General features: G+C 45.4%; 6 protein-coding genes and 1 pseudogene across 6 annotated transcripts; all 7 read right to left on the minus strand.

The window, feature by feature from the left end:
- Nucleotides 1-26,694: 26,694 nt before the first annotated feature.
- LOC128718433 (uncharacterized) lies at nt 26,695-28,098 on the minus strand. The gene is made up of 2 exons (XM_053812059.1): nt 27,934-28,098; nt 26,695-27,861 (listed from the first exon to the last, which is right to left on the minus strand). Exons 1-2 carry the CDS (start codon nt 28,096-28,098, stop codon nt 26,695-26,697), a joined length of 1,332 nt encoding a protein of 443 aa, XP_053668034.1.
- A 2,873-nt stretch (nt 28,099-30,971) lies between these two features.
- Nucleotides 30,972-31,991, minus strand: LOC128710285 (homeobox protein OTX1-like). The gene is given in 2 exon segments (XM_053805334.1): nt 30,972-31,613; nt 31,701-31,991. Coding segments are annotated over 2 exon segments (933 nt in total).
- A 6,384-nt stretch (nt 31,992-38,375) lies between these two features.
- On the minus strand, nt 38,376-90,748 carry LOC128710279 (RNA-binding protein fusilli-like). Its single transcript, XM_053805324.1, has 11 exons — nt 90,524-90,748; nt 64,664-65,020; nt 52,620-52,905; nt 48,476-48,568; nt 48,307-48,361; nt 41,612-41,722; nt 40,799-40,931; nt 40,572-40,709; nt 40,255-40,470; nt 39,772-40,014; nt 38,376-39,572 (listed from the first exon to the last, which is right to left on the minus strand). The coding sequence occupies exons 1-11, from the start codon at nt 90,746-90,748 to the stop codon at nt 38,376-38,378; spliced, it is 3,054 nt and encodes a 1,017-aa protein (XP_053661299.1).
- A 9,688-nt stretch (nt 90,749-100,436) lies between these two features.
- LOC128710282 (mannose-1-phosphate guanyltransferase alpha) lies at nt 100,437-101,927 on the minus strand. The gene is made up of 4 exons (XM_053805328.1): nt 101,888-101,927; nt 100,944-101,824; nt 100,746-100,866; nt 100,437-100,681 (listed from the first exon to the last, which is right to left on the minus strand). Exons 1-4 carry the CDS (start codon nt 101,925-101,927, stop codon nt 100,437-100,439), a joined length of 1,287 nt encoding a protein of 428 aa, XP_053661303.1.
- A 4,343-nt stretch (nt 101,928-106,270) lies between these two features.
- Nucleotides 106,271-111,187, minus strand: LOC128710275 (uncharacterized). Its single transcript, XM_053805321.1, has one exon. The coding sequence runs from the start codon at nt 111,185-111,187 to the stop codon at nt 106,271-106,273; it is 4,917 nt and encodes a 1,638-aa protein (XP_053661296.1).
- A 12,965-nt stretch (nt 111,188-124,152) lies between these two features.
- On the minus strand, nt 124,153-124,991 carry LOC128718434 (adenosylhomocysteinase-like; annotated as a pseudogene).
- A 9,465-nt stretch (nt 124,992-134,456) lies between these two features.
- LOC128718435 (unconventional myosin IC) lies at nt 134,457-138,411 on the minus strand. The gene is made up of 7 exons (XM_053812060.1): nt 138,256-138,411; nt 137,722-137,837; nt 137,113-137,575; nt 136,834-137,040; nt 135,030-136,766; nt 134,649-134,959; nt 134,457-134,577 (listed from the first exon to the last, which is right to left on the minus strand). Exons 1-7 carry the CDS (start codon nt 138,379-138,381, stop codon nt 134,457-134,459), a joined length of 3,081 nt encoding a protein of 1,026 aa, XP_053668035.1. The 5' UTR covers nt 138,382-138,411.
- Between the last annotated feature and the right edge of the window lie 5,768 nt (nt 138,412-144,179).

The following is a 144,179-nucleotide window of genomic DNA, read 5'->3' on the forward strand; positions in this document are numbered from 1 at the left end:
TTACGAACGCTAGATGCGAGTTGTACACGGCATGAGCGCTTTGGGGATTTATTAATCTAGGGGCCAGCAATCCCGTGTCGCACCTGTAGCTATGTGTCAGTTACACGTAGTTTGGGAACGGATTTTTTCTTACTCGTTATGGGCTGAAATGAAAGATATTCCCACTGCGATCGATTTGGATTAGAGCGGGTGAGCGAGAATATTCGTGGACAGAGGGATTTATTGCACTCGTGACAGTAGCTAGAGGAAACATTACAACTGACCTCAGCTGGGCGAAGTTTAGTTGATAGACACTCGTAAAAATCTAGATATCACCGTCCTCGTTTTATGAGCTACAAACAAATACACACAACTCATTCTTCGACTCCGATTATTTATCAATAATACGCAATGCTTTTGGTTCGATGATAAACCAATTAACAAACCCGGAAGCCACCTTATTCCGGTAAACAGTGACGTGGTGCTTCGTTACGAGTCAAACTGGTATACTTGCATCAGCCGTCGTGTCCTAATCTAATCTGGCGAATCTCATTTCCTAACTCCCGGTCTTGGTTGAAACACTTTTATTGCCCGTTCGGTGGATAAGATATTTCGACCAGTCGATGAAACCTTGGCTTCCATTTATAAAAACCCACCCTGCCAGTGCCAGTGTAACTCCGCGATCGAAACGTGTTGAAAAGTATCGTCTTTTAAGTCCAATTTTGCACTCTAAACAAATCATCATGAAAGCCGTCACTGTGCTGGTGCTGCTCGTTGCTGCCGTCTGTCTCGCCGAGGGACGTGCCGCTGAAGAGACCGTACAGAAAAATGTTGCCGTCCCGAAGGCTCCGGTAATGTTGGATTTGGCGCAGCTTAAGGCCGATGGTGCCCTCACGAAGGAACGCTTGGAACAGTTCCGTGAGGCGGTGGAAGCTTTCAAGGCCAAGATCGACGCCACGCGTATGAACACGGCTCACAAGGAAGGACTCAAGAAGGAAGCTCTCGTGCGGTTGGCTGAACGTATTGCTCAGCTGAGACAGCAGGCACCGAAGAAGGTGTAAATAGTTGTGCAAGAAAAGCTCAATAAATCAGTATTTTGAAATCGTTATACAAATGCGAATGTTATTGGTAAAGAATAGAACACTACAGCCATGAAGTGTATAACAGTTTTGATAGTGTATAACAGTTTATTTTTATTTTGAGAATCCTAAACTCATAGACGAGAATATTTCATCCATTTAGACGAGACTAATCGAGCGCTGTGCACGCTTTCATACTGCCCTCTACCCCTCCTAACATATCATCGATTGTTATCAGATACGGCTTATCAACATCAACCGAAACGCGACGTGTCTGAGTCCAAAACTCATCAATCATCATCCATCCAGCCCATCGATGTCGCGGCTTTTCGCGGCAACCAAGAAGCGACGTAATTGGTGAATGTCTTGCTAATACCGGCTCGACCGATTGCCTGATTGGGGTGTGATGCGTCTGCAAAACGAACCATCCCCATGCCCAGTCCCCGTCTGGAAGCACTGAAGCGAAAGGATAATTTTGCACGTCCACAACTACCATTCGCAGCCCATTCCAGCCAGCCGGCGGGATTGTTGACATGGTCTCCCGGCCTTCCTGCGCGACCCAACCGGCTCCATCCCACCGTTGGCTGTGTGCGTCTACGCTTAAGCCTAATTAGTTGTGCAACGTTATCATTATGGATAACGAATGCAAAACTGTCACCGACGTCAACTCGCACCGCAACAACCCCTGCCCATTCGGCTGCGCTGAGACGGCATCGTAACGTTCTGGCCTTTCGAGTGCACACTCGATCTCGAAATTGTTCCAACATAAGCCATGCGGTATGCAGGAACGGAGCGTTTTGTGTGCCCCCCGCAGGCAGGGAGAGCGAGAAACATCTGGTAGGACACGAGCTGTCAGTTCATTAAGTGTCCTACATTTCAGCGCGACTACAAAAACAGTCAACCCGATGCCGGAGGGTTTCTCTGCCACTGCCGGCTATGGTTCGCTGCCACGATCAAGCCATTCCCCTGATTGGAGTGATTATACAAATTATCCAATTGAAATGATACTCCTCCTACAGTGACGGACGGCTCGATGGGGTTTGCCGACGGCTGTAGTGCCTGTGTGCCCTGTAGTGGCGATGGCAGAAGTGAAATGTTGTTGAATGTAATGCGACATGATGTGAATAACTGATAAACTGCTGTCACTGCCGACACTACTTACTGTCCTCATTTTATCGCACAGCTCTTTCGCACTCTCTCACACTCGCGCTCTATCTTGCCCTTGTGTGAAGAGTGCGCGCGTATGTTCATGACAGAGAGGCTTTTAGCCGCATTGGGATGGAATAAGCCGGCTGATTGGGAAAGCACTTTAAATGGAGCGCGAAAATGTTGAACACATCAGTGCAATTAGTAGTAGAATCGGTAGGTGCATTTTTGGAATTAGCCAGCGGATTACCGAATAAGGTTTTAAATTTACAGCGCCTGAAAGTATGCAGTTAATTGTTTCAATCTCATTTGTATCCCAGATTGCATACTCTCAGGCGCATCTCACTCTAAACCAAAACAAAACCCGTTTTCATCGCTTTACCCTTCACCTAATTGGCTGTAATAAATTTATGTTAACATACAACAAACCTGTCTAATAAACTAGTGCACATATTACCAAAAAAAAATGCTACGGCGTTCGAAACAGCTCACCCTATCAGATACACCATCCCATTTTCCTCGCATCATTAGCACCCAATAAAAACCTAGCAGTATACCATTTGTACCACATCCTCGAAGCACCTCTTCATCGAACCCGAGAGAGACCATCTTCTACATCGGGTCTGGGTTATGCCCCAAAGGATAGCCAATCCCCCCCTCCGAAATCGGACGCAGGGCGCGAGAAAAATGGCACCCCACACGAAAAATAACGGCGCATCAAATTATGCAAACAACATCAAGGAAGAATTACGAGATACCATTATCATGGTGCGGCGTGCAAATAATACTCCGGCACTGTCGGTCCGGAGCACTCCGGATGCTCTGCCAACGCACATATGCTATCGCGCATGGGGAATTGAATATGAAGGTGGATGGTAACAGCAGCAACAACAACAAAAAACAACAGCCAACCGGTAAGTGGAGAGTGTTATACGTTTATTGGTGGGATAGAGTGGCCCCAAAGCAATCAGACTGCCGGGCCCGGGACAGGGCCAAAACCCTCAAGACAACTTCCAACCGTCGGCTGATGAATGGCGGGAAATAAAACCCACGGCGCATCCTTACGAACAGCACACACACAGACAAGGGGGGAAAAACACGTTCCCACTGCCTCCAATGGGTTCGAATGGGCTCGAAGAAAAGATATATAATAATAAGCCTCCCCCAAAGGCAATCAATGGGAAGTGCTTCGATCGGGAAGTAACGCGTTGGTGCGATGGCAGGCTAAAACTACTCACCATTAACAAAGACCACTTTCAGCCGCTTTCCGGATGGGTGATGGTGTAATTTGCTATAATTTCGCACCGGAACGCAATGGCGCTTCCGATTGGGGAGGGGATTTAGGGAGACCTCCGAACTGGTCAATTCACGTCACGTCCGTGTTGAGTTGTCGCGGGGATGCTTTTTTTCTGTTATCTGCAACAGCTGAGCCAACGCGTGCCACATGTGTGGACTGATGGAAACAAATTCCACAGCAAAAAGGCTACAAAATGGATGCTGGAAATGAAAATTAAACTCTTACCTATTAATATTTTTACATTTCCGAACGTAATTTAGGATAGTTAAAATTAAATATTTTCACATCTTTCAAATTATGTTCACAATGTTCCACAGACTAGAGCAGCCCCTTAAGTAGCCCATCACCCGAAAGCTCTGCTTGTTAATTTACCTCGTCTATGAAGCGGTTCAAGTAGAAATGCAATAAACAGCTTCTCTCGAAAGCACTTATTGCCCATAGCTGAGAGGACTTGCACTAAAAAAAAACGAACCCTCACCGATACTGCTACTACTGAACGAAATAAACTAAGAGCACTGCAGCACGGTTACGGCAACCATCGCACACGGCTCTAAAATCCCGGCGGGACTATCCTAGCAAACAGGAAAACCGATCCGACCCCGAAAGGTGCTTCACACACATATCCGGAAAACCCCTCGAGGAGCGGTCTTTTATTTTTGGTTACAACCCAACACTTTGATCCTGATCCCAATAACCTGCCCGGGTCGAAACACCATTTCCGTCCTGGTTTCCGGGCTAAATAAAGCACGCCTCCCCACATCACACAGCCGGCACTCCTCGGCTACGGTGCACGACCGAGCGGGACATAAGGTTGTTTGCACTTTATGATAAAGTTGTTTATATTAACGCGAGCCGCATAAATTTCACCGGCGCCCCCTCCTAAATCGTGTGCCATAAAATCTGTTCCAGGTAGTTACTTAAATTTTTACAACTGTATTTACCTTTTTTCCACCTCCCGGCAGGGTTCGTAACGCTTTCCGAATGCGTATCCCCGTTTGAGTCATTACGTCCATCTCGAACCAAAAGGAGACGATGGTTTACGAGCATTCTAAAGCTCGGGTCGAAAAGTCGATCCATAAAACCACAATTAGTACACGTGTACGATGTGCGATGCGTGCGCCAAGGTCCGCTCCTAGCGTCCAAGTGGCTTTTGTGGGATCATTCGCTTCGGGGGGGCAGCGATTAAACACTTCCAGCAGCCGTTCATGGTGGAGTTTGGAGCATGATTTGGGTAGGTGATATATTTATCTTTCTGGGGTCGATTAACTGCTGGCAAGACAAACCCGTTTTAAATGAGAGGAAATTGGGAAAGAATGGCGCTTACTTAACATACTTTTGCAAAACCTGCAAGCCATTCGGGACGCTTTGCTTCATTAATTAACATTCGGCTTGTGCATGTTGCACAACAACCGGGCAATGAACAATCACCGTTAAGCAGCAGGCAACATCGTAAAGGGGGGGGGGGGGGGGGGGGGATATTTCCCACCGTTGCTTTCCAACTGAACTCAACGATGAAAAGCGCCTCCAAACCGGGTCGCTTTTCCCGGGTGACATCATCACCATGCAGCGGCCACTGCCTCATAAAATTCAATTATAGAGCTTACACGCCGCTGTACATTTGCATTCCGATGCGTGGACATTATATCACAGATTGTCCGGTTCCTTCCGTATCATTCCAGCACGCAAGCCACAACCCACCATTGCCTGCGGCATCTCACACATTCATTAGCATTCGATATTTCCCACTAGGCCGTGCGTTCGTACCGTGCCTTTACGCATTACGCACTTTCGTTCCCAGGCATTGCCACAGGAAAAACCGGCCCCAAGTACGATGTACGCTTCCCGTACCGGCGTTGTGTTTCATATTTCCCAATTAAAATTTGCGCTGAATCAGAATCCGTGTGTAGTGTAACGGATGCTCGGGGTTGATTTATTACGGTCTGGCCATGGAATTTGCCTGGGAGCGAGCTTATCGAGCAGAATCATGTATTAAACGTTTCGGATTTCCCACCACATACTAATTGTCTCTTTAACTTGATAGTTGTTAGATAGTTAACAATGGAATACATTTTTGGATTATTTCTACTTAAAAGAAACTATTCCCTTTGCAGGCGCTTCCATTAATCAACATACGCCATCGATTGGGAAATGGCCGATCGAAGGCGCTTCCGACCGAAACGGAAAACTTTCCTCCCGAAAGGCCCGGTACACCGCGCACACAAAACTAACGCCCAACCTTTTCGCCAACCATCAATCGGATTAGAATTCTTATCTATTCTCCGTCTCCCAGAACCGACGGGACGATCGCTTCACGAAACTCGTCAAAACTAATTCGCAACGCAACGCATGCGGAATTCAGCCGGCACAAGTTTATGCAGCAGCATAAAGCGCAGAACGGCGGAAATTACTTTAGCCCCCAGCTGGCACCGCGTCCGATGATGGTGATTGCTTCTCGAAGCAACTTCGGTTCCGGATCCGGTGTTGGGCGTAAACTTTTGGACCCCGATGCTTGCCCATTTCATCGAGCATCGAAATACGGTTCGTGATGCGATTACGACAAATGTTGCAAGACGATCCATCGCAATCGAGCTATTGCTCAAGATGGTTCGCATTGGAAGCGGACGAAATATTTCAAGCTGGAAAGAAACATTTAAACAGCATTGTAATAGAATTCCACGAAAGAAACATTTATTTGCCGAAATGCTTTACAAAATGTCTGCAATCAATCGTTTTACACGAACCACGAATAAATTGCTTTCAACACAGCTTCCGTCTGCAATTTACCAAACCCACATCTACACCAAACGGGTAGCTTTTTCCTTGCCGTATGGTGTGCGGTCGACTTAGCCCTAAATTTCTTCCATTCACCCCAAAATCCGATTATTAATTTTGAAGTGGTTGTGCACAAACTTGGCCACAAATCGGTTCGGCAGACGCAGACAACTGCCGACTGCATTCATACGGTACCCTACCCCCCCGCAAATGCTGACGAGTGTGCTTCAAACGGCAGCGAAACTAGAATCGAATACAGGGTTTAGCGGTCCAGTTTAACCACGTAACACTATCTGTCAACAGTGTCGTACGAACAATTTCCTACGCAACGCTATTCAACGTTGGGACACTGGATTCCAATTCTGCAAAATCCCAACTCAACTGTGTAAAATGGCGGTTAGGTTCTGTCACTGACACTCTGGACGTTTATACTGCGTGTTTCGTTACTTTTGTCAGCTCCGATCAGTGCAATCGATCTAATCAAATTGTTTTCATTCATTTATGTTTTTTATTAATGTTTTAATCGTTGCTGTTAAATAAATACTATAATTAATATATGCGCAAATATTACAATGAAGTATCAAAACACGCAGTATAAACTTTCTTCCTGACATCTGAATCGAAAGTTCATTTTCCTAGGTCGAGATGGGATTTTACGCAGTTGGAATCCAGTGTTCCAGCGTTAACGGGTCCGAATTGTTCGTACGATTCGTGAGAATCGTTTTACGCTGTTGACAGATAGTGTTACGTGGTTAAAATGGACTGAAAACCCCTGTAAATTGGTCCGCAAGCCAGGGAAAGCCTGTTGTGAGCGCGCGCGCACGCCTCTGTGTGGCGCCCAATTGTGGACCACGGGGAAAATTAATAATCCCCTCTAAAATTGCAGTGCAGCAAAATTATAATAATCCGCTTAAAGTTGTACGTACAATAAATTTCGATGTAAATAGCTTCACCGCAACCGCATCGCTATGTGCCAGGCAATGAGGCGATGGCAATGTGCAGTACAAATGCAAGCACCCACTACTCGGTTCTAGCTTTTGCCAAAGTGATGATGTACAGAAATAGATTTTCTTTTTTTATTACCAACAAAGAAAAAGCTTACAAGCCATGCCTTCATGTCTTCAGTAGTTTAAATTATCCTTATCCTTATTACGTTCTAAAGGAGACGCCTGGTAGCTCATGCATTTTTTATGTTAAAACTCCCCTTTATTTTTAAACTCCCTATTTCTTTACCTCGATGCAAATGATATTATTTCCATCATTTAAAAATTAAACTTCCTTCATCCGTTAATCACACACTAAAAAAAACCCTTTCTAATCTTATCGCATTACACACGAAAACAGTAATGGAGACGCCTGGTATTTGGTACAATTTTACAAACAATTCACATTTCGGCTTCGTCATTAAGCACTTTTTCGCTGTACTGTGACACGCGATGATGCACGCCAATAAAATGCAAACGGCTCCGCTCCATACCCGCCAAGAGTAATTTGTTGATAAAACCCACTAAAAAGCTGTCCAGTATTTCATTCCGATGTTCCGGGTTTTGCTCGTTAACATCGCTTTCAGGCTTGTGCTGGTTCGCGAATTCTTGCCCGGTACATTTTCACACTTTGCGTGCTTTAAACCCGACACGAAGGGACGACACATTCCGTGGCACGGCGCTATCAGTGGCTGCAGTTTAACAGGGCACACAGATACGTCCACCCTCGCACGTAAAGCCAGATGGCAAACAAGCATAAAATACTGATGTCATCTGGAGACGGAAGGAATTTAATATATCTTCTAACCGCTCGCTACAGCTCACCCCCCCCCATTACCAGCTCCCGCCCACAACATTCCACGCAGCTTCTCAATGATGGTGCTAATATCTTCCCTTTTGGATACAGCAACAAAAAAAAACAGAACGTAAAAACACAAGTTTCAGTGTGTCGGGCATGTTTGTGCCCTCATCAGGGCGGGGAGCTCGAGTCACTTTCCCGCAAGGTGTCTGTGAAGCAGACGTGCAAGTAAGTTCAGCCCGACACAAACACTCCTTAGGACTGGTTAGGATAAAACTGGGTCAAACCCCTCCAAACACTGTATGAACTTACACGAGCGAAAGGATGCTGCCCGCGTTTGGCTCTTGTTTGCTGGCAATGAAAAAGGAAGTGAAGTGAACATCATTAAGTTAAAGTTGTGTGACATTACGGGATTCTTTAGCAAGGTGGTACAAATGGAAATGGAGTTTTTTTTGTCTGTGTGCTTCGTTCAGTAATTTAAGGTCAGGCGGGAGCAAGCAATGAACCGTACAAACGTTAATCAAATATAGTGTGCGCGAAATCCTTTAACAAGCAAAACGATAGGGTTGATCATAAATTTTATATAGCTCTGCTAACAATGAGACTGTCAGTTGTCAGTGGAAAACTCGCAACTACGAAAATGCTACCCAAGCAGCAGCTCTTTGTTACCGAAATACCGCTGCGATTTCGTCTGGTTGATTCTACTGAGTGAGTTGATCCGATTCTCCACAAAAAGTTACTATAACTCACTTCCGTTATATTTTTTATTCATCATTCACCTTTTTTACATGAAATAGGCGAGTTACTGTGTGAGCAGCTCACTCATAATATAACTCACGAATTAAAACCCTTTGCAAACTCTACCATCTCACTCAAAGTGAATGAGTGAGTTGACGGTCACTGCAATGAGTTGTAGCTCATGAGGTAAAAAACTCATTCATCACTTATCTTTGGGTGAATAACTTAACAAAATCAACTTGCCTGTACTGAATAAGGTTGAGGAAATGATTAATGCAAAAGTAGGCATTCATCAGCTCATCAACGTCCACACCGAAACTCTTCAAAGAGTTTTTACTTTACTGTAACTCACTCTGTATCGATCTCATTGCAGTGAGCTTGCTCATTACATGGCGTAAAATAAAGAATTAAAGCCATAAGCTATTCTATTCGTTTCTAGTACCAACTTTCGCACATTCCACCACAAAAATGTTCCGCGTTAAGTTTCTATTTCTGCACCGAAGACGCATCAACTCCGCTCCGGTTACAATGCGCGAAAAAGCTACGGCTTATATTGCATTTTAACGCAGCAACCCATTTCTTACACATTCTATCACCACGCTACGCATGCTACTATAAAAAAAACTCGATCCTCGTTCTGCTTCAACGTTCTGGAAGCTTTAAAGCTCACCCTCGGCCTCCGTCCCGTACCCGAAGGCGTTGGAGAAAGTAGCAAAGTTTTTTTTTTTGTTAATACTGCTTTTGCTTTTTTTCGCTGTTAATGCTGTGGAAATGGTACCGTTTTCACTATTTGCTTGCTATTTGATCCCTGAAAGATACTGGTTTTTTGCTGTGCGAACTGCACTCATAATGCCCTTTTTTATGAGTTCTTTTTTCGCCCTTTTTCCTTACACCGCACACAGAAACCGAACAGTGGTTGAAGGGTGGTTGGTTCCGTTTTTTTTTTTTTGCTGTACAACCACCCAGAAACGACACACCCAACCGAACGATGGAGTGCAGTGCATATTAGCCTTTGTATCTTCCCAACCCAGCGGCCATCCCAGATAACGTCCCTTCCGCACCGGGGTGCAATGGTGCGGTGAAACCGGATGCTGACTTCCATTGACTTCCTTTATGGTAGCGCAACCCCAACGCCCCGACCGGCCGTGCTCGCGGCGTAAACTTATTTTGCTGCATTCCTTTCAATAACGCACCGTTTTGCAGTCAATCCCGCCAGTGATGCCGCCGGAGTCCTTCGTAAAGTAAGCAGAAAAGCGTGTCATAACCCACGAAAGCTGCCAGCGGTAAGCATGTTTCGCTCTCCGCTTTGGTGCTTTGACAAGTTCTTTTCTTGTTAAAGCAAGCGCACCCATCCGTCGGCCCACGCCCGGTTGACGTTGCAACCACCGTAAGGCTGCCGATGAGTACGATAAGCAGGAAATAGGGCTGCAAATGGTTAGTTAGTGTGGCACCGTTGGGGTATGGGCAGTACACCATGCTGTGCCCAACACGGCGACACACGGCGAACAGACCGTGTCGTACGCTCCCGGGTACAACCTGGCAAACATATGGCCCAGGGGGCGAGTGGGAAAAGATAGCTGAGCAAGTTTTCTAATTAGTGCCATTTTGTAAGGAAAAGGGAAAGCACAAAACCATCGCACCGGGTAAATCAAAGGTGATGGTGGCTTTTCTTCTTCGCGCGTTGTTGTGTGTTGATGGTACCTTTCAAGTAAAAGCTACTCAAAGCGCGCTTCCCGACGAGACATATCACCATTTCGGGAGCTTACTTAGAATGAATGGGCGCACAAGGAGCACATATTGGAGAACAAATGCATAATGACTTGCGACTTGCGGTGAATTAAGAGCCGTAACAAAAGGGTCCCACATGCTGCCCCTAATTGAAAGGCTGGTCTCTTATGGACTTACTGCAACGAAAATAGCTTTTATTTGTTTTATTGCCACAAACCAATCGCACTGCGGGACGCCACTCGAGCAGAAAATGAACACCATTATCGGTGATCTTTCATTTGCGCTCGCTGCAATTTTGCACCTCACTCATCCAAACATTACTCATCGTTACAATTTTGCCGTACTTTGCCCTTCGAACATTCGTAATCACAGTCGCGCCGAATCGCAAGACTCTTCCCTCGCCCGGACGGGATCCACCTTTTTCCCATTGCCAACCTCATTATCGGTGACCAATCGTGCGAAAGCGAAATTCCAATCGAATGGTGTGCAACAATCGAGCAAAAAAAAAACAAACCGCCAAAACCCTACGAGATAACTGTTCGTAAATGAAACAAAACGGAAAAGCAGAAGCTCATTACTGCCCCTTCCTGGGAAGGTTTCCGACCGCAATCGGGTTGTGCATTTGCTACTGGCGCACGGAGTGCAAAAACTCCGTTACGAACTCAGCACACGATCCGTACGATATTGGTTTCTATTGCTGACCGAAGCGGTGCATTGTTTTAGCAACCAAAAGAAATGCCATTTTCGCCATGTCTTGTGTCCCCCGGTTGCAAAAAACGGATTTTTTTTTCCCCCAGCGGAAATTTATTCTTTCGCCACGTTGCTTTTCCCATTTTTTCCCAACTACCAAGCTTAGTAACTTGTATTAGAGGCATTTGGATGTATGAGCTACCTAAAGCAATATAATTCTCCATTATTTAGTTTTTCGATTAAGCTTTTACAGGGTATCCCACCATTTTTTGACAACTTCCCAGCGATTTTTGAATCCATCCAGATGGATTTTTTTTACGGTTTCCCATACATTTTGGAACGCTACTTTATGAAGCGAACTGCTCGTAAAAAAAATCTCGAGAGAAAAGCCGACGGAGTGCTTCTAGCTAGGTGTATAATTATCCGTCGTATAGGTCGTACGGACCGATTACTCATTTGTACTGACCGTGTTGATGTTCCTGTCTTGTAGATTTACCATCAAAAAAGCTCGGGATGGATTCAAAAATAGCTGGGACGCAGTCAAAAAACTGTTGGGAAACTGTCAAAAACTAGAGAAAACTGTTCGTTGATCAAGGACTTGGGCATTCGGCTCGATCATGGGGTCCTCACTATGACGCCTCACATCGACACCATGGTCAGCAAGACATGGAGGACGCTTGGTCTTTTAAAACGGATTGCTCAGGATTTTTTCTGATGCGATGTGTCTAAGGAGATTTTTCTGCTAGCTGGTTAGATCTTTGCTGGAGTGGGGATAGATCTGTAAATTGGGCCACTACTGCTCCGGCAAATATCCTTCACCAATTGATTTTCACCTCTCGCTTTCCTCTTTCCGATACCATCTCCGATCTTCCATTGAATTCCCTTCCCGTTCCTGATCTATAAGCCTCTTGCAGTTTTAGCTCGTAGTCGTAAATTATCTATAAGGTAGGTTAAGTATAGGTATTACTATTATTTTTATCGAGACTTTGAGCGGGGTAGCTTCATTCGCCTAGGGTTTAGATATAGGTTTAAGTAAACATTTTGTGCAGCCCTGTGGCAGATATGACCATCTGGCTAAAACAAAAATTAAAATAAAAAAAGCATTTTTTTTTTACCCAGCAAAGGTGATTTATTGCTGTTGTGTAAGGTGTTCTATACACCGTGGGCGCGCAGCGTTACTTGCCGTTACTCGGTCCTGTCGTCGTGTTGACACGTGACAGCTACCGAGGTATGCGTTTTCGTTCGGCTACCTTTGGCTGCGCGCGCCTCCATCAATAAAAGCTCTCTTTTAACGCGGCCACCCTATCGAGCAGTCGTGTCCTCGAACGTCCTGACGTCCTGTGATAGTTTTAATATGTTGTATAATAAAATTTAATGTGTTATTTTATTACAAAATGACTGGCTCGTCTTATTAGTATTTTACCATCTAACGCAAAACACAAAAATTGCTCATTCAGAAACTGATTCCTTTCAAATGGACAACGTTACATTGTTTAGCGAAAGTTATCAAATGAACTCCTGTACTTCGACTCGGTTGTTTCTTGTGACGAAAAATCGGGAGCTTGGACTTGGGAGGATACTGTTAACATTGTGACCTACATGTTAACATGTTACCTCCAACATAGGCGATGATGCTAAGCGTGTTGTCCGAAACCATGCTCGCCAAAAAGTACAGGATTCGAGTTATATCTCAATGTAAAAAAAAATCTTCTCATTAATTCATGAAGTATACATGTCTTTTTGTTCGATTTCTACATATACGCCGAATTCGATTGTAATTGTGTGCATTGTTGTGATGCTTCAAATCAATTGGCTTGGAAATCACAATAACATGTATGCCATTGAAAGATATTTCGTTAATTACAAATTAATACACGGCTCATTATACATTATTTTCACACACCTCCATTACATATTCCCATTTTTTTACACGCCTCACCTATTACCATCGAACAAAAATGAGGATCCAACTATTTTCCATCCCTCCCTGTGTGTTACTTCCTCAAAGCGTTGCTAACGTTGCTCGACTAAAAGGCACAGCTATTTCACAACGACAACGTTACTGAGTAAACATTCATTTTTCAACGATACACTCGTCCTGCTGCTGCACCTGTCCAACAGTCAATTTTTTTCAAAGCGTCGAGAAAGTGCAGGATCAATTTTAATCCACTTATCAAACGATCCGCTCTGGGGCGGTGGAATGCCTACAGGCCTGCCAGCCACTGTAACGACGCTCTGGCTATTCCACTGGGATGCGAACCACCTTCGCATAAGCCAGCTCGTATCGTTTACAATCAAACCACCCAAAGGAAGTCAAATCAGGGGATAGAGCACCGGAACGCGTCGCCGGATGATGCCTGAACGACCTTCAGGAAACAAATGGCAATGATATATTTGACAAACAGCGAGATAAAGATATGCATCGCTTCTCGGTTATGAGGCACGCGATAACAGACAGCAACCGAAAAGATAAAAAAAAACACGCCATCCTCATGTTAACGATGGCCGTCGGTGCTGGATGCACACACTTACAGCCGGAAGCCGGAAACATGCAGTTCCAAACCGGGAAATCTCATGTCGCAGTGCTTGTTTGACCCATGTCGTCGTTCGTTCGTGTTAAAGATTTCCTTTTAACGACACCGGGAAGCAGGAGCGAAGAGATACAGCTGAGCTTTAGTGGGAAATTTCTGGAAAAATCTCATCAAATCACATTATAGCAGTAAGAATAGAGGAGCTTTTATTTCTTTTACAATTTTATTGAGATTCTTATGTTTTTTTTCATGTTTTTCACCACCTTGCTACTATTCTTTTCATGTTTCTTCTAGTTGGAGCCAAGTGTATTAAGATGATGATTAATTTTAACTCAAAAATAGCCACTTCTAAAATCTTTCATCCCTCTTAACGCCTTTTAACACTCTTTAACTCTTCAATTATCGCTTCTCTTATGTTCTCTTTTTTCAAAAACAGATACATTATATTATCTGCATCTTTCGTTTGTTTATATTGTGTATATTTCCTCATTTAAAACTTCTTAAAGATTTAACTTTTACATTTAAAAAATACAAAATGATCCCAAACCAAACGTTTTCTAAACGAAATAGTTTTAACAAAAGGACGTCAATCTAACGTGGCACACAAGCTTACGACGATGTTAACGGCTAATCCGTGCGCTTTCCCTCTCTGACGCTGTTAGCAAGCACATTATGCAAGCATTCTACGGTTTTCGTCAAACCAAACCTACGAACCAACTGACCGAGCAGCAAAGAAATGCCACCAACAAGTGTAGCGCAGGACTTCCTTTTATTGCTAACCCACCACAAACAGTTGCTTGACGAAAACTGCAAGCTTCGTGTGTGGTCAACTGTTTACCGTCCGTCTCGAACCTGTGCTGTGCCGTCCGGGACGCTGAACCACAAAAGTGCATCTGCCAACGCAGTGGCCGTACATGGTTTCCCCACGTGCTGGAATCCGCTTAACGCTGGCCGAATGTGCATCAACCAACGCCGAAAGTTCGTAGCATCAGTAGCACCGCACCGCAACAACCACAAATGTGAGTATAATTTCCATTTTGCCACTGCAGCAGGATATCGACCACCCACCTACACTGGCCGTTGTACCGATAGTAGTGAAAGTAGCAACAGTAGCAGAATTGGACTCTAATTACATCCGACTCCCGCTGATGACCAAAGTCCGTTGACGTTGGACGGTAGCGGTATCTTGCTGGGACAGAGTTTTGCACCGACAGAAAGACGCTTGCAGTAGAGATTCACAGTTTGATGAGAGATCTGATTCAAGCTCGAGTCAAGATAATGCGCCGTTATGCGCTCTTAAATATAAAGCCCTAATCTAGTTAACAAAGGTGTTAGAAGAGTGCTACACTGTCAGCCTTGTTTCAATGGCTGGGTAGATCCATCATTAAACGGTCCAATGATTATTGTTACGTACTGTAATACCTGTCGGCGAAATAAATTTCTTGCTACACATAGCGGACATTATGGTTTGCTAGCCCATCTTACCTGTACTATTCGGCCGGGTACAGGTCTGTCACAAATTGTGGGAACAACCCAAAAACTGTCACTGGAAAAAGGATGATACAGATGAGATGACCCAGTACACCAGCTGTTGCTCTGGGTAGCGAACCGGCGTTCGGGAACACTGTGTTGTTCATGATAACGCCACCGCCTCCGGTATGATTGTGCAGCAGTTCCTTCTTACCGTCTTTCACGTGACGCTGTAGTAACGAAGTTCATGGCATTGCCCTGACCACCACTGCACATCGACAACCGTACCATCGGGTCGTGCTGCATGCGACACTGGATGCACTTCTTCATGATCGGAGCACATTGGTCACACGCAACCATATGACCGCACGGTTTAAAGAACACCGACGCCTTCCGGTCGGAGCATACGAGACAATCGTCGATCGTTTCCCGCGATAGAACCGACTCGCGACAGATCAAACACTTCTTGATCCGTGGTGCACACTGCTCGCAGCACACGACGTGCCCGCACGGTTTAAACACCGTGTCACGTTTCCGGTCGCAACAGAGCAGACATTCGTTCAGAAGTTCACTGGTGCCGTCGACAGCACCACCTCCACTAGCACTGTGATTAACGTTCAGGGTTGGATTCGCCTCGCCGGTGCCCTTCGGTTGGATCGACGTTTTGCTCAAGCTCTGCAACAAGGAACCATCAATCTGTGTTTCATTCAATCCTCCGTTACTGGAACCATTCGCTCCGGCACCGCCAGCCGAGCCCGACGGCGATGCACTCGGTTCACCGACGTTTGTTTGAAGGTCAGCTGTTATTATATTCAACGTTTTGCTGAGCTCCGGATCGAGACACAGATCCCTGCTTTTCGTGTGCGTAAGCAAACCCTTCACCACGGTAGGGTTTCCGTTCTTCGCTGCGTGGTGCAATGCTCTCAAGTCACTAACATTGAGCATCGTTATGTCCGCACCGTGATCAAGCAACAGCGCAAGCATATCGTCATGCTCATTCGTGATCGCAATTTGCAGTGGCGTATCGCCAAACGAATCCTTCAAATTCGGATGACAGTTTTGCTCTAGCAGTGTCTTTGCCACATTAAAGTATCCCCGGGTCACAGCAATGTGTAGCGCCGTTTGACCGCGTTTGTTTTGTGCATTTAGATCAGCACCGTGATCAAGCAACAGCGCAAGCATAACAGGTTGGCTGATAAGTCCCCGGTCTAACAAAGAAAAACATATTTTTTTGTCAAAATTCGTTTTTATTATTCAACATAGTTCCCTTCAAGAGCGATACAACGATTATAACAACCTTCCAATTTTTTGATACCATTTTGGTAGTACTCCTTCGGTTTTGCCTCAAAATAGGCCTCAGTTTCGGCGACCACCTCTTCATTGCAGCCAATTTTTTTCCCTGCGAGCATCCTTTTGAGGTCTGAGAACAAGAAAAAGTCGCTGGGGGCCAGATCTGGAGAATACGGTGGGTGGGGAAGCAATTCGAAGCCCAATTCATGAATTTTTGCCATCGTTCTCAATGACTTGTGGCGCAGTGCGTTGTCTTGGTGGAACAACACTTTTTTCTTCTTCATATGGGGCCGTTTTGCCGCGATTTCGACCTTCAAACGCTCCAATAACGCCATATAATAGTCACTGTTGATGGTTTTTCCCTTCTCAAGATAATCGATAAAAATTATTCCATGCGCATCCCAAAAAACAGAGGCCATTACTTTGCCAGCGGACTTTTGAGTCTTTCCACGCTTCGGAGCCGGCTCACCGGTCGCTGTCCACTGAGCCGACTGTCGATTGGACTCAGGAGTGTAGTGATGGAGCCATGTTTCACCCATTGTCACATATCGACGCAAAAACTCGGGTGTATTACGAGTTAACAGCTGCAAACACCGCTCAGAATCATCAACACGTTGGTGTTTTTGGTCAAATGTGAGCTCGCGCGGCACCCATTTTGCACAGAGCTTCCGCATATCCAAATATTGATGGATGATATGACCAACACGTTCCTTTGATATCTTTAAGGCCTCTGCTATCTCGATCAACTTCATTTTACGGTCATTCAAAATCATTTTGTGGATTTTTTTTATGTTTTCGTCGGTAACCACCTCTTTCGGGCGTCCACTGCGTTCACCGTCCTCCGTGCTCATTTCACCACGCTTGAATTTTGCATACCAATCAATTATTGTTGATTTCCCTGGGGCAGAGTCCGGAAACTCATTATCAAGCCAAGTTTTTGCTTCCACTGTATTTTTTCCCTTCAGAAAACAGTATTTTATCAAAACACGAAATTCCTTTTTTTCCATTGTTTTCACAATAACAAAAGTTGCTTGACAAAAGACGCTCTGTCTCACAAACTAATTGACATACAGACGCGAAAAGCGTTGTCGTTCTGTTGCTGTGATATTTATCACGAAACGTACACTACACTGGATTTGTTGTTTGTCTGTTTACAAAGACGTTCTACCGTGGAGTGATTGGTCATTGCCCATATGCGCTCTTAAATATAAAATCTTAATCTAGTTTACAAAGGTGTTAGAAGAGTGCTGCCTTAACAGCCTTATTCCAATGGCTGGGTAGATCCATCATGAAACGGTCCAATGATTATTGTTACCGTGCATCTACACCTAGCGGTCTTCCCAGGTACGCTGGCCAGCGTACCTGTCATTTACCGTGGGGCTGAGTACACTGCCAGGTACGTTGGGAGCTTCCCACGATTTGTGGGACACCAAAATGGCCAGCGTACCGCCAGGTGTAGATGCACGGTTACGTACTGTGATAGCTGACGGCTTATGCATGCCCTTTGTACACATAGCGGACATCACGGTTTGCTAGCCCATCTTACCTGTACTTTTCGGACGGGTACAGGTCTGTCACAAATTGTGGGAACAACTCAGCATACCTTGTAAATGTTTCGATTCGAAAAACGTCACTGGAAAGAGGATGATACAGATGGGATGACCCGGTACACCAGCTGTTACACTGGGTAGCTTTTGTGTTCGTAGAGTGCAGTGATATTGGTGAATTTTTTGGCACACGTTATATCCGTTCGTTATGTCGTTATATATATATATAATCAATTTGAAAACCAGCAGTTTTCCAACATTCCAAAAAATTGGTTCGATTCTAATTTAGTATCCTGCAATCGCGTTCGCTAAGTTTCGTGCGTCAAACTTTCATACGGATAGTTTCCGATTCGCGGATCGAAGTAAGTAAATCGCGCCCGTGGAAAGTGAAAATCAAGTGAAAGTGAGACAGTGATTGATCAGAGTACCCATCGTATGCCAGGGGCGAAAGAAGTTACTGCAGGGACAAGCCAGGATGCGGAGCGCGAGAAAGCCAGTGGAGCATGGAGCGTTCTCGCGGCCCCAGTGGAGCATCTACACCGGGCACACTACGCGAAGCTACCGACCCGTCGGAAGGATTCACCCCGAGCTACAACCAGGAGCAAGGGTATCATAAGACGGGACATACGCATCAACACGAGGGTAATCCGTCGGAAGAAGACACGGGGTGAGGCGATCTAGACGCAGGAATCGCAACAGGTCGCGAACGGGGTCAGAGTAAGACGGGTGATCGTTACAGAACGTGCCAAGATGATGATGACTAGAGGTCATCAACCTAGCGCCATCGATCATGAACCACGTGACACGCACACATCCTTACGTGCTACACGCACTGAACGCTCCACACATGCGATGAGCGCAACACGTCCGACATATGCAGCACGTCACACATGCACGCGTCCTGGATACGCAACACGTCCTGGATACGCATCTCACGCGACATATTCGGGATACACATCACACGCGACGCCATCGTGCTACTTGAGCCATGCGACACGACCGGAAAATGCGATACACTCGGAGAACAACGCACACTTTAATTACACTGCACAGCCTTACGCACTTCACTTCTCAGCCAAAGCCAGGTAGCGGCTCGTCAACCGATCAAGCGCGATCTTCCTACCTTTTCTGCGAGAGGTTGACACGTGGCCTGTCTTCATAACGGCTTTTAACCGGACAACCGCTTCCTGTGGCTACACCGAGGACGAGAATGTGATAAGGTTGCAAAATGCATTGGAGGGAGCTGCGCTCGAGCTAGTCGGACACCTCTTGGCTTTCCCAGGCGAAGTGCATGAGGCGCTTGAAATGCTGCAAACTCGCTACGGTAGGCCTGATCTGATTGTAGAATCTACTATTCAGAAGATTCGGAAGATGGCGGCGCCTAAGGTTTGAAAAACTGTCTTCGTTGGTGGATTTCGGAGTGGCAGTGAAGCGGTTGGTAGCAGGAGTGAGATCCTCCGGGCTACACGCTTACGTGTATGACGCAGCACTCTTGAAGGAGTTGTTACGGAAGCTGCCACCTGTCGTTGTTATCGACTGGGCACGAACCAGAAGGACTCTACTGGATGTCACGTTGGTAGAGTTTGGCCGCTGGAATGGAGATTTGACGGAAGACTTGTGTGCCGTTATCGACCTAGAGCCGTAGGCGATACGGATCGTCAGAAACAGTGCCAGTGCCAGTATTCCGGCGTCGTTGGACAACGATCCTGTGTCGGTACCGATTTGTGTTTTGTGTGGTAAGGACTGCAAGTTGTTAGATCGGTGCGAGAAGTTCCGGAAGGACGAGTAAGGGGCTGGAATCCAAGGAAAACGAATGAGCTCTCGCCATATTGGGGCTCGACCTACCATGTAACAAGGCCGCAGCCCTGAAGCGGTATGTATGCCTAAAACAGAAAATGCAAAAGATTTAGCCGAAGCTGTAAATGCGAAGATGCAGGACTACTTATCCAAGGGGTACATCAAGAAACTGGCCGATACAGTTTCATTCCAACGTCGAAAAAACGATTGGTATCTTCCAATCTTGTGGACCCAGTGACCAACCCGAACAATCCTGGAAAGATTAGTGAGTGAAAAGAGTGAAAGGAGTGAGCCTTAACTCACACCTTCTTTTCGGAACGGACTTGCTAGCTGGGCTTCTTTCGGTACTCTTCAAATTTCGAGAGAATCGCCTAGCGGTAGCAGGGGATATCCGCGAGATGTTCCATCAGGTAGCCATCAAGGAAGCTGATCAGCGGAGCCAGGATCATCTTGTGGGTCGGGCGACAAACCCGACGATAGACCTGCAGTTTACGCGGTGACCGTCATGACGTTCGCCGAGCAGCGCGCAGTACGTCAAGAACCTTAACGCGAAACGGTTTGAGGCAAACTATTCGCGAGCAGTGGAATGCATCATTAACGAGCACTACGTAAACGACATGCTCGTGAGTGTGGAAACCGACGAAGAAGCGCTGGCGTAAGTGAACGAGGTCCGCTATATTCATTCGTGCGGAGGTTCTGCGATCAGGAACTGGATCTCGAATTCCCCGTCGCTCGTTCGATGCCTACAGAACAAGATAGGGGAAAAGGAAGGCGTTACTACCAGCTTCGACGTGTCCACCGAGAATGTGGTGGGACATGTCAACCGACGCATTAACCTATCGTTTATCGCCGAAGCACGATTAAGATCTACTATCTGGAAGGAAAGCGGCGACAAAACGCGAGATTCTCCGGACCTTGATGAGCATTTACGAGCATTTCAAGAAGTCTGGCGTGGAGGATTCGGCTGGGACCAGAAGTTGGACGAACGGACTGACGCGAAATGGGCAGCATGGCTACAAGTACTTTCAGACGTCAGAACAGTGACCATTCCGCGATGCTATCGACACGCAACATCCACAGGGGCTAACATAGAGCTCCACATCTTCTGCGACGCGAGCGAGAGCGGAACGGCTGCAGTCGCTTATTTCCGGTTCCAAGAGGATGGACGGATCGAATGCGCTCTGGTAGGTTCAAAAACACGCGTGGCTCCACTTGAGTTTCTGTCCATTTCCAGGCTGGAGCTTCAAGCAGCAATAATTGGAGCTCGCCTAGCGAATACGACTCAGCGGGACCATAGACTGGAAATCCGACGAGTGACCTACTGGACAGACTCGAGGAATGTATTGAGCTGGTTCCATTCCGACCACCGACGTTACAACCAGTTCATGGCGTTCAGAGTAGGAGAACTCCTGGAGAGCACCAACCCGGAACAGGGACGCCGGGTGCCAACCAAACTAAACGTGGCCGACGATGGAACAAAATGGACTAGTGCGCCGGACCTCTCAGCACTGGGACGATGGTTTCATGCTCCTTTCCTTTGGGAGTCGGAAGATTCCTGGCCCACTAAAGACGTCGTAGTTAGAGACACGCCCGAGCAGCTTTGGACGAAGTTACATCACCATCGAGTGATAGAACCGCTCATTCGGCTCGAGCAGTTTTCTAAGTGGAAACGAGCGCTACGGACCGTGGCGTTCGTGATCCGACAGAGAAGAAAAGTTCCCAAGTTAACGGACCGCTGTTACAGAACGAATTAGCGGAGGCCGATCGTGCGCTCATCAAGAACATACAGCAGGGGAAGCAGTGAGGTCGACAAACTTCGAGACCAGAAACGTAGAAGCCATCCGTGGAAAAAGGGGATCGAGAAATGCAGCAGCCTTTATAAATTATCCCCTATTATGGATGACCACGGGATATTAAGTGTGGGGGAACGGCTAACGGAATGCGTAGGCATCGACGAAACATCACGCAACCCCCGATTATCCTTCCCCGAGATGACTACGGCACTCACCTTATCATGCAACAGTATCACGAGAGATACAAACACGGGAACCACAGCACCGTGCTAGGAGCGCTGAGAGCAACCTGCTACATCCCAAAGCTACTGAGAGAATACCGGCGCATAAGGAAGAAACGCCAAAAATGCAAAGCGGACAACGCGCTACCGGAACCGCCTCTAATGGGTATTTAGGAGCTGTCCAACCGAAGTTGGGTCCTATTTTTATTCTTCCTTCCAACTGCTGGGAGTTAGGTCCCAGACAACTTTGCTTCCCTACTACACATTTACTGGCTGAAGGATTTTCTTGTCGAATATCGGAGCGATAACTCGCAGAAGGTCTTCCTCGTCGGAGATCGGAGCGATAACTCGCAGAAGGTCTTCCTCGTCGGAGATCGGAGCGATAACTCGCAGAAGGTCTTCCTCGTCGGAGATCGGAGCAATAACTAACTTTTCGTTCGGACATGCCACCGCTTTTATATTGTGCTGGCCATGTCTCGAACTTTCCTGTCTCCTTTCGTGTTTGATCCTGTCTGTTTTTAGTTTGTTCGAGTATTCCTTCGTTCCTTTCCTACAAACAAGGATCTTATTGTTCTAGCCTTACCGGTTGTCTAGTTTGGGTTTTACCTCGGAACAAAGGACTGATTGTATTCGTCGTGTCCAGGCAAAACTTCCCAACTAGCAATTTGTTTAGTACCCTCTTTTTTGCCTAGGTGGCGCTATTTAGTGTCTTGGCTATTTGCGATGCTCTGGTCGCCACAGGTAATTTACCGCTAAAACGGGTCGCAGGGGGCCAGTCTGTTTTTTCATTTACAGGGATCGACTTCTTCGGACCGTTTCTAGTAGCTGTAGGACGTAGAGTAGAGAAGCGGTGGGGAGCAATATTTACCTGCCTCCCCACCAGAGCGGTCCACTTGGAAGTAGCGGCATCCCTGAACACCGCCTCATGCATCTTGGCGATACGGCGGTTCATCGCGAGACGAGGAACGCCTCACGACATGATTAACGACCGAGGCAATAACTTTGCAGGAGTCTCGCGCGAGCTGGATGAAGCGCTACAGGAACTTGACCACGACGCGTTGATGAAAGAGTTTTGCGGACCGCGATCGAAGTGGACCTTCAACCCACCAGGGGTACCACACTTCGGCGGCTGCTGGGAACGCATGATGCGCTCCGTGAAGAAGATCCTGGACCAGTGTGTGTTCCCTAGACGCCCTACTGATGAAATACTGATGTCAGCCTTTGCCGAAATCGAGTTCATTTTGAACACGCGACCGCTCACATACGTACCCTTAGAAGATGAACTGGCTGAACCCATAACACCGAACTTTCTACTACTTGGAAGTTCGGATATAAATATAATATATATTCGGATATACAAACCACCGGCTAAGCTTTGCGACAATCCCGTTGCAATAAAAGCCGCCCGGAGGATGGCGCAACATGCTGCGGATCTATTTTGGAAGCGGTGGGTAGCTCGGTACTTACCTACTCTTACGCGTCGAACCAAGTGGTTCCAACCTGTACGGCCCCTTAAAATCGTCTTTAAACGGTAAATCGAGATTACCGCGCGAATGCCAAATAGAACGAGAAGCAGAAGCACGCGGCGTCACCTGACAGATGACGAAAGGAAGTTGCACTTAGCGTAGGAGAGGTTGTATCACTTGCAGTGTATGCCACTTCATAGACAGATATGGAACTGACAGGTGAAACAGAAGTAATGCAGCAGTCGTAGTAACCGAATAACAAACAACTGTGCAATACTTGGAGGGACAACGTTGGGCACAACTACAACAGCGGGAGAAATGTTCCAACGATCTGCCAGGTAGCTAGGGAAAAAGAATAGCAACACATCAAACAGAAAGAAGAAAAATTATAAAAACGATCACAGGATGCGTCTGCGACCTCTTTTTGAAAAACGACACGTGAAGAATAAAGACCAATTTTTTGGCACACGCCATATCCGTGTCCGGCGGAAAAAGTCTTATTCTCGGCAAATCAGTTTGAAAACCAGCAGTTTTCCAACATACATAATCCGTTCATTGTAGTAAATTGCAAATTCGACAGTTACTAATACGTGATCTCGCATTGGCTTGGCCTTTTCTCGCTTTATTAAAAAATCGAGAAAACCAACCACAAGCACCCGGATTGACCCGGATGACACGTGTTGCAAAACTGTCGACTCCAATCCATCTGCATGTAGTACGAGTAATTTAGGTTTATGTTTTCCCCCCTTCCCACACACCAGGTTGTCCCCAAGGGGCGGTCGGTCGGTCGGCATTGATTCTAAATGCATTGTTATGCTCAACTCATTTCCCACAAACTTCACACACACAAGAGCAGGGCTGCTGCTTTCCATGGGCAGAGCAAAAATGGCAGCTCAAATAATAGCCTCAAATCCTCCGCCCGTAGTCTTCCCGTTCGCGGCCGTGCAGTAGAGCATGCAAGGGCGAACAAAGCGAGAAATAATCTAGTTTGTGTTACATAAGTAAACATCAACACAACCCCGGACCCGGGTCCCTGTTTCTTCGCTTGCCTGGTTCGAACCTGGAGTCCCGTTTCGGTTTGCTATGGGCACAACCTTGCGGTACGCAAGCCATAAGCGGGGAAAGTTGGATCTGTTGATGCGTTGATTTTGCCATTTTTCTTACCCACAACACAGCACGATACACGTCCACCGTAAAAGAACGGCAACAGCGGGAAATTGGAAGGTCGGGTCCGGTAACTCACGTGTGCATACGAAAGAAGGCAAACCGTTCTCGCTTGCATACATGCACACGGAGTGCAGCTGTAATCATTCTCCTGTACACACGGAAGCTAGCCCCGTTCGCACGGCAATTTTGGCGTCCCTGTAGGAACGTACACCACCGGGCGAAATTCTCACGAAACTCCAACATGGCACAGGTTGCGTACTAAAAATGTGAACGAGCAGCATCGGTTGTAATTTATATCTGAAACGAAGAAACAAACAACCAAATGCATCACAATGATTAGAAATTAATGGTTCAATTTAAACTTAAATTTAAAGATTCCTTCAGTGCCCGTTACAACAACTGTTCCTCTACCGACGGTCTCCTTTGGAAACGGGAATGAAAAAAACAAACGCTTGATAATGCAAATAAAACTCGCTGCTAGCAAATTAATTGCGCATTCGTCCTAGCAAGCCTTGGAAAAAAAATGGGGAAAACCGGAACACAACCTACGGCGAAAATGTAACTTTCAAATTTCATTTTACACCATAATCAGGGACCTGCGAAGGGTAGAAGCAAAGCAAAAAATGGAATGGATAAAGAGCAACAAAAAAGAAAAAAAACGAGGTTCTACGTGGATGAGCGAAAAACAAAGAAACCATTCGGAATCGGTGGGGGGGACCGGGTAAAAAGCTATGGGTTTCCCCCCATTACTAGCATTTTGTGCCCTCTTTATGGTTGTCCTTCTTTTGTCCTGCTTTTTTTCCTGCGAGGCACACAACTCGATACGCAGATTGATGCTGACGGTAGGGGTGGTTGCTACTTCCTACTTCCGGCATTTACCCAAGGATACTTTTTGATTTGCCATCCTCGGATTCTGGGAGTTGAGTGTTTTTTTTTTTTTCTTCCTCAGAGTTACCCTCCATGATTGGTGTTGACATGTTTCGCAAGTGAATTAGGAACTACGGACGTGTTTTTAGTCCGGTGGCAGGATTAGAATTTTTTGTCGCTCAGTCAGTCGCGTTACTCCACATTCCTAGCGTTGTTTTTGCCACTCAAGCCCCGTATATAAGCGACCCCTCGGACGCTAAATGAACCGGAAAACTTTACTCTAAACCAGAAGCCTAATGGAGGTAAACAACAACAAAAAAACTAAATTTCGTTACGGATACATCGCTTCCAAGTGAAGCGAATGTAAATTTATAATTTTTCAGCTGCATAACAAAAAAAAAAACGAATTTATATTTAACTACTATTAAGAGGGAATTTTGTTAATTTACGCAATCGATCGAATTCTTGCATCGATAAAAATATCTAATAAGCAGGCGCATTTCAATATCATTTTGTTTTTATTGTAAACCACTATAAATACTTATTAACAGTATAATGCTCTTATCAACTCATTGCTATGAGTGCTAGAACACGTTGAATTGAATCTCATCTTCTCCTGATCGATTGTTTTACAGAGTGAATTACTCCCTGAAGTTTCGCTTTTGTTTGTTTCTTTTTTTTATATTCAATTGTTTATTGTGTTTTTTTTTCGGTTAATTTACCAAAGTACTAGCAGTATCTTTCCGAAATAAAATTTTCTTGCTTATGAAAACGGTCGTAATGTAATGTAAACATAAAAGAGGTTTTTTTTTGTATACGGTTTAGAGCGCATTGTAACAAAAGCTGATACAAACCGATGTGATGTAATGATTTTGATAAAAGAAAACGCAAAACATTGCTCCTGCTAAGCTTCAAACAGATATCACAAAGTTTGTTGTTTGAGTAGAATGGTTTATAATACGTAAAGACCGATACACGGGTACGACGACGTCACGATGTACCATGCTTCGACTTGTGCGTTTTGTTTTTATGTAATCCAGTATTAGATCAGTCAGTCAAGTGTGTGTGTGTGTTCTTCGTCACGGAGAAAAAAAATCCTGATACCTGCTATTCGGTAGCGTCGATGTCGTCACACATAAAAATATAAATTAGATGCAGCGCATAATTTCCGGGCTAATTTTCCACCATTTCCTAAACGTCTGGAGTGTGGTGGCAGGTGTTTAAATGAAAAAGCTACCAGAATTTCCTATACTCTTCCTGCAATCGTTAAGTCTTCTGATTCTCTGACACTTGTTGCTGGCTTATTTATTCTGTGACTCCCAGTGCCACCGGAATTAACAACCAAATTGATTGTTGCTGACGCGTCGCTGATGTACCTTTATGGTGTGTTCGTCCAGATGGGAAATGGTGAAGAAGCGTGCCTCGCACTGCTTACATTTGATTGTTTTGTAACGATCGTTCACGTTACTTTCGTTCACCTCTTCCGGGCCCGTTTTTGTGAGCCGGTTCTTTATAATATCTACATTGGTATGTGATGCGAATGCATCCGGTGGGCGCAGTATGATGGAATGTTGGCCAATCATACTACCAACCGACAGATTATTGTTCATGCTGGATCTGAATAGATACGGGTTCGATAGTGGTGGCTTGACCTTAGGCGACCCAGACGAACCACTGTCGCTAAGAGAATCAAGCTCTATCCGTTCGTAAGGTGCCTTCCTATCCATGGCAGAGCCTGCCACACCACCTTCCGTTCCGTCTCCCGGTTCTCCGACGCCTTCATCCTCATCCAGCTCACCATCGTACGACAGCACCAACCGGTAGCACTTCCGCACCGTAAACACAGCCCGTCGAATAAACTCAAACGCCGAAATTGCACTTTGCTCGCGCAGGAACATTATGTGGTGCAGCGTGCGTATCGCCTCGGTAAGCTTGTACAGCAAACACTCGGTCAAATGTTCGGCGTACGTTTCCGAAAACATGAACCGCTTTCGACACGCGAAACATTTCTTTTCCTTGTAGTCTTCCGGCAGCGTAAACGTCACGCCGTGCTCCTGCACTCCGTCCAGATCCATCACATCATCCTCGATGAATTCCTTCTCCCGGTAACCGAACAATCCACTGCTGGGTTCGTCCATATCGCCAAACAGGTTGTCCACGTCTTCCTCCACATTGTTGTTCGGTGGTTTTGCCACAAATCGATGCATTATGGCTGGCTTCTTCGTCGTCTGTTTCACGACGCCGCGTGCGTTTGCCGCGTTGGTAAGATTTACCGACCGGTACGCGGTTCCATCTTCGGTAGATATGATTTCATTGCGCTCTATCATACGTTCGCTGTCTGCCGCCGCTTTCTTGCTTTCGGGTCGGTAATTTGACAGATATTTAGCCGTCAGCAGCCCTGCAAAATTGTCGAGCGCTTGTCGACGGAATGTGTACGCGTGCTTGAGGTACGAAATGCATACGACGCAAATCCGCTTCGGCAAGCCATCGTTTTCCGTTATCTAGGAAGGAACAAAGAGAAACCATCGAATTTTAACGTTCAGCATCGTTACTTCCGACGAAGCGTTACTCACCGCAACGCCAGTAATTTCCGCGATCAGCATAGAAATGGGCTGCTTCCAGCGTGCATACTCTCGGTAGTGTGCATGGCAGTAGGCCGGTATGCGACTGAAGATACTGTGCGATCCAGGAGACGAGCAGATACGGCAAAGCGTATCCATACAGTCGATGTTATTCATTCCGTTCTGGTGGATGTAATCCGTTACGTCCTACTGCTTTGTCGTCCGCAGCCAAAGCGACACAATCGCAACTTACTGATTGCTCACAACACTCCAAACACCCAACTGGTGGAAATAACTACGATACAACGGCAAGTACGTTACTTATTGCACACTATACTAACAGAGAGTCGTTATTTGAAACACAAAACAAACGAATTAATTGCCGCGAAAGAGAATTCACAAAGGTTTCCCCATTTTCAGTTCACGAAACTGAGAAAGTGAAAACAATTGCCAATCCGAAATACGAAAATTGGCGAACGATGATGACAGTTGGCGAAGCGCCTCTGTTTACGTTTGTTCGGGTTCAAGACTTCAAAATGTAAACACAGCACCCAAGCAACAATATTGTCGAATATCCAAACAACAAAAACCACCCAGCAACTAAAGCGCTGTTTAGACGACACGTAGTACGAGGCGCGAATCTGCTACAATCATTCGATTCTACTTGAATACCATTCTCTGCGTTGTTGTTAAGGATAAGAAAATGTTAAAATATACAAATTTTGAATACAAATTCAAAAAAATATATTTATGCTAGGAGAAGAAGTAAATTCTAAAGATTCGGTTGAGGAAAAGAATCGACAATCGTACCGAAAACATTAAACCATTTCGGAATGTTCGTTCTGTTGTACAATGGTGTTTCATAATGGTTAGGCTTTATTGAAAGGTTCGTAAATCTTCAACTATATATAACTAACCTATGGAATGCACATTTTCGCCCGATCCTATCTTTCCGTCCTGATCATTAATCTACGTAACATTTCGTTTTTGAACACTTTGAAATCCTATTCGTTTCTGCTTATCGCCCAGGATTACGTTTTTTTTTGTTTCCTTTCTTTTAACCTTCCACGGAATGGCTATTCCTCTATTTGTTTGTCGCTAATGATGCCGAAGAAATCAAAGCTTCTCCCTGAACATAGTTGAGCAACTGGTTGTTAACATTAGGATTGTTCAAGACAGCACGCGCTACATTCTTCGAGCCGTTTCTATATTGCTTGAAAAAAAACACACAGCACATATACGCCCTCCCACATCATTTCAATTCCATGTTTGCAGATGCATATCATTTTGATGGTAAACATAACGTGTTCTCGTAAATGGTTTTTTTAGTAAGTCAAAATTGGCTAACAATATCGATAAATGCTCACTTGCCACATCCTCTTGTTATACGATGATGATTGCTGTTCTCGTTTACAAAAGGAACGATGTGAAGAGTGTTTTTGAATGATTTCATGCCTTTTTGTTTTGCTTCGAAGAAATGATGATAAAAATCGTGAATATAAACTACCTCATTTACATTATAACACATTCGTTTATAAAGTTGTAAATATCATTCAATCGTACACGTCGTACACTTGGTAAGTAACGGTCGTCGTGCAATTTCGCTCAATTCGAACGATTAAACAACTATGCTTAAACACGCTAACTAACAATGAAAACGGGTCGCGATTTAAACACACGGGAGGCGGCCCTCGTAACATGGATCAACATGGGTTTCTTAACGATAAAACACTAGAGCGGTATAGGCCGGGTATCAAAACGTGGGTGCCCCCATACTTTTGCCTACCACTCACTTTGCACTCGCACAACAGCAACATTGTTGTGCAACAAGCCAAGACATAATAGACAAAATAAGAATTACATTTTTGTTCGCTAACTGATTTTAAAACAGCACAAAATATCAAACTTTTTAAACAATAGCAGAACACAAAACTAACTGTGGCATAAACTTGGTGCATTGCACGCTTCGGCCGTTAAGCATGATTTTATGTTTGTGTGCAATATTTTTAGTCTTTAGACTGGTGATAATATCCAGATGGTTAGCTCTAGGAAGCTTACATACGAACATGAAAAGTTGAAAAGAAAAACGAGACAGATAACAACGGGTTTAACCAGGAAAACGGGTTTAACAATGGTAATATTGGCGCCTGGCAACAGCTAAAACATACATATATAGATCTATCAAGATAATAAAAAAACACACACGACACTCAAACATTAACAAATAAATTACAAAATATGCTCCGCAGCACTACACACGGAAGTTCGATACGGATACCGATGGTTGCATTGCTATTCGCCGTTCCGCCGCTACCATCTTCTAGAACAGTGTTGCACTATGTGCAATTATTCTTATTCTCTCTACCTCGGCGGCACATCTTCACTATTCCCCTTTTATCTAGTGGTGGTTTATCATTCCTATCGCATGCGCATCACGATCAGCCTTCTGGTTTACGTTTTTAGTTTACAATAGCTTTTGAGCGTTGTTTATGAGCAAAAATGGTTGTATTCTGCTGATGCTGCAGTAAGATGCATTAATTACAGCTATCTCGTGCGATCCAGATTTTCCAGATTCTGATTCTGGTCCAGATCCAGATTCCGGTCATGCAATGTACACTAGCGGGTAGGGTACAGACGCATCACTACGCAACTTACTTCACTAGCTTTGATTTGCTTGTCTTGGTTAGGATATGATCGAGCCTGGCTACGCGGTTAAAGGAATTCCACTTGCAAAGCAGACCCGTAGTCAACTTTTCGTTAGATAGTAAAACAATAAAACACGTTGCACAGCGTTCCCTATTTACAGTAGCGATCAAGCTTTAGCGGCTTACGGGGTAAATAAATTGTAGCATCGCTTCGAGTAATGCGATTAAAGTTTAACCTATTGCAGGATGCATTTTCTGCTCCTGAAGGATGTTGGTATTTCTCAATGAACGAAAATGAAGTTTCGAGTTCAAAAGTCCGTCCCCTTTGCTGGGTTACACACGCGCGTCTGGTTGCATTTTGCCGTGACTAAAAAATGATCAACATACGGATCGTTCTCCGCCATTTCAAACTATAAACAGCTCCACGTATTGGTTAGGTATGAGCGACGGTGTCAGGATGCTTGGTGCCGTCGCAACCAGCTTATCGTGATGATGGTGCGACAGAGGATGCGGATGATGATGATGGTGGTGGTGATGGTGATGGGGAGGATGGTGTGGTAGGTGAGGATGTGGCTCATAGAACGTGGTGCCGGTTGTGCCCGGTGGGCTGGCCGTTCCCATCAACGGAGCGGCGTGTGGGTAGTGAACCGACGGTGCTGGGATTGCTTGAATCGGCGAAAGCTGCGAACCGGGATATGCCCCAGCCAGCCCACCGGTGGGTGTTGTTACCGCAGGGATTGCGAGCGGCTGAGAGGTAGCTGCGGCAAGCGGTAGGCTTAACAGAGAGGCCGACGGTGGTGGTGGTGACGTGCGGATCGTTGCCGAGCCACCACCATGTCGTTGGGACGTTCCGGAGGAAACGCTCGTCACGGACCCGGAACTGGAACAGCCGCCGGTCGGCGAAAGCAGTGGCGGTGAGGATGATTGTGAGGTGGACGATTCACCACTGGAAGATCCTGCCGTACCGGCAGCTCGCGGTGGCACCGTCACAAGTGACACCGACGGATTGTTACGTTGTTGGTTGCGTTGATCGGGGCTGAGGGCAAGCTGTTGGTCGGGGAAAGAAAAACGATTGCTTCATGTTTAAATGATCCATATCTTATCCGATTTGCTGCCGTGGTTCTTTTCACCTACCATCGTCGGCTGTGCGTGACTATGGGTGGGAATGCCCGCCGTTTGATGGGCCGCCGGACCAAGATGGTGCGGTGTGCCGGGCGGTGCCGTGCTGTAGTACGTCGTCGGCGAAACTGGCGGGCTCGGATAGCCCCAGTAGAGAATCGGCTGCGGATAGAAGGCGGCATGCCGAGGTGGTGGCAAAACGGCTGACGGCGGATGCCCGAATGGAGCGTATCCACCAAACGGTGCACCAACTAATGTGCCGCCTATAGTGGAGGGGAAAAAATAAAGAAATTTACATTAAAACATACTTTTCTGAAAACCTGCAAAACAAAATATTAAACAAACGAGTTACTTAAACAGAGCAAATATTTAACAATCTATCAACAAAATAATAAATCATAAAAATACAAATAAAAACAGTAAATTGTGAAGGGTCGTACAGGAAGAAAAAAGGTCAATAACGTCGTAACGTAGGGTTGGGGGTGTGGTCCAGAAATGGTTCTTGCTACAATATTTTCAACATCGCAGCTGTTATTAAACGGTTCTGCTTATTGTGAGATATTGTTAATAGGTCACGAGAGTGAGTTAATATTGTACGAAAGTAGTATTAGGTCGCTCATATTTTTTAAATTAAGTTATTGTTTGGTTACTATTGTAAAATAATTCCTGTTACATTACAATGTTTTCGCTATCGTAATTGCAATTGTCATTTTAATTTTGTTTAACCTCTATTCTTAATCAATAAAACATGTATGGCAAACAACACTGGACAACTACAACAGAAAACATAATTCTCAAAGGGAAAAAAGTGTAAAACATGCCTTAAAGTACAAATCAAAAGGAGCAAACGATACAACAGTCAGTGAAAAACCAAAACTCGATAAACGTTCAGCGGTAACGCAGGTAGGTTTGTGGGTGCAAATCACAAAAATGAAATGGAAAATTAAAAACAAACATAAAATTAAATGCATTAACGTAAGAAGACAAAAAAAAACGATAGCAATGTTAGTTAGGCAAGGAGTAACAGAAAAAAGAGGATACAGAAAGATGGGGAGTAAATGTATTAGAGGGATGAAAAACGATACTAAATTAATAAATAAATTGATTTCGTAACACTCACCGTAAGAAATGGCAAATAAGGTACATTTTGAAAGGATATAATGATTACCGGTTCTTTAATGAGCTTTAAGTAATGCCTTGCTCCGTACACAGTGTACCCACCACAAAACCACCAAAACGTATAGTATGTAAGGAGTAGTATAGCGCACGTCAACAATCGGCGTTTCTCTAGTGCACAGCCAGCTAGCCACGAGCCCAAACACAACGTACGCCGTCCACCGAGTGTATGTGTGTGTGTGTGTGTGAGAAAGAGGAGATGTTGCAGTCAGGATGGAGAATCTACTTGTATATATGCATCTATATGTTGTCTGTCCTTCCAACAGCAATCGCGCGCCCGTCCGGAACCATACACCACCGTTGCACATGGACATTACCGCACAAACACGGGGTACCTTATTTCCCGCACAGATTAGAAGAGATGCACCGTGGAAAAAAATAACAACACAGAAGTTGACAGATAGCAGAGAGAGAAAGAGAGAGATTCGCACTTTTTTCTGCCCGGAAACCCAAGACAATAGTCAAGTATACGTAGTTACGACGACGGTAGAGAAAGATGAGCAGAACGGTGACAGAACTACCCAAATACCCCATTTTCCACCCGATAACAGACGAAACAACGAGAGATATAACAACAACATGAACAGGGGTGCGGACAGGTGTTGGATGAATCTGATTCAGATTTAATAATCGTTGAGCAGAATGAGTCAATCTGATTCTAGATTCTTAAAAAAATAATTGATTTTTAAAATTTTATGAATTCTTAAAGATGAAATCGTCTACGAATCATACATCTCTCGTAGATTCATAAATCCCAATAGATTCATAAATCAACCGAGATATTTGAGTCCTCAGATTCTTATCAATCTTTGAGGATTCGTGAATCTTTTAAGAGTCGACTCTTGATAACTACTTATTAAAGATTCATATAAATGACTCCACTTGAAAGATTCACAACAAGATTAGACAAAAAACTAGTGCGGACTCATTGCTCTTCATGCGGGTTATCATCCTCGTTACTGTGCCGGACACGGCCAGGTGGATCAGATCAGGTGAGCGTTAGAAGATAGACATCAACATGGTTGCAGTGTTATGTTACGTAACAGCACAGCATAATTTCACTTTTTTTTGGGGCGTTGGAGTTTTATTATGAAAAGGTGTGACTTTTTTGTGGTTGTTTTAAAAAGTTTCGAATGGATGAGCACCCAAACACCAAACCGTTTGAAAGTAGTACTGCGCCCGCAGCGCATGGGACTTCAGACCGTTCAGACAATTCACCACAAACCCAATCTTCTTTCCTGCCGAAGCAAACTAGTGGAGCTAGACAAATACGAAGAAACAGTGATAGTGAACCGAATATGCAAAAGGACCATTGTGACAACATTTGTTCTTTACGCATTGCTGCCCATTTCCGTCATTTACTGATCCACTCCAGGTTGCACTTTTACATTACCACTAAAACAGTATTAAGTCACCATTTGCTTCAACCACACGAGACGATACAGAGCACTACAATACCAATATAATAACAACAGAAAGGCAAATTATTATGAAAGGTTAGAATATTCTTATCACATGAACGACATTCGGAACTAGCCCGCGTTTCCTTGAACATACTTTCGATGTAGATTAAAACAGGTTATGTGCGTGTCCCCTTATTAGCAGAATTCTTTCATCATATTATATTGCTCTTAGAAGCAACCATCAGCAACTCGAGCAGTACAGAACCGAAAGACAGAAAACAGAAAGGCAAAGTGTAACAATGTACTAGACGATAGAGCGAGAAAAAGCAAAACGGAAAAAAATGAAACACAAACCGTACACTCAATTTCGGACGAAAACAAATCCTGTCACTGGCAGCAGTGTGAATTCGTGCGGTGTGTTAATTTTTTTAAAGCATATTCATGTGCCCAAGGATGCCACCATTTTACCAGGGTTTCGTTTTGTTTGCATTTGCATTGGTGATAAAAAAAAAACCTGTTACATCGCATTAAATGTAACAATTTAGAAAAAAAAATACACAAATATATCTAAACAATGCCGCACCATATAAACAAGATAACAAAAAAAGAAAACAAGGTGTAAACTATGCAATAACTACAAACAAAACGAACCCACATCACCAAACATAATACCACACATGAATATGCTTATATACAACAGAAGAAACAATACAGCATGAAATGGAAAATAAACAACAGGAAAAAAAAACAACAAAAATCATAGTGTAAGAACAAATAAAAAGAGAGAAAGAAAGATTTGTTTTGCATAATGAAAAGAAGTGTGGAGAAAGGAAAGCAAAATTAACCTACAATTTATGGTAGTAACGAAGATTCAAAAACGACCGTTAGAAACTTTTAACCAAGAAGAAGAAAAACAAAACGTTCACTTATATTATTATCGATGATCTTACAGAGATACTAGGGTAGATATTAATTGTGTATTCATCTCAAAACAGGATACCACCTATTATAATATTAAAATTACATCTATTCCTCCGCAAGTGAGTGAGCACTGTTTGTTTTATATCGCTATATAACTAACAGCAGTAGCATTTATAAATGGTTTGTGGTGCACCGATTTTGATTTCCTATTTTAATTACCACATTTGTTTCACCCTTTTTAGTGGCCTATTAGCGTGGCTTATGAAGCTAAGAAGATGTATGTGTTGAGAGATGCTTGTGTGTCGGGATGGTGCAGAACAACAGACTGGTCCGTTTGTTCGGAACGGACGATACCTGCGTGTGTTAACTGTTTTGTTTTTTTTTTTTATATATTCATTATTGGCCACCCAAAATACGTTGTATGCAAATGTGTATTTTTTTATGTACGTGCCATGTAAGAAACATTGATGAAAGAAAAAATAAAGAGCAATCTGCCACATATAGCAAAGGAAATTGGTTAACGAATGGAGAAAAAGCTTTTAAAAAATCTAAAGTACAATGGTACACCACCAGAGGTTTGTCCAATCTTTCGCTTCTTCTCGGTCATCCTGACTCTTGTGTACGCACGAACTACTTTGCAATTGGTGTATTTTTTAACATTTCACCAAGGTACCACCAAACTCAAACCAATCATACAACAAATAAAGCCATGTAAACGTTTCACAAACAGATCCTTACTATCAACATTTCCGACCGACCGAAACGCACAGCACAGTACAGAAGGAAGAAGAAGAAGCCACTCGCGCTCTCTACGTAGCCACTAATCTTTAACTATGTCATTGTGTCAACACCAAAACATATAGAATGTGTGTAAAATATCGTGCCGAAAATTGTTTCACTTAATACTAGGTAAATTAGCATGCCTAATGGACGTTTTAAGAAAGGAATTCAACCTGCACGAGGTGTTGTTGTTAGTGCTATAACATGATGATAATGATAGAAACAACGAGAAATAAAAACCGAACGATTGCTTCCGGTCGTCATTCACAACACCATTTGCACGTGTTTACCGCTATTTACGATTAATGGAATGTATTATTATTATTATTATAACTATTGTTATTGTTATTATGACTACACCTGGCGCTTCCGATAATGAGTTATTCTGTGGCCACCCGTTCTAGGTGTAGAAGAAAAGCGATCACAGCGTAATGCAGTTATCCGTCCAATTTTACGTGTCTAGTAGCGTATTGGTTCCTCTTTCTAACATGTATGTGCATAATTTGTTTTTCTTACTTTGCTTTCAGCGCAATAGTATGAGTTAAAGCTAAGAACAAATATAATGAAATTTCAATGCTCATCTCACTTGTAACTATCATTGGGGCCCCCAGGCATATGAACAAGTGTACGTGAGTTAAAAACAAGTAAACTTATAGTGTGCTGCTTCCGATTAGTGTTACAGAACGTAGTGATGGATATGAGGCTAGTAACTCAGCACATCGTTTCGCTTATTACTCGTCTAAGAACCACAAAAAGGCAAATACAACCACTTTGCTTGCTATTTATGCATAGTTACACCGTACCGGGGATGAAAGACTTGGCGACACACGTGTATCTTCTGTTTTGTTTTTCAAACTACTACACATTACACAACGTTCAAATGTCCTATGCGTTTTATGAAGCTCCTCTTTCCTTACACTAAAAAAGCCCATTGTTTTCATATTGCGCTATATGTGATCGATCAGCTTGGGGTTTATGCTCATACCATTTCTGTTTTCTGTTTGTTTGTCCCCCCAACCAAGACCGATCGCCATTAAGTCTAGTTACCTCGTGTACTTCCCCCCTTTTTCTACTCGCAACTGCCTTTATTGTGTCACACACATGTAAACGCACACATAATATATAGGAGGTGTAAATGTTAAACAGGAAACGTACTGGTGGCTGCACCGACCCAACACCTTTTTTTACCCGTACCGGTCCCTCCGCATCCTGACCCCACTATTACACCCCGCACGGTTTTCGCCCTCCCGCGTTTCGCTACACGGTTTTATATTGCACACCACTGCTCACATACACAAGATAATATATTAGCCAAGTACTTTACACAACGGCTCATTTGCACTCATTTGTGGGACATGTTTGTGTGTGTGTGTGTGTGTGTGTATGTGGATGGTGAATTGATTGGAAGGATTAAGGAATATGAGATAGTGTGTTTATGTGTATGTAGTGGAAGAAGGCGAACCGTCTTACAATTATCGAATGCGTTTTTATATGCGTTTAAGTGAACCAAAAGGGGAATGAAGGAAGGGAAGGCATGGTGGTGACAGAAAACTAATATACCGGAAGGATCAATAGTTATGTAATGCAAGACAATTTTACGATATATTGTACACTATATCAGCGTACGGGTTCCACATTCATGATCACCAACCCATCAACCCCAAATCCCCCCCCTAGTCCATTTCCATTTCTTTCCTTACAAAATAAACAAGCAAAGAGCAACGAGAGGCAAAGAAATACCGGAAGGAAAGAGGGAACCGAAAGAGGGGAAAAATAATAGTAAAACAATAGACAAACACGCACAGGAACACTAAGTGTTCCGAGAGAATGAAAGTGTAAACGCAAAATGGCGGATAGAAAACGGGGAACAAATAATGGAAGTCGGAATGTCACTACGATGATTGATTCACACCATTTAACATCTGGTTGGTGTTTCGTGTGTGTTTTCGGGTTGCCGCACACATTGCCTCACGATCGTAGCGCAGCGCACAGCAGCAACCTTAACAGCCGACAAAGCAACACAATCCTTCTACACTAAGTAACTCAACCATCTACTGGTACGGGTACCATGGGGAGGCAATGCATGTATAATTCATTATTTAACAATATAAGTACTTTTAGTAGCATCTGCATTAAGTAGGTAAAAGATTGACTACAATGTAGTCACTAGCTTTATATAGGTACTGATGAAGGCACTGGTCCATGCAACAGCATCTACAAGGACACAGAGTGTCGAATTATAACAAACAAAAAATTACCGTTGCACACGACTGCTTCTCTTCTCCAATATCTATGAAGGTACTATTCTCTATAATATATGATTAAATTTTAGTATTCTCAGTATGCGCTGGCCGTTCAATGTTGGCACAAATACCAACGGAACACAAGCAAGCATTACAAACTATTCGTTTCATATGTGCGGATGGTAGTACGGTGCATACAATGCAACAGAAGCTGCGGCAGCTGCAGCAGCTGCGGCCGCACCCTGTGTCGGAGTGCCATGGAAAGGGCGTTTGCTACCGGCGCTAGGTGCCAGCGCGGACTGATCACCGCGGAAAGCACTATCGTACGAGCGCTTCGATGGAAGCATACCACCAGCAGCCGATTGTGAAGCGGCCGCTGCCGCCATCGCTTGCATTGCGTGATGCTGCGATGGATGGTGCACCAGACCGGCAGCAGAAGCATGATGCGGCAGCGAACTGCCCGCACCGGAACCGGGAACCCCGGCATGACCAATGCCACCACCGAAGTGATGCAATTGATTGAATGCAGCAGCATGGTGAGCTGCAGCCGTTGCATGTGGCGGTGCCATCAACCCCATCGGAATGCCACTGTTTGATGCGAGCATGTGACGTTGCATAAAGTACAGCGGATGGTACTGAGCGGCAAGCGGGCCACCAGCTGGGTGGCCTCCACCTAGATGAGGCGGCAAACCACCTGCACCGCTCGCTCCGGCGGAAGCAGCACTCAAACCTGCCAAACCAGCTGCTGATCCATGCCCGAAAGCAAGTCCACCCGCATTGCCAGCACCGGTCACCGACGGTGGCAACCCACCACTGCCAGCCGTTACGTACGTTGGTGCACCGGCCACAGCACTGCCCGGCTGTGACACGCTCAACGATGTAGCAACGCTGGTTGGTGGCCCTGCCACGTACATGCCCAGGTTTTGCAGCATCAGCTGTTCCTGCTGATGCTGCTGATGCTGGGCGGCGGCCGCTTGGCGCGCCAGTAGATTGTGCTGCGCTATGTACTGTGCTTGCTGCTGTGCTAGCAGCTGATGGTTCGGCGGCGGTACCGAGAGAGCCAGCGGAGATGGAATCGGTAGCGGAATTTGGGAGAGTGAGAGCGTCTGCGGGGATTGTGTCGGTGGCTGTGTGGCCGCTGTCGGTAACATACCCGGTGAGAGGAGAGACGGTTTCGAGAGGCTTGCCGGCTGCTGGAAGCCGCCGTTCAGCACCATGTTCATGTCATCGCCGGAACACTGGAACACCTCGATGTAGCGCTGCTTCTTGCCGAACATCATGTTCTTGTGGTGTTTCTGTTGCGCCGACTGGTAAGCCGCCGTTTCCGAGTCCATCTGTATGAATGCTTCACCATTGAACTGACCCTACGGATACATCACAAAAGAAGCCAAAACGACAAGGTTCCAATGACGGTTCCAATCAAATCAATGCACACACTAGCGTTAAATAAACGTACGGAAAACTAAAGAACCATACACAGATAGGTTCCGGGACCATGCGTTGACAAAACGTCCACAAAGTCTACAACGGCCCCCACCAGGAGGGAATGGTTCATCGTCTTACCTGAGCATTGTACACCAAATGCACTCCCTGGTAGACGATGTGATTGGCAAAGTCGTCCAGGAAGTGTAGTATATGTTCCACCTTTGCTTCATATGGAAGCCCCCGTAACCGGATGCAGTTCTTCTCGATACCACTGGTGATGACGTGTTGGGGTAATAGTTGCATCTGCACTTGCGGTAACTGCGCAATCAATGGTGGTTGCGGTGGCTCGTAGGTCTTCGGATCCATGGATCGGTTCAAAACCTGTGTTCAGCAAAGTAAAGTACGGCATTAACACATTGTTCAGATACGGCAAATACGTACCACTATGAAGAATCTCTTAACTACGCATTACATTATACTTCTTCTCGTTTAATTGTTCTTACCGTATTCATTGTTTCGTCTATCCATTCCCACATGATAGCAGAGAGAAGGACAATTGTTTTCAAGCGTTTTTTTTTCATATAATTTTCACAAATATAAAGCTCTATTACGTTTACGAACCTGCTGTACTTCTGCCGTTGTCGAGCGAAACAGCTCAATGTAGCGTTGGCCGATCGATTCGCGATGTTTTGATAGTGCCTTCGATGCATCCGTGTCCTGCTCGAAGAGCACGAAAGCGTCACCGGTCGCCCGTCCGTCCGGTTTCTTTACAAAAAGTATACCATCGGCACCATCCAGTACATTGCAACTATTCTCACCGTTGGCGAAGAAATCGAGCTAAAAACATAAGAACACAATTGAATTACAGTTCGATATTTTTTCCCGATATTCTTTCGAGACTCTGGCACAGTATTGGACAGGCATTCTTCTTTACTTACCACCTGCTTTGCAGAACAATCGTATGGTAAACCTCGCATCCGGATGATTACTTGTGCGCCCTTCGATAGGAAGGCTTGCGCTTCGTTGGATGCACCTCCTGCCACGGCTAGGAAGTCTTCCCCGTTGGCTCGATACACCTAAAACAAGACGTTGAAAATTTAGACAGTTTGTATAACACAATACTGATGCTGATGTAACAATATGTCTGTGTATAAAAGAAGCTTACCTCAATGTATCGATTGCCGATGTGATGCTTGTGTCGTTTGAGTGCCATATCGCGATGTTCCTGTGACACAAAGCGTACCAATGCTTCACCGTTACGACGTCCTTGTGGCGATAAACAAAGAGCTACACCACCCCTGGAAACGACAGTAGTAAGCAATGGTGTTAGTTTACAGTGGCACAGAAAGCTTTTTCGTGCTGGAAGTGCAAAACTTGACACAGGTATTAATCATCATTAATAGCGAGAAACCCAACCATCGTTTAATGCGAAATACACCAATCTCATCATCAAACCGGAAGACCAACACAAATAAGTAAAAACAAGTATAAGACAAGATTCAATGGTTGTTGTTGGTTGAGCCTGCCCGGAACACAGTTACTATGTCAGCTAGCTTTCCAACTACTATCAAAGTGGCATATAATCAGCAATTTTCCTACAACAAAACACACCGCACACGGGGGACGCGTCGCGATCGGCTAGCCGGTGGTCGCGCCCAATGTCGAATAGGTCATGGATTTATCAATTGTTTTTCTTCCACAATCGGACAATACAACAGCTACAGCTGAGAGGGATCGTCGCAAGGAGATCCCGGTGTGGAACATTTGCCGGCGGTGTTGACGCCAGTAGCGCAATTCCAAATGAACGATCACAGAGCATATAAAGCCCATGTTGGTTATGAAGGTACTTACCGAGCAATTAAATCTTGACTGTGTAATCTCGCACAGCAGACATTATTCAAATTTATAGCCAATAAATATTATTTGTGGGCTTGTTTTATGACTACACGTGTTTGTAATACAAGGCCGTACTACTTACTTTGCGACATTCAGTCCGCGGAAGAACTTGGCAATATCCTGATCGCTGCTCTGCCAGGGTAATCCACGAGCACGCACTATACACGTTCCATCTATTTCGTCATCGATCGAGCTGTGGGATAGTGAAAAAACATAAATAAAGTAACTCACTGTACACTTATTTCTCTAGTAGCAACTAAAGCAATTTTATGTGTCAATGGAATGTGACGGAACCAAACGTGTACCCAAAACTAGGTGAAATCTCGTTGTGAACGAAGCAACAAAAATAGATCTGCCTTGCAACAAGGCAACCTCCGTACGTTTGTTTGAACAGATTCAGCTAAACATCTTGAGCTGGTTTAACTAGCAGCAACATGGCTTTGCTGAAGCCATACATACATACATCTCCTCCCATCCTATCACGCGCATGCCGATGACAAACAACCCAGATTCTACCAATCATGGCTTCTATGTCATGCAATCTGGCACCGTACAGTACATTGTCGTTGTCGAACTTGTCGCCATCGGACCGGTAACGAAACCGGCCGAGAGCGAAATGGAAACAAAAAACCCCTTCTATTAAACCACCTATCTGAATCTCGCCGTGGTGCAACGGACAAAAACCACAGCTAAATTAGCGATTTGTGGTATCGATATGCTTTTTAATGCGGTCGTTAGACTTTGTCTTCCGGTCTATGATTTTCATCCGACATACGCTCTCGCGCACGTATATCGTGAGCCACTTCCATCACCATCTCAACAAGTGTAGTTCATGTTTTGTACACAACAACAACAACAAAAACTAACGATTGGCATGAAAAAGATTAGCGCCGTCCAAAATATCTGCCCAACGGCAGTGGACAAACATTACCATTACGTTTTTGAAACATTTTCTCACATCCGTGAGCTTGAACTGCAACGTGAAAGACCCGCAAAAGGCACGAACGGTCACACAGCACTAACAAAACACATTGTATGTTTTATCGGCCTTGCAACAACGAGTCGGAGACAGTACGCCACACTATTAACTACCCGTTTTAACGATGCTCGTGGACCAATGGCGGAAAGGTTCCTGGGCACAACGTTGTCACACCACCAGTGTTCCCAGGTTTTTTTCATGTAAAGTCTCATAAACACATCTGTAAGATGCACCATTTGTTATACTAGGGGTACTGCCTGGACTATGGGATTTGTTGCTGGACTATGACGGGAGACGTGGAAGGGAGTTCGTTTCTCGTCTACTTCTCAAAGTCCGATAAGATGCACGTTGGTGCTCTAGCATATCTACCATATCTACCAAACACACACACACACACACACACACACACACACACCAAGTTGCTCACACTGCAATCGCGTTGCACTGCAGTTGTGACAAATTGCCCATCGAACACACTTCAACCGCCCGGCTGAGCTCCATGTCTAAGATGAAACAGGCTGATGGTAGATTGGAGCTGTGGAGATTGGCTATCGTAGAATTACGTCTAGCATTCGCATAAGCTGTTATGTACACCACGCACGAGGTGGTGTTAGTGGCGTTAGTGCTGGTATAATTACTAGTAAAGACACCCTTCATCTAGCGCATTGAACAAGTACCTTCAGTATTTGGACAACTCGTTCGCTTCTTCATCGTTCATTATACCTCTGGAGACTTCGAAACTACTCATAGAGCGCCGGATATCAACCAGTGGCAACAACCACGCACAGGCCATGCAGGTGCAATTTTGCAGAGAAGGTCACTACTCACGCGTAAAGCTTGCGTCCAATTCATCACCGCCCAAACGCGAATCGACAAACAGCGCTTACCCGCCCGGTTTGGCTTATCACCACAGCTTTACAGCTCTCCAATAAATTGGTAATACTGACGATTCTGATGGTATTGGTGAAATCCTCTCGATGCCCGTAATCCGCCACACGGGGCCCGATAAGGGTTGCAGGTGTAATTTGTGTGCCCCGAGTAGAAATGGCCGCTGAGCTACCAGTACGCGGTAGAACTTCTTGCAAACCCCGCAAACCTTCGGCAGGAAGCCCGATTCCCGCTAATCACACATACACTACTTTCCCGACCGCTCACCGGGATCGATTACGTCGGCTTTAATCTCTTATCAACCGGCGATAACACAAACACACAGACACGCACTTGAGAAACTATTTGCAGCAGATTAGAACCCTAAAATTTCTGTAAGAAGCAATACTGGGCCACAGAGCCACCGATGCGCGTCTCCCGCTTTCAAATCCGGGCACTTCGAGCCGCCGTCACTATCGGACGGATCCCAATGTTTGTGTGTACACTTCTTCACTTCTCTCGCGCACCATATCTCTATCACTTGTAATTCGATTAATGCCACCGATCGGCGGAAGCTAATCAGCCGCTACACCACGGGACGAAGCAACACACAGATCGGAAAAGCAAGAAACCCCCGACCCCGACCGACTGTGCCTGCCCCTCACTCGTCTGCCGTTGTTAACGACACTCGAAGAAACATGGCACCAACTGCACCACACCACGTTAGCAAGTGGCGTTAGCAGATTGCTTACACTGCGCTCTCTCACTCTCTCTCTCCCTCTCTACTGTTTGCCGGGTGGTGGCTCCCTCCGGTTGGGTTATTATGCCACGTCGATAAGGCTCATTACACTGTCGACGGACGGGGGCACGGGTTGGGTTGAGCCGTAGCTGGACGAGCGCCGAAAGACCGAAACTGACCCCTTGACCAGAATTGATCTTCGATTGTCTGGGACAGTCCACCTCGAATGTGGACTGCACATCTCCGGTCCTCAATGTTTGCTGCTGATCGAACACCCTTCGACCGCAAGACGGTCGCTCTACAACACCTACAAGCAGAACTGCAAAGTGCACTGAACTGATGGTGCCGAATGACAAAAGTTGCAGTTTTGTTTTTGTTTTATTGCAAACGTACACAGTTTAATAGGACACCGGCGATTCACCGCTGGGTTGATGGCACTTTAGTGCTTGGCGTTTTTGGCTAGAGTGTCACGTGTGTGCACCACAAACTCACCAAACGCAACTCATTAAAAACCGCACACGACTATATGGCCGGCTTTGACTACCTGCACCGACAAACCGTCCAGGTATCCGCGCGCGGCAAGGTTTTGCCAAACCCTTTCAACAGCCGAGAAGTCAATAAACCGAAGTTAGTCGACTTGGTCGGTGGTGAACCGTTGACATCGCTTTACTGAAGTTTCTGTCTGATCGAATTACCCACTGCGAGGAGAGACGAGGCATCGAATCGCGAACGGTTTGTCAGACATACGAAATGAAGAGGACAAATTCTTCCCCATTACGCCACGAACAAATACGGAACGCGCACACGAAAATGACACCAACAAATGCAGTGACAGTATGCATTATGTGTTCTATGCCCTTTTACCCGAATGGCTCAATATCGTGGGGCTTTTGAGACGATCGATCATCAGCTCAACCATAAACTCACTCGAGTCACGTACGAACGCACTCAAAACGTCCCACCGGACACCATCGCACACTCATTGGGGTGTTTTTGTTTTTGGTTTGCCTGCCACTAGCATTACTGAGTCAACAACGAAAATAACAAACCTAGTTCTCGACGCAATAGAAGTCACACAATCGCAGGATGCCCACCGTGTGTCTCACTGACGAGCAGCGCCGCGCGGCGAAGAATCCTGCACAAAAACTTGCACTGCAAAACGCACAGCAAAAAAAAAACTTTGCACACGAATGCCACCCGATTCTAGCGAGCGACTGGCACTGGAACGTACGTACAAGCAACAAACCGTCGTTCGCCCTATCGCGCATTCAACGATGTACTGTGAGAGCCGTATCATTTCCAGCGACAAGTACTTCAAACGCTATGGACCACAACACGCAAACACAGCACAGCGTGGCCCGTGGCTCATGATGAGAGAACAGGGTCGTCGTATGTCGCGCACCCAACCTACCATCAACCACCCATTGCCCGGAGGTATGGACGGAGCACCCGGGCCCAGGGTGTTATGCCGTCGCTTTGAATAATTTCCGATCGAATTGCTCTCTCGCGTACACACACACACATGCAAACGAGGGAAGATCGAATGAGCGGCAGTTGGGAAAATTTTCCCGACATGGCCGTGAAACATCCCAACTCCCTTCACTTTGGATCGTTAGTTGGTGACATTCTATCCCGGGTGGGGTGGAAAATCCGTCAGCACTCCGCCTCAGATAAAGGAAATGAAACCCAACAGATTACCAAAAGACACTGCGCTTGAAAGGAAATATGATCTATGCGTGATAAAAAGTTGAACACTCTAAGATTTCGAGTTCAATAGGAGTTGCAAAGTAATATCCGCAACAACGGAACCGCACTCATACATGAGATGGTTTCGCAAGAAGTGCGCCTTTGCGAGGTTGTTTTTGCGTTATGCTAAACCATTACACTGCAACAAAACGAATTAAATCAAGCAATAAATTACGATTTATCATACCCCCGCTTCAAAACGATTACGGTTTAAATAGATTAATGCGATAAGGATATCGGGTGGGGTTCGTTTTTTTCTTCCCTCCCGTCAACTGCAACAGGTATCCGCCGTGAAGGTCAAATGATAATATTGCTCTTTTATACCCCCCTGGAATGGTGGATTTTTCTTCTTCTTGTTGCTAATCTGTTTGTTGTTCCTTGCCTTTTTCTTTTATTTATCGTTGCATAATGCATGCTGGAATTGCATTTGGCTCAGCCTTCACAAACGATAACCCTTTCATACAATATAAAACCATGTACATGGCAATATGTTATTAATAATGTCTATATAACATGGCTTCATAACACTGTATCGAATTTTGGCGACAAACGGATAGGGTTTCCCGTTAACGGTTCGTTGAAGTTTTCCGACCGCATACTCACAACAACAACACACCTTTGCCCTGTGCGGTTGCTTCCTATTTTCCGATCCGATTGATGATCCTCTTCCTTCCATGCCTGCTCTCTGCCAGGTCCCAAATAATGGCTTAAGCCCACAGCCATCAGTGTAAGCTCATCACTGCAATTTGTTCTACACCATGTCGGAAACGATTAACGACTCTTAGAAACCCATTTTTACCATTTACGCGTCCGTCCGCATCCGTTTCGTTGCGCGTACGCAAACGTTTGCGTGTATGTATGGGCCTGTGTGTATGTGTATGTATGTAGGCATATTAGATGCATGGTTGCTTGCACACGCTAATCATTAGGCACCCTAATCTTCCACAACCTGAATAATCGTAAAAGCTTCCCGTTCCTCACCGCTCTATCTCGCGTAAACCGGCGGCTCAAACGCCAACCACATCCAGTGACAGAGTCGTTAAGCAATGAAACCCGGCGTTCAATTCAATAAAATCTCTGAAAAAGTAACCGTACTGCACTGGTCCCCCCCGTTTAGCTCATCATGTTTGACGATTTTTTGCATATTTATGACTTCATCAGCGGATTCTTCGGCCTTATCCCATAGTATTCGCCGCAACACACGCCAAAAGATGCCGTAGACTAGCGGTCACCTTTGCGATACAAGATAAGTGAATTAACTCCCAATGTTTAGCACATCTGATGGAGAAACTTAAGAGCGGTATCACTATCTAGCACACAGTAGACATCATTCGTAAAATTCAACAAGTTTTTTTCCCCCTATTGCCCTCCCTTTTGTGTCCACCGCATTATGTACGGCAGCAGTTTATCATTCCTTCCACAGTCCTAGCAAAACGGCACAAATAACAGGCAAATGGTATCTCAGCCGAAACCAAATTTGCACGGAACAAGGGGAGCTCTCTCGCGTGCGCGCGCATAAAATTAACATTTACGGGTCAATTAATTTTCTGATCTCCATCCCCATTCCACTATTTTAGTTTTCTTAAATCTACAACATAGCGCACACACGACGGGAGCGGGAAAAGTTTGCTGCAAATTTCATTCCGCTTACATACAAAACCCTCACTGATAAGCATTTGCTGCTTCGCGGAGCGTGTTTGCGGTGAGTAGCAGAACGCAAAAATGGTTTACATTAATGAAAATGTCTGCACGTCGTTTAGCGAAAAATGTTTCGTGTGCCGTTTGTGGAAGATGCAACGGGAAATGCCCAACCGTTTGTTTTATTTGCTTTAAAAGTACTAAAACATGTATAACTATCATAAATCTTTGCTGATAGTCCGTTACATCTTGGAGTATGAGTTGTATCATTGTACGCATTAGTAGTGAAGCTACTTCACCTCGTGCTGTGTATATCTGCACACTGAAATCAGATTCAATGCCAATGGTATCATCAAAGCACTATCTATCTTATTTATCGCCTCGACAGTTCAAACATCCCTCAAGAACAACCCGATACTATATAAAACCCATTAAAGCTCAAGGCGCTCTTCTTTATGCACCTGTGTGTCCATCAGTTGCAACGGGTAGCTGCCCGCCGGTGCATCAATGGGCACGGAGCCCTCTTGAGCGATTTGGTAAATATTTGCCCTGAGAAGCACCAGTACTGTCGGCTGTTCGTTTGCACCAAGCACATGTTGGTATGGCACAGCGCCACGCATTGAAAGGTCAACATCGTTTCGACACATCACCCACTTTCTTTCCATCACAACAATTATCGATAAGCGCTATAGGAACGCAACCATTCTTTCCCATCACAGAAATGAATCTGTTTTTCTCTTTGGAAAGTATTTCTGGTACACCGATTTTGTTGGGGAAAAACTGATCTGCGGAATCCATTAACACTCACCATATGCCAGGCTCTAGATTTAGGTTTATTATTTCATTTGCTTCAAATTTGTGTCCTAAAACGAGAATAACGCATGCGAATCATTAGTAAATTGGATGTAATTTTCCACTAAAGTACTTATTTCTCAAAGGTATTCACATTGAAGCAATATGCCAAATATTATTCTTACCTAGAGTGATTAGATGTTTCACGATCGTCACCATGTCGCGTGCTTCCTTGACGTAGAATTCATTATTATCCTGACAGGCTTGCAGGTCAAGATCTGAAATGGAACAAAACCGACACTTTCATTATCAAATGTACAAAACTACGAACTTAATCTACTTTAAGATCACCAACATTGCCGCGAAAGTGACATCTACGCTAACGTCTAATTATATCCACACAACCAAACAGCATAAAACGTGCAAATCGTTCAAATCGTTCCACCGGTCCTTCCTTGTACGAGATACAATATGTCGATAGAAAATTATGTCCCCGATCGAGTGTTTAAAGTACCAAACACAACACAGACACTGCACCCAGTTGCACACCACCTGAGATTGCATTACGGCGCCGTTCATATACGGGAACGCATTAAAACGCCTAATATGACGAGCACGCGAACGCTTTTCATCGCGCACAACTTTCCTTGAGATTTGTCCGTTTTGCATCGCGCATTGACAAATTGTTCCTCCCGGCGCAGTCTCTCACTGGTGTACCCTTACCGCAGGGTGCATTAACTCTTTACGGGTTGTCGCACCACACCAAAAACAGTGCATAATTGCTGGCGAGAGAAAAATGGAAAACAATCTCCCTAGTGTAGCGACGGACTGGCACGGTCTGTTGAAATGGCTTCGGGCGAAAGATGAGAAAGAAGCAAAGAAAAACCACTTGTTGCTCTCTGGCAATGGATTAACCACGATGGTTAGACGATCGGTTGAACGGGGGCTCGCCCTAAGAAGGCAACGAGACAAATGTGATACCAATAGGAAATGATCCGGTTCTGCCTGCCTTAGGTTCGGAGCAAGTGCAACCGAATTAACCCTTGAGTGATGAAATAATTTTTAAATAAGGAATATTACATTTTTTGTGCTGAAAATGATAGTACGGAGCCAGTTCATGAAAAATATTCACGAACTAAACTTGTTTTTGCTCCAAAAAATAACTTTATCATAGAGATCCGTTTAATATTATCATCCACTTAAGGGTTAGCGCTAAAGTATGTTACAATCTTCTTTAATCGCTGCTTAATCGAGTGCACATTGAGCGCCCCGAGCGATGCATTTCGTATGTCACCCGATGATGGTAATGCGTTCCTATTGCCGAAACCACCTCCCCCTCCTTATGCCCAGCACGTTGGCAACCGGGTGATGGATGCATTTACTCATGTCGGTCAGCTGAGCTGGACACATTACACCAAGGCCGGTTTACCAACAATCCGCCCGTTTGTTTAGCCCATTTTACGAGTGATTTATCCCTAGACGGTTGTAAGAAATGCATCAAGAATGCTTGCACATCTCCACCATAAACGTCCTAATGACCTGGACGGTACATCGCACATGCACTTGTGGCTTCCCTTTAGACGGTGAATTTTTAACCATTGCTGCATGAGTGTTGGTGCAACATAATTGTAAACATTTAGTTGTAAACACTCTTCTCCAGACGCCAGACACTGTACACATTGATGAGGAACTCAACAAGAGGTGTGTATAAAACACTCTATGTATAACACTTTACTGGTAATCGTACTCCCGTCTTCTAACGTTCTGCGATTTCTAATTTATAATTTATCTAACTAATTTATATTTTATTGAAGCAAAGTTTTTGTTTGTTTGAAAAAAGGTAGTTACGCTTGCTCCATGATATATTTTTTCTTCGTTTTGTAATTTGAAATCTACCACACATATTAAACTAGCTGTTATAAATTATAACAATAACTATTACTCTGAACACTACTTTATAAAAACAAAAAACGCGAATTAAAAATAAATACGTAGAAAGGTTCTTAAAAACTTTCAATTGTGTTCCGATCTGTAACTGAAGGTGATCCACTGTGCATTCACAGCACACTAGCGCTATTGTGCCCTCAAGTGGTCGGTATTGAAACTACTGCTCGTACGCGCGAGAACAGGCTTGAGAGATCACACAGCAGAAATTGATTCTAGTTTTATTTTATTCTATATTATTTTCACATAAATTGCGCACAATACACAAATTACTTCTAGACTTCGAATTGGAATTGAAAGAAAAAAAAATAGTTTCAAACAAATAGCCAATAAACAGAGCAATATCTGTGTCATTTAAGTTCTTACACTGCGTGTTAGCAGTTGAGTTGCGAATAATTCACAACGTATAAGTAGCATACAACTAACAGCACAATTTAATGACAAACATGTCGGCAAGTACAGTCACTATTTCTACCGTACCAAGAGCAACGGTTACGGTGTAGCTAAATGGCGGCGTCAGATTTGGTGGTTATGGTAGCGAATATTAATGTGCTTTTTGCACCGCCAAACAACTCCACACATCAAGGTAATCATCAACAAATCAGCATCACCTCCGCTCGCAATAACGATCACACGTCGACAATGTCAACTGCCAACGGGCCACAGGTAAGTGCAGAAAAAGATCATTTGTTTCACATAACGCCGTCATTGACTCCTTGCAGCCGTGTGCTGTTTCGCATTATGAGGTACGTACCGTGAACAGTAAATCATCAACGCTGAACAGGTTGTGTTAATGCTGATCTTTTTTTGTTTCGAGTTCTACCTAATATATCCTTTTTTTTATTCCTTTGCCCTTGCTCAATGTTCTAACACCCGTGCGCCATTAAAAGCTACGTCATAAGGAACCGCTCAGTAGCTAACGTTGATGTCAAGAGCGTTGGCGATAAGAAAGAATTAGGATACGTCAAACGGCTGGATCGCACTAACGATGATTTTCAGCATGATTTCCCATTTTTTTTTCCTCGAAGATGTTTTCAACACGTAAAACATTCATCTACGACGGTTCAAAACACTGATCGAAGGACACATTTAGGATCGAACGAATCCAATTAAAGTACTGTTTGGCAGGAAAAAAAACGGTGTACCCGTCAGTATACCTCATTTTCAATTTTTGGCCTTTGATGGTCCTTTGCCCTTCTTACAGCAGAGCTTAAAGATAAAAAGAGTTTAAGCCATCGGCCCAGCACGTCGTGTGCCCATACACAAATGAGGCCAATGGCATTTGGTTGGCGCAAATTACTTGCGCACCCAGGTTCGGTCACTCACTCAAGCTCAATATAAGTCCATCAATCAATTTCCCCGGTGGTTTTGTCCAGCGATCGTCGCATCAACTACGGCAAAAAAGCACTTGTCGATTGTTTGTCACTTTTGACATATGCCAAAATAGCTTTCTTCCATTTTTTTTCTCCTTGCAACGCCAATTGTTCGAAAGCGCCCCAACAAAAAAAGCGAAACAATCGTACGTGTATTCATGCGATTGAAACACAAGAAAAAAACACAATTATTATGTATAGACAAACAAATCATGCGAACAAAAACGAACTGTGTCTGCCCATCAGTGGTATTGGAGATCGATTCACGCGTTCAGACTTCAACTGTCTTTAACAAGCGCCCAATATTTTAACTAGTTTTTGTTGCATATTTGTTCTGTCAAAATATCAAAGTCATTCATGCTGCAAATGATTCACAAGCATAAGCCCAACACAGCAGCTATATCATCAAGATAAGCTACTTCGAGGTTTAAAAAACGTTGCACCTTAATCTTATCAACGGCGCTATCCACACGCTTTAAAATCCTACAAAACGCCACTCATGCTTAGTACCGCTGTACATTTGATAGCTCCGAAGCGTTCACGAATTCTAAATCGCTAAAAGCTTTAAAAAAATCGTCAATATTAATGTTCACCTGCGAATGAAAATACATATTCGATGTACTTTTTTACGACTTCTTCAATCGTGATGTCCTCCATAACTATGGTGGCTTCTAATATCCATCATAATGTGAGCGAAATGCCAGCCAAATGGTGCTTCATGGTATAATTGATAACAAATCTCTTGCACACAGCGCTACAAAAAAAAACGCTCACTGTGCTCATTGTATTCGCACATCATCAAACAGTACGAGAAGGGGAATGCCACACACAGTGTGGAGACGCCAATTTACGAGGTTCTCTTATCGTAATCACTATTACAGCATGTTTATGTTGTGGTGTAATATTTTTCGTTGTTGGTACGCACGGCACGGCTAAGTCACTCACTACACCTTAAAATGCCAAAGAATACATTAAAACTTTTCCACAAGAATAAATATATAGTAACAATTACCTTTAATAATGTCAGCAACAGAAGCCGGAATCGGCGGTAGACTGGGCATCGACTGGAGCTTCGAAGCTTCAGCGACTGGGACAAGGGCACGGGATAGATCACCGGCCCGGAACCGCACAAACTCCTTCCGCAGGTCACAAAACCGCCAGTAGTACTGTGGCAGGTCGACGTCTTTGGCACTTGCTTCGGGATGGAGACATTGCCGTAGTGGTAGCTGCCCGTCGGTGACTAGCCGAAAGCTGGGACAGTGCGGATCCAGATTGAGCGACTTAGTGTACTCATCAAACTGCAAAAAAAAGAAAGCGGAAGGATTAATTATTAACAATCGTCTGGCATATCAAGAGACCCTTTTCATCGTGCACAATTTCTTCAAGTCATGGGAAAAGAGCATGACAAACAAACTGATAAGAAATAGAATGTGATAGGAGGAAAAGCGGCTCAGGGAAAGCTGGAACGTTATAAAGATAGCAACCGGTAAGCTACAGGTGTCGCGGTGGGGATGCCACCCTACGTCACCACCCCAAGGCTCAGAACCTTTGATCAACGCAATCCGATGACGATGGCGACGGTTTCACCTCGATGTAACACCGCACATCTACACTGTTTACGTCGCGGAATGCTATCGAGAATCGCGGATTACTTGAACTTTGCGCCCTCTTGACTGTAAGGAGCAAGGCTCCGCACATATCATCAGTGACCACCCGGTGTGCACCGGCACACTTCACCCAGCACAGCACTCGCACGCTCGCTTCTTGTTGCAGCAACAACCACCTTCGAATTCCTTCTTATCGTAACCATTGTTCGACACCTGGAGCGAGCTGTGGCGTGGAATCAAGTGGCAAGCATGGGCGGCTAAAATTGCAAGTAACCTTCCATCGAGGGAGGCAACCATCCCTAGGCAGGTGGTAGACGGGGTGGTCGTGTGTTTTGACGCTTTATCAAACGCTCCGAAGCGTTGTATTGCTGGAGATTTGAGAAATTTATTACCTTCGATACGCAATCGCTAGTCCGGGTTGGTACCCCGATCGGAATCGCAAAAGACCAACGGCCCTTATCGAGCTGGATGTGTATCTAAGGAGTAAATCTTTAGGCCTAATGTGTGCTTCAGCGAAGCCTTTCGGTCGGTTTTTTACTGCAAGACACAAATTTTGCAACAGTGCGACAGTTCTTATCACACTGAAACACCCCGAAAGTGATACCAAAAATAAAACGATTATTCTCCAGCTCTTGCACAGTGTGATGATTCAGTTCTCATCAATCTTTTGTCAGCAATAAAAAAAAATGTACATTTAAATAAGAAAGCAACGCTTCAAAACACTGTCAAAACATAAGTATATCAAAAGGCACTCGAAGTTACTTTGCGCCAGTGCTTGCTGAGTTGTTGTTGGGATTAGCATTTGCTGTCACTATGACAAAGCGACTTTGGACAATGATACAACACAATCGCCGACCGAAGCGTTCGCGGAGGCAAAGCCGGGAGCAGGCAATGGGACAAACACGGCCCCTCAAACGCATAACCCCGGTCACGATGACTACTCTATTCCGGTGTACCGCGACTTGACGGCCGTTTGCGTCACGGGTTTTGTGGTACTACCGTAGGGAGGAAAAACAAAATTATGCACAGCAACTGTCCATCCAGCATCGTCGAGCGTTCCCTCGAATCTTCGAAATCCTTTCAGAGCTTCATGCCGTTGTTGGTATGTCGTCACATGCTACAACATTACACATCCAATAAAAGTGTTGTGTTTACATCCGATTGACAAAAAAAGCTCTTGTAACTTCCATTAACGGAGCTAATTAAATGCAATAGTGCAGGTAATGAAGTATTAGCGCTGTAAGTTTTCTCTGTTGATGCTTTATAGCATTGCGTATCTAATTTGGGCCACAGCTCATAACAAACGAGAACTCAGCTTCCGCTCGTAAGTATTAGGTTTCGTTCATGGAATGGGCCACTATTTTGTCACCCCCAAATGGTACACTTTGACGCGTCGTTATAGACATATCCAACAAGGGTTCTGCTTCTTAGCGACATTATGAGAAGGCACTTTTTTATGAAGAGCCTCCAAGGCTCTCGCCTTAGCGTCCATTAATCTCGTCATCTTTGCCAAGTGGTGCGTTTCGTCGTTGCGATCCGAAGAAGTAGATCATACCGCAAAGATAGAACGCACGCGAGCAGCGCAAGGTAGTGCTCCGAATTTTCCATCCATCACATCTCTTTCGCGTGCCTAATATTCGGAGACATTCAGCTTGAAACTGTCAACACGACTCCATTCCGGTGATTTATCGCCCACTTGGTCCGCACTACCGCCGGGCCGTAACTGCCGCGGTACGCGGAATGCCGGTGACCGAAGGAGAAATGTGACGTTGATGAAAGTTTACGATTTCACCAGCCATTCCGCAGGTGGTAACACGAAAGAATTGTGAAACGCCAAGTTCCAAGTCACTGGATGGTAGCCTAAAAGTAGAAGAAGAAAAAATTACTTCCACCGCCATCATCCCACCGTCAAAAACAGTCTGGCCTGGGTACACCGGCCATTTGTGTTGGGCCGTGTGATGTGATTGTGGACTTTCCTGTCTTTAAAACACGCAAAACAAGCGTCCGTTTTTTCGAAGCGGCCACACTTTTCCACACTTTTTGCCCATTTAGCACAAGCCGCAGCGCCATACCAACTGGTCATGTAACAGATCCTATAAAACTAAACAAATGCCGGTCGCCGAGGTAATCCGGTGTCGCTAGGCAAAAGGAGGCACAAACACAAATATCTCAGATGCAATCTGTACAATTATTGCTATTCTCTATTCAGTTTTCTTTTTTTTTTTGTGTGTTATGTTACACCTGCAGCACTCTTTTAAGCTACAATGTACACAAAAATGGCTTCCAGCAACCCTTTTTTTCGACAATGCAACTCTACCAGACTGAGCGCGACGCGACGCTGCGAAAACATACAGCGAACACTTCAAGCTACATTAGTCCTCTTCTTCCTGAACACCTTTTTAACGACATCCGCGTGTGTTTCATTGCAATGAGAAATTAATTGCACAACTTCATTTCCATCAGTGGTGGTAGCCCAACTGCATACATCAAACACAAACGCGAGTGTGTGTGTGCACGCTATGATAACAAACATGGCGGAATTGCATCTTTTCACAGGGTGACAAATTTTACACATTTTATTCATCAATATTTGTGGTAACTTTTCGCGTACCTTTTACGATGCGCATGTCCCTCTTCCTTCCTGGACACGTATTGCGGCGCGCCCGCGCTTGGGAAGATCGTCGCGATGGCAAGAACACACTCTTTTGCAACAGTTAATTGTTTGTTTACTTCGTCCAACTGTTGTACATCGCATGGACAACGACCTCCATTGTGAGGTTAAAAATTACGCAGCCAATTTCATAATTGACAGCATGCTAATGAGGTACGCCTTCCCAAACAACAGCAGCAGCATATCGCGCGCGCGGTGGCACAGATTTTATGCTTTCCTTGTATATAACTGTCGGCGCAGAAGCGTATCCGTATATCGCCGCGACCTCGACCGATCAACTCACCACAACAACATTGTAATCCTTGAGGGAGAGGATCAACGGTCAAGCGAACTGATTTTAGTCTCCCTCCCCACTAATGCGTCTTCTTGATGCCGCTGGAAAGCGGTTTGCCAAAAACAAATCAACTAAGCACTAGGGATGCACGGCGGGCCACCGATAGGCAGATTGCAGCTTACCCCGTGGAAGCCCGTTTTCGAATTGCTAATTCCTGACCTTCCTGATGGTAAAATGAGTCAGGCTTCATTATGCTTATACGAAGAAGGGAAGGCAAAAACAAACAGCGCAACACTCATCAAACCAATGCGGTGAATTAGAAAAGCATATAAATTAGACGTATCGATGGGTATGGTAGCGAACAGGGAGATTAATATTTATTTCATGCTGTGGTGTTTAACTTCGTCGTTACGGTTCAAGAAATTCGCATATCCGACCGAGTCAATTCGATACACATTAACGAGTGGTATAAGTCGCACAAATATGCTTCTCCAAAGCGATGATATTGATCGCTTCGATATCGGTCAGGTTTAGACGGGATAGCATAAATATACGAGCGAGTATCAACACACCACACGAAGATTTAGACCTCACCGCAATCGATCGGAATGCAACTCAATCGTTTCACCAACCGAAAGACTTATGCTGAAGCAACACCGCAAACGTGTTTCATTAGCGCTCAACCAGTGCCCTCATCACTGTGACAGAATCATTCGGCTTCACCTGGTGCACACACGTGCCAATTAATTAAACTAAGCTCTTCCTGTCATTATCTTGCGCCACACGGTTTCTGCGCGTACCACCAAGCTATCATTACGAAATGCTCAGTGCGCAGGTACTCCCCACAGCACACCCATGAAGGGAAGGATCAACCCTAACGAAACATTAGCAATATGTATCGTTTCCCTACTAAGGACGACCGGATCGTATCAATTGTAATGTACCTCCAGCTGACTGTGCCTCCACAAGCCGCTACGATTGAGCAGGGGATGGATCACACACACCGGGCCTAGAACTAACGCTAATGTAAAAGTTGTTCTCACACCAATATACCGGCGCCAAGCTTGGCCAATCATGCCGGTACAATCGGGCCCCATATATATACGCCACGGGGCAGGTTGCGCTTATTGCCGGTTCTCGGCTACCGTATGATGGAGCCTTTTTTTTTCCTGGGAGATTATCGGAAATTACTATCTTCGCTGGTGATCGCCGTGTGTTAGTGCCTTGTGATTGCGATCACCGAGATCAAGTTCTGTTAGCATCCGCACGAGCAGTAACGTAGTGGGTGTTCGAAGGATTATTAAATGTTGCAACGTTTAATGCTAATGATTGACATTGTATTTATAGACTTGTCTACCGCCGCGAAAGAGTGAGCATAGTGAGCGTTAACCATATTTGTTCACTTCATACAATGAGTGATGTGATAATCGAATCTTCTAATCCGAATCCTACTTGGGATTCGAATCCCTGAATCCCAATCCCAATCTGCCATAATGGTGGACGGAACAATCCGTTTAGAATTACAATCGGATTAAATCCTTTTGGAATCTGTCAAGCATCCATGGATCCGATCGGATCCTTCCAGGAATCGTATCTTCAAATCCGAATCCCAATCTTCCCAACAATCAAAATCGAATCCATTCCCTTTAAAATCTCAAGCGGAACCAATTCTTTTATAGTCCCAGTCGGATCCCAATAGGATCCCAATCCCAATAATATCCCAATCGGATCTAATCCCTTCAGAATCGGAATCAGATCCAATCTTTTTGAGAGGATGCACAATGATTCAGAATGAATGAATGATTTTAATCGTTCTAGGGTGTGAGCTATTTCAAATTTAAAACTCTTTGCGATTTAACTCATTCACAAAGAATTGAATTTTTCAAAATAATTAAGATTTCACTCTGGACTGCGATCTTCAACTCACGATTTAAATTTTTTAAGTTGAATCTTATGGGAGTTAACTGGCGATTTAATTCTTCACAGCGACCTTCAAACTCACGATTTATATCTTGAAGTAACTCTTGTAGGAGTTAACACGCGATTTAATTCTTCACGCTTAATTGAAATTATTGAAATCTTGGAGAGTGAGTTGAGGAGTTAAATCTTCATTCTAACTCTCGAATTGGGATTTAAATCCACGAAAAAAATTTAATTTCCCCTCTCTACATCTCTACACACTACTCAATATCAAGTGAAATTCGTGCTCTATAGACTAGGCCGTTACGGATTTTATTTCCCCATTTAATCGCTCGCATTACATTTACTTAGTCGTAATGCACAACACAACAAAAAACTTGTTAAACACTTTACCATCAACAAGGAAAAAAGAACACTCCTTCCAACGACCGTAATTGTGTTGGGACAAAATCATTTTCGCTTTCTTTTGGGTTAGTTTTTTTTTCAAGCTAAATGTTACACCTTAAATTATGGGGACGGCTGTAAATGAAGCGTTCCTAAGACCCGGGATGCAGATAATGATGGACGCCTAAAGCGGGCCAGTTTGTTTTTTTTTCTTGAATGATGTTTCACCATCGTTAAGCTGGCTTGGGGAATTTCCGGTTGTTCGCTAGGACACACGGGTTATAAAAAAAAAACACAAGAAGCACCCGCTGCACTTGTTCACATACTCCGTAACGAGCACTTAACAAACCGATCCACATCGTTAAGACGATCAGATAGTACACGGAATAGTGAAAATGTGTGTCAGCAAAAAAAAAGAAGCGCAACATCGCAGCAAAGATAGCATTCAGTAGGTAGCTAGATTTACATTCCACAGTAATTCGGGTTATGTAAAATTAATTTCCATTTACACCATTTTACGCTGTTTCAGACGAAACGGTAAGCAAAATGTCAAACCTTTCCCCTCAGTCGATCTCGTCCACGGTGCAGTACACATCCTTGACCGTGAGATGTATTACCACAGGACAATACATATTTCTGTCCCCCAGTCTCCCAATAAATCGTAATCGAATTTGCTGCAGGTGACCATCACACGGTAAATGGGCGGTATCGTTTGTCAAAAAAGAAAACTATGCTTCACTTGCAATGCTTCGGCTCCATTCTGTTCAAGGTGTTCAAAACCTCACCAAAAAACAACAATGGACACTGCACATGAAGACCAAGAGAAGGGAAGACCTCGAGAAATTGCCTTTCACTTTTGCAATATTCTGTTACGAGAATACACTTGTCTCAATTATGTTGCACTGTTGCGAAGGGCACCGGGAAGTCGGATATTAAGACATATCCCGACAGCCAAATCCATCAATTAGCTTCAATGCGTGTGGAAGGACGTAATCTACCAGGAATCAAGCGCTACACAGGACCACTCCGGCCGTACTTGCTGCGAAGAAACCACACAGTGTGAGAAAACGGGGGCAACAGTATGAGGTCATTGTTAAGGACAAGTGAACAACCAACGAGAAAAGTAAAATAAAATTCATTTTTATGCGTGACAACGAATCAATAATTAACAGACTGTAAGAGTGTGTGGACAGGGTTTAAGCGGAGCGCAACCAACAGTGGAGAGGTTTGGTCTTCAATTCTATTACCACCCGATTCAAAACCTTTAACGAACTGACAAACCCACCCGGGTGGTGACACGGTGACATTTGCACTTTATCCTCGCAATCTGCTTGGGAACCGCACAGGAAGGTCGCCCGAAGACGAACGTTACGACAAGGGTTGCAAGTTGTGCGAAGGTTCGTCGCCAAGACCCAAGAGCAAATCACTAGAATTATGCACCACGCGCAGTTTGATCGATATCTCACCGAGACTCCTAGTGGCTGGGATACGGTGAAAGGTCTTGCCCGGTGTTGGTTGGGGTCACCAATTTTCTCCCGTCTATGCCATACACCCGGGGCCCGGTCACATATGCACCCAGCGAGTTGCAATCAAAAGCACGGCTAAAAACATGCACCACTGCACGGGAAAGGCGGTGCATGTGAAATACCAATGATCTTTGTACGTTTGTTCTACTTATGGATTGTGCCATTTGTGGGTAATTGGAATCATAATTTAACAGATGCCACGCACCGTACATGCTTCTGCAGGCGAATGTTGCTGCTGCTCAATTTTGTTAGAGTACCGCCTCCCGAATAATCCTCTCATCGGTGGGGGCACAACACCACCACCCAGTTGCTCTGCCAATTTGTTAGAAAATTAACCATACTACTACCTACTGCCCACTTGGGGAGGTCTTGTAGAAATCACCCTCTGCCGGAGAGAAGCAATATTGGCATTCGAATAGTGCACGGACTCGAACAAATGAGAAAAAGAGCACCGTAATCACTAGGGCGTCAGAAATCAAGCAACAGGTGAACACACACACACACACACACACACACACATACATGCCAAGAATCGCCTCGCCCCGCCAAAGAGGCCAAAGGCTGGCATCTTAATGAGCATTAATTAACGCCCTGCTGCACAGGCAGCGGGGCGATGGGTAGCAGCGTTCGCGGTGACTGTTGTGATTTCTCACCAGGCAGCACCTTTGCCCTCGCGCGGCCCAAAAAAAAAAACGCCAAGAGCTTTTCTTTTCGTACGCTCCCCGAACGGATAAATCATAAATTAAGCCAAGGATTGATTGGGTTCGGGTAGTGTTGCGCTGGTAGCGGTGGATAGAGACAGATAGATGGATGGACACGTCGACTACTGTGGCTTCCGAGAAGGGGGTAGTGATGAGCTGCCGGGATGTGGGGGGGGGGGGGGAGTTGGGCGGTTGGAATCCCTCCGACCGTAACCGGGACGTACGTATCTCCATCAATTGTATCGTATGCTCATCATTCGTGCCATAGCATTCCACATTGCTCACAAGACCATTGCGAGCTAAAGGAAAGGACCGAACCATACAGGGCTTATGGTACCGGAACGAGGAGAAAAACGAATTCCCCACGATTCCATTACACGCGGAGGTGCATCGAGCGGGGTGGGGTTTGAGCAACCAGGCATTGGCGAAGCATCCAGCAAAGGGAAAAAGTGATTAGTGATCGATGAATTTCCACTTCGCTGCACCGTTGTATACGATCGGCAAATAACAGCTAAGTGTGGTAACCGAACCGAAATTTCCTGCAGTTTCCAATGATGAGAAATACCCGCCCGATGAGAGTGAAAACGGGGAGCAGAGAGCTTCCTCGAGTAGCTACACTATTCGGCCCTCGATTTGAAAAGCAAACTTAAATTCTGTTTTATGGAGGGAAATTTGTAAAGATTAGCCTATACAACACATAAAACGCACTGCTGTTGCACTGTTTTTAGATAGAATTCCAATGTTAGACTGCACCTATAATGTATGGGGCCAGAAATAATGTAAACATACGCGGAAAACTTCGTTTCCGCCATCCATTTCCTTGACGTAAAGCCGACAGCTCGTACAGATCGTTTGTTGATGATGCTAACCAACCGTTAAACGTCCTATCCCATCCGTGTATCTGTCAATGAAGGCCACCCCCTGGCCAGAGAAGCAGCCAAGCGACAAACTCGAGCAGATCTCAATGAATTTTAAATGATCACCACATCATCTCTATGTACTTATTCTGCTCTTTTTTTCCATCCCTCTTTCACCACATGAGTGATCGCCACCAGATATCGATCACATCCGAGTAAGGAATGCTACAGGCACAGGCACCGCGCATCCTGCATCCACAACTGCAAGAGGAACGAGTTTTCAAACTAGATTAATTGAGAGACCTAGTTATTCTCGGTACAGGTCCACTTACACTTGGCACGGTGCAGTTTGCGATCCACCCGCTCCGATTGGTTTGGCTCATATGCATGGGCACCGGAGGGGAGCAAACAAGATGCAGCCACCCAAAACCCGTCATCATTGACGTTGTCCGCTGTGTCGTCGATTAAATAATAATAAAATCAGCAAATAACTCTCCCGACATGCATCGCACCAGCAAATGACATGAGATATGCAGCGATATCTCCATGCTATCTGTGCGTTGACATAAACCAGATCGGACAGGTGGCGGTGGTAAATCGGATAACGCGGCTCGTAACGCTCACCGCCCAGCAGGCCGTTCCAGATATTGCAGCACACGCACACGACGAATCCATTGCTTCACCATTTTTTTCTATCCTTTTGGAACGATTTCGAACCAGCGCTAGGTGGATTTTCCTTTTCAGCTGTCAACGGAAAAATGAATCACTTCGACGAAACCTGTCCGAAGCGAACTTCGAGCTGATCCGTCGCATTTTTGCATGGAACCGAATCAGGATTATGTTGGGAAGGAGTTAGTGCGCGGATCAAAACGGTCATCCAGCACTAAAGGGCGGTTAGATAAAACGATGCATCAACGGAAAGATAATTGCGTCATGATCATCAACTCCAACTCTCACAACTCTCAACTCTCAACAACTCTCTCCACTCAAAACACCTGCCGCGACGAACCAAGCCGGGACTAGATAGAAACTATACGCCTCTAAGACATGGATGTCGTCCAAAACTCCAACTCCAAAACGAAGCCCTCGTAGCCGCGTTCGAGAGGAAGATGCTCAGAAGGATTTTTGGCTCCGTATGTGTGGACAATGGAGGATCCATTACAATGACGAACTTACTGTCGTACTGCGGATTGCACTCGCCAGGCTCAGGGTGGGCTGGTCACGTCATGAGAATGACACCGGACGACCCAGCCCGTAAAGTCCTTTTAGGTCGTCCCCATGGACAGAGGAGGCGTGGTAGGCCCAAAATGAGAAGAAGTGATGGCGTTGAAGCGTCCGCCAGAAAGGCCGGGATAATGGATTGACAGACGAAGGCACTCGACCGTGAGCGGTTTAGAGGATTCCTGCAGCAGGCCAAGACCGTCAATGGGGTAGATCATCCCAAAAGTTAGAAAGCTTAAGCTTTAAGCCTATATCTGTCAAAAAACCCAGGTACCGGGCTGTATCATTCTGTACAGATTCGTAAAGCACATAGCATTTTGACATAAAGAATGACACAAGGGATCATTTTTGTGAAACTAAAATTTGAGAAAAATCGATTAAAGTTTAGTAATTTGATTTTAATTTCAATGTATTTGAAATACTATACAAGTCTGATTATCAAAATAATCCTTTTTCAGTTCTTTTCGTTAAAAAAAATTGTTTACCTTTTTCGCACATGGGAAACTTGGCCTAACCTGGCTCAGGCCAGCTAGCAAAATTCTTTGTTTTGACATTTGTCGAGTTTGGGTTTTGGGTACTTGGGTACTTTCATTGAGAAACCAATCTAATCCTTCTTTCCTAGGCTTAACTTGGCTTGCCATTTGTATGGCGAGCTGTAAGCGGATAAGCCTGGAAACGTCAAAACGCATACAAAAAAACTGGCTTAGACCGTGATCTACTCCAATTCCAGATTGCCAGAAATATATGTACTCGGCGCGTGCCCAACTCAGTGCCTGGTGTGAACCGGAAATTAATTGTGTGCAAATGTACATCCCATTTGCTTTTCAACCCATCAATAAACACGATCTATTTCTCCTTCCAAAGATGCCGGGCCTGGCGGCCTGTGAGCTAGCAGCACGAGCAAATCTAACCCGTTTGAACCATAATATCTTTAGCTGGCGATACATATTCGATTGGTTTGTGCAAAGTGCATACCTGCCAAACTAGTACCGATTACAGATGAGGATGTCAGATTCGTAGATATAGCCAAAGGGCGACATCCTAGAACCGGGAGTAATACCCCGAAAAACCGGTTACACTAACGGGACGCGTTCGGTGGACGTTGCAGACGGTGGAAAATGGGATGCAAAAACCTTCCCCAAACGAAACTGAACCCATTTCGCTAATCTTCTAGAAGCAACTACCCCAGTCTAATCGCATATCAGGTGGTGGACACAAGAGTAGGGTGGTGGAGGAAAAAAAACGCGTATTTAAACAAAATGGAAACCTGTCGTACGTTTCTTGGACATATGCTGGGCTGCTGTCGGACACTCGGCAGACAACGCAGGGCAGGAGTGTTGTGAAAGTTGCGCGAATCATTCAATCGAGGAGGGGCGGCGACACACACCGATGTCGGCGTCAGGTCCAAAGTGCAGCGGAAAAACCTTGCTGCTGCTCCTTGTGCACTGTACACACACACACACACCACCCTTTGCTTTGCCCTTGTACTCTCCTCTTGGGGCGCGAAACCCACACATCATCTGCTACCCAACTGTGCATAATTGGACTAATCGCGGTGGTTGCAACTTTTTCGTCGTTTTAAGCATCGGCTGTCCCTCTGGTGGCAGAAGCGGTAACCGGGCCAATCACCTGCTACTTATCTGGAACCGTTTCGCATTATTTCGCGCACATCACTGCTACTGCCTCGTGCCATTTATTTTGCACGCAGTAGCGCGCTTAAGGTCTCCTCCCAAGCTCCAGCTCGAACCAATATCTTTTCGCGCCACGGCAATGCCGACGGGTTGCAACGGCCGAACAGTGGCCGTCGTTTCTGGATCACTTTATTTGTAACGCACTCCACCCCGTTTGCCTATTTCCTGCCAACAATCTGGCCCCCGCCGGGAACCGACACTTACCTGTTGGATCACTTCCTCCAGGGGACGCCCGTTGGTCTGTACCAGCGATTCGATGGCCGGGATCTCCTGCGTTATTGCACATTCCGGTGGCGACGGTGCTGCGGCAATGCCTGGAGATGTGGAGCCGCCCGTCGGGACGGCAATCGCCGTACTGTCCGACGATCCGACAGCCGTGGACGAGCCGCTGATGCCGACGGGGCACCCGCCGGCACTGGTCGTACTGCCGCTGCTGTTGCTGATGTTGCTGTTGCTGCCGGTGAGGCTGCTGGACAGTGCACCGAGCGCGTTGCTGCCCGATGACTCGGTGCGGAATGTCGAATTCCTCGGCCGGACTAGATACTGCTTCACGCCAATTATCTGCAAAAGACAAGCAAGACGGTACAACGCCATCAAATCAATGCTGGAAGCGGATAACATAATGCTGCGGCTGCGGCGAAAACCGGAGAAGCTTTACGCCGTATGCTAATCATACGATCTATCAATTGATGTGGCGCAATCCACTCACGCAATGCGCTGGAGGGTTGAGTGTAGAGGATACATCCGTGTCGAATGGGAACAACGTTGTGTTGCACAACGAGAATTTTAATGCATTTCATATAAACTTTTTAATGTGAACTTTGTGTTGAGATTAAATTTAATTTGCTGAGTTCGACACTAATTTGATTACTTGGGAGACCACAAGAAATATTTTGTAACATTTTAGAGATTGTTACATGGATCCAATTTTGAACACGTTTAAAAGCTCAATAGATACTGATTTATCTCACAATAGCCACAGTAGCACTAAAGGAACCTGCCTCTAGAATGCCTCAAAGGCACACACAATGTTTGTTGATAGAATGCAAAAATGTGCAAAAGAAAAGCGTGCAATAAAATACAATGTTATTAAAATGCTGCACACTTCACCCCTAACCCGTTGCACACCTGCAAGTTGCACCGGTTGTGCAACACCACCGTAAAGAATGTAAATATTATGGAATTACTCCGTGCTAACCCCGTACTGCCGCTCTAAGACGCTCTCTTCGGGTGGAAAGCTATCAGATTGTATCTTCACTGGCAAAACACATGCAAGCTTGCGTTCGCCATCGATCAACTGTTGCACTTGCAATGCAACGCATCGCGAAACGTTCGCCGCGGGAGAATGGAAATTCTCACGACATTGAGATTTCGACTGCTAGCTATTTACGGCACACTAAATTCTAGCACTAATTAGTGAAAATTAAGCATCAACAACCTCCGTGGAAAATAATTCCTTCGCAAGAAACCGTTCTACAAATCATGCTGAGCTTTTGCTGGTTTAATAATATTTAACCTTCTATAACTCCAGCCATGAAGTTAGTTGCTTACCCGTGGTGTGTGTTTGTGTGAATGGACAAAGATTTATAGGGAATAAATTAAACATGCGACCGTCCTTCACCTATCGATGGCTAATTGCCGACAATTCACACCTCATTTTTTACGCTTTCGATCAACTTGATAGATTTGTCTATGGACTTTAAGCAGCCCTGCACCATGCGTAATACACGTCATGTTGCAACGATTTAACGTGGATGTGGGTTGTCATATCTTTAAGATATTTTGTTGTGTGCAATTCAATAGCTAGGTAGCTTTATTTGCTGATAAATGCAAGGAAGATTATACACAAATGTACTGACAATTGCATGAAAAAAAAAACCTTGACCCTACAACCCTGTTCGGGCCAAGCCATATTTGATAGACGCTAGTACATTCGCAACCGCATTATTAAAGTTTGACACTTCCTATATACACTATCAGAAACACTGATGAGTATTTTTTCTGTGATACTGAAACGAAGCCCCCATTGAAAATCAAACCATCGAGCGATGAAGTTGATTTACGCATATTAACTCTCCGCCTGCCCATTAGCCGCTAGAGATGTGTACAGATAAAGATGTTAATCCGCACCAAAACAAGAGCATCACGATTAGCTCGAATGCTCAATTTGCTCACGAAGACAAAGTTGCAATACATTGTTTATGGCCTATTGTTGCTCGCGCAACAAAAAAACAACCCTTCCTACAACACCTGGGTCTGGTAGTAGGAAAAGCTTAACGCCTTGAACTGGGCAGTGCGAACTCCAACCGATACGAAATAATCGAATCAGTCTAGCGAAATGAAGTTTTAAAACATATTCTTCACACTTTCTATATGAGAACGCTTAAGTAAGCAACTAAATATTGCCATAAACAGTAGAAAACAGAGTTGTTAATTGTTCAACCATGCGATGCGCCCTTCAGCGTACCGAACGACACGCAATTTCATGAGAACAATACAGCTATCGCGCTAGAACTCTGCCATCAGGCTATCTTTGGATCATAAATTAAGCAACTAAAAAACCATAATACACGATGAGCAACGCTGCTCAGTGCGAGGTTTCCGCGTGCCCGATTCCCGCTGAATAATGGAAGAGTCACCACGCTTATGAGCTTCTTCACATTCATTTGCCAGCCTTTACGGATTTTAACTGCAGTTAGATGCATCGTTTACGTAGCCACAAGCAATTACCATCGCATGTGCCGAGAAGTCAGCGGCGTGTAGTCGAGGTCCAGCGTATTACTTGACCTCCACCACGAGTACACGAAAGCACTTTACGGGCTCTATCCAGAAAGCATATGCATCTCTGTGAGATAACACGTGCCGGTACAAAATGGTCCACCGATGGGCCTTGTAGACTATTGGGGCCAGTAGCCCTATGACATCCGCTGACATCTGCCCGATCCGCATTGATTGCGCTGTTGTAACGCGTAACTTACATTGTGTTTTACCTTAGCCTCCTTCTTAATAGCTCCCTAGAAGCTTCCACACGAAATAGAGCGAAATCCCACAAGTAACACACCCATTTTCAAAATATGTTGTAACAATTCATTAAATTATCACACAAATCGCAACCACGAAACCGAAAGCGGAAGATTCTGCCCGGCTTCCTTCCGTACCCTTTCATCATATGCGCGCGCACCTCATATCCGCTTGGAACGCCGCGTGCGCATACGGGGCTAATTATGATGAACTGACGCGCATCTTAAACGCCTCCGTATGGATATTGTTAAAAAGACATTAAGCGAAACACCGGTGGCTCCTTTCTACGGGCACTGCTCCGAACCACGGAATGATGCGCGCGAAATGCTTAGTCTCGGAAGGCCTAGAAGTGGAACCAAATCGCGCACACCTCGCTGGCGCCACGCATCGGACGCGATGTGTGTAGCAGAGTGACGACGTCGGCCGCCCGGACTCTAATTGACGTTTGGCCCGCAACATGCCGTGTATAATAAGTGTGTGCGCACCACCATCGCATTGATTATGGGGTGGCCGGTAGTGGTGGTGGTTGGAAAATGAGCATCTTCACCTACCGGCAACACCGTTTTGTGATGCGCTGCCGTAAGATGGTGTTATTTTTATCCGTTCGCTTCTCTGAACCCGTTAAAATGCTTGCGCTTCGGTATGATTTCCCGAGAGCAATTAATCCCTATCGCGCCCCGTCATCGGGTGTCATCTGGGAGGCTGCAGCAAAACACCCCGTTTTTTTTTGCTGCCGCTGCACTTTTTTTTTATTGTTGCGCGATTGTATCACGATTGAGCCAATTTGTTAGTGGTGCAGCAGTGTGGTGGATGGAAACATCTTTTTTGGCTGTTCAAACTCGATCGCCTTCAGCAACTGACTTCCGATACGGGGGAAACAAACCACTGCACACGTATGTCGGCCCTCCTATCGATCGAATTGATGATCGTCTGCTTCTGTCTCATTCGGAGGAAGATCGCGTAATTGCCTGCTTGGAGACCTAAGGTAACTCTTCAACCCCCTCCCCTGCTGGTGGTTAGGATGGTAATTACCTTTTAGTGATTAGTTTAGGTAGGAAGATAGTGTTCAAATTTCATTTTTTCCCCCCTAACCTCCTATTGCTCTCGATTTATGCAATATCATCGAGAGGGGTGGAAAAAAAACAATAACTTTATTGAACAGGAGATTAGGAAAGAAACCCAGCAAACGAGTATCGAACGCAAGAAAGTTTAATCTCAAACTCAATCACTGCAACTGCGAATGCAGCAGCAAAACCCCTGCGTTGAACAGGACTGATTAGCCTCTCCCGCAGCATTGGCACCACAAAACGTGTCTTCCGGTTGTTGTGCGCGTATGCGCGCCATCATTGCACCCGATTATTTTTTTTGCAAACCTGCCCCTGTGTTATAGCTTGTTCCAGAAACATACGATACAGGCAGCAACAACGGCAGCGAAAAAAAAATCCCCAATCACGATGGCAGCACACACTCGCAGACCAAAACGGTCGCTTTCCTATTAAAAATGATGAATCTTGAAAATAAACTTCCCCATTGCAATGATGATCAATATTGCAGTGGTTTGTTCCGTTTTTTTGTATGGTCGTTGTTATGCATGGAGAAGTGTTCTGTACAGCAAAACCCCTCCCCAGGTTGCATGAACAATTGCATGATCAAAAACAACAAAAAAACTCCACCGGCAAGATCTCGCACACGCGATGGCAGAAAAAGTGCAATCAAGAAAACAATCTACTTTTTTCGGTCAGCCTTTCATTGTTTCCTCAATTTTGCTAAATGGTTGCTTGGTATATGCAGATATGCCCTATATATCTGGTGAACACTAACCACCAACCACCAAGCACACGGGAGAATCAATCCATCACTTTCAAAACAGTAAAACTGAAGATGTTAAACGCAACTGGAATGTCCAACTCTTCCCGTTCATTTTGCTTCCACAGCATTTCATTAAAGAATCAACTATTCCGCTCCGTAGAGCAACATTCTTTCTACCACCTTCGCGTTCGACCTTTTGTTTTCACCCCAGCGATGACCTTGCGGCTTTGGTGTGCCCAGAACTCGTGGTGCAATTTGCCCGTAATTATACATCAAACGCAAACCGGGCTGGAGGATACGGACGACGACGATACGCGAGGAGTATCGCGGAGGTGTTGCTACCAATCGCAGATCACAACGAAAGGGGATGCTGCTGCGTAGCTAATAACCTGACACCTTCTACTACAGTAACGACCCTTACAGAGATTAACCCCCTGCGGAATTCCACCCGGTGATCGTCGACGCGTAATATATGTTCTGACTCCATCGGGAAACACACACACCCTAACAATTAGTAAGTGACCGTTACTGGTCAAGTACTAGCGCCAACCATTCCGAGAAAAATGGCAACTGTACTCGTTAACAACAACACACTTCAACCCCTGGCAGAGCGAGCTACACATTTCCTTCTTTTCTGACCATGTTTGAAGTAACTTGTATTATTTTTGTTCTACCCTTGCGTTGCAAAATACTTCAACGAGCATTGAAATCGTTTGTAATATATATAATTCTAAACCACAAAAAAAAACATTGACGAGTTCCTGTTCTGTTTTCATTGGTTCGTCCACCAGCATCCCGTTGAAGTCTTTCGTCCATGCACGAACGACACGAAACGTCAACAAGCGACGAACCCGCCTCTTAACTTATGCGCACAAAACCTTGAGAGAAGCCCAACCTGTCCTTCCTACCGGTACATCGAGAGACACTTGACATCGCGAAATCGATGACCACAAACGTTGTTCAGTGGTCAAGAATGAACCTTCCACTTCCGCTGATGAAACCGTTGGCACGAACAGTGCGCGGAAACAAGACGATCTTCAGCTTAATCTACAGCATAACCCCATCGAGCGTCGTCCGTCGAGCTCTAGGAGGCAAAACGTGGCGAAAAAAAAACCTTCTTACCGCATCTTAAATGTGGAGATGCGCACAGCGTCCGACCGGGCTGTATTTGTGTCTAATGGTCATTAGCACACGGCAAACGGTGGCGGCCGCTTCGCTGTCTGTTTTGCATTCTAAAGCGCATTTTGAAGACATTTTCAGGAAGATACTCAAGCGGGAGCCTACCGAGCATGGTCAACCGTGCCCTCAAACTACAATGCACTGGACGAACAATTCAAATTGATGTGCTCCCACGGGGCGAATGGAAGGTGGCCGGTGCGTGTCGGAGACGTGCGCGCACACAGAGGCCACCATCCCGCATTAAGGTTGCAGTGTAATTTTTTCTCCTGTTTTAGCGGACGCCAGGTTAAATCATTATTTGTGCATCCATTAGACTGGCGGGTGCAACCATGGCACCTCCCCATCCGTTATTTGCCGCTGGTAACCTCCGAAACGCAAAGGCACCTCCACACATTCGATGCTAATGATGAGAGGGATTATCAAACCGAGAACCGAGATGGGGGGGGGGGTTCGGCGATCGAGAGTTTCTCCTTCAAAATGCAACATAAACAAAAATCAGACTCTTCACGTTCTGAGCGACCTCCTTCGCAAGCAGTTTTCGAGCGCTGGTTGGGCAGTTGCAGTGGGCACACCATCAACCCGGTTTTGCGGACGCGATGACATGCGATGCGGTACGTGCATAAAACCTATCGGTAAAGTATCTGCCGCGCGCCACGCACGTACCAACGGGTCCCCCCGCGCTCAAGAGTTTCTTGGACGGGGAGGAAAACTGTGTCGTGTGAAGATAATTACACGTCCATACCCCGCGCTCACAGGCTGACTCTGCTGGTCGACCCTGCACCGAAGACCCCCGGAGACCCCCGAGGCCTAGGAAGAGCGCACAGCACAGGTGTAAGACTTTGCAGATCTATGTCTGCTAAAGAGCGATCTGGAGGACCGCAAGCTGGAGAGAGATGTGTTAAGATGTGTTTCCACTCCAGGACGCGTTCAGTCATAGCAATAAAGTATTTGAGGAAGATACAAAAAGGTGTGTTAGGCTGTCTGTTGTTAGATACGTAGGAACTTGTTGCATAGAAGTGCTCACCGCAAGAAACAAATAAACCAGAAATACTGCAAAACATGGACAACGTCTGGATGTCTCAAGACCGAGACGAATATGCAAAGAACGGCCATCGAGTGTCGCGTTCATTGTGTTTATTCATTATCGTTCGTACACTCTTGTTTTATGTCTAGGACTTCGGTAAGGTAAAAAATAAAGCATTTTTTTAAAAAAGAATATCGTTACTTTACAACTGTTGACTGTTGCAAAAGACAATTACTTTGAAATGGTTTAATTATTACACCTTATCACACTATGGGCATCATTAAAACCGTACCAATCCGTTGCTATCAGAAGCATGCACTCAACTGCTCCAAACGAAATAATCATTCGATTGCGACAATCATTTACAGAAAACATACCAACGAGCACGACCGGTACTACATCCAACAGCTCACTTATGACAATCCAAGCTCGGAGTACCCAGTATCCCTACTGTAGATGTCGTTACACACGCGGCCATTATATTTATGGTTGGGATTTCAAATTGCAGGTTGAACCGTGATTTGCTTCCGGTACGTCATTATCGCCACCGGTTGCCGGTTGCCCACCGACAACAACGCGCGACATTCGCCGCAGTAGCGTACAGCAGACTGAAGCTATGATTATATCTTCTCGAACAGGAACTCATCGAGAAGTTGGTTCGCGAAATCTTTAATAACGCTCAATCTTGCATGTACCAAGCATTGGGGAGAGAAAAGCAACTCCCTGTAAATAGTAAACATATTATCAATAAGTGTACAACATCTACAAGAACTTGTCATACACCTCTGATTAGTTGCAACCGAATGGAAAATAATAATTTTAAAGAGTAAATCTATATTACTGCACAAAACTAACCTTCTCGTCCGGGAAACACCGCCCTAGACTTCATCATCGAGGCAGGGTTATGATGGCAAATTGCTTGTCAATGGAAATAATTTTCATATTTAGCCGCTTTGTAGCTCAAAGTCGTATGCTGCGCCACATTCCGGGCCCCAGGTTTGGTATCGATTGGCGTTCCTCTGATGCAATCCCAAACCGATAGAGTACTTGGTCTAGAGTACCTTTACCTTGACAGCTGCACACAGTACGTGGAAAGTTTGCGGCAAATGGTGATGAAAAGTGTCGACCCTACCGTAAGGGCTCACGTGTCATAAGCTGGGCCCTTCTTATCGACAACGACCGTGCCAAGCGGCACGCAAGTGATGCAATCGGACATCGACAAATCTATTCGTGTACATCCGAATACCCCGTGTCGAGTGTGCAGTTTTTTTTAATAGAGTAAATTATTTTATACCACATAATAGCCCTGTGTAGGGCAGTAATTCTTTGTAACCACAATTTTAATGCAGTAAGATGACTTGATGCTTTGATTTGATATCAAAATATCAGCATTTTATGATGCTTCCGTGCATATGATACTTCTTGCCCTTCCTTTTTTATGGTTCCCGCACATCGACGTTTTTCCTCCTCTTTTGTCGCAGTTTCTTTTGTTGCATCTATCGTTCGATTATCAGCAACTGCATGTTGGAGGTACGCTATTGGATCACTGTTCATCACAGCAAAAACAGACACTCAAGCAGCCTGGCGCGCATTACGCAAACCGCCATCAGCGGAGAGATGATGCTACGGATAATCTGCACATTTCCCTACGCCGCATTGCACGATCCGCAAAGCAATCGACGGCACCAAACCCCGAGGACTCGAACACCCCGAGGTGTTCGCGCGTACGTTATACACTTCTCTGCCTTCTCGTGCAGAGACGTAAGAGACGCGCAGCACAAACTAGGATGAAATTATGCTCAACCAGTTGAAAGCACGGCACGCAACATACGCAGATGCCCGGAAGCCTCGTACATGGCAGCTGGTCGCTGCAGGGAATTGCAGGAAGGGAAGCTGGTAACGAAAAAGAAATTAGAGCTCCAAGATGCTCCATCTCGGCACGTGGCACATAGGAACCCGGCACCTCCTAAAGGGCAGTTTCTATCAAGCCAAACAGGTGAAGATGTCTTCTAGCAAAGACAGTTCTCCATTTGCAAAAAAAAAAACCCCCTCTGATTACGACATCAAATAGAAGCAAAGGTGCATAATTTGCCAGCAAAACTCCCGAAGAAATGACCCTACCGGGGGAGCTGCAAAAGGTTCAATGGTGCTACCACCACCACTGCCCGGCCGATTGGGAGCAATTTTCCCATTATCGCTAATTTAGCTTTCCAGTGAGTGAGATGGAGTTACCAAGCTTGCCTGCCTGAGCACCGCGTTTTACTGGTGCCAGAGGCGTCAACATTATTGGCCATCAAATGGGCGCAAATTTTGTTACTGCCCCGAAGCGCTTGCGTACTCGCTTCGCGCACTGGATCGCCTGGATCTCCAGTGCAGGGTGCGTAAAGTGTAAGTGAGTCCTGCAACCATTTTTCACGAGCTGCAATTTCCATTCAAAATGGGTTATTAAATCATTCCGGCAGTAAAACTATGGCATGAAGTATGTAGACAGACGGAATATCCACAAATTGAACACTAAAAGGTAGCGTTGAAACATTTAAATCAAACGATCAGTACCACGCGATGATCGTGATCGTGACCCTCCTCTCCATAGGCCAGGGAGAGTTGATGAATTGCCAGCACTAGGCTTCTGTACGTTATTATTTATTTAACCACAACACCGTCGTTGAAGGACCCTCGCGCCTCACACCGCGACAATCGCCCGTTCACGCTCACGTTTCAGTTAGATGATTGGCTTTGATTTGAGCCAATCGCCGGGCCATTGTTTGGCCTGTGTAAATTTGGCCAGCTATAATTTTTAATCCCCAACATCACACAAACAACGGTGACATGCGGTGCGGTGCATAAGAACAGCGGGGAAGGACCGCTTTTGAGGGAACCTGCATCCAAAAGTCAACCACACGCGAGAGAATGATTGTTAAAGGTATGAAGAGAGAAGCAACATAATAGGCAAATTAAGCACTGTTTCATCATTCCTCCCAGTGCCGTACGTATTTTTGTGTGTTTTACGGAACATAAAGCTCGCTCTGGAACTGGATTCGGTAGCCAGGGTACGAAAAGTGATTGTGCGCGGACAGTAGCAGCAGCATTATGGCTATTATTCAACGTCACCGTCCTGGGAGGGTCACCGCTCACACAATGGGGAAAAAGTTGTCAAGTAGATGAAAAATTATGCCAAGGGAATAAAGCTAACAAGTTCTACTATTTCATCTCAACTTTATTTGATTTGTTTCGTTTGAAATGCTCTATTATTCAACAAAAGTCGACTTTCTCTCTCTCTAAACAACGGTTCTAAAAATTAATACAAAATGCAGGGTTTGCAAGCTTAAGTAAGAAAGTGGAGACCATTCTTTTTAAGAAGAGCTGTTTAAAATCAAATTCATCCGATATTAAGCTATCTCAACTAATACATTTCTTCGACAAAAAAGCAACTTGGATCTGATTCCTTGAATGCAATCGATTTCAATCCGCAAAACCCAAATGAAATAGGAAGGATTCGACTGTAAGTTCCGAAAATCATGAATTACTTACAGTTTCGATTCTTTTCCTAAAAGTAATTTGACTTTGATCATCATTTTTATCAAATTCGAAATATCTTCAGTGGTTTGTCTTCTTCCGTTCCTCCCTACTTTTGCCATTATGGAACCACCACCATCTCTTATAAGGCTTCATCAGTTTGGCAAATATCATCACACCTCTTCGCAGGAAAACGCGATTTTACGAGTGAAAATAGATCCACACGAAACCGATAAAAGCAATCATAATATACCTCCTTTTTTCCGAAGGGAAGTAAACAAGATGAAATCGAGCTTCGTTCGTAATCGTATGCGGTAAAGCAACAACGAAAAAAAAAAACCATCGTTAAGCCATCGGAAAATTGCAACAAACCTGATCACTTCTACACCGTCAACGGAAGGGGTACACAGCTCAAACAAATTAAAGAAAAGCTTCTCCCCGCAACGCAACACACGGGAAGGGAAGGCAAATAATCCCCACAATGATGTCCGTAAGCGTGATGAGGGGTTCAACACGTGCGCCTTTTCGGCAGTTTAATTTAACTGTGCCAAAATATAAACATAAAGCCACACATACAGAGACACACAGACTTGTTACTCAACCATCGTTGGCAGAATTGTCGAAAAAAGAGGCAATGGCGAACCAAAGAAAAAAAAACACCACGAGTGAAATAACCAACGGGAAGGACCACAACTCACCGCACACGCACCACAATCAAACTTTTCACAGCGATTTTTCGAGCGATTGCTTCTCTCAACACCGATCGTGATCGAAAGCACTTCCCTCGCGCACGCCAGTGCTGATGGTGGTGGTGGTGGTGTTCGCTATTGTACACTTTGTTTCTCCTTTCGGCACATTTGCTTCACCTTGCATTTGCCACTAAATGCATCAAAAAGCGCTCCCTCCTCCCCTGTTGGACCGCGTACGGTGCAATTATGAAGCGAATATGATACGGTTTGAATTTAGACGGACTGAGCATAGGCCGGGTACAGGGTGGTGCTGGAGGCAGTCGAGGAAGTGAAGGAAAAATTGCATCAACCATGAAATCGCCTGCCTTTGCCCGCCTAACCAAAGCCAATGCGAACTTCCATTCCCCTGTCCGATCGATCGGTTTCACTAGCCGCTGGGGCCAACAACAGCGTGTGGCACTCCGTACGGTTACATTTCAATAATCGACGATGGCGGCAATTCATTAAACACGCCAAAACATGGCCCTACATCCCCTTCCAAACCTTGCAAACAACGAACTAATTTAAGCGACCCAAAAACCAATACGCTTAAATAGGCGAAAAATCGACCAACGATTTAAGGCCTTTGTTTTAGCGTATTGCATTTTCCCAATTTTTCCATGTTGCTTTCGTAACAAATGTGTCACGCTCAAATAACCGGACAAATTGTGGACAGTATATTTAGGCGATTAGGACTAACGCTAACGATCACTACATATCAGTTCGCTGCTTCACGCAAATCAACGACTCTCAAGTTCGTGTTTTCGCTTCACCCAACCACCGACTGCTGCAGTGCGCAAAGTGCAAAATAAATTGCCAGTTAGATGCATGTACCATCCATCACGGGCCCATCATCACCGCCATCCCAGTCCGAGGGCTTGATGTGATAAATCAGCGCACGTAGCGCATCTGCAATTCTCAAACACTCTCTGGGTGGAATAATTCGAGGTCTAAGGTCACCCGGTAACCTTCCTACGATTAAATTCACCGTCATACACACACACGCGCGCACACGCGATGTGTTCTTTTCCTTCCCGTAATAACCTGTACAGGCAGTCCTCGAGATACGCGGTTCCTCTTATACGCGGATTCGGAGATATGCGGTTTTTAGAAATTTGACAACTGAATTAATTTAAAGCACAAAATCTTAGCAAAGCACGTAAAAAATTGGTTGAAAATAGCTTCCTTTGTCATATAAAACATTTACTTTTCAGTTATTTTAATGTATTCTTTCTAAAAGTCGCCGGGTTTGCTGAATTAATTAAGTGCAAAGAAGGAAGTCAACTTTGTAACTTTGAACTATAAACGATTTTACTCCCGGATTCGACTAACGAGGAAATTCGAGATACGCGTATTTTTCCCGCGTTATAGTGGTCCACTGTAATAGCGTATCTCGTGGACTACCTGTGCTACTAATGATCAGGTACTAATGATGGTCTGAGCGAAGAATGGACTACGCGCTGGTCTCCTCTTTCCCCATGATTCATATGATATTGTGGATTTCTATTTGATCATAAACAATATTTTTGAGCATAAATGTTGAATAAAAACACTAACCCATGACTACTAATAACAGCCCAATAATGGAAACTTCGCTTTTCACAACAAACAGGCCCATTTGCTTGGTGCAAGGTTTGTGCACACGCGATCATTCAAATCACCCAGCCTCGTTTCACATTGCACAATGTGTGTGCATGCGCCGACTGCAACCGAGTGTACGAATTAGAACACGAGCATAAAAGAGAGGGAGCGAGCGAGCACGAGAACGAATACGCAATAGAGCTCCTTTTTAGAACAGCACCCGCCACGATCATGCGCACAGTTGGCCTACTGCTGCTGGGGTCTTTGCTGGCATATCAGAGAGAGAGGAGGGTTCTTTCTGCGTTCGCTTTCACTGATTGATGCTGGGTTGGTGTGCGTGCGGGTGGAGGGCTTCGGTGGGAGCCTTTAATATTTCCCACCCCACCCGGATAGGAATGATTGCATATTAACGGATTAAATGATTTGCGTAGCGCTGATTGGACGAGAGCGCAAACGTAGATGAGGAGATCGTACATTCCCGCGCTATTGTGAATTGCCCTTGCGGGACACCCATCCGATTGGCTGGATAAGATGGGTCTTGCATTTGTTGTATGGAATCAATACAAGGGATGAGAAATTTAATTCTTTTTAAGGATTTAAATCCGAGTAACTCTTGTGGGAGTTAACTCACGATTTAAATCAAGAGTTTCAGATCGACACGAACTGTTAAATCTTAATTATTTTGTATGATTTAATACTTCGTGAATGAGTTAAATCGCAAAGGGTTTTAAATACTCTTCTTGGAGATTTGAATTGAAACTCACTCCCTAGAATTTTGAATCATTGTGCACACCACTAATCAATACCTTTAAAAAGTGAATCTAATGGTAAACGTTAGCGACGGAGCGCTTTCATGTTGAACAACTTCGCTACAACAGCCAAAAGTAGAAACAAAGACGAACCAACACACAATTCACACAAACAAAACACGCTGGCGCAGTGTTATGTCGACAAGAAGGGGTCAGATCGCTCGCCTAAAGCATCGACTTTTGTGCGTTATTCGATCGATTTATGCAATCGCATTATAAGCTACAACCTGAACCGTTAAATTCACACTCACACGCGGTACCACAGAAGCACCACTGCCCGGAAATAGGAAAGAAATACTAGCCGAAACTGACGAATGCGCTCTGCCTGGCGGCAACGCAACCAAAGGCAAAGAAAAGCTGAGCTGGTATGGTGGCGCCGTGGGTAAAAAAAGGCAAAAGAAATATGAAACAAAAATTCCGATCCACTTGCGTGGAGAGGTTGTGACGAGCTTCGAACAATTTCACTGTAGCGTAATGCTGCAACGCTTTGATACGGAGCAGTATGGTAAGGAGGTGAGTAACACGGGGAAAGGGAAGCATCATCCCTTACCCGGTCATCTACTATTCGAGCACGAATGACAAGCAATGGGTTCGAAACAGACGAAAAATGCGAAGGCTCTAATTTCACTTTCAATGTTGATCGGATTCCAACATGCGTATAACTGTCGATAAGCCAGCGCCGTCTAACCTCCCCGACCACTTATTTGAAATTCCAATCATTCCTGACCATTCTTAATGCGATGGAGTACACCAAATTGGCTACACTTTACTGTTTCAATACTCCATCATGAAGGAATTTACGATTTGTTTTCGTGCTCGCGTGTTCTCACACACTCTAGCTGCTTCAATGGCTTATCCAACTGCGTATCCTGGTCACGGCACCATGCAATTATCACAGCTAATGCCAACAGTTTGAAAATGATTTTAAAGAAACAAAGCAGCTCCAGTAGGTTTGGAAGTTTTACGAAAAAAAAGCTGACTATTTTTTTTTTTTCAGTGCATCGCTAATTGTGCTTATCGCCCTTCAACAGCGTTATCGAACGTTCTTAACGTTTGAATCGTTGAACGTTTTAATCCACCACCAATTGCAAACAAACACCGGTGGATGAGGAATACTTCCAACGGCCGGCACGGCCACACAGAGGTGGTGTTGTGGGTTTTTCTCTTTCTTAATACCCCAAAACAGCGTTGAAATCGATCCGCACACGAATGTGTGTGCGTGCCGTTGTTTCGTTGCTTTTGCTGCAAAAGTAAACTTAAATGAGTACCCGTTCAAAAGCCACTCAAGCTTAAAGTAGAATTTTACTGGCTGAATGGTATGCAACGTACCACACAACACGTCAGAACCTTTGCAACACATTGTGGAAGCAATTCCGCCAGCGCAAGTTTGGAATGGCGCCATCAATAAGTTTCTCGCTACCATTCAGTTGTCGTTCACGTCGGGGGGTAAAACGTGCCCAAAGCTCGACGAGCGCGCATCTTCAGGGTTAATATGTTTAAAACGACCAAAAATCAACGACTTCAAGCGATTACAGAGCACATTAAAAAAAAACGGTGAATCGTGACACAAAACTGGGAATTCTATCGACTTCGTCTAGCGAAGCACTTTCGCTTTGCTTCGGACAATGGAAGCTTTAATTGCCCCAAACTTCACTCATTAATGTTTATCGAATTTCTCTACTTCTTCTCCTCCATGTGTTGCCTTTAATCTATCTCGTCTCAAACAATCAATAGTTGCTGAAGAACTGTAATTCTGCTGTATTACTATATAAAAATCATTAAAAAAAACTCTTCAAGGAGATACTCCAGAGAACAGCGCTACCAAAAATAGCCACAACGTCGTCATAAGCATTAGTTCTTGTCGCCATCTTCTGGCGTTTGGCCGTGCATTATCTTCGCCAACGTCATACGGCGTATGGTAATCAAGTGAGCTGCCGAAGCACCGGAACCCCCTCCGAAACGGCCCCTGTAATTTCGGTGGTACCGTGGATAATTCCGCATCATTTACTACGGCTCCAATGTTTTTCGTCCACCAGCAGTGCGGAATCCACGACAACAACAAAAAAACCACAACTCTTCTTCGTGGACAACTCTTCTCTCACGAACCGTCAATGGCCGGAGGACACTACACACGAGTCTAATACAGACAAAAAAAAGAGCACTGTTTTAATGCCATCCAGAACACGTCCGCAGGAAATTGCCACAGGTACGGGAGAGCAGCACTGGCAAGGATTAATCGTACTTTAATGAAGTGTCCTTGCCGTGCGCCATTTGGGATGGTTTCGTTTACCTTTCTGGGGCTGATTAAGAGATGTCTTGTTTTTTGTTGTGTCATCTGTCTACGACAGTGTCTTCCCCGCCAGCGTCCGACCCTGACCCGATGGTCCGATTCCGTGTGTCGCGTCATGGCATCAACGTCCAGACATAGTTAAACGAGCGTCCCTAATGTCCGGAACCGTTGTCCGCTTTAATAGCCTGCACCCGCCCGTACGAAGTCATCACAAGACTAAACTCCACGCCGCACACGACCGATGACGGTAAAAGATGCAGTAAAGCGCTAACCGGTTGAATGAAAACGAGTACTATTTTCCATCCAGCGTGATTAGCATTTTTTTTTTCAATCCGAAACCGCAAACAGCCGAAGAAAATTGCACGCGCACCAGTGAGGTGCTTTTGCGGAACATTACAACAGCAAACCGAACAACAAAACCGCAAATCGCTTCATCTGGAGCCCCAAAAACGCAATACCCACAACAAGGTCACAACAAGAACACCCGTCTGTGGTGGTGGGGATGCATGGCGTGGAAGGAAAGAGGGCAGGAGCGAAGGGAAAACATACCTTCTCGAAAGACAGAATTTTTCTGGATGCTTTTTTTTTGGTCGAGGAGTGCAGTTTCTTACGCTAACATTAGTTCATTCTAGAGGCAACAAAAACATGTCCAGTCACCGGATGGGCTCTGGCCTTATTGGCGCAATCGGAACAAAAACTGAACGCAATAAAATTAATTTTACGAAAAATTAATTAACCACGAGCGCTGGCAGTGCAGGGAAGAGATCGAACTAACATTTTGATGCTTACTTAACTTTACTTTCGTTTGTTTCGTTCCACGCAACCATATGTCCTCCGAGCTGTCAATCATTTGGTTTGGCTGATTAAATATCTAAACGATTTATTAACAGGCCACAAAATCAATTTCCGCTCAATCTGCCCAACCGAGCTGGCCGAAGGATGACGGGAGAAGGAACCAGCAGACGGGGGAGTTTTGTTTATGAAGAAGCAGCTACCCAAACGTACGACGCAACAATAACAAAAAGATCTTCTGCATCGCCGTTTCGGTGTCACAATGGAGTTGCCCCGCACGAATATCCACGGCCGATAAAATTAGAAACCCAATGTGAAAGATGGCGAATTCCAGCATCAGCACAGCTCTGCTACAGCCCAACACTCTGCCCCCGCCCAACCTCGCCTAGAGAGCCTGTTTTGGGGCTCATCTTCACACGAAATAAGGTCAAGTGTTAGCATAAGCGAACCGATTTTTCCCCCTTAATTTCGCTAAACCAAACGACGAACTCTACGGGGCGAAACAGGCGAAAGTGTACACCTGTCAGCATAGTGAGCATCGTTTCAGTGTGGTGAAGTGTAGCAGTAGCAGCAGCGACACAGCCCTGCATCAACGCCCGCCCCTTTCTGTTGACGTCAATACGGTCCATGGGTCCCTCGATTTCACCGCAACATTAAAGCCTTTGGGTGAAGCTAGGAAAATGCAACCAGAAGTTGGCTATCCCACAACATTCCGGGAATGTTGAAGCTTCTTCATCTGCATAAACATTGTGTTCTTTTTCTGTGGAGAGAGTAAACCCCCCTCAAATGGGCAATACTTTAACATCTCATTCCACCGGCGAAGATGCATCGATTAAGTACACATTCTAATGTTTGAGTTTCTTCACAAGGCAAAGCTGAACATTGCCTTCAAGAATTGGTAATTGCTCGGTTGTGCTACTTCCACAAGCTCACCTGTAGCGAGGAAAGACAACCGCAACTATGTTAGCGCTAGCTTCACGTGTGTGGACAGCGGAACATATTACATACATCACTTTCATTAAGCATCGGTGTGATCGTTGTTGGGTGTACAAGAAAGTTGTTATGACCAAAAGAAACGGCGATGACTGACTGGACTTCTTCTTGTAGACGACTATATCCTCCTACGGCAAGCTGAACTCCTCAAAGATCTTACTCTACTTTGTCTTTCGACGTTTAGAAGACATATTGACACAACGGGTATCAACTAAAAAGCTGATCGTGTATCAACACCGTCGCCTGTAGCTGTAAGCTATCTAGACAAGATAAAATTGGGTAGAAATTCATATTGCTCTTTAGTAAACTATCGACAGTGGGATATTGCGCCGTAGTAATTAAAAATCCCTGAGACACACAAGTTCAATGGTGATAATTTTCTTGTACACCTAAACCTTTACCTTCAGTAGGCTTCGAAAAAATAATACTTAAACAAAATCACTGCAGGGGATAGGAGAGATTAATTACAGTTTCGAAATGTGTTGGGTTTCCTGAAGAAACGTTATCTGAACATGCCGTTTCGAACATGACACAATAAAATCTCTCTATGGTAGTATCTCTCAAATATTGCAAATCTTCTTAAGATGAGCATTTTTGACAGTTACTTCATTTTCAATATATTTTATGTCTCTCAAAACACTAAGCTGTACATGATGTTTGTAAACGAATGTCTCTCTAAGGCAGCCATGTTTTGGAGTTTGCCATTGACAGCTCGTGATGGTTGCGTTTACAAGGCATGGTTGAAGATTTTTTCCATACATAAATGGTATACCATAGCGGATAAATGGTAAGATAGCGGTCCATGTTGCTTGCAGGTAAGAGAGACTTGATTGTAATTGAAGTTTTATGTCATAAAGAGCCAACGACTTGTACGCACCCCCATATGTCTAGATTGCACAAGATAAGCTCCAAAGTTCAATCCGAAGTCTAGTTTCGCTAGTTTATACCGGAACCTCCATTTCCGGGAGGGGGTCGTCGCATTCTTCCTTTACAAGATACAGCCCACAAAAGGCGCACAACATCTACGGAAAGTGAACTATTCGCCAGAGCTGTAGAAAACAGCACACCGACACTTAGAACGGAACAAACTTGCGCTAGTTAATGTGCAAACTTTCGCGGCCTAATTGGTGTCTTTATGCTTTTGGTCGGCTTTTCTTACACCACACAACAAATGCTGCACGCCACAAGCGTCCGTCGACATCGGGGCGGGGTAATTTGAACAGTTGCTATACTGCTGTAGGTTGGAAAGGCTTGGCCACACACTCAGCCCATCGCAGAAGCATCGAGTAATTAGCTAAAAGTTATCTTTCGTTTTTTTCGGATTAAACAAACCACAGCACACATCCTGTGAAAATCCATTACGCCTATTCCGGGAGAGGAACCGCAATAGTTAAGCTTCCGACATTTTAGCTCAAGCGTTTGGCGCGATTTGGGCCTTGCTGAACCGTAGCCAAGGTATGGGTTTTTTGGAGTCTTCACAAACAAACAGCTTTTTTGGAGTCTTCGTCCGCCAAAAAACACACACGCATCAAACGTAGGATTTTAAGCTAAACCACCAGCCTCTGCCTCAATACAACATCGCCTAATGGTGCAAATTAGTCATCTAATGAGCAACACATTATAATGTAATCTTCTCCGAATGCTTTGAATTGTAAAAATGGCCAATATAAATATGCAATATTTTATTCAAATTGCCCACAACCACTTATGATGGGTTTGGTACACACACGGCGGGGAACTTTTCCCATCAATAAGGCAACGGATAGCGCGCAGATAGAAATTGTGGATGAATTAATGATTCCTTTTCTATTTTGATAAAAATTGAATTATGTGGAGCTGTTCCTCTTTTGGGTGAGTTGAACACAGTTTTAACCACCTTTTCACTGCCCAGTGTGTGACTTCCAGTGTGGAAAATGGCAAACGCTTGAGCGTGACTGACACGTTTGTGAAGTATTGTTCATTAAAATTGACGCAGACATTAAAGCTGTTCGTTAATCGCAACTGCATCAACGGTTTTACAGTGCGAGTATGCATCAGCTGATGCTTTACTCGGATAAAACTAACTATTCCTGCACGTCCATCATCAAAAGCCTTTCAGAGAAATGTTTGACAATATCTCGACCAGGTGCCTCATGGACCCCCTTCTTTACATCATGGTAAGGCCCCGCGCGTTCACCTGTTCAAATTATGGATGAAATGCATGCGCAGATGCAACGAATATCGCCACCACTGGTGGAACATAGCTGTCGGAGCATCCGACGAAGGGCCACACCACACACTCCCGGACAATCTGCAACCCCTCCCCGATACATTCGGGGCTATTGTTGATGGAGGAAAGCGAGTATCAGGAAATATGCGCACGATAAGATAAGCCACCGTTTGCAGCACCAGCGGCCAGTAGTGCTACGGCAGGAGGGTGAGAAAAGAAAACAGATCTTCACTCCGGGTGGGAAAGGAAAGGGAGGCTTATCAAAAAACCTTCCATCCGACAAGCGCCGAAATCGTTTCATCATCCGTTATTTAACGCACATATATATATATGAACTCTTGGGGTGGTTTTTGCTGCTTCTCGTTAGATAAACGAACACGGGCGACCAACGATTTTTGATTCACAGTGGGCCAAAAACAGTCCGAACGCTGTGCTGATTGAGATGATGTTAGGGGGGTCGCCTAATCCGGCCCTTGTACACACACGCACACATACACGGGGCCGTGGACACGTGGAGTAAATTGCAAGTTTTACCGTTTTCCGTAACTAAAGTTTATCACAACCGGTATCAGTAGCGACCAGTTGAAGAGTAAAATCGCACGACGGGGAAAAGCGATTCGCGAAACTAAACACAAGAGAAACGAGCGCAAATCATAATCTGCACATCAAAGCCACCTCAAAGCTTGGTTTGGGGTTTTGCTTCCGACGGTCAAGTGTCGGCCGATGAAATATGATTGAAAAATGTTGATTTACGTGTGCCGGTGCAGTTTGGTTCGTTCACTCATCGTAAGGATCGAGACTTAGAGACGCTCGTTAGCGGGTTCCGGTGTGTGTTTTGCTGATGTTTATCGCACAGAACTTAACTTACCACGGACGAGTGTGAATCATCAATCTTGTTTTTTGATCGACAGTGTTTGACCACATTGCCAACGCGCCTATTGTAGCAAAATTAAAAGTTTCAAAGTTAACATGAAGAACTTTTGTTGCACAATCGTCCATCAAACAAAGCACAAAGATGTAGCTTAGCAACACCAAACTTATCTCACAACTTATATCAGTACTATCTTAGTTTACTTTTCGCACTTGGAGCTTCATCGTTCCGAGTTCTAAGAAAAAAAAACCCCTCCCCACCACAGTGTGTACAGTTCCTTCGTGCGACACTGTCACAAAAATCAACCTCAGCCGGGCAGGAATACCGATGGGCAAGGGTTCGAGTGCACGATAAACCGCGCGAAGCAACATAAATCTCCATACAATTAAGTCCCGCCAACAGCACCCATGGAAGTGCCGTGGCCGGTCGAGCATTCTTCCTTTTCCGTCGAGACCGACCGGGTGTGGCTCCCGGTGTGAGCAGCACCACCACCCGGTGGACACAACCACAGGACAGCTTGACCTTGGTGTCAAACGGTAATTTCCTTTCGGCACGAAACACTCGATCACTCGCTCTCTCTCTCTCTCTCTCCTACCGTGATCGTCGCCTCGAACCTCCGGACAGTAAGATAAAGGCGCTTTTCCAATGGTTTTGGAAATGATTCTTAACAACAACAAAAAACCCCCCAACGGAAGTGAAAACACGGCAAGAGTCGGGGAAAAAAAACGCAAACGAAAAGCCACAGGGGGGAGAGAACATTATGCACATTTTGATGCCTCAATAACGAATAAAGTTCTGCTCAAAATTAACTGACCGACACGCATCCAAATGCAATAATGCACTCACGGCCCGGGGAGTTTACGAATAAACAAAGTTTACCCTCAAAAACGCAATGGAAAGCCTCTCGCGGTTTTGCTTTCCTGCCCAAGCAACCAATTACGCAAAACGTCTGTCCAAAAGCTGTACTAAAACGTGTACTAAATTGTGTACTAAAACTACAACATTCTGCACATGACTGCATCAAAACCGCTCCATCACAATGGCTCTTTCGTTTTCTGAAGCAAAGCAAAGCAACGTCAACGAAGTGATACGGACCAGCGTGTTGACCTCAAAGTAGAGCGCACGCAGCGCATGGTTCCGGACGGACGGCCAGTCCAGAGCCCCGGCTACGTACGTCGGGTACGTTTGCACAGGGTCAGCCATAGTTCTCGACCCCGGGACGACAACGACAGTAAACGACGACGGTGGACGACAGTTGTGGATCATGAATTTTACATGATGCAACAAACTTTAACACGCACGGGGAAACGGCAACTGGTCAACCGGGCTGCTCATACCCATCCACACCACATATACTGAAGCTCCATGAAGACTTTCCGCGGCAGGAGTGGGAAGGTGGCATCACAACTTCAAACCAACCCCACAGGCCCAGGGTTTTCATTCTTATCTTTTAACTACAGTTCTAGACACCGCTTTGCCTTTGCATCCCAAAACGCGCTCTTCTATCTCTCTCTCTTCCTTTCTTCCGGATGAAGATACCCTTAAATAATCTTTCACCTTCCTAAAATACACACGCAGATCACCGCCTAGGGTAACTATTCAGTAAAAGCGAAGGTTTTGTTCTCATACCGACCAATGGCAGATACCCTTCGGTTGATGTCCGACCGGAAATGACCCTCTCGGCACGATCGATCTAGTGTGTCGGCCGCCGATCGATACGAAATGTCATTCACAACAAGCCGCTACAAGCAGTTGCAGTTGCGCCTTGGTTGACCTCTTTTCATCGTAGAGCAGAGAGAGAGCCCGCCGAATGATGGGGCCCGGAATCGAAAGGCGGATGCGCTATGCATTATTCCGATCGGTTCAATATCCTATTGCACTCTGTTGCCGCGCTTCTAGATTATTTCAACAGCACGTTATATAACAAAGAATTCAATGCAGTTTAGATATATCGATTGAAAAAAAGGTTCGGGGACGCTTTTTTTGTTGACACAAAGCATTTTTATGACGATTTCCTACATCCGGTAGGAAGCAGTCTGCTGATCTGGGTGGATACCTCATGTAAAATTTTAGAACCCATGCGCAGAATTGACTTCTCAGCATTTCTTTTATGAGGTAGATCATATCATAAGTTAGAAAGCTTAAGCTTTCAGCCTGTTTCTGACATTTACAGGGACATTTACATCTGATTTATTTTTTGGCTCATAATAGACAATCAGTAGCTGATCCCACCAAATTTCCAATATCCTTCTTTAACCACACGCATAGCAAAGGAATGGAACAGTGAACTATTTATCGGCAAAATTTAATCAATTTTCCATTTGAGGAAACATATTTTTCACATGCAACATGTGACATTATCCTAAAACATCATCTTTACCAAAAAAAAAGCCACATAACCTCAAATTAACGAAATTAATCAAACTCATCATATAAATCACTCATCAATGGTAAGCTTTGCAAATAATAAAAACGTAGTATTTAGACGAAGCGAAAAACACCGTTTCAGCCGTTTGAAGTTGCCCTAAAGCTGATGTACGATAGTTGGCCGATGGCTCTCAAGGCACCATCAAAATGCAGCATTTATCACTAAACTTAATCAGCCCATTCAGATTAAAGTCCGGTTTGTTGTGTTGCTTCCACTCGCAAAACCAAACGGTAAAATCACACACGCGCACGTGAGCCTGCTTGCTGTTACGGTCGAATAGAGAGTGTGAAGAATAACAATTCAATCTACTGTTCATCAAAATAATTTATTGCTTTAAATGACCTCCACACTCCACCGTCGCAGTAGTATGGTAGCGGCCATTCTCAAGCAATTCATTTTCTGCCTGAACCAGCGAGAAAAAAAGCGCATCACCATAAGAATGGATTGATAGCCCTGGTAGTTGCGGGCTAGTGATGGTGCTGAACCTGTTCCGCAGCGGGATTCCCCGCGTAATGTCGGTCGACTTTTGGGAAGACGCCGATCGATCAATGGAAAGAAAACAGCCCCCGCTGGAGCGTTATTTTTGCTGAACAAACATCAAGAGCTTGCTTTGTTTTCTACGTTGGCCGATCGAAATAGTTTGATCGTTCGTGCGCGTTCGTACACCGTTTCGGCGGCGATCAAATACACAACCCTTACCCTCTGGCACCTTTGGAGGGGGGTTGGAGCTCTTCAAAGGATCGCGCGGTGCGGCGCTAAGCGAGATAATAAAGGATCGAAAACAGTAAATCAAACACAAAAAGGCGATGCCAATTTTCTCATCGCTGCGTGTGAAAGCGAGATAAAAGCTCTTGGCTGCGGTAAACTTCAGCACGGACGTAAAATCATCAACCTCTGAAGCCGCTACAAAAACGACAATGGAAGCCAATTTAGGTGCGATTGCAGATCAAACTGGTTCACCAAACGGTAGGGAAGGTTTTCCTTCTTGCCGGCTGATTCTATCTGGCGGAGGGACACATACGGGCGCATTACCGCTACGGTAAAGTACACGCTGCGTGAAGGGCACTCCGAAATGTTTATCTTCTTTTTGGATTGTTCCATCGCATACCGAAAAAAACCTGAGTACAGCATTCAATGCTCCAAATTAAAACTGTACATCGACCGCAAGACTTCCGGCCGGATTCGAACTTCGAACTGTGCGCAACAGCATTCGTTCATTATAGGTTAGTCAGTGGATCGATATTTAATTGTTGGTGTGTGCCACAAAAAAAAAACTTTCACAGTTAGACGAGACTCTATAACTTCGCAACGCAACAAAGATAGTAGAAGTCTTTTTTTATGATATGTCTTAACACCATCATTTAAACAATTTATCCGATCGCACAGCAATCGGATTGGAAGAAGTAACTTGCAATTTTTAACCGTTATGTATTGCCAAAGCAATACCGACTTAGCTTGTTGTTAACAAACATACAACATATTTCCAATAATTGTAATAACCAATATAATAAAAAGAGACATGCAATCCCTAAGATACGAAATATCTCAGTATACACTGTGATTTAATTACACAAAACTCATACAGGGTTTTTGAGATCACAGGACAACGCAAGCACCTATCACAACAAACGCAGCACATGACATTAATCAACAGCCTTAGACTTAGAAGACACCACTACCGCGCAGCAGGCATACTTCAATCCATCCACATGATATCACAATCGCAGCGCAACCTTACCACAAAACCAGCACGGCGATATCAGTCAAGTACGATCCAAACATTATAAACGCGCTCTGAGAAGGATTTTGACATCCAAACGATGTTTGTTTTGCTCCGAAGAAATATTTACTGCATGTATTGAATTAAATATGCTTTATTTCTTGAAAAACACAGTAAATGTTACAAACAAACAACGTTAGGCTGTGAAAATCCATCCTAGGATACGTTTATACTCCTAGGATCGTACTTCACTTCGACCGTCGTACTGGTCTTGTGGTAAACTGCGCTGCGATTGTGATATCATGTGCTTGTCTTCTTCTAAAAAACCCTGTATTATAACATCTTAGATACTTCATACATAGCTCGATATTTCAACTTGAATTCCTTCAAGTGAATCTTGCTCAAAGTTCTATTAGTTACTGTCCTCATGTAGACCACACAGATAGAGATTTTGTCCAAAATTGACGACATAACATATCATATCCCAAATAAATTGAATGTGACAGACTGTCACTAGGTAAGGAAAGATTTCAGAAATTCCTAGAATGTTCTATATGCTATAAAAATTATGTCCATTGTGCTCTGAAACAACATCTGAACGTAACAGACGTGCTAAACGAAGGAGTGTCCGTAAGGTGTTTTTTTTAGCCATACAAGCACAGTAATTCCCCAGCAAGAATTAAACATACAGAAGCTCAGTACGATTCCTACTTGCGGCCGAGGTGTACACATCCGCTTCTCGTCTTCGTCTTACATCAATCTCCAAAGGTCTCATTTGTAAGACACATCAAGGTTGTAGGCACACACATGTAAGTAGACATTATGCTGGTCGCTCTATCGGTCGATTTGTGTGTAAACACTGCGAGTGAAGAGCAGCGCGCGTGCACAATAGCTACAAAAAAACCCTCCTAAATCTCCACCCAAACCATCACTACCTTCCGTTCTCCAACAACAACTTCACAAGATGACTTGAGAGCAGGAGGTACCAGAAATCATTCCAGTGGGGACTCTTTTTTTTCTCCCTGCTTTGATCTTGTGTCTTCGCTTTTGCTAATTTTTCAGCATTACCCTCTTGTGTACAATTTCGTACTTACATTATTTGTCTGCACATCGATGATTACGTAAATCAGCAGTACGATCTCCTTCTCGTCCGAACCGAGCCCGGCCCCACTCTGGCCGCATGTCGTCACATGCAGCACCGCCACATGGCCCGGAAGTAGCATCTGCTTCGTGTCCACCGTCGTGCGATTGGATCCCGAACCGGTGGTAACCATGGTGGTGGTGGCGGACGGCAACTGGATGCTGGGTAGTGACGGCATATCCTAAAACGCCCAAACGTGCCGCCGTGTTGCGTCGTTTCCAGAGAGCTTTTTGCGTGGCGTCGTTATGAGTGGCGGGATTTGGCTTTTGGCGTTTCGTTCGTACACCGGCGATGGTGAGTTTGATGAAGCTACTGACGCTAGTTCTCGGCAAAGAAAGATTTTCCTGAAGGCACTATAAGTTAAACTGAAGGGTTTGTTGTGTTTACCCTTCTTTTAATATCACTTTATACCACAAAAACAATAATGCACAATTATGTTTCTTTAACTTTCTAATCGTAACAAAAAACACGCTAGCTTGTCTTTTCCTCGTGAACCAGCACAAAGAAAATCGTCCTTAGCCGAACACTTTATGTACAAAAACCGGGTAAAATGAAATGAATAAAACTGGCGGGCACTGTTAGTTTCAACGCACCAACATACCGAAAGTTCTTCCGCTTCGGTAGAAACTTCCCTTGCACGAACTTTCCTCACTAACTACGTTGCTTCGATTGACCAGCGGCGAATGGTGAAACATGACCGGGGCTATCGCAAAGAAGAGTCGTACCGTTCCTTAACAGGTTAATTGCATTTGTTTCATTTTGCTTCCTTCGATACCTTTTGCATAAAGGTATTTCGATCGGTGAGTATTGTTATTTTACACCGATCACCGAAACACTTTCTGAGCGCTGCTGTATTGTGACGCGCTGGAGGGCGTTGGCAGAACTTTCTCGTTGATCCCGACAAGGGCTCCGGCGTTGCAGCAGCTTTAAATCGCACTAAAAGTATACAATCAAAAACAAAATGAATGAATAAAAACATTAAAAAGAATGGTAATGAAGAAATTCCTCGACCGGGCCGGGTGGAGGGGACAAAGTTAAAATACAAAAGTTTGTGCCGGAAGATGAATAAAATGTTACAATTAATTACATGCTGCAATTGAATGCGATTGTTTATGGCGAAGGAAGAGAGAGAGAGAGAAGGAGAGAGAAAAGCTTAACAAAAAAAAAACACCCAATTGGACAACACCCAAAATTCCAGAGGATCTTTAACAAAAGGTACCAACGTTATTGCTTTCGTAGCCTGCATCTCCGCCAGATATTTTAAACACGAGCAATATTTTCGCCAAACTAACGGAATAATCGTACCGAAAAAAGGATTGTCCACTCACAGCAACATCATCATCAACGAAAGTAAGCAAAAAAAAAGACTCAACACACGCGCATCATGAAGACAAACGGGGCATAAAAAGGACGCCATAGCATAGAAGGGGGGCCGCCCCGTTACACAACCACCAGTGGACTGTGCTAACTGTTAAAAGCCGAAACCAAAGTCGAAGAACAATTTGGCCATTGCAAGCATAAGAAATAAACAAAACAAAAATTATCCTGCCCAACGAACGGAGAGAGATGTCCATACGATCGGTACGATCGTTACCGGTGTATTATAATGCGCGTACACGCAAAAGCAACACCACAACCCGGATGGGGGAAGGGGGGTCGGAAAATTAAGTCCCCCCAAAAGCACAAACATCATCATCATCATCAACCACTACTACCACACCAACAATGAAACGGCGTACTGTGTGTGTGTGTAAGTATGTGTATAAAACGTCTTCAGGTGCGTCAGTCCGTCGGTTAGGGAAACTTTCTCTCCTTTGCCAGCACCACACAGGCAACAACGGAGCGAACCGAGCGAAAATGTAACCAACCAAAACCGAACCCGTGGAATAAATATGGACGACGTGGATCACGTCACTTGTGGGTATATCATACGATATGGGGTGTTGATTGCCACCGTGGGCAAATTGGCGAACGCGTGCACGGCGAATGGTCATAATTCAATTGCTTTTTTGTCCTAATCGGTCTTAATTGCAAAATGCCATGCGGCAGGAAAAATGGATGCCAGATAGCTTTGCCGTATTTTATTATAGTGCATACTACGAAGCATGTTTTGGTTAATTAAATTTACATTAAATAATTAGATAAAAAAGGAGAAATTCATTTCTGGGAAGAGAAATTAAACTAATTTTCTCTCTCTACTATTCTAAAAGATTTGCACCTAGAAATATTTGCTTAGAAGATTATGAGACACTCTTTTTTAATTGTTTTAAGTTAATTTTTAATTAATTTTATTTTTAATAAAGTTTAATTTGTCTCTGTATTCTTCTGGAAAAATGAATAAGTGGAATATGTGGACTGCAATGAGCAATGAGTATAACCCCCCCAATGTCAAACTATTCTCATTCCTACATACGACGGAGGAGAGGGCACAATGAACAGTCCGAGAATTGAACCCAGAACGACCGTGTTCCTATACCTCGTGCATTACCGTTTATGCCATTCGACACTCTTCGGCTACAGGTGCAAAACTTGATACAGATCGTGAGCGAGACAGATTATTATCCCCCCCATAAGACATTTATATTTTTAAACCAAACAATTGTATCTTTCCTTTCAACCTATTTGTTCCACAATTTACATATTTTCATTATAACATAAAATTTTACTTTTATTCGTCTGCCATTTCAGCCCACTATGCCACAGCTCCATTCGGCACACACTAACCAATACGCACGTACGGCAGGAAGCAAAGCAACGTGAAATTAAACGAATGTATGAAACGCAGAAAAGCCAAACGCCCGTAAGAGAAACAGTAACAAACGCAAAGGAAAACAACCGAAAGTCTCCCGGGAGCCCGAAAACAAAAGCCACACACACCACGCATACACACACCCTTGGTTTCTCCATTTCTCTCGTTTAACCAACCTCGATCAAATTACCTCACCTTACCTAATCAACGCGGAATGAAGGTACGGTGCGGAGGGGAACGATACTCAGCCATAATCTGTGCGCGCCGGACTTTCGGGAAGCTGTGCAAAGAATGAATTACAGAACGCAGAAGGACAGGACCGTACCGGAACGGGAGGGGTGAGTGTAAATGAATCGGGGAACGGATGATGGCACGTATACCCGTGCAGATGAGCATTCGTCTCACCACCCATACACGGGCGAGAGAGGCAAGGCAACAGTAAGCCAAGGCACGGAATGTAGCTGCGTCCACAAACCGGACTTCGGGCGTGAGACCGGTTCGCGCACTTTGGAGTCACCCCGTCGTCGTCATCATCATCATCATCTTCATTCCTTTTCCAGCAGAAGTAGAAATGAAACCCGGATGAATCGGGAGGTGAAACCGCACACCAAGCCAGATCAAGCGTACACGTGTCACGAATGACGCGGAAGGTACGCGCATTTTCTGAAAGTTACCTTAGACGAGAGGCGCGTCCAGGGAAGTGACGATGGTGCATGTGGCTCTACTAAAATAAATCTAGAGCACTATATTTAGAACCCAATTCTTACTCAATTCTGTCCCCTCCACCCCCACTAGTGAACCACGCTGCACGTTGCACATAAACAACAGGTTTTTTTTCTCTCATTCGGGAAGATGATCACTTTGGAATGCCGATAACGCGCAACCAATATCCCGCGCCAAACCCACAAACCCCTCCCCTCCTCACTTGCCATTAACTTCGTCGCCATTTTTGGGTTTGATCGTAGCATTGTGTCCACCCAACCAGCGACGCGGCACGCACACTCACACGACGCTCGTGTGTTAAAAATCAACAATCCAAACGACGACGACGACCGCTCGCGCCCTCGCGGCCAGACGTCAAAACAGGTGTCACACTCGCAAAAATGACGCCAAAACGCACACCCTAAACCACCCCTCGGTGCGTGGATTATGTTGACCAAGGTACTTGGTGTGGGGTGCACCCCGCATACTACACCTCTTTTCCGAACCCTTTTCTCCCTCTCCTTCTCTCTCTCTCGCTCCTCTACACAGTGATCTTCGTCAGCGAGGGTTGCACGATCATCGCTCACGCTTGCGCACACCACTCGATCATGCTCATTCCGGCCAGTCATCGTGAGAGCATCAGACGGCGAGGAGCGCGCTCATAAAGCTAATTGATTCCTCCCTTTGCGCTGGTGTGCTTGCCTCGCGTTTCTAATCAAATCCGCACACACACACACACACACACACACACACCCTTTTCTTCACCCTTTGACGTATCATCATCAAGGGGTAGGTGTTTTTTTTTCTCTCTCTTGTTCACCACACATACGCACACCTCGCAACGATTTCAATTGCTTTCGCTCGGTTGGGTGAGAAAGAGATGATCGTGGCGCGTGAGAAGGACGATCGAATAGAAACGCACGACCTTCATGCCATTGGGGGAGAGAAAAGCCACACACTACACTAAACAAATCTACCCCTTTCCCACGCATGATCAACGATTGGTGGCGCGGACGATTTTCGTCGACTTGAGAAAAGTTGAGGCTGAGAAGAGAAAAGGTTCCTTGCGTGTGCTTGCAATTAAATCTTTCCCTACAAGCTGCGTTTACTGGCCAAAGACGACCCTGAATCTTTCGATGTCTGTTGGGCATTAATTGGGTGAATGCTATTATGAATGTCTAACTGCAATTGTATAAATGTTTCTGCATCGGAAAAATAAACAAACAACATGCATCAACCTGCATCAAACTCTGACGCCCAATTAGATGTGCCAAAGATGTATATTCCGCTGGAAGATTTATCTCGCCGAAATAACAGTAAGCGACACATTTGGTGCAGCAAGAAATATGCATTAGCTAATGTGTCGCGCCAGAGCCGAGCGACACACATTGGGAACCCGTTTAGTTTATCCGCAAGACACGCCACAGCCAATTAATTACAGTTGATTAAGTTCGGCTTTTGCCTAACCCGGTTTCGGTTGTTCGATTGGTTATCGTGCGCGTGTGGTGCATAATCTTTTATCCGCTATCAGTGCAACGAAATGATCTGCTATCTGCACTGTTTTCCCTCCATTTCGCCACGCATATATCCAACAGCAGCGCATTATAATAACAGGTTGATTTTCTTGTTTCCCAAACATCGCTAGCTTAGTGAAAACTTGTTGTTCTGAGAGGAATGAAGAGGATTTATTATACCCCCACAAATCCAGCTACAAGCACGGCTCAAAAAACACGCGGGAGCGCGATCCAATTACAGCGGGGAATTTAAATCGGAACAGGGAACCGGATGCAAAGAGATCTGCTTCTGATATTTACACGAGACAAGATTAAGGATAGCAAGATAACGGCATTTTCTGCACCATTTCAATTAAGTGTCTAAGAGAAATAACGATATTTGCTTGCAGAAACAAATCAACGGATATTTAAAATTCTATTAATGGAATTTTACGCATAATTCATACATAAATCATACTAATAAAAAAAACCCATTATGCTCATTAACCGTATCAACCTCAAGAGTTGAATATCTAAAGGAATATGTAAGACCCCACCACCAAGGGCAACATTGGTGCACTTCCGCAACAATAAAGACCTAGCAGCACACCTAAACTGTGGGAAAATGCAATCACCCCTACTTCCAAAACAAAAACTGTCCGATGACAAACATTTGCCGGCCAGTAGTGCAACAAATATTACACTTTTGTTCACTCTCCCCGTAAAATGCTACCTCCCTTCCCCTACCCCCTTTACATACGGCAGTTTCATCCTCGAATTTCGACTCCCCTCAATATGGCATATTTATCTTTGTGTTTTGCATTCCACGCATTTCTCCCCGTTCTTTGCCGTCTCTTTCTTGCCCCGCACTGTATTATGCTCGGTGTGCTTAGCTTTCTCTGTCTTCCCCATTCGCACAAGCCGCACAACTTTGTCACCTGCTTGTGTGTGCCTGAATCAAAGCCAGTCAGTCAACCCGTCCGGCAAAGGAAAATCCCCACCCCAATATCCAACATTCCATGGCGGGCAGAGTATTAATGTATCCATGGTAACCACCCGCAGACTTTCACCGTCTTGTGGCGTGGTTTCAAATACTACGGAAATAGCGTCAAGTGTTCTACTTCCTGAGGTTGCGCACACTGTGTCCTTTTTATTTAGTACACCAAAACAAACACACACACATACACACTTTTTAGCACAATTAGAAAAGGAAATTAACTTCAATACGAAAGTCACACGACAAAAATAAAAATAGCAAAACACGATAATATGCGTGGGTAATATTCGTGTCTAAACGGTTCCGGAATGTTATCTTTTATTAACCCACTTCGGATACCGTGTAGAAATAGGGAAAGATCAAAGGGAAGCGAAACGGTTTAAAATGGACTGGATTGGAATTAATTTAAAACAAAATCTAGACACGCACGCAGCGTTGTGTTGAAACGTATTAGCGTGAGATTTTATCAAACGATAGAGGAGTCATTTTCTGAGTGAAATTTTTAAATAGAAACTGCGTGTAATACGCATACTATTAGTTAGTAAGTAGTGATGTTTTTTACCTCTGATGTTCTACCTTCCTCAGGGTGCCGTTGTCACTTAACGACAGCCCTAATAGATTAGCTTCGACTTATTTATTGCCCTTAGTAATCTTAGATCCAGTTCCCTGAACATCTGAAACCTTCACGAGCGTATTATGAAATCGCTTAGGGCATAAGACCACCTCAAAGGTACACACCGATGCGAAGACTTTCTTCTTGTTAGAAGTAGATTTTTGTAAAGCTGTTGACGAGCTGATGGCGAGTTGGTTAAATTATTCTTATTAAATTATTTTCGAGTATCAAACTCATCTTAAAGCTTTAAGCTTTAACGTTTCGAGTTTGAAGTTTAATCCCAAGTCCAAATTATTTATCCAACCATTTCGTTTCATGTTCCAAGCAAATCTTCAAACAAAACTACCTAATGTAACGCCTGATTACCACACAGGGGAAGAAACCTGCTGAATCATGCGCACGGACAATAATACGTCGGCCAGTGACCAGACATGGCCCCACCGAATGCGTTAAGCCATAAAAATGTCTTTAAAAGTCGCCCTCGTCAGTAAAGCACTGATTGCAGAATACAAATTAATACAGCCAGAATTGACCATTAGCTTTTGGGGCAGCAACCCGTCGGTTACAATTATACAATATTCGTAGCACATCAGCCCCGACGCGACACAAATAATGTCCAAAGCATTAGAGTCGAAGCTACGCCGACTAATGGGTGTTAATTGTTTGCCGCCAGCGTGTATCGAAATGTTTCCTTGCGTGAGTTTGTTGTTACCGGAGTTTTCTACCCAACATTGTACCAACTCCAGGAAGCAAGTATCTGAAGAGCAAATTTTCTTCATACTCTTGCGGACAAACTGGCCGGACATGTAATTTCACCGCAGGTGTACCAAAAACGAATGAGAGTAAATGAAAGAGCCTGTTTCCTTTCTGCTGGCGACGCGGCTAATCCGGTGCTATCATAAAAATGTACCTCTTCCATCGTACACCAAGCCGTCCGCCACAAACGCTTCTTCCTCGTTACGATATGTGTGACGTTTCATTGTGGCGCAAAGGAAACCCTCTGATAATGGGTAATGAGGCACACCGAGTAAGTTGCGTCTACCGTCTGTCCCAGCTCACGCACACATCCATTAAGCACACGGTTACAGTTAGTTCGGTGCAGGTGCATCTAAGGAGGCTGCATATTTTTATGCTCCAAGGTGGAAAATGAATATGTGCGTGGAAGTGAGCATAGGGTGAGAAGAAAATACGAGGAGAAAAAGAATCCACCACGATATTTCTTCGCACAACTCTACCTGCAATCAATCGATCCACCTAATCGGTGAGTTGCGTCCAGATCTCACTAACACTAACGCACACGCTTCTGGAGGGCGCCGCGCAGGTATGGTATTTTCTTAACCAGGTTTATGTTGTTGTTTAAAGAAACTTTTGCTTCTAATGCAGCTTTAGTCCACAGAAAAACTTCACCTTCAATATTTCGTCTAAAAGCGAAACATTTTCAATGAAAATAACACCACTAGCTTCGTTTTCGATGAGGCGTTCCAGGTGAGCAAACAGGCAAAAGGTGAGAATGTTACTTGGATCGTGAGACCACAAACACAAACTGTCACACAATCGAAACAACAAAACAATCGTTTCCCTTCGATTAAACAGAAAACACTCAATATTTCAACAAAAATTTACACAAAACTCTTGGCTGCAATATAATTTTAATGCTGTTTCTACATATTACTAGCATCGCTGCTTATAACCCGAAGACTTGCGCTACAAAACACTGTCTACCTGTCTCACCTGGATCGTTCACAATACGTCAGCGCAGGTGTGCGGGAAGGGCAGCGAGCGAAAGGGAGTTCGGGGTGGAAGGAAAATAAAACACAAGCTACCTTTGATGTGGCAAAATGTGTAAAATACTTGTTGCGCTTCGTGCAATCCCAAAATGGCATGAACATTTCACCCAACTACTCACCTTTTACCACGAATTTTCCACCACTAGAGCTAACACGCACGCACCAAAATAACTTCACAGCTCATACGCATTCACGTTAAATTAATCTAGCTCACCGCTTTTTTCTCTTCCGGAATGCCGAAATCACTTGATGCTGATATGTTCTTTGCAGCACCAACTGTTTGCCTTCAAGGTGCACAAAACTGCTCACCAAAAAGGATACAATCACACACTTCACACAGCGCAAAATCGTCTGGTTTAAGCACAAAACGGATGGTAAGCAAATACTTGGCTGGTGCGCTAGCACTTCTTTGAATTTTCAACCGAGTAACACCCACCCGCTTTTTCACTGTATATTCATTCGCCGAAAACTCAATATGTTCGTCGACAATGGATGGGCCACGTCCCGGAATGCTCACACCGTGTCACACCTCGACAAATGACCACAATCAACTGGACTGTTGTAGTTTTCGCACGCAACAGGTTGAACGTTGAGAAAATGTAAGTACGTCTATACCCATGCACAGACGAAACGCTTCTGCCCACTTCCAACGGGCTGCTTCCACTGAGTGCCGCTAAAACGGAATTGGAGGGATCAACACGATTGCTGCGTGTGAATGTGCAGTTTTTGTATCATCGAAACCTTGTCCATGTGCTGCGATCTTTCAGGTGAAAAACAAAATGAAATTAAAACCTGACGTTGTAATATGAATAACTACAAAAGTTGTTTCATTTGAGCGTTTTTTAATTACAAGCATTGTTTACTTTCAAATATTTTTCTTGCATTTAAAACAAAATGTCCATTATTATGGTGAAGGTACATGCAATGTGCAGACACCGTTCCCTGTTGACAGTTTCAACTGATCGAAGTAACTCAGTTGGAGTGGGTTTGAGTTGCTGTCTGTGAGTTCTGCTGGAAGTCAGAAGCATTTGAGGCTTCCAAGAATTCAATCCTCGTCCTTTCAGCGCTTGTTCAAAAGGTCATTTGGTTCGTTACACCCTAATCTACGAGTTTGAAGGGCTAAACAAGTTTAAAAAAGATTACCTGCTTTCTTAACCAAGCTTTACGATGTTGGCTTAACGACCTTCTGGATCATACTTGCAAAATAATAGTTTGCTTGTTGTATTTTCGCCTAGTAGACTGGTGATATCCTTCGCTCAACGTATTACACCACATCGCTACAAAATAAAACTTACCAAGATTCCTTCTGAGGGACGGCAATCATTTCGGATCAGTACTCCATGCGTTTTTGTTGTTTGATCACAGCGTACTTTTCCTTACCGCTTGAAAATTCTGGTGTCAATTTATATTCTTCTTTGATATAATGCAATTAAATTAAAACATAATGGCAAGGATGTCACTAAACCCGTGTGTAACATCCCAGGTAACCTTTCCTTTCTTTCGTCATGAGGTAACATGCCACCCGTTAGAGAATGATTTCGTTTTTGAAACTGCGACTTAGCTCTTTGTGCGGCAGTACGATCGAATTCAGTACGATCATCTCCGAAGGCACACTGACGGCATAACCCAGTATCGTGATGGACGGGTTTAGCCGACCGTCCGTGTTGAACAGGGGTGGATTCTCCATTTTAGCAAACGGTTTGTTCGGATCGGGATCACTCGGAGTGCCCTCCACTCGTGCCCACATGCCTATCTGAGAACCGCGACCCACTAAAAGAGAGACAAAACTGAAGATTATCAATTGCCACCACCAATTTCCATTCCGCTAACGTACCAATACTATGCAGTACTAGCGAATGATCTTTGATGACCGCATTCTCCAGGACGATTGATTCACGGACACGAACACCGGGCCCAATTACTACTCCCGGGCCAATTGACACATTAGGACCGAGCTGCAATAGTAGACATTTCAAAAGGAAACGTTAGTAAGCGATCTCAACTAAAGTAACAAATGACCGTTCATATTCACCGTTGCCGTAGGATGTACCGAAGCCGTCGGGTGAATGTGTACATCCGGTATAATATTGCAAACCAGATTTGCGTTACCGTTCTCCGTCTTCGCACCAACGTTTGCCAAACGATCTGGGTGTGCCTTCTTGTATAGTACGAGGTAGTGGCGGTTAGCATAGATGGCCGAACCGGCCGTTTTGATCTGCGACCACCAGTTCTTCACTGGCAACGCGTACAGTTTGCCCGTGCCGGCCAACGGTGTAAGAATCTCCTGTTCCCACCGAATGTGCCCACTATCTTTACCGTTGCCATTATTGCACATGCTGTAATCTTGTTGCTTCGAGTGAAACACCGCTCCCATCTTGGAGAAAATGTCCATCGAACACACGTACACACCGCAGTTTATTAGCGTCGACAGATAGGACCGTGGTTTCTCCACGTAGTGCGTGACTTCCTCGTCTTTACCCAGTACCAAGCAACCGTAGTGTACGGCCTGCTGACGCGTTGCTTCCGTACCCATGATTGAAACGAGCACTTTGTCCTTCTTGCTGCGATGAAAATCGTACAGCTCCTGCAGGGGGAAATCCGCACAAACGTCTCCATTCAGCACGAAGAACGCACTCGGATTACCCGAACGGATCTGATCCCGAAAGTGGTACATTCCACCGGCCGTACCGAGTGCCGTAAATTCCTGCAGATAGCGAATGTTTACGTCGTACAGATTCTGCATGTTGCTTACAAACTGTTGCATCTGGGTGGCTGGATAGAAACCGAGGATCAGGATTTCCTTCAGCTCCTTGATGCGAACGCACGATTCTACGTGGTGCTGTATGATGGGCTTCCCAGCAACCGGAAACAGTGGTTTCGGTGTATCTAGCGAGAGTGGACGAAAACGGGTTCCTGCAAGTAAACATTGCCGGTTAAAATAGCATACTTTCTGGTACATTTTTCACCTTGGCATACCCTTTTCGGGACCACCAATGAGGATTACTGCTTTCAACATATTCAGCCACTAACGAGTAACGTAAGAGTAAACTATAAACAATCGACACGTAGCACTGATAAGCGCACTTTTGTGGGATTCGTCAGAAGTACCAGAACTTATTGCACAGGTTATGTTTTGCGTAGTGATTATAGGATTCGCCCCTCGAATTTGTCTTCGAACTGAAAATAAAACAATAAAGACAACACCAACTATCTGCACTTTACTACCATCACGAATAAAATGTGGAGATTTGTCGACGGAGAAATCTGCCGAGCAATACTTTGTTGACGATTGTTTTTTATTTGTTCTTTCAACCCGTGAATAAACAATTCCACGTCAATTTCGACTCCATCAGCCGGTTCGGGATAGCACTGGGTTCAGTACTTCAAGCTGGGCTGGTGTCATAAATATCAAATCAAAACGAAAAAAGAGAATAAGGGAGTTTAATAACATTTCAATAAGATTCGGACAATACTTTTCATTAATTTTAGGTCAATAGGTCAATTCTAATAAAACTCTTCAATTTGTCTATATTTTATTTACACAATCGTCGTTCAAGATATTCGGCTGATTCATCCATTGGACATGCTGTCAGTTTGAAACTGCCAGCAACGTAACGGTAATTGGTATTTGAATTTTCTTCATCCCATGCTGGTTGAGGGCGGATTGTTTCGAATGTGTGCTAAAAACACGTTGACCACAACTGCATTTAATTACTCCAAAAATCAATTCATTTTATTTTGTTAACAAAATAATCTGACATCGGAACTGAGCTGTTTGTTCATATTGCAGATGAAAATAAATCCTTTCAGGTTTGCACGTTTGTATTCACTTTCAAGTTCCTTTCCTTTTTTTATAATCTGCTGATATAAAACACGTGGATTGTGGATGGGTTGCGGAACAGATCCTGAATTTAAAATGTATATCTGAGATGCGCGTATACAAAGAATAGTTTGCTCTTTTTCTCTCCCTCTCATCTCTTCCGTTTTCCGGTCCTTATCATACTACAGTTAGGAATGTAATAGTATTTTGGAAGATAAATTGAATTTGCTACACTTCACGCTTACCGAATAGAAAAAGAGGAGCCAAACGAATGTAAGTTATTGTTGTGAAGGGGTATAGGAACGTACCCAAAATGGAAGTAAATGTTTTGTGCGCATTTCTGTTGGCATTTACATTGGTGTAATAGATTGAAACAACGTGAATTGATGGGGCGCCAAAAGGGAAAAAAACATTTCAAAAGTAAAGCCTGAAAACTGGCTAATGAAACCAAAGGTGAAACAGAAGCGAAAGTACACCACGCGGTCGGAACCCTCTCGTCCATAAGGCAGTGTCGTTCTACTTCATTTGACGAGACCGTTGCGTGAGTTCTTCCAACAAGGAAAGCGGTTACTTTAACAACACAGCGAAAAGATAAAGAAACAGACGCATAATTTGAACATGGTTTTTGTTTGACACGATTTTGACACCAACAGATCATCCTCAAATGGTTCCAAAATTAATGTCTTTAGCAAAGTCGCCTAATTCCATTTGCAAGCAATGTTTGCTCCGATGAAAGGAAGCCTTCGCGTCCACTGGGAATGTGCAACTCGAGCTTGCCCGAGCCCTTTCCGGTTCCGTTTTTGTTCTTCTCTTTTTTTTTTTTGCTACACTTTTAGACACTGAACAGATACTGAAATCGTTTGGTTTGCCATTGCTTCTTCACCATTAGTTTTGATATCGTTATATACCTTTTTGTTTTCACTTTACTGTTATGCTTTAATGTTATACGTTTTCTTCTGTGTGTTTTTTTGCTTTTCCATGATTTCCTTACGTACTATGCGAGGGATGGCGACTTTTGCGTGTTTTGCGAGTTTTCACATGCACACACACATACACACATTTGTTTGTGGTTTTTTTTTTACCATTCTTAACACTACTTCTATATGTCTTATTACGTTTCACAAACCATGCGAGGTTTAGCGTTGATTTTTTAAACCTTCCAACCTTCCTTCCCGTTCGAAGGGATATCAGATCCGTGTAGAACTAGGATTATCCGTAGCATTAAGTGTCGTTACACTTGGCCTACCACACACATACACCTGTTTTGTGCTGTTCCGCTTCCGTTTTCTCTACTCCATTATGCCCGGTTGATTCCGTTTCGTTTGCTATACTCTGCTGCATTGCCATTTAATATATTATATTAAATTTGGTGCATGCATAACGAGTGTCTACCTAATAAATAATTTACGTTTCCATACTCTGCACTGGCGCTTGTTTTGTCTTTTGCTTACGGGGGCGTTCACTTTTCTTAGTTGTTAAAGATTTAGTAGTTTATTTGCTTCTACCCATCCGCAAACGCTGCATGCAGGTCGCATAGTGTGTATTAGCCCTTTGTCTGTTTTTCTCATTCATCCCGATACTACTTAGAGACGGACAAGCTACCAGGGACAATAATTACGACACTCATATAAAATGTGTACTTATAGTAGAAGTTTCTTCGTACAGTCTGTATATATATATATATAGTATGTATATGATAATGGTAGTTTGTAATCGTGTAATAAATGCGAGGTTATTAGTTTCATTTCACGTCTTACTAAACCTATAACTTAACATGTCCCAACTCTATGTCTCCATTTTCTTTTCCCAACAGGGGGCTAATACGTTACTAGCGGCGTTACTACGCTGGGCGCTGCATCCGGGTGAAGGAATATGCGAGGTTTCGTTACTTAAAAAGGTACAATAAAAGATTTTATCTTATGCTTCTAGGAATGGGAGTGTATCATCTGCCGATATCCCGTGTGTCCAGCCGTTTTCTAGACTATACTCTTATGTGATGCGTTATGAAAGCATCGTTACACGTTCGCCACCGTTCTTATCCTACGGCGAGGGGATGCGAATCTACTGCTTCTTATCGTAAGTTCTATAATCAGACACCAAGGTAGTTACATCCAGTTACTTAAACACACGCATACAATACCATACGGTAGTTGTTGTTTTGTCTAGAGTTTAGCTCCCCTACAAATATACACACGCACACAAATAGTCACAATATTCATCAGCGTCTGTACTACTGCCCGCTTCGCTTGCCACCATTTTGCAACAGGCTTTGACCGTATCGCATCGTTTGTGTCAGTGGAATGTAGGAGGTTTATAAAACAGCTAAAATCACGCACCTGTTTCATCTAAAATCACCAAGGAAATCAATCAGTTTGCTCAGCGTAGCCTGACTCAGTTCACAATCAAACCCAAAAACGGATACACAACATATCGTGTGTGTGTATTCGTGTTGTGTTCTTTGCTGACCGCCTTTGTTGACTATCACGTAGCTATCTGCCTATCAGTGCCATTTCGTTCAATTGTGTACACCTTCAAACCATTTACAATGCTATATATTCCTGTCCATCATGTTGGATTTTACTACAACGATCATCAGAACGAGTACACTGACTAGAGCATCCAATAAGGATAGGCCAACCAAACGCTTTTCCGAAGAACCGATGTACTTCAAACAAACTGTTTGACTTGAGTGAAAGATCCATCAAGTGTACAATAACTCATGCTTAGCTGAGCGCTATTTGAAGCCTTCTGTTTAGTACATCCCAAGAACGTGTGATGAAGATCAACAAAACCCAACCGCCGGAAATCGATCGTCTGATTAGAAGCTAAATTACTGGGGATGATTGCGGAACGATAAGAAGCATAAAATAGTCCATCTAAAAACAAAAATGCTACGCATACTCTTCCTTATTATCTAACCGAATCAACCCGACAGTGATCATTCAGACGATCGATGTTCACACGCGGTTTATATTCTGCGACTTCCAGCACACGCAAGATTTGGGACGCGAGGAACTTTGTTGCGAGAAGCCTTTCAAAGCTGTAATTTATCGTGTGTAACAGGGAAAGATATTCCATGAAAAGAAATGTACGGCTATCGTTTTGCTGCTACGGCAGAATACGCTTGCGCTGTTCACAACAGTAACGAACATGATCCTATTTTGCAGCACACAGTGCCAAACGATAGGGACACACTTGTGTAGCTACTTTCTGTCGAAGATTTCTGCTCCAAACACCTGTATTCCATTGCTTGTTTTCGTTACGAGTTTGTTTTCTTCTATCTTCTCTTACGCACACTGAAAGCTATGCAAAACGATGGGCACATTTCTATACTACTTTGCTCGCTAGAACAGCGAGAGCTAAATTCACTGGGTAAACCGAAACGATATCAAGTCCGGTCTGAGGTGACAGTGGCAAATTAAACTCATAGATAGTCAACCAACCAAAAGGAGGTTAGAAAGGTCACATAAAACCCGGAGCTAAACCCATCTGACACTCTGGATGCGTTGGCAGCGCTATAACCACCGGAACCGTCCGTGTTACATCAAACCGGCCGGATCGAAGTATCGTTGGGGAGCGATTTGAGATTTTTTCCTCTTCTTGCTGCGCAGAAACTCGGACACCTCATAGTTTTTGCACTCGTTCGCTATCGCCAGCGGTGTGCGCCCGTTCGCATCCTGTTGCTCCGTCTGCAGCCGGCACCAGTCGACTAGAAACTGCACGATCTGCAGATTGTTCGTGTAGCACGCCTTGTGCAGCAGGCCCTGCTGGTTGCGCGCATCACGCACGTTCGGGTCGTACTGCAGCTGCAGCACCATAAACTCGAGCAGCCCGTAATGGTCGACGAACATATGGATGGTGGGAAGTTTGGCGAGCTGCTCAATCTCCGCCAGGTGTAGCTTCAGCAGATCGATATTGGCGCCCGCACCGATCAGCAGCTTCATGATGTCCAGGTTACGCGAGTACATTGCCTGCATCAGCGGGGTCAGCCCGGATGTATTCCGTTCGTCGATGGTGGCATACTTCAGGATGAGCATGCGAGCGGCCACTATGTTACCATGCCGTGCGGCCACATGCAACGGTGCATCACCGAACTTGCTCACTGCGTTTATATCCGCGCCCGATTCGATCAGGTAGGCTGCAATCTCGTTGCATTCTATCGCAATCGCCACATGCAACGGGGTACTGTCGTACGGATCGCGATACTGCAAGGCGGGCTTGCACAGCTCCACGATGTACCGCACCAGCTCCAGGGATCGTGTGTACACGGCCTTTATCAGGCACAGCGCCTCACCGGCGAGACTGCATCCATTCCGCAGCAAGAACTTCAACATACGGACGTTCCGTTGCTCGATCGCAATCGTCAGTGGGTGCGATGCCACACCGGACGTACCCGCAATCGACCGCATCGTTGGAGTGTGTTTGGCGAAGGCCTTCATAATGCGCACACTGTTCTCCTGGACGGCCCACTCAAACGCCGAGCGTCCCGTATCATCCGCCGGGCTCGGATCGACACCTCGGTCAAGCAAAAGCGCAACCATTGCCGTCCGGCGGTGCTGCACTGCAATGTGAAGGACCGTTTTGGAGCAAGCATTGCGGCGATTCAACAGGTTGTCTTCTTCGATCGTGATTCGATGGCTGTCGAACAGATACCGGAGCATGTTCAGCCGCCCGTAGGTAGCACACAGATGCAGCGCCGTGTTTTGATGCTGATCGACGAACGCAAGCTTCGCATGCCGTGTGTCGAGCAGGAACTTCAATGCATCCAGGTTGCCGTACTTGATCGCGCGCTTCACCAGTCGATTTTTGTCCGAGTTTACATCAATATCGTCACACCAAAGCAACGGCAGCAGCTCATTCTCCTGGTACTGGATTGCGTAGTGCAAGGGCAAGCGATCGGTTCCACTTAGCGAGGATAGCGGAACGTGATGCTTGACAAGCAGCTTGGCAATGTCCGTGTGGCCCAAGCTGCACGCGCGATGTAGCGCGGACGTACCATCGGCCGTCTGCGAACAAATGTCAACGCCCAGCTTGATCAGCTTCTTTATCGCCGGCAGATCACCCTTCTGCACACACTGATCTAGCACTGTCGTGCCGTTCCCGTCCTGACAGTTCCAGCTGATGTCTTTCATTTGCTTCGCGATCTTCTCGATAAACTCCAGATTGATGTACTTGATGATCTTGCCGAGGTTCACCGTCAGTTCGAATCGCTTTACACATTCGAGAAACAAGTCGTACGCGCGGAAGTAGAGCGCCATGAAGAGAATCGTCGCTTGCCGCTCCTGTACCGTGGTCAGTGTGAAGTGTGCATCGATGAACAGCGAGTTGGAGCTACGTACGAGCACGTACTGGAAGAATTGCTTCTTCTCGAACGAGATCGCTTGCAGCTCCTCCGACAGGTAGTCGACCATCTGCTTCAGGTTGTTGCGTATCGTGTGATCGATGATTTCGTACTCCGTCGAGGGTGTGCCATCGCACAGCACACCCAACCGCATGCCCCGGATGTCGGCGTAGTCCGGTGTAAGAGCCTGCAGCAGCTTCAAATCAATCGTTTCGACCGACTTGAACAATCGCTCCTGCTGCTCCACCCAGCTCCAGCGCATCTTGTAGTTGTTGATCAGATTCTCGTTGATCGACAGCAGCTCATCCGGGTTCGCCTTCTGATTGCTCGGCGGTTGGTACAGTTTAAACTCGTTGCTCTTAAAGATCAACCCGTTCAGAAACACCTTCACCTTGGTGCTGTGCGTCAGCGTCAGCATGTCGCACTCCAGCGCATCCTGCCGCAGATAGTCATGCAGATTGCGACCGCTCACATTCGCCGACTGCAGCTTCAACACGTACTGATTGTCCTGGAACACACCGAGATCGGTAAGAATCTCGCACAGCTCCAGCAAGCAGTGCTCCAGTGCGTACTCCACGTGCGGGGCCGCTTCGTTGATGAATTGTGTCACCTCGTTAAAGTCACTGCAGGGCAAAAACTGTCCAATAAACTTCAACTTGGCGTCCAGAAATGATTGAAACTCTTCCCGATCCATCCGTTTGTTGCGCTTCACAATTGCATCATTCACCTGTCGGTTGGTGGACTTGAAGAACATCGTCAGCACCGCATACTTCTTATCGAGATTGTAGCAATTGTCGTAATAGCTCTGCGACAGCTGCTCATGCAATACTGCAAACTCGATCGAACTCAGGTTCTGCAGATTAAACTTCTTCAGTATGTCGTTCGTGTAGTTCTGGTGCAGCAAACTATCAAAAGGTTTCGTTCGTTCCGGCAAAAAGTGGTCGACGGCAATGTACCGACCCACGTGCAGTACCTCGATCATCGTCACGAAGTTCTTCGTCACTCGCTCATCCATCTGGTACTGGTAGAGATAGTTCGTGAACAGATGCAGCAGCTCTTGCATGAGCGGGTTCAGCAGCAGCAACTGCTCGTCGTTGCAGATATCGTACTTGGGGTAGCTTTCGGCCAGAAACGATCCCACGATCCGGCGCACCTTCGCCATGTCTATCTCCGTCCCGCACAGCTGCATTACCGTGTTAAAGTTCGCACTGATCGATGCCAGCGCAGCACGCTCCCCCCCTTCCGCACCCTTCGTAAGCGCCTCGAAGCGCTGTGCCAACGGTCCATACACGCACCGAAGCAGATCACATAGCTTCTCGTCCTGCTGCTGGCTGAACGTTTCCTGCAGCTCCTCCACGACGCGTATGCAATCCTCCAGCTCGAAGTGAAGATCGTCCAGTGTGTGATTTTCGAAGTACATTCGATTCGCGTCGCCCACGTACTGATTGTAGCTTGCCACCTGCCGATGGTTCTTGAGCTGATGCACATTGCCCAGGTAGCATTTGTACGCTTCCAGCATCTTCAGATCGTGCACGTAGGCGAAGTAACGCCGCACCGACTTGAGGCTACATTGCACTTCCGCGAACGGCAGTAACCGACCAGTTTCGAGCTTGTCCGAACACATCTTGTACAGCGATACGTTGGGTTGATAGAAATCCCGCACATCGACGTCCAAGTTCAGGGGCAGTATCTTATGCACCACACTGTCCAGCTTGCGCGCAATAGCCGGCGAAAAGCGGGTGTTGGCCACCGTTTCCGCGATCACCTGCAGCGTACGTTTGAGGGCCAGCACACCCGACACCTGATACTGCGGCAGCTGAATCCGTGCTATCCCATCCAAGTAGCGAAGGATCTTCTTGATCGAATACAGCTGCATCACATGATCGTACGTTTTGCGCAACCGGCAGAAGGTCACCCGATTGCGGCGTCCCGTCGAACGCGTCAGCTCCACGAACTCGTTCGCCCGCAGCTCGTGCCGAAGCACCTCCAGCTCGGCCTTGGACAGATTGTTCACATACCGTGCCTGGATCGCGTTCAGCTCGGGGTTCGCCTTTAGGCGTGCCTTCACGTAATAGATTAGCTTCTTCTTGAGCACACACTTCTTGCGCCACAGCGCATTGATCGCCTTCGTAGATTTGGCCGGTGCGGCGTCCCGTATGCAGCACATCAGACACAAAAACAATTCATTCGACCACCTCGACTGGCCACGGTTCTCGACCAGCTCGCACTTGAGCCGCTCCAGCTCATCGCTCACGGCGGACAGAAACTGCAGCACGGTGCGTTTGTTCAGTAGCAGCTTGTACACCTCGTAATGCGGTGCCTTCTTGAAGATGGCCAGAAACACCGCCAGCAGCCGACAGATCTCGTCCACCGGTACCGAGCCGACCAGTTCGCGCTTCTCCCGCACAAAGAACAGATTGTCGTACACGATCTTGATTGCCAGCAGGAACTTGTCGTCGTAGTCGTTCAGATTGTCCGTCGCACCGTAGTGCTTGGTCAGGTAGCGCGTGTACTCCACGATCAGCTCGATCCGCTGCTCGAGCTCCTTGTCGAACTTTGGCCGGTCGGGCCGGTGTGCCGGTGGGTGGTGATAGGCGTAGCTGTAGTTCAGCAGCTGGTACTCGAGGAAGTTCTCCATGCTCTTCGTGAGCGGTACATTCTTCACGTACAGCTCGTGCCACACGCTCGACACGTACCCGATCTGCTGGTGGACGTCGAACGATTTCAGCTCCAGGAACAGCTGCAGCAGCGGTACCGAACCGCGCCGTATCAGCCGGTAAAAGCAACGGTAGTCCGTCAGGTTGCGGAACTCGACGGCCAGCATGAACTTTGTCACGTCGATAAAGTTCAGGTTGATCGCCAGCTCCGAGGCGGTCAGGTTCATGGAGTTGCGCAGATCGCAGTCCGCGCCCGATTCCACCAGAAACTGAATAATTTCATTGCGGTTCTGCTGGGCAATGATAGACAGATGCAGCGGCGTATTGAGATCTTCCGGTGTTTGGTAGTCCAGCACGAACTCCTTGAACTTCGACTTAACCTTGCTGAAATCGCCCTCCACCACCAGCTTGCAGAATTCTCCGGCATATTTGCTAACATAGTAGCTCGGCTGTGTCATTCTTTCACCCCTTGCGCGCTCTCGAACTCACGCACACACACACACGGTCTCGTATGTATCTTCCTCCCGTAGGTATTTGCTTAAAACCGCTCCAGAGCAAGTTGCTTGCTGTCTCTTTAATTGTCGTAGTTAAAATTTGGTCTGCCTCCCTTTATCACAAATGAACATGGAACCGTGATGACAGAGTGTTGGAAATCGTGGCACACCGCCCTATTGCGGGCACTGGTTCCGCACCGGTCCGCCCAAGCGCGTGCTACCGGTCAGCTGTATCTGGCAGTGGCAACGTACGGTAGCGATGGTAAATGCCCGGTTCCCATTACCCTCGTCGGTGCTCACGTGAAGGTATAAGTTTCCACACCGCTTGCGGTTTCGTTTGCCGATGTTAATGCTACTGACGCAGTGGTGCAGTTGTTTCCGCTTCATTGCTGGCAGGATGCGACCCGTGCGACTAATGCCATGCTTGCTTTGCCCCGGCGGAAGTGCTGCCATCGAGCCGTGGTAGAAGTGAGGCTCTGGAACTACCAGCCGCCAGCATGCTAACTAGCGGATGCATCGAATGCCATGCGCGGCGGCATTCGGTGGTGTAAAAGTTCCTACAACCGCCGCCCGCGTCGATGATCTTGATCTTGGGGGAAACGGGCGTTTGTTGTTTGATCGCGCTAGTTCGGTAACTTTTCAGCTCCAATTAACGGTTCCGAGACAAGGAATTCCGGAACCAAGCCACACACGCTCGCCGAAGCAGCAGCACTCTATTTGCACAAACTTCACTGGCGGGATGGTAACGGGCGCTTGGTTGGGTCTTCACCCCAAACGCTGCATTTCATGTATGCTGCGCAATAGTGCCCCAGGTCCCGTGTGTGTTTGTTCAGCGCGATCACACTGCGCGTCGTTCAATAAAAATTAGTCCTGCCCTTTCGACCGTCGTCGCGCCTTCCACCGTCGTGTGCGTGTGGTTCTCGCTCAGTCGTGCTTTGCGCCACCGGCCGGACGTTAATGTTTAATTTGTGCTCCGCCGATCGATCCTTGATGTGGCGGCCCGGTAGTTGGCTGGCGTTATCTAAAATTCGAAAGAAAACATACGTTACAAAACGGTACAAATGAGCGACCGCCCGGGTCAAAATGGGGTAGGGGCAAAGGGAAACATTGGATCGGTACCGATGGGTAGGCAGGTCATGTTAATAAATAGTGCTAAATCAAACAACTGCACATCGTGCACGGGCAAACGAGCGCGTTTGGATGTTTGGAAGAGAAAAGAGAGTGGAATAAAGAAAAAAAACACATACACACACACACGCAGAAGAAACGCATAAATGGGTTGGTCTGTTTTGGAGCACCTTTAGCTTTCGTGAATTGAACCGGGCGGGTAAAATGTGCGATAAAATGAATGTTGAAAGGGTGGGCACGTCACCTCGCGCATCGCCACCTCCCTTTGCAGCCACGGCGACCCTTAAAGTGGTGACCATTAAAGAAAACCTAATTGGTAAACCGATACGCGGAGCGAGAAGGGACCGGGAAGTGTCGACCGTGGAAAAGGCGGGGAAAAATCGAACGCAAAGAAACGATATGCAAACGAAAGACGCAAACTCACGGGACTTATAAATCATACGGAAATATTAATAGCATAGACAAATAAAAGCGCACCACTAAGAGTGGTTCCCTCCGCGTGATCGTCTGCGAAAGTGGCCATCGAGCAGCCTGGCCGATGTGTGGGCACCCTTTCAATATTGTAGGTGTATATGGGGGCTCGCGCCCCGCAACAGAGACACAGACACGGAGCGCTGACGTCTTCGGAATGCTTTACACACACCCGATAATGAGGGACCGCATTACAAACTCGTTCTTACCGAACTGCTGCGCCTGCCAACACCAGTATGCGAGGGGCCCTAAAATTTCCCTCGTCTCACCGAAGGCATGTGCCCCCCGTAGAATCCATGCTCAACAAAAACCCATCCATGAATACCGCGGGCCGGGGTCTCGAATGCTCGAGTGCCGCCGTACGGAATAATGAACATCCAAGGTCCAGTTGAAAGCATTGACTTTGATCCCTGCCCCGGGCCTGCACACCCCCTGCTTTCCGTGCGGGTGGAGATGATGGGTCTTAAAACGACGAAGCAGTACGATGAAATGATTTAAACGTGTTTGCATCGATGATTCGTTTAAGCTTACACCCGTCACGAGACAGCGCAGAAGTGTGGTGATCGGTGGGCTGGTGAAGATTGAATTAAAATGAATCAACCTTCAGCGCTTCCACCGCTTCCCCCGGGGGAAGATTTCATCTCTTTCCCCACAAAACCCAGACGTGTGATATGTCCTAGGTTGGGGTTTGATGCCGTCGCTTTAGTTCCATTCCCGGTCCGTGCTGTGCACTGTTGTCTTCAGCAGACGATGGGTTACGACGTTGAGCCAACCCAAATTGTAGTGCTCTCCCGTTCTGGAGTGCCGATTATGGTGTGTAATGATTGAGGATTTTGTACACCCCGAACCCGTTCCAATCCCATGCCACGGCCGTCTCCAGCGTGATCGCGGCGATAGGGAAATTACAGTCATTCACCCAACACAGAGAGCGCCCAAACCCTCCACCCAGAGCTGTAACTGGCCTTGTTGTACGCCACAAAACAAACAAACAAGCTGAACTATCTGCACCACATTTCATATTCCTCCCGGTCGTTACATTTCTGGTGTGCGCGAAACTTTGGGATGTGATCAGAAATCTGAGCATCAGAATGACGTTTCTTTGGGATTTGGTATTGGAAAAAATCTTACCGGATGCCTAACCGTCCCAAGATTACGGTTTTCGTTTTGAGAGTTTAACATTTCCGAAGTTGATAGAATTTTGCACGATGTCTGCACGTAACATGCCTTAAGTCAACACTAACCACACCGATGTCCGATAAGCTGAATAAATAAATGGTCTTGGGGCGGGAGAGGAACGTGTGGAATTACTGATCCCCATGCGCTCAAAACCCAAGCGTCAACGCGTCCAATCGCTTGCGGATCCTTCTGTGAGCCATACGACGTCGCCTGCTGGAATAAGATGGTTCTAGTTGGGTTGATGAAAAAGTTGGACTGTGGATCGACACTCTCCAGAAGAGCATTTGGACATTACATGCTAGAGTATTCCGACGTGCATTAGGATCGGGTCAACACTTTTCCGACAACCTGGCTCGTAATTCAACAAGTCCATCGTCCCATTCTGGACGTCAAGCTTCTATAAAGGGAGAAGCACTACGAAAGGTAGCGACAAGAGCCACACCAATCCTTCTTGGTTCTTCCTCTTCAACCCCCGGAGGAAGACAAACACACAGAACTGCCCGGAGTCGCGCACAGTCGTGAAAGAAAGCGCTCATCATCCGCGCTAACTGCACCCTCGGCAACCCAAGACGGACAACGACGGCTCACCAACACACCATCATTTTTAACCAAACACGGATTTACCTTCTCCTTATCTTTCCAGAACTACACTAGCGCACGCTAAGGCGCTCATCTTCGCATTCCCCAAACCCGTGCCCATGCGGCGAGTGGACGCGGACGCGGATTATTGGTTTTACTAATTCATTAGCGTGATGAAATTGAAAAATGATTCCCGTAACCAGATCTCCTTCGTGTGCACACCGGACCGGGTAGAAAAACCCGTGGCTGACAGGGCCACGGGAGTATTAAGGTTATGGTGATGATGGTGTGCCTTCCATGCCGTTTGGTACCAAACAGCACTTCCACACCTTCATCTAATCCATCCATGAGTGGTGCGCAGAAAAGAAAAGAGCTCGAGCACTGCTCACCAACTCCAACCACGGTCCGTCTCCGCAGTCGAGATTGGAGCTGCTTTTTTTTTTCCTCCCCCTTTCTGCTTTTGATATTGATGAAGTTTCATTACAACGGCATTCCGAAGCATGGCTGAAGCATCAAACAGACACGAACTCCCCCATTAACGGTTCACACCTTCTCCATCTTCCCGGGGAGTTCACCTTCTTCCAGCAGGTAATTAGAATGCAAGACGAGATCGACCACCTTCGGCGCAGCTTGGAACGTTACGTTCAATCCGTACGAAACGTGTTATTCTATTCCGCTCCTTTCGCAGATCTCGTCTGCCGCACGGCCAACTTCAAGCGTGTGACTTTAGAAATCTATCGCAGCGGCTTCGGTGTTTCGTTCGTCTACGCTCCTAAATGGTCACTTTGTCTCCTAACATTCCCGCGGGGTGTCCGTGGGAGACAAGCATGCTGTCACCGTGTTGGAAATTAGCATTGGCCAAAAGCCATCGTTTCACACGCACGCATCATCGCTCGCAAACCGAATTTGAATATTTTTCTGCCCGTCAGTCGATTAGTGAAAGAAGCGTTTGTCGGTAAGTTTGGTCGCGACAATTGTCGGACAGGCACAAAAAGCTGATGATCTATTGCGCGCGGCACTGGTCAAGGACTTGGACAAGGCAAGTTAACTTAAAGGCAAACAAGTGCTAGGAGATCCTTGGACGAAAGTAATTAAACAAACACACAAAAAAAACTTTCTGCCCAGAGCCTTCCACCACAGCCGGCAATGGGATGGAATTGCGCAGACTCTTACAATGTCCTTCGCGTCGTTGGTTGTCCTCGTCGCCGTCATCGGGTCCCATTGGGTTGTCGCGATGACGCGAAGTCTTTTCACTGCCAAAATGCACTGACAGCAAGGACACGCGGTCTTCTTGCTTGAAGACACAATCCATAGCGTCGAGACGCTCTTGGGGACGCCGCCATGTGTAACTTGCGGGAGCTAGTGACACGAAAAATGTGTGGGAGTTTGGCGCAGTTAGATATTTAAAACTGAAATGCCAGAGAGATGACAGAATTCTTAAGAAATGTGACATAAACCTCACCAAACTAACAAAAACTTTACTTCAAAATTAAACCACTAATAACCTTTCCTTCATGGACCCTTCACACCTTCGAAGGTTTTGTGCTTTCTACGTTTGCTAGTGGGAAAATCAACATATTCCGAAACCATTTCCATTCTTCCGGGAAAGCGCTTGAGTTCTTTCACTTTGCATCCCCCCACGCCAAACACGCTTCGGCGGCATCGGCATTAATACCTATCGGCGGCGTGTGTATGCGTGTGGAGAGGTTTGTATTTGACTGTGAGCACTCTAATATCCTCCTTTCCTTGGATGGGAAAAAATCTTATTTTCCTTCGTAATTCGTCCTACTCGCTGTCCCTTTCCATCCGTATGCTGAACGTGGAAAACGTGTCGCGCTTGCCCGTCACGGGCGAACTTTCAAGTATTTCGTATCCAATTTAAATTTACTTTCGCTCTCTCTCTCTCTATCCTTTCCCTACTTCCCTTTCGTTAAGCTCACGCGGAACAGCACAGCATCCTTTCGACTTCAACAGCTCCTTCACAACTCGGGGTTCCCCCCTGTACAACGTCTTCCCCCGTTCACCATCGAATGACCCAATCTTATTACAGCTACAGAACCCACCCACCCATCCCAATCATCCCGAGACATTTCCAGCCCTTCCTCTACGGTGCGATAGGAAAATAAAAAAGAAAACTCAACATCTACACACACACAACCATTTCCACACGCTCCGTTCGCGAAAGGACATCGTCCTTTTCCTGCTCGTTAGCGTATCGAAATCTCCCCACGGTATTCCGCAAGATGAGACGAACGGGTGAGGGAGGGTGGTGATGGGTAGTGTGCGGGAAGGGAAGGATAAAACCGTCTCCTTTCACCGTACGGCGCTGGTAGTTTCAGTTGTTGCTGTTTTTTTTTCTTCTTCTAAGCTTTCCCTCTACATTTTTCCCCCTCGCCAAGGCCAATAAATTCAACGCGCGCTTCGAGTGATAAGGGAAATTTTTTGCAAGTTTTTTTCTTCTTCTTGATTTTCCATTTTTTCTTATTTTTGCTGTGCTGCTACCGAAAGTAAAGTAGGCATGGGGTGGGTGGGATGGGTGTATAAGAAGAAATCAAACACACTTTCTTGAATTTCCATCAAAGCAAGCTGTGCCACGGAGCAATCTCGTGATGGGCGCGTGGGAGGGAAATGGGAAAATCCCTTCATATACATACACACGTACACGTACACACACACATAGTTCGTTCAGCAAAATGAATGTGGGGGATAAGTTAGATTATTTCTTTTCTTTTTTTGCTGGCGCACAATCCACACGCGTGTGTCGCATCCACTCTGCGTACAATACACTTTCTTCGGGCATGATTTATTTCCTCGTTTTTTTGTTGTTGGAAAATTTGTTTTTTCGCGTCACACAAACACACATGTACAGGGGAAGGTGATGTATTTTTTTTCTTTTGGTCCGGGTACGGAGATCGATTCTAGGCAAAAGTATTAAAACGATATAACTAACACGTACGCAAAATCGCGTTTGCTTGTTGGCGATGTGTGATCTTTAGCATTTTCTTCGTGGAACGGTTTCAGGGGAAAGAAAAAAAAACGAAACGTATTGAAGCGCATATTTTACGTACCGTGGAAAATTCAAGATGAAAAAAATATGTTTTGCAACTCGGTTTACTAAGGTTTTATTAGGAAATTATGTATAGCGTCAATATTTTTTGACAGTACTTCGTTAAAATTAAAAGTATTTTAACAGAAAAGTTCCTGTTAAACAGGAAAATTGATGAACTATTTATGTTCTGTGATTATCCCGTCCGGAACCAATCCCCCAATACGCAGGACTGACTATCCAGCTACGGGTAAATAAAGTCACAGATAGCTAGAGTTGGCTGTCCTAGACCTCTTAAGGTTGTTGTGCCGATAAAGAAGCAGGAGCTCTTTTGAAATCCCGGCCCAACTAGTACGAATAACAATGATCAACGTCACATGCCAGATGATGGTGGATGGAAAACTTTCAGGGCCCTTTGCTACCAAAAGGGTCTGCGGCAAGGAGATGGGCTAGCTTGTCTACTCTTCAACCTAGCGCTCGAGAACGCTCTTCAACCCCGCGACTCGGCGGTGGAAACTTCGGGGACCAGTTTCTATAAGTCAATCTAGATCCAGGCTGATGTCATAGACATCTTTGGTTTACGCAAGGGGTGATGTACAAATAGGTGAGCTCATTTTCGAAGTCATCCAAAATTTTACCTATCTTGGATCCAAAGTAAGCACCGACAGTAACATTGATGTTGAGATACGCGCTAAAGTGCTGGCTGCCAACCAGTCATACTACAGTCTAAGGAAACTTCTTCACTCAAAGCACCTGTCGCGATGAACGAAGCTGGGACTATATAGAAGTTACTCCTCTGAGACATGGACTTTGTCCAAATCTGACGAAACCCTCTTAGCCGCGTTCGAGAGGAAGATGCTTAGGAAGATTTTTGGCTCCGTATGTGTGGACAATGGAGAAGCCACAACAATGACGACGAATTCACTGTCGTACAACGGATTAGACTCGCCAGAGCTCCGATGGGCTGGTCACGTCATGAGAATGACACCGGACGGAAGTCGTTTTAGACCGTCCTCATGGACAGAAGAGGTCTGGTAGGCCCAAATTGAGATGAAGTGATCCGCCAGAAAGGCCGGGATAATGGATTGGTAGATGAAGGCGCTCGACCGTGAGCGGTTTAGAGGACTCTCCAGTTGTAGCGCCGAATAAGTAAGTACGTATACTCACATATGCCTCTGAGAAATGTCTCCCAAACTGTCAAAATCCTTGGAGCCGCAGATGTCTCGAGTGGCCAATTCTCAAAAGGATTTTTAACTCTGAATGGGTAGAATGAAAGTGAAGGAGTTCTACAATCAGGTGAACTCTTCACTTAGAATAATGATCCTTCCAACGCGCAATGTATAGACCTCGGCTGGTTCCACTGAGCTGATCATGTCATTAGAATGACACCAGACGACCCAATCCCAAAAGTCTCCTGGGAGACGAATTGAATCTGAATTGAGATGGAGAGATGACGTCTATGTGATGTTCAGATATACCGGAATGCGATATCATCTGATGTTCGTTAATCAGACCAAAGCTAATTAAAATTCTTTTTGAATATCAATAATGCAATGGTAATCATACCTTAAAAATAAACATAAAACATATAAATGAAGCTTTTTAGGGATTTCATTGGTGAATTTCTTTTTAAGCAAACATTAAATAAAAATTATAAATAAGCATCTGTTTTGCAAATACTTGAGACCCATTTCAACTCGAGATCACGATAAAAATATTTATGAACAATTGATGGCATTTTTATAGTGTTCGTTTGCTGACAGAGTCTAGCCTCGGCTAGCTTCCAGCTGATGCGTTTGTGTTAAATTTAACTGCAAATAAAAGGACTCGAGGAAATTGCTCGAGTAGCAACTGTTGCACATGTAAACTATGCAGACAGAGTGTCCTATCGGCCGCATCGTTCGCGGAGATAATGACAGCACGGAACTGCCATTTTCCAAAACCTCCCAAATAGGCAAGGATCGAAGATATCGGAAAGGCCACACCACATGCATTAGCTGCATCACATTCCGTTTCGCTTCGGTAGCCGCATCTGTCACCTTCCGGTGGCCACCGTACGCACCATCCCTTCCTCTAGTCACGTTCCCTTTCTAACTGTTACACCGTGTAGCTGCTGTCCTTCTTTGCCGTTCCCGTGAGCAAATAATCAATTAGTCGACCGTCACTACATACAGTTTCTTTTATCCTATATTTTTCACCTTCGACACTCCGTTGAAAATTCTTCCCAGATGTAAACGCGTGGGGAAAAAGACACACACACACTCACGAATGTGAGGGCATAAGACAGCGGGAAGCTCGATAAAGCGGGTGTGGGAAGCAAGAGCTCCGAGGTCCCGATGACAACGGGCAGGTCATAAATTATATTTCACTTCGCTTTGTTACAAACATCACTACACCACCACCACCACCAACTGACCTTATGATCGTCAACAAAACACGATTATTGGGATGGCTATAAACCTGCATCGGAACCAACGCTCTGACGGGGTGGAAAAAAAATGGAACGCGCCTTGTGGCAGCGCTGGAAGTGGAAGAGGAAACCCACTGCAACCGAAAGGATATCGACAAATCAACAAAACTGGGCATAAAAAAAAAGGTGAGGAGACGTGAAAACGGCAAAATGAAATCGAAGAAGTTCGTGTACGTGGTGGTAATAGAACGAGGAAAGTGAAGGAGATAACCCATCGGGTGGAAAAGGCAAACACAACAGCGAACGAAACGTTGTGCCGAAACGCAAGTGTCGGAAGGTAGTGGAACGGTTTCGGACGGGACGAACCACAAATATCTCAGCAAACTACCAAACATATCCTGACAGATGGAACTATCGAGAATCGGAAAAAAGAACGGACGAAAAAAAAAACGTAGAAAGAAGCAAAAGGAAATAGGTAAACCCTTGAGTGAGTAAAGAAAACAGGTAAATGAAAAAGGTAAACCGATAAAAAAATGCCAAAACTCTACAAACACACACAAACACACGCAAGTACGCACCACAAACATATAAAAATAAGAACGATAAAAACCAAGAAATCGTAAGCACGGTTATCCTTTTTTGCTTCTTTGCTTGGTGTGCAAGGATTTTCCACTCCACAGGACTAGCAGACGTGCCCCGGCAAAGGGGGCAGGTCTGTTGCACACGGGAAGACCTTTCCATTTTTTTTTTATGGCTGTCGGTTGCAAGACCCTTAACGAGGTGAGATTGCGTGGAGGGGTTTTGTTTACTTTCGAACTGTCAACCTTTACCACCACACGCAACGCACTATCTAAACCGCAAGAAACAGGAACTACGGAACCGAACACACGCGCGAGCCGCCCTCCCGTGTCGACAGGCAATAGGGAGGCATAAAATAAATTTATAGCACCATTCGGACACCAACCGAACCGGGACGGGAAAAAGGTTCACGCGTACGAGAGTTCCTCGACTGTTCCTTTCGGGTGGTGGGAGGAGGTCCAAAGGAATGGGGAATTATTTATGTTGCATGATTCGTTCAGAAGAGGTTGGAAATTTCGCCTCATTTTCTAATATTCAGCAGCAGAGCAGGCGATGATTTCTTACCTTTCAGTCCGGACAGATCCTACCAAGGGAAAGATGGTGTGAAGGATGCGTATCCCCTTCCGGGAAAATGTGGCTCCTGACGTGCGAGATCTTCGTTGATCCTGAGACGAGATCGAAGAGCCTTTCCTACTCGTGTTGCGGAGTTCCTTGTGCATGAATCACAATTTTGCTTCCCATCTCTTTTAATGACTCAATCGTGCAGCTTGAAGACCTAAACGCTGGAAAAGAGAGGAAAACAAAATGGAAGGAGTTAGACAAGTTGTTGGCTGTATCGTTCATCTCCATCGACCCAACGCATCTTAGCAGGCCCGGGAAACGTAGAGAGACGCGCGGAAGCTCACTCCAACTGTCAAATCACATTAAAATGGCCGATCCCTCCGCTATTTGTGATGATTGTTTTTTTATGCCTTAACAAGCTCGCGTCAAATCGTCCCCGTTTCGTTTTTTTTTTCGTCCTCCTTTTATAGCGCTCATCATCGTAATTCGTCACACTGCAGCAGACCAAGTGTGAAATAACACTTACGCTATACGACGCAGCACGGCCCAACAACCGAACAGCCAACAGTAACCAAACGGATGTTGTTCATTAACTGATCAAATTATGATAATTAACACTCGTTCTCGCTCTTGCCGTCGCGTACTGGTCAGCCAGCGCCAGAGCGCGCCTCGTTGATGTTAATTAAAGATCATACGTTGATGTGAAGTGATTTCATTTTTGGGAACCTTTCACACAACCGGGCACAAATATGCTGGCCAGCGCAACGCAACAAAACACATATGTGCGCGCGTTTCATTCGCTTAATGTTTTTATTTTCCTTTTTTTTCCCTCCGGGGCAGGGAGCTATTCTCTCTCTCTCTCTCTTTCTGAGTGTGCAGTTGAAGGGTGTGGCACGTTCCAGGCTTGATGCAGCACACCAGCATTATATGGACTGGGGGAGAGCCCATCATTTACGGTCCACAAGCGTTCGCCCCGGATATGGTAATTGTTTGCGTGCGGTGAGGTGGCCATGCTGGACACACATTATGCTAGAGGTTTCCACATCCCCGCCGGGTGGAGATTTGATTTTTCTCAAAACAAAATGATTTTTTTTCCAAACCCACCACAACACCAACACATCAAGAACGGAAGAGTTTCAGCTGGCAACAGCTGTGAAATAACGGCACGGACCGTTTGTTTGTTTCACACCTTGGTTTCTTTGGCCAAATGTATGCTGCGACGTCTTCCACCCGGTGAATTAATTTTTGCAAATTGGTTGCTAATTTATTCCATTCCCCTTTTCTCTGCCCACTATTACGGTTGCCATAGTTACTTATGCTATAATGTCTATTTAGCCCTGCAGAACGTTCACGTTGACATCTGGTTCCTTCACCTGGAGGTAGTGGAGGTGAAATTCGATCTACAGGAAGTCTCCGAGATACGCGGTTCCTCTTATACGCCGATTCGGAGATACGCGGTTTTAGGAAATTTGACAGCTGAGTTAGTTTATAGCACAACATCTTAGCAAAGCACGTGAAAAATTGGTAGAAAATAGCTTGATTTTTCATAGAAAATATTCTTTTTTAATTTATTTTAAAGTTTTATTTCAAAAACATTCCTGATTTGCTGAATAAATTAAGTGCAAGGAAGGAAGTCAACTATCTAACTTTGAAGTATAAACGATTTTACCCCCGGATTCGACATACACCGATTTTCCACGGGTTACAGCGGTCCGCTTTAATATCGCGTATCTCGGGGACTGTCTGTACATTCTTCCCGTATTCCGCCTTTCGGGGACAAGTATGCAAACATAAATTAAGATTAGTCGACTAGATACGAGGTGTGGTTGTTTTTCCAGGAAAATTTATCACTTTGCTTGCTGGCGGTCTTCCAGAAGGCGCTACGACATCCCGGTACACGTCACCATCTACACCGAACAGAAGCATTTCCAGCATGGTAATTGGTTCTCATCATAAAATCACAATAGAAACCAAATATGCTATAATTTTTAAACTCTTGATTGACGTTTGACAGCGCCCTCTGGCGGCCGGTGACATTCAACCAGCTTCAAATGTCTTAACACGGCCACCGCGTACGTGGGAGGGGGAGAATGGAATGTTCGCTTCTGGCATAATAAATTTCTTCCATTTTCCACGGGTGCATCGCCTGCTCCGGGCAACCGATGCACCTTTGGTCATGCACCGCTGATGGAGGATGGGGACGTTCTGTGGTTTGTTTTTATGATTTAAAAAAGCAATCGAAACAGTCGTTTTATCGGCCGTCTACCGTTCAAATGGGAAGGAGAGAAGCTCCGGTAAGGTGGTGCGCCACCGTCATCATCATCGATGGGGTGCCTTCACCTGCGTGTGCCACACAACCCACACAACGTTAAATCGAAATCGCTTTTTGCTTGAACTTGCGGCAATGGTTTTTGATTGTTTCACTAAATTACACAACAATGTGTCGCGCGTAGTACGCAGGCGGAGAGACACAAATGAGCAAGAGCCGTCTTCCAGACATGCAATGCAGGGGGAACGGACCCCGTGTGCGGTGCAATTATGTACCTTCCTCTGCCCAACCCATCGCACCGTCCTCCTCCCTCACCTTCCCGGCTAGGGAAAATAATTGCTAGAGCACAAGCAAAGCTATTCTACCTTCAAATGTCATCGCCGTGTAATGTAACCGCGGGGCAAGGAGAGGGGGGGGGGGGGAAGGCGAAGCGGAATTAAGCGTTCACGTGGAGGTGGAGGAGTGGTGTGCTGCATTGCTTGTTCACGGTTCACATGCACAATTCAACCCGAAACGGAATCATCATTCCCAACCATGTGTATCAATGAGTGAGGGCACGCAGTTTTGAATAGATTTTTTTTATTCCATGAAGAAACTGGGGAACAAATTCTTAACTATCTTTTAAAAAGAAATCGGAAAACCTCCCTTCTCAGGTCCTTGAATGTCTTATAATTTTATATGATAGCTTAGTGTGATACTTTCAGCGTGCTCTAGTAGCGATAATGGACCTGTTTGTACAGTCTTTCGGCTGGCAGATTGAAATGTTCCGCCTGTCGTGGACGAAGCTTCGTCAGCTTCACCCCAACCTCTTCCAGATGCAGGGCAACTACCTCCTCATCCAGCTTCTTCGGCAGCACATGCACCCCAACGTCGTACTTCTCCCGACACTCAGCTCTATCTCCGCCAGCACCTGGTTCGTAGACGAGTTCGCCATTACAAAGCTCGAATGTCCCATAGCTCAGCCCAGATTCACGAGACGTCCTTCCGCCAGCAGGATAATGTGATGACCGTTCGCCAGCTTGTGCCAATCCACCTGTGGCTTATTGTTCACCCTCTCCACCGCATTCTCCTGCAGTCACGTGACGCGGATCCTCGCTGTCAAAATGCCCAATATTACACACGATCGAATCATCCTCCTGATTCCTGAGGAAATGTTCCCCAACAGTGATGTCCTTGGAGCCAGTCGTCGTGACGAAGATTTGTGCCTTGCCCGTACACCGGTTGTCGTTTCCTCGCTGAACCCACGGATATCCTTCAGCAGTTCCGGATATTCGGTGTGCACCAGATTGGTCAGAACACCTCCATCGTCCAAATCTCCTCATCCGTTTCACACTTCCACGCGTATACCGGCACACCGGCCTCGGCCATGGCCGCATGGTCCTGGACTGAAGATGTTCCAGCTACTCCACTGCACTTCGGCATCCAGCTCAAGCAGCTTTTCGATCAGAACTACCGTTTGGATGGTTATATGAAGACAGCCAGCAATCCGGACACCTTCAAGGATCTTCCACGGACCATACTTTTCCCTGCACGCCATCAGATCCGCCATCATTCTGTGCAAACTCGGCTAGCGTAGCGTCGGGATCTGACGCGGTTTGGTACGTGCAATTTGAAAAATGTCGGACTGAGTTCATAACAATATAAGAATCGATATTACATTTATGATTAAAGAGCACCAAACTTGAACTAATGTTTGAGTTACAATGTAGAACGGACATAAAACAACAACAAACGCAACGTCAAAGCCATTTTAACGGATGATATCAAGCCGTCTGATGTGATTTTTCCAGACGCGTTTGGATGGTCTGGGAGCCAAAGATTGTAGCGACGCCTGCTGTCAACCTATTCGTGTAGTTTGACTGTAAAGATTAATACTTATCGCCATCAAAGCCCTGCATTTGCATCAATTGGTCCCCAGAATTCAAGACTAGTGAACCAATTGGCCGGCACCAATTGACCAATGGGGGGCGGCTTCGGTGGTGTATTGGTAGCGGCGCTGGTCTTCACACGACAGGACCTGGTCCAAAATCCCATCAGGAGCAATCCCTTCGTTGCAAGGACTAACCATCCCGCTCCCGAGTAAATAATGTCAAATAAAGCCAGAAATGGCAGGCATAGATCTCTTGTGGTTGTTGTGCCGATGAAGAAGTAGAAGAAACAATTGACTTGAAATTTTTATCAGACAATCGTTACACAACTTACTGGCATTGGGAGAGCGTATTTAATCTTAAGTTTACCTCTCTGTGTGTTATAGGCAAAACGATTACATTTTTTAAAGAAAAAAAAACTCATGTTTTCAACTTTACACGTCCGCCATTTTGTCAATTCAGTTCCAGTTGCAACATCAAGATCAACAATTACTAGAGTTAAGTATTTTCTTATTAAAAATTTTTTAATTTTTTTATTCCTGTGGGTTTTCACGAATTGGCAATGGTTACCATCAACACGGTCGGTGGGAAAACTTCCCACCAAATGCGTGAGATAGTTTTAGCTTATAATTTTTCCCTAAAATGTTCCTTTTTCTACCTTCTTCGAGTGTAATTGTTCCTATAAGAAGCACAAAATGTATTCTATTCTTCAAACTAAAGAAACGCATCAGAATGCTGGCTTCCACCAATTTCCGCAATGAGCAGCACCATTCGTCGTCGTAGCAACCCTCTCGCAAAGGGTACTGTGGGCTTCGAATGCACCGTCCATGGCTGTTTCTCGATCAATCCTCCATTTTCCAATGATTGCTGCGAGCATAAAATATTCATTTTAAAATGAGTTCCTCCTCCCACCCGATCCCCGCTTCACCACACACCAATCGGACCCACGAGAGGGTGAGGATAAACCCTCGAAGCACTCACCCTCGCAACATCCGCCAGCTGTAATTGTCATATCGTACGGCCAAAAATTCATTTCGCCTCCCACCAAATCTGCCGATATTTTATTCGTATTCACCAAATCACCATGAAAGGTGTGGAGAACTAATTTAAATTAAAATATCCAGTCAATAAAGCCCCCGGAACCGTACACCTTCTTCACATCTTTCCCTCGCGCTGGAAAATACCGCTTCGCTTTACGAGTTCCAGTTTATCTCGCCAACAACCCCCGCAAACAAAATGCAAGTTCGGTGTGGGAGGGGGGTGATGGAGAGTGTGGGGGAAACGGTAAAACTTTTTAACGATACATACATTTAAGCATCAACAGAAAAAAAAAACACCGGGGCAGAACGGGGAATAAGCGCAAAGAAATCTTCGAAATGAATAAATTGACAAGAAGGGAAGGTAACGGCTGGAACGAGGGAAGCGGGTTGGGGCGGGGATTCCGATGAGACAACAATCGAAAAATATCCGTTTACGTTGAAGCATGCGTGTGGACGGAATCGCGGGTAGGGGGGGGTGGGGGGGGGGGGTTGTGGGAGGAATCGGGACGGTACGGGAAGAAAGAATAACATTAAAATAAGGTACGCGAAGAAAAACACCACAAAAAAACAACAACCTCCACACACTCTTTCCCTCTTTCGCACACTTTCATACAGAATCACACACACACATACACACACGCACGCACGCATGGGAGATCTCTAAATAGCCCGTCTCGCTCACGCAATTGCATTTGCCTCTCGTTTCCTTGTTTTTTTTTTCTTTGCCAACTCCCCTTCTCGCTCTCGCGCCCTTTTAAGCGTTTTCTTCCTTCAAACAAGACCTTTCGCTTCTCAATCAGTAAACGATGTATTTTCTCGATATTGTCAATCAATACACCCTTTTCCGCTATCGCGAGACACAACCTGCCCCCGCCCGCCATTCCGCAACCCCTTTGCAACCAGCCCCCAACAACCCCTTTCCGACATCCTGTGTTTGCATACACACCCTCTCTCTTCTCATCTTTGCATGACGATTTTTCACTCGCGCGTGTGAGCCTTTCTCACTCTCCCGCACGCTCTCCCTTGCGCACACATACACTCTATATGCCGCCCGGTGAAGATACTTTTCTCGATGAAAAAATAAGGGTATTTACTCCAAATTTTACAACCCCCTACACACGCACCCACCCGTCCAGAATGAGGTGGGAGTCTTGCGACAAAAAAGAAATCCTTCCGCGAATTCCTGGAACATGCAAAACTGATGTACTGAGCAGAGCTGGAACACCTTTCGCTTGGTGTGTTTCCACCGGCTGGCTGCGATCACAAGGAGAGCACCGACTCCCCTTTATTTAATTTCACTCCTTTTACTCGCACACACACAGGCACACTCGACGGGAAGCGCACGGGTTCCCCTGGGCAACACCACACCGCTTACTTCCTATGATTGGCGAAATCGTTCGCAACATTAACGGAACAAAAGACGGAAGACAACGCACAGCAAACCCCTTTTTTCGCGACATTAGCAAACAAATATTAAACAAAAAAAACACACACACATACATATCGTCCTGTTTCGTTTTTTTTGCGCGTCGAAAAGGAAAAAGGGTGACAGAAGGAGCAAACAAAGGTAGAAGACCGAAACACCCGCCCGTGCATGTCGAAGACGATTTATGTCGCTCTCGTTTTCGCACCAACACCAACACCTTCTGCGTTATGATTTGCACACACAGATAAGAGAAGAACAACAAAAAAAAACATTCCCTTTTTCGCGAAACCGGGAAAAGAAAAGAACCGTTCTAACGAACGCAGCATAACCGGCCGTCATCGTTCAACGCACATACACACACACGCAGCGCTATCTGCATGTGTGTAAGTGTATGCGCGCGCGAATATCATGCATTTTCGGTAGGGGAAAAAAAAGCAAGAAAGCCCGTTTCTTTGGAAACAGCGTAAGTAATTTTTCGCGCGGATTAAGATTATTCGCATTTCAGTTAGGTTTGATAGTTCATAATCATTAAAAAAAAAACTACTGTATACAAACGCGATATTAAAAATGAAGAATTTTAATTTAAATTATTTAAAATCGAGAAAAATCTTTTTGGAAGTATTATTTTCCGATAAACTAATGTATCATTGTTCACTTCTTAGCGGCTTCTTTCTGCATGCACTTTACACAAATTACACTTAACACGTACGCACACACACACGCACGCACGTGCATCATATGCACGCACTCAAAAACGATATTTCTCGACTTGCGCTTGCCACACACTTGCACTTTAGGACGAAAACGGTATTAAAATCATTTGAAAAAAAAAACAACAGCACCGATGCAAGTACAGAACGAGCAGGAAAGAACGATCGTTGCCCGTGCGCGCGGAAAGGAGAACGCAACCGCGTTTGCGAAGTGAGCGCGTGTGAGAGTGAACGAGTTTGTCGTCTCACCTTCCATCTCACTCACATAATCGCGAATCGTACCGAAGCTGCGTCGCACTGGATCTTCTGTACGATTACCGATCCGGGGCTGGTTTTCTTCCCTTCATCACGCAGCGCATGAAAAGCTTCAATGGAAAATAAAACAAAACCCGCGGGCAAGGAATTTTATCCTCACCTACACCCCCGGTGCGGGACGACGGGAAACATTGAAGGGAAGCGCGCGCGAGAGAGAAATACAGAGCGAGAAAGAAAATAGACAAGACAAGGAGGGAAAAGGACTTGAATATTAATCCGCCGCGCGGTTTTGTATTGCTGCCATATTTTTTTTTTTTTTTCGTCTTCGTTGAACTCTCTTTTACCAGGGTTGCTTTTAATCATATTCACCTTGATTTTTGATTCTGCACAAAACACCCGCGCGCACACACACACACGCACGCACACACTCATGCACGGTTTCTTTTCATCACCTTTCTCACGCACCCCTTCTCGTTGCAGGAAAAGGTAAGGATCACGCACGAACCAAGCGAGATGTCTGGTGATTCTTTCGGCGAATTTATTTCTTCTATTTCACTACATCACCACCAGTGAGAAGGGTGGTGTTAATTTTGCTACTTCTCACCCAAACAGAAACCGTCACTCCACTGCTATTCACTGATCAAATTCGCCGTGAGGCGGCAGCAGGCCCCATCAATTTGGATAATTTAGCCCCCGTTTAGATATTTAGTAAATGAAGGGGAGGAAGGCAACAACAACCCCGGCTGGGCGATGCGGGGAGTTGATTGATGCTGCCGCGCTGCACACACACGCACAGTGGTCACTTTTGTTCTGGGCATACACCAACAAACTATTCACTTGCATGTGTTATTGCAGGTTAAAAAAGACCTTCGGAATGTATTTTCACCACCCCGAAGATGGATGCTGTCGGGGTTTGACGAAATGTTTTTGGGGGAGTGGAAGAAATAGAGCACTGACAGAAATCACGGTAAATAGTGGGCAAATGTGACGAGCACGACGGACGCACATCCGTACGCTTCGAGGGCTTTTTTTGTTTTGATGTTTTTTCTCATCTCACCGTTCGGCTGTGCCCTTTTTTTCGGGCTTCTCTCTCGCTCTCATTTTCTCTCGCATTCGAAGCGACTCGAGCGGAGAAAAAACCATGCCGCTCGCACGCACACCACGCACGCTTTTTGCTGCATGCGGGCTGCGTATGGGTGAATGTGCTACAGCAGGCTTGGCAGCACACACATACTAACTGCTGCTAGCCGGAACATTTGGCAGTGTTCAGACTGGCAGGTTAAAACAAATGCAATAATTGCGTGGAAAATTGTGTGTCTTGCTTTGCATAATTTAAACCATACTAATTAAACAAGAAGATGTTTGATTTATTATCAACTTGTATTTAAAAAAAAATATATTTTGTACAATAAAAGATTTGCGACATTTTACAGAGTATCGTAAATGCAGGGGAGATATCAGTAGTCAACACGATACAACAATATTACAATTGCTCAAAGCTGATGGTGTCCATCTGGTATTAATTTTCAAAACAATAATCTTCGAATAACAAAAAAAAACCTTTCCGCCTTGCTCGTGGTGATTAAACATAGACCAACGCCTCAGTTTCTGTTACGAGAAACAACTAAACACGGCGGATCAACAGAGCTCTATTTTAATTTGTGGTTTAAAAATTTAATTTGTGGATTAAAAGGCCAGGTCAGTTTGTAAACGTTTTGAATGTGGTGCTAATTTCAATCAGAAGTACATTTCATAACAAAAAAGTCAGTATCCCTCACCGGAGAGAGCAGAACCGTCTACTGTAATTGTTCCTACAATGTTGTTTTAATGGAATGGGTTTTTTTTTCTTTCCGAAGCAGATGATAGATGATGCAAAATGATGTCAAATCATTAATATTAGCGAAACGTTGCTTGTATTTTGTATTCTCCCTTCAAGTTTTTTCATGTCTGCTACTCGTATCGTATGAAACATCCAGCATCATCGACCAGGGCACTGTAAAGCATCCATTGTTCTTGCAGTTGTTCTTCTATTTCAATTGTTTCGACTAGTGACTTCATATTATTAACGAGACTTTCTTTCTATATTATGAGTCTGAATGAATCTTTATCCCAAATTGGTGGACTCTGAATCTCTAGTATTACAAATACATGAGTTTCCTAAGAATCACTGAAGATTTTTGGACCTCTGAACATTGGCAAATGTCCTTATAATTTCAAATATCTAATGATTCATTCGTGTACACGTTAATAATTTGTAGCTTTTGAAGTAAAACTACAAATTCGATCATTTATATCTAGGCAGTTCGTACTGTTTATAATTCGTACATATTGTAATTCGTATATCTTCCGTGAGACGACTCGTGATTCAAATAACTCTTCACTGAAAGGTTGATATAAACGAATGTTCTTAAAAGATTCATATGGCACACCCCTACTTTTATGCAACTGATTGAATTCGGAAAACAAACTTCACGCAAGGATTGTCAGCTTTGCGCAAGATGCGCGGAATGCGTAACCTGATACTTTCACCTAAAAAAGAAAAAGGATACACAGTAAATATTGAGAAACAGCATCGATAGGAAATAGTCCGTTTAAGCTGCTTTCCAATGCGGGCTTCGAAATTCATTTCACAGCGGCCACAACATTCAGAAACAGAGTGCCCCGCAGGACCGGATTTTAGATTTTAGTTTCATAATTAATGCTGGAGGGAGAGAGACAGTGAGAGCAAAAGAACAAAAAAAATACACACATCCGTAGACGTGTAACATAATGTGCAACATCCAGTCTTCCACGTTCCTTTCGTGCTGTCCCTAGTTCTGTTCGCACCTTTTCCTCCCGTTGCGAGACAGGCACAACATGAAATGATCATTCGGTGTAAATTTTTAGGCCCATTTCATTCAACAGTTTGTCGTGTCCTTCAGGAATCCGGACTATTTTATTTCTCTTCTTTCCCTTCCTACGGAGGTCCACCCAGCGACACGCACACACGCACTTTGTCTTCCCAGCGTTCATCAACTTTATCCATCATCCATCATGTTTCCGTTCCGTGTGCACGGTTTTGTGTTGCCTGCTGGCGAATATCCTTTCCCTTCGTTTCGTTACTTGATTGCTTTGTTTACCAGCAACAGAAAATGCTCCGTGTGACAAAAGATGCGCACCGCATGGGAAGACAACACCGAACAGGGAGAAGATAATCAAAGGTGTGGTAAGCAGTCCGGTACGCCGACTCGAAAGGATCAAACAGCAGTGCGGGAAAAGGAACTGGTTTTTTTGTTGCTCGTATTCAAAAACAAAACAATAGTAGAAACAATAACCTTTTCCCGTGCACATCTTTTCGTGATTCAGCTGAGACACGTTGAGCTGAGCAGTAGGCTTTGGGTGTGGGGAATGGTTTTTGGCTGTGGTTGTGTGAGAATGTGAAACAATCCCATTCCTTCTGTTTTGCACGTACGAAATTAAAACCACACACACACACATGTATACATGTTACCGAGGAACGGCTAATTTGTGCCACTGAAAATTATTAAAAAGCTGCCTTTTTTTCAAACGAAATGTCCTTCAAAACCCTCCGAACAAATGAATGAACCCGAAAGGGGACAACTGTTTGAGGGAGCGGGATGAAAACAAGATGGAACACTCCGACACGCAAAGGACACTGCAGAGCAGTAGTAGCAAATGCTTGGAATAAAAGCATCCGTGCAATAATTAATGGTTGTTATGGTTCATAACACACCCAGTGCCTACTGCTCTGTCGACTGTGGATATGTGGAAGCTAGCAGAGGGCAACCATTCCCTTTTCCATGCCTTGTTTGTTCGCTTGTTTCCCTTGGGGACCGGAACTCGTTATAGCAAGAAAAAAAAAACACATGGAATCGGGAAAAAGGACACTCCGGATCACATCGCCGTCTCTCGCGATCGGTTCTCACCTTCACAGAGGGCTCGAAAGAAGCGTGTGGTTGAAAATTTATTGATAGGAAATATTGGTTTTCTCCTAGTCCCCTAACGCGTTGATACGTAATGCGAGATACCCAAAGTTCCCGTGTGGAAATGGCCCAACCGAACACCAGCGGAGGTTTCATCTCTCACCAAACAACATTAGGACGAAACCGTAAAAATAATAATAAAAAACGATATTTTTGGCTCGTGCGCATCGTTAAAAACAACGCCGATATCCCGCGGCCTCCGTTACGCGTTGGGAAGGAACTACCCTACGGGAGGGGTGAAAAAAAAAATCCTTCCACACACACGCACACTGTGCACTTGGCAGCATCATGTTTGGTTCTGTGCATCACGAAAGTAACACCTCTTGCAAGCGGAAAATACAAGATACACCGTAAGGCTGTGAGCCCCTAAGGATAAGACAGCAAACAGCCACGTGACTACAGGGACACCCTGCTTTACATACTACAGCACATTAGCATTAGCAGAAGCATTCGTTGCTTTGGGGTATGATCACCGGAATAAAAAATAAAACCATTCCAACCTGAAACGGAGGAGTTCACCTTGCTACAGGGATGCCTTTGGACGTTACTGTTCGGATTTGGCGTACGACAATAACACACGCGAAGGGGTTTTTTTGTGTGAATTAAAAGTATAATAATAAAAAAGGTAATACATGGAAACCCGCAGTCTCGCATTCTGCGGTAGGGTAAAGGTGTGTTTGTAACGGGGAAAGATGTAAAAACTAAGAGAAACAACTAAATTCTGATAACGCTATAACCACCCCAAAACGGCCCTCGTTTTGTAACTATTTCATTTACGATCGATTACATCGGTTAACATCATTTAATGCTACTGTAGGTCCAGTTTGTTTAACTCGCTTCAACTAAGATAAGAATCACTTGCGGCGCCCACACAGTTGTGCGCTCTGATGCTCAATGTATCGTAAAAAAAACGTTCAAACATTACAAATCATCTATCGACTTACGTGGGGGAGAAAAAATGTAATTCAAACCTCTCTACATTTCACTGTCCCGCTGCTGGCAAAACTCCTAAATGCTAATGGCACTTTTCTATTTTACATGGACAGCAACAAAGGCGCGCACGTTCTTCCACGTCCGTTGCGAAAATGTGTCACACATGATGCGGGGCTGCTGCTGCTTTCTCCCTACATTACATGCCGGGACAAACGAGGGCGACGACCGTGCAAGATTTTTGGGCCTGTTTTTTTTTAACATTTTAAAATATATAAACCCTTGCAAAAAATAAACGCCGTTTACACCTCTCGCCCTGGGGTGCACGCACAATTCTGTCCACGTTCTGATCCCCTTTCACAACCGTCTTCTGTGTGCTTCCTGTCCTGATAAACAACCCCTTTTTTTTGCTAGAAACCTTTTCCCAATAATCTTATCCTTCGATTTTATTCCTATTTTGCAAAAATTCGGCGATTTTTTTCTGGGGTGAAAACTGCAAAATAATCACATCAAATGGTTAAGGCACGGGGTGTTACGTCCTCTTTTTTCCGTCCCCCTATATAAATTAGTTCTCCAGTTACAATCTGCTGTCTGCAGGTCCGGGTCGTGTGTTAGCGTACTTGTTCCCATTCATCGTGCATTTCGCGATTAACGCTTACGAGATGCGTTCGTATCTAAAATAACTTCTATTTTTAAACGTCCTTTTGCCCGCTTCCTGCGATCACGCATCTGATTATTGGCCAGCAATCTGAAAAAGGGGTGGCAGGCGGTTTGTTTCAAATCAAATTGCACTACCGAACAGTCACGGCAGGGATATACTCACAACCAACAAATTTCCACTCTTTGCCCGTGTGATGCTGGGCTGCGGACCCGTCTGTATTTCGATGACGCCAGTCTTGCCTCTGACTAGGTTGTGGGACAGCCTGCAAACAGAATGCGCAAGTAATGATGATGAACAGCTGGTGGTTGCTAATTATCCCTTTTCTGTACTTACGATCCCGTGTCAACGATGTTAATGATGTTGCGATTTTTGGTAACATCCAGTATCCATATGCAGCACTCGATGATGTCCGGAATGTCCAGTATAAGATCGCCCTTGTCCTTTTTCAGCTCAAGCGGAATCCGAATCAGCATGATGCCGTCCCTCTCGTTCGTAATGCAAAAGTCGATCTTGTCCAGCGGCAGCCGGTGCTTCTGCTTGTACGTTTTCCCATCGAGCAGATAGACCGCCTTGCTTGACAGGAGGAAGAAGCGCTCGCGTGGTTTATAACCCCGTCGATCGTACTTCACCACCGGCGTGGAGTACTGCAAACGAAAGCGAAAGAGATTTTCGTTAATAAAAGTAAAAACAAGCAACACTCACCCAACCACTTACATGCAATTTTTCACCATTCATTTGCGTGACGGTGAAGTTGGAGATTTGCGTGGCGTGTTGCTTGGCAATCCGATCATCCACGAACCACGGTCCGATGCTTTCCGGGTAGTTGCGCTTGTTGTTTTTGAACACCGACTCCGACAGGACCTTCAGGTCGAGCTGACGCTTCTTTTCCGCGTTCAGGCCCACGCGATAACAGCGGGCTAGATGGAGTTTGTGCATTTTGCGCAACAACGTCGATGCCTCCTGGCAATGCTTTGGTGCCGCTATCCAGGTATGGCTCATGAACGTCTCGGGGAGACTTTTCGACAGCTTAAGCAACCAGTGACGCTTGGTCAGCTGAATGAAGGATCGATTGCATTCGTTCGGTTCGTCGTGCCGTGTGATGAAGCCCTTGATGAAGAACCGAATCTTTGCGGCCGCTTCTCGGCGTCGGTTCAGCTCCTGAATAGCCAAATAGCGCCGAATATACGTCTGGCCGACGATGATCTTGGCGCGGATTGCGAGATATGCATGTCGCTGCCGACGACCCTTCCACCGGGCCTGTATGATCGAGGCCAGATAATGTTTCTTCGCCTGGAACGCATCCTCCGTGTCAAACAGTGTCTTCGGGAAGCGAATGAAAATCTTCGTCTTGCCCATGCGATAGTCGTCCTTTTCGTAACCGAGCTCGTCCGCCAGTATCTGCACACCATCCTTGGCCGGACCGTGGAAGTGTGGCCAGGTTTGTTTACTGAGGCACTTGTAGCGCTGGAGGAACAGTTCGTACGTACGGCGATAAGCGAAACCGGCTCGTCGGACGCGCAAATTCTCCATCAGTCCGAGGTACTTCACCTGATGCCGCACCAGCTCCACATCGAACTGGCTGTGTGTCTGCAGATCGTTCGGCTTGATGCACCGGATGTACGATGGTTCCTTGCACATCAGAATGTCCATCAGGTTGTTGAGGGAGTTCTTGAACTGCGTCACAGCCGTCTCCGGACGCCGCTTGCTGCCGATATCGGACGCAGGGAAACAGCTTTTGATGATACCGTTGCTACACTCCGCCATTGCCTCCTTCAAATCGCGGAACAGCAAATCATTGTTTTTGTCCAGGAAGCCATGCACGCTGTACGTGACGTCACCGGCGTAATGCACCAGCCGGAACTCATCACGACCCATCGTTTTCTGCACGGTCGTTGAAGCGCGGCTGTGACAAATGTAGTGCGGATGCGAACCCAGATTGTCGTTCATCTTCGTGAGGAAACTCAAATCGGTAGGATCGCCCGGTCGCAGGCATTCCTCGTCCATTAGCGCAATAATGCCCTTGTGCTTCTCCTCGATCAGGTTGCAAATCACCTTGTTGTCGAAGTACTCTACCGGTACCCACTCAATGCCTTCGCGCAGATATTCCTCCTGCTCCTGCTTCAGCGTTAGCTCGATAAACAGCTGCTGCAGCTTTTCGTTGCAGAAGTTGATGCAGAACTGTTCGAAGCTGTTCTTCTTGAATATCTCAAACCCGTAGATGTCCAGTATACCCATCACACTGTTCTTCTTGGCCAGATCCGCCGCATGCAGTGAGGTGTTGATGCGTGACACCAGCCAGCTAAATAAGCGATCGTACACGGCCTTAGCTAGAGCATCGCGGGCATAGATAGCGAGATCGCGGTTCAACGGACTCGTCACTATTTCACCCCGGGCCTCAATCGTACGGTGGGTAAATGCGTTCGTTAACTGCTCCTCATTACAACCCAGCAGCTAAAACACAGAAATAAGCAGGATTAGAATTGGAAGACTAGTTGGATGATCTAATGTTATATCTCACCTTCGCAATCGCTGTCACTGACTCTGGTTTAAGGATTTTCGCCTTGCCTTCCTCCTCGGTGAAACCGACGTTTCCCATATGCAGTATGGCAGCTACAATATCCAGAATCTGTCGCTGTTCCAGTTCCAGGATCTCTATAACGGTCATCGCTTTCTGTACTACGCGGAAGTTGTCCGCATCGCGGATATTCGGCACATTACCATTAGCCTGTCGGAAATACATACAAAATAATATAAATGTCCATTCGTAGCACCCCCAGAGCTGTATTCGACAGCTTACCCCATCGCTTAGGTAGTAGTACGTATCCAGGTTTCTTTTGAGGTGCAGTTCACGCAACAGATTATCGTCCGCACCAGCCAGCAGCTGATAGAAGATGTGAAAATTCCTCTCCCCACCGCTCTGATGTATGACGCGCGATTTTTCCAACAGATAATTTAGAATATTACCACCTTCGGGCACACCGGCAAAGTCGAACTGTACGTCCATGTACTTGCCGAACCGGGACGAGTTGTCGTTACGGTTCGTCTTCGCATTTCCGAACGCCTCCAGTACCGGGTTGCTCTGCAGCAGCTTATCCTTGACACCCTCGACATTGTGCGTGTGCCCGGTGGCCGCCGCTATGAACTGTAGCACCTTCTTCGATGCTTCCGTCTTGCCCGAGCCACTTTCGCCCGAGATTAAAATACACTGGCCTCGGTTTTCCTCCGTCAGCGAGCGGTACGCGTTGTCGCTCAGCGCGAACCTAGAACGAAGTGGATCGTTTGTGAGTTTATTTTGGCAGTAAAATAACCTTGCAGTGCAGTGCACGGTGACGCCGTGCAGTCTCCGATCGACACCGTGCACAAACGAGGCCACAATTTGCGGTTCAGCGAGTTCATTGGCACTTACACATGTGGTGGGGCCTCGAAAAAGTGTCGCTTCCGGTACTCCTTGACGTCACTCTCAGTGTAGATCGGGAGCTCCTTGTACGGGTTTACCGATATCAGAACATGGCCAATATAGGTCTGCGTAAAACATAGCACAAAGATTCATTAGAACATTGCTTAACTGTGTACGACATGTGGCATGTAGGGGATATGCGCGCTCTGGGCGTAGAATAACCCTTCCAAACATTGTAACGTGGTAATTCGATCTCATTAGGAACGGACCAAACCTAAACCGAGGTCGTCGTTCGTTACTATTGCAAATCTGTCTCTTTTGCCTTCGTGCAATGCACAGTAGCTAAAGGATTAAAGTATCATATTTCGATCATTGTTTTTTTTCGTTGAGTCGTTGATGAGTTGAAGCAAAATCCCTCCGGAAGGTAATTGACACCACTGTGCGAAACAAGTTGACGAGACAGCACATGATTTATGATGGCTTCGAACGTCTATTTTGAAGACCGTGCTATCGCAGGGGAAAATATTTGTGGCCAATACTCACATAGATGAGGTTCTCCTGAAACCGTTTCCGCAGATTGTCGATGAACGCATCCTCACTTTGATAGTTCTCCAGTAGCACCTGATCTTGCAGGCCTACCCGATCGCGATCGTGTAGTCCTCGCTCCATTTCGGTTCCTTGCCACCGTTCGCAGCTTAGTGTTCTGTTTTAACGAAACGGAAGATACATTTCGAAACATTAGATGGTACGGTACTGCTTTTTGCGGCCTGCTCTATCTCTAGTGGCACTCTACCAAAAAACAATCGATCGATCTCGATTGCTACTAATAAACGATGACCAACGAATTATCAGGCTGCCTATCGCGTTCACAATAATGCCGATCTTGAATCGATTATGTCACCCGATGGCTTTCGGCATTAGGACCCTCCCCGTTCGGGAGCCGTTATCGATATGTTCTCAATGTACAGTTTAAACACAGTCCGATTGTCATTCGATCACGCGCAGTTCTTATCAGAGCCTATTGGAAGGTGTTGAATGAGCACTTGAAATGGTATGAAGAATTGTTCGATAACGAATGGTTTTGTGGAAAGAATGTCATCCAATTTAGGTCGGTTTCGTGCTCGGCAGGTATCAAAAAAGACTCAGCAAAGTGGGGAAAAGTTCCCTACGGTACACCGTACGGACGGTCTGGAGTTTAATCATTCTAATGCACGGTGGTATAAATAAGTAACTCGGGTGTAGCCGTTTAATTGCACACTACTCTGTCCATCGCATGTGACGACTCTCGGGCGACCGGACGGGTCATAAATCTAAACAAAACAATCCGATGGTTACATACAACATTCCGGACGGGAACATCCGCCAAGCTATTGTTTTCATTCCACGGATTGGACAACCAAACATTCCCCCACACGGCACACATCGACAAGACCCCAAAAAGAGACACCGAAAACAAACCCCTGGCGCTGTTAGTACACCGGGTGGTAATTACGTTTCACAGTCATTTTTCATACTGAAAACACAACTCAAATTGAGACACTTTAAGTGCAGCTAATGATCTTACAGCATGGTTGTTTCTTCTTTTTGTCCTTCCTTTGCCTTGCTTGATTGATCACTGGTTGTGTTTACATTCGCAGCACGTGATTAGCTCCTCACTTAATCCGTTTCTTTGATACGTTAATCATGTGCACACTGGATCATCATTCTAACAGCGCTGACACGCAATAGGTAAAAGAAAAGGTAGGGTTAATTCCTACAGCGAACCGAATCAACGCCAGCATCCAGCAGGATCAACTTCCGACTGCGTTGTTTGGATGAAATGTCAGTGTCAGGGAACCAGCAATGTGAGGTGAAGAAGACATGAAGCAAACAAGAAGTAAATCGTCCCCGCTGCTTAGTGCTTGTCATAATAGAGTGTGTGCCAGAGCGGAGCGTGTGCTATTTACACTAACGTGCGCCATTTTGAACGAGTTCGAGTGCATCGGAACCGAAGGCCTTCGGAGTTCGGGAGCTTGTTTACGATAGGAAACCGTACTGAAATGTTGGCATTTCTTTGCCAGCAAAGAGATCCAATTAACGTACGCTCGCTAAATGGTAAGCTTCACCCGTGACATGCTAAGAAAGATGTTGAATGAACATGATCGTTCTTAGAAGCTGGACTAATAATGAACCGATCTCTTTGCCATCACGTGCAACAAACAATCGAAGGTGTTAATCTGATTGATGATACTCATACCAAACAAAAAAGCAAAAATAAACAAAGTCTGTTGCTATTAGCACAATGATAAGAGGCGCCTTGTTCCCATAATTATATCTCCTCCTTTTAAAAAAAGCAACAGCCCGGTGTAGCATTGCGTGCATTCGCCGTGTGAAGCCTTTGCTCCCTCGATGCGTATAATGCATTTCATTTACGGCTCCCTCCCCACAACAACGCGCGCTAGCGTGTTGGACAAACGAGGCGCATCTAATAGTTCCGGGGCGATCGGTAGATTGGAGTTATTGAACGTTTTCCCAGCCCCCGAGTGGTTGCTCGATGGAGGAAAACAACAACATTAAAACGGTTCGACAAACCACTCTCGTTACCGAGGCCGGGCCAGGTGCGATCATCTCATGGAGGGTTGCTTTTTTTACGATCGTGATGCACTTCTTCATCATCTTTGGAGATTTTCCTTTCGTGTGCGGAAAAAAAAACGGAGGAAACTGTCCCTTTCAAGCCCTTCCACAAGTAGGTGATGAAAATTACATCCTTAACATTATTACGCAGTACTTAAACTAATGTCCACTTTCATAAAGAGTGACCTTCAGCAATATGAACGTAATCCTGAGAAGTAATTTCCGAAGTTTTCCCGGGTTGTGTCAGTGGAATGCTCACAAGTTGCAATTAGATCACCTCCATTTGCTGCACAATGTTACACGTCCTGATAAGGCGCAACGTGACACGATTGTCACGTTAACGTTTTAGTCGATTGAAGAAGATGCACAAGCGAGGGCACTTATGTCTTTCCAAGGTTTTACCGTTCCAAAACAATGCCATCACACCGCTCGCTTTCGGGGACCCATCGATAGATACTTGATTGCCTACGACTCGCTCCATTCCATTGATTGGAGCTCGATACTAACGTTGCTCGGCACCGCAGAGCTGGTGGCCATAAATAATTGTTTTACGATATGCGAGGTATATGTGCACGCGAAACAGGAAAAGCATTATTGTTGGGCCGGGTTTGAAGAAACGCGTCGGAAATTGGTGTCTGGCCAAAGGGTAATAAACATGACCGTTTTACGGTGCGCGCCTTGGAATTCGCTTTGAACTAAGTCATTCACCAGAACAAAGATCGCCTTGAGCGGGCCGTGGAGCTTGTGTTCGTCTCCATGGTTGCATTTTACAATTGTGCCAAACGAATGCGAACAGCGGACTCATTGCTTTGTGTGAAATAATACACGATAAGACATTTAAAATAGGCTTCATGATTGTAGGACATGCTTTCTACTGCATGATGCGCTCTAAAAAAGCGGATATTTTCATAAAAAAGCAACGTTCCAATTTTAAGTCGACAATTGAATTTACATTTTCGAATTTAAAGTCGTTCGGTGTTGCCACATGACTTCCATACCTCCAGTATCGGGTTGTTTTAGCGGTAATCTGTCCACTACAAAAGATAAGACAGCAAAAACCTAACTCCTCTGCCCCTCTCTCCCGGGTGTCACCCGCCAACATGATCGCTGCTAAACACACATTTAACCAAACGATAGATACTGCGGCCCGCTGCTGCTCGAGTGGCGTACCATATTAACGGCCGTGGGCAACGGAGCGCTACAAAATAGCTGCTAAAATCAATCACCAGGATTAGAAACCCAACGATACCCGGGAAAGGGGAAACAAGGGTAGCATCAGGGTGAGCAGGGTGGGCAAAAATGTCTTTTTCATCGCCCGCAAGAGTTGCCGCCATCATATACGCCCGCGAATTACTACACCTTCATCGAAACGGTTTGATCATTATCAGTATGAAAAAAAGCGATAAAATGAAGCGATACTGCAGTCGTGTGCATTGTACCTGTGTCACGGTGCCTGCTGTGTGAGCGATTTTCACCTCATCACTTTGTTGGGCTCATTGAACAACATCACGCAAAAGTACTTTCCTAATCGGTGCATTAAAGGCACCACACCAAGTAGACGGGGTGGTGTTTGCATTGTGACGCATGCAGCGGGGTGGTAAAATCACCCAAAATGCACCACCCGGCTGGCTCAGTAAGAGGTGTTAATCGGCTGGTCTTAGCACACTGCCGGGAACCCCCCCCCCCCCCCGGTTCTTGGTGAGATAGGCACTACCGTCGGGAACTCGGGAAGTATGCACCAACCCCGGCATGGATGATGTCAGTTATGTCAGCGCACAAAGATAGATGGCGGTTTTGGAAAGAAAAGGTATTATTTTTCTGCACTCCCACCTACCCTGGAGCAGGTAGAATTCACCTTTTATTAAGTGACTCATCGGGCAACTCGTTGGGGGATGATGGACCGACGCAATATGGAATTTACATACAACCGTAAAACCACACACACACACGCACACACACACGTAACCGGTTACCTTTTCCCTTGCGTGATATCACCTTCTTTACCGTACAAATAGCCAACCACACACTGTATCGATTCGTTAGTCATCAACTTTAGCGATAGAAGGCAAAAAATCCTTGCTTATGGTCCGCAATAAGTGTCCTCCGACACACCCGTCAGCAAATATGGTGCGTCATCTGAGGAGTGTTTTGGTTTGGTTCGCGCTTCAATATCCGCCGACTTCAATTTCGGGAGCACCTGCACATTTGAACGCGCAGTTGCGAATCTGCCAACACATTTCCGCCAGGTTGTCTGAGTTCGATTGGTGTTTGGTCCCAACATCCAGACATTCGGAGTCACTTTACCGAGAGTTGGATAAGATATTTCCCGAATATGCCATAGAACCTCACGGTTCAAAGTAAGCCTCCATGTCCATCACTATCACTCAGAACTCACTTTAAGAGACGGCGCAGATCACGACTCACCTTGACACTTACGGAAGGAACAGATCCTGGTCCGAATATTGGTGACAGTTGTATCACTGTTTCCTGTCTGCCAACGTCAACCACAGCACTGTCTCACACTCACATGCGTGCACTGGCACAACGCTATACGAGCAGAGTCCGGTGCTACTGTCACGGTGGAAATACCGGGTAGAATGGCAAGGTGAACCGACGGTTACTGCAGTCAGCTATCGATTGATTCTCGACTATCTCAGTCCACGCAAAAGTTCCCCCCGGGGACATCAGCCAGCCAAAGACAATCTTATCAGCGTTCGCCGCTTTATCGAGTGGTCGACACCACCCCTGCCTCAGCCAGACCAGCAGGTGTTGTATTTGCTTATCGCACGTACCCCCACCATGTACGTAAAGACTTTGCAGACCCTTCACACACGTTCTCACTCTCAAGTGCGTTGGTGCTCTTGAGCCGGAAAGGCCTTCCACGTCGCCCAGTTTTTGAAGATGCTGTGTTTGTTTGCCTCCAATCGATTGTACCCCGTGATAACGATTGCAATGTTCCACCAACCAAATGCACTTAATCTGACAACGGGCAAAGCGAAAGAGCTATCTTATGGGGAAATTGTGCACTGATCGTGGCACACTTCCGCCATATTGTTTACTACGATTTTTGTACGTTATTTTGAGGCATTAGTTGTCAACATAGATGTTTATGGCCTTCGACGTAATAATGTCGCCGTTATCTCGGTTTGGTATCAATGCGTATCTGCTTACTTCTTTCATCTCCCGTCCTCTCCCTAGTAGCGGGTAGTAGTTATCTAGTGACTGCCCACCGTTACCACGCCATAAAAGCGTTCCCCAACAGACGGAATTGTGCTGTGACCACCTTATGTACCTTCGGAAATTGTCATAAACACATGCTGTATTCCTTCTCTCCTATTGTGATTCTGTTTCTTCTGCTCCAGAACCACCAGCTCCGAAAAAAATGTCCGGAATCTACCCGTCCAATGCAAACATTTTATCGATCTCTGCTTGCTACTCGCCGGACCGTTTGCGTTTCATTTACAGCAACAAACAACAGGAGGGACACGGGCAGAAAACTCCCAAATATGCCGACAATTTCGTGCGTTGTTTTCCTTGCTTTACACGAAAATTCAAGTGCACCAATACGATCGCGGGCGCGCGCTCCGGTACCGTACGGGGAGGAGGGCACCGAAGGCGAAGGCGAAAACGGACAGGAATGAGCACCGTAATTAAACGGTTTGCGCGGAAATAAAACGAAACTGCGTGCACGCGTAGTATATGTGCTAAATTAAGTTTTGTTTCCCTTCCCCATTTGCCACACAACACATGGATGCCTTTTCTTCGCAGTCTTGGACAGGCGGGGCAGGCAGAAAGGCTGGCAGACAGGCAGGAAAAAGGAAATAAACAAATACGTTTGGATCGGGTGGAGGAAA

Source organism: Anopheles marshallii, chromosome 2 (genome assembly GCF_943734725.1).
Source record: "Anopheles marshallii chromosome 2, idAnoMarsDA_429_01, whole genome shotgun sequence".
NCBI classification, from domain to species: domain Eukaryota; kingdom Metazoa; phylum Arthropoda; class Insecta; order Diptera; family Culicidae; genus Anopheles; species Anopheles marshallii.

Bases quoted from the DNA above. Each gene is read 5' to 3' on its own strand.
- LOC128710275 (XM_053805321.1), bottom strand. From the start codon at position 111,187: ATGACACAGCCGAGCTACTATGTTAGCAAATATGCCGGAGAATTCTGC.
- LOC128718433 (XM_053812059.1), bottom strand. From the start codon at position 28,098: ATGAATAACATCGACTGTATGGATACGCTTTGCCGTATCTGCTCGTCT. The intron at 27,862-27,933 runs GTGAGTAACGCT...GTTCCTTCCTAG, and splicing joins CGGAAATTACTGGCGTTGCG to ATAACGGAAAACGATGGCTT.
- LOC128710279 (XM_053805324.1), bottom strand. From the start codon at position 90,748: ATGCCGTCACTACCCAGCATCCAGTTGCCGTCCGCCACCACCACCATG. The intron at 48,569-52,619 runs GTAATTGTTACT...GTTCCATTTCAG, and splicing joins TGTTGCTGACATTATTAAAG to ATCTTGACCTGCAAGCCTGT. The intron at 40,932-41,611 runs GTAAGTAGTACG...TGTCGTTTCCAG, and splicing joins CGCGGACTGAATGTCGCAAA to GGGTGGTGTAGCTCTTTGTT.
- LOC128718435 (XM_053812060.1), bottom strand. From the start codon at position 138,381: ATGGAGCGAGGACTACACGATCGCGATCGGGTAGGCCTGCAAGATCAG. The intron at 137,041-137,112 runs GTAAGCTGTCGA...TATTTCCGACAG, and splicing joins ACTACTACCTAAGCGATGGG to GCTAATGGTAATGTGCCGAA. The intron at 134,960-135,029 runs GTAAGTGGTTGG...TTTCGTTTGCAG, and splicing joins TGAATGGTGAAAAATTGCAT to TACTCCACGCCGGTGGTGAA.
- LOC128710282 (XM_053805328.1), bottom strand. From the start codon at position 101,927: ATGTTGAAAGCAGTAATCCTCATTGGTGGTCCCGAAAAGG. The intron at 100,867-100,943 runs GTGAATATGAAC...CTACTATTGCAG, and splicing joins CGGTACATCCTACGGCAACG to CTCGGTCCTAATGTGTCAAT. The intron at 100,682-100,745 runs GTACGTTAGCGG...TCTCTCTTTTAG, and splicing joins GCTAGTACTGCATAGTATTG to TGGGTCGCGGTTCTCAGATA.